The sequence below is a fragment of the Mustela nivalis genome (assembly GCF_964662115.1).
Source record: "Mustela nivalis genome assembly, chromosome: 11".
NCBI lineage: Eukaryota > Metazoa > Chordata > Mammalia > Carnivora > Mustelidae > Mustela > Mustela nivalis.
This window is the reverse complement of record NC_139030.1, coordinates 82,480,453-82,603,026: the sequence shown is the minus strand read 5'-3', so window position 1 is coordinate 82,603,026 and position 122,574 is coordinate 82,480,453. Positions and strand designations below refer to the sequence as shown.

Below are 122,574 nucleotides of genomic sequence, written 5' to 3'. Positions count from 1 at the left end.
AGTTACTTTAGTAGGAGATTGGAGGAGGAAGGGTAGATTAGCTTGGGAAGGTTTTACTTTGTACAATTTCCTAAAGTAGTTAATATTTTTAACTTTTTGTGGTTTTCAGTAATTTTTTATAAAGAAAACTCAAAATTTCAACATTTTGGAAAAGTAGGAAAATGACACAGAACACTGTAATCTACTGAATCTGTACTCATTGTCACAATCCCATTTATTACCATGGGACTTACGGGCACATCATTAATCTCTCTGAGGGCTAAGGTTCTCATCTCATCAATCAGCAAGAATTCCTATTTCTGACTACCTCCTCTAATTGTTAAAAAAATAATAATAATAATGCTGAAACAAGTTCATATGTGAAAATACTTTGTAAACCGAAGAGCGATGCAGGAACATCAGGCTTCAGTGGAAGCTCTCTGTAAGCTAGCACAAGACACCAATTCTAATTTCCCTCTTGATACGGCTCCCGGTTTTTCTTAAGAAGGCGTGTGTCTTCTCCAGCAAAGGTTTTGGCAGAGCCCACCGACTGCCCCGGCTCCAGTCCAAACGCCTCTGCCAGGACAAGTGTAACCTGATCTTCCTGCGGAACCTCAAGGCCCAGACTGGAGGTTCATCTCTTCTCACGTACCCGACATGGTGTTTCTTCTTACGGTTTCCTGCTTCAGAGGGCAGAAACTTCCCCATGATGGATGGAGCTGATCTTTCCCCTTTCATGCTGGGATCAACAATCAGGGATGAGCGGGTTTTCATTATAAGTAGTTTCTGACCAAGCGAAACACACCCAGGTGGCTGGCTGCCAACGGAGCAAATGGCCCCACTCGCTTCAACCGTGGTGATCACGTGGCCCACAAACCAGGACTACCCACAGCACACCTGAAACCGGGCAAAGTATCTCCTTCATAGCAGTGGACCAGTAAGCCACTCTGGGCAGACATACCAATTCTAAAATTCATGCTCTTAAAAAAAAAAAAAAAATTAATTCATGCTCTTTTACCCTATGCATCTATCTGTTGTATAAAATTCTTAGGGAATAGCTTCTTTCCATCGTCCCCAAGGGCTTCCTCTGTACCCTTTGCAGTCCCTTCCCTTCCACAAGCTCTAGCCAACCAAACTGCATCTGACTTCTCTAGAATTTCATGGATGTGGAATCACAGATAGTCTTGGGTCTGTTTGTTTTGCTGAGCATGCCCTGGGAACCATTCATCTTCTTCAGTAGTTCACCCCCCCTCTCCTTTTTTCAGCGGTGGAGGGGGAGGAGAGAATCTTAAGTAAGCTCCATGCATAGCACGGAACCTGACACGGGGCTCGATCTCATGACCATAAGATAATGAATGGCCTAAGATGAAATCAAGAGTTGGATGCTTAACTGACTGAGCCACCCAGGCACCCAAGCAGTTCCTTTTTATTACCAAGAAATACTCATTTAAAAAAAAAAAAAAGAAAGAAAGAAAAGAAATACTCATAGATGTAGTAGAATTTATCCACTCAGCTGCTAATGAACATTTGGTGGTAGCTACTATATAACTTTCTTCTGTTCCCACCAGTGCGGCATGGAGGTCCCACGCCTTGGTCTCACCAATACTGGGTATGAACCAGTCTCTCAAATTTTAGCCATTTTAATTTGGATTGTGGTTTCTATCTGCATGTCCCTGATGATTAATGACGGTGAGCCTCTTTTCAAATGCTTATTTTCTGTATCTTCTTTGGGGAAATATCTGTTTAAATCTTTAAGTATGCTGGATACAAACCTTTTGAGGTTTTTTGTGAACATATCTCACTTCCTTTAAATGCTGTTAGATTCTGCCTACAACAGATTTGGGAAAGAACAGGATAGTCTGTATGTTCACAGATCTTGCTAGGTTGGACGCTGCTGCCCTGACTCAAGGCCATAACTGGGTGGGGTTCCTCACAGTGGCTCAGCAGAGCTCCAGAAACAAAGCCCTTCCTCACTCTGTTAGCTATTTCTACTGGAATTTAAGGTTTTACATTTTGTGTTCATGTCATCTTAACAGTAACTAAGAACTTAAACATTAGACCTAGCTTTTTTCACTATCAGTATCTACTGGAAGAGTCTAGATCAAAGTATAAAAGTAAATCAGAAGGCAAGACAAGGAGGACTGACAGAAAATTAGCTTCAGAGGAGATCCAATACTTCCCTATAAGACAGAACCTAGTTGCTCAATTAAATATTTAACGCCACAATTTTATAATACTGATTACAGTGAAATGTATGGCCTAGGGCAAAAGTAATTTTTCACTGTTTCCGATGTTCCCGGTGCACTGCTGTCACCATGTTTAACTCCGCCGGCAGAACACAGCTATGCAGCAGGTGCTTGGTCTCAGGATATCAGGGAGTGAAAACACCTCTGCACATTCAAATATTTCAAATACTTGCAACATTTTTTTCACTTTAAAATAACTTCAGGGCGCCTGGGTGGCTCAGTGGGTTAAGCTGCTGCCTTCGGCTTGGGTCATGATCTTAGGGTCCTGGGATCGAGCCCCACATCGGGCTCTCTGCTCAGCAGGGAGCCTGCTTCCTTCTCTCTCTGCCTGCCTCTCTGCCTGCCTCTCTGCCTGCTTGTGATCTCTGTCTGTCAAATAAATAAATAAAATCTTAAAAAAATAATAATAATAAAATAAAATAAAATAACTTTAACGGCTGCAAGACTAACTGCTAGACTGTCACTGCTTCCTAATGGTCTCCTAAAAATACTGTTTCCCAATGCTGAATGTCAAATGTGAGCACTGACTGGAAATCTTCCACTCTCTCCTACTCGTGCGCCCTGCATCCAAATCCGCTCTCTGCTGCTTCATCTGTTAAGCCTCCGGTCCTGTGCTCCTCTGGGCTTTTCCTAACCATGTAGCTTCACGGACACCGTGTTTGCACAAGCTGGCCTAACGCAGGGAGTGGGCGGCATTTATCCACCGAGCCAGAATCGCTTTCTACTTTATTAAACATTAAAGCGTAAATGGATACTCCCTGTGGGGAGGGCTACAGGACACCAGGGAAGGAGAAGGGGACACTCAGGGAGAGAGTCACACAGTGGAGCCCCATCTTCACAAAAATGGCTCAATATTGATTTCCAGGGAGGAGCAGGGCATGGTCAGCTCAAATTTGGTGATGACGTCAGGATGAAGGACCCCAAGCTTTCCGATGCTCTGACCCCTGGCAAAGATCTCTGCGCATCTCCCAGGGAAGAAAGCAGGGCCTGAAAAAGAGGACAGAAATCAACGTTTCTCCTGGCAAAAGCATCAACAGACATTTAACACCTAAGTTTTTCATTAGGCTGCTGGAAAAGTAAGTTCTTTAAACCACTGGCTAAGAAATAAAAGTGCCATCCTCATACTTTCTAATCTTGAAATATTTGATATTACAGCAAGAAACTCTTAAAAGGAAAAGGTTAAGGGCAAATATGAAAGTCAGGGCCCTGCTTAGGTTTTTGTTTTTGTGGGTGTTTTTATTTGTTTGTTTGTTTTAATCATGGGGCTCCAGGAAGGCAGAAGAGGCTGGAGGAGCACAGCTAGAGAAGTCTTCGGGGAGCTCCGCAGGGAGGAATGACAAAGGGGAGAAAGGAAATGTAACACTGATGACCTTGCATGGGAACAACCTGTTTTGAAACAGGTTTTTCCATAGTCCTACCTGCTGGATAAAAAGTCCACCCTGAATCCATTTACGACTCAAAACTCACTTTTCTACCTTATTACACAGAGAAACAAGCTGCATGGTCACTGGCAGGCTCAAGCTTTGCTACCAGAATGCAACCCACATTCCTGCTGGAGAAAGAACTCTCTCAGTAGTTTCAGAACACCTTCCGTAAAACCCACGCTCGCAAAGGCGAGCACCAAACCAGTCTGGGGTGAGCCCCGAGTTACTTAAGACAGGTGGGAAGTGCTCTCTTCTGGGTATCAACGCACAGGGCTAGGGCTCAGCGAACCAGTAACTGTTATGGAGGTCCAAACAGCTAAAAACAAGCAACCATCCGGGCCCACTCCATACTCGCTGACGAGGGCCATAAGAGTTCATCAATGCTTCAATGCTCGTGCCCTACTCAAGATTCAAAAAAGGCTGACTCATTTCACTTGCCACCAACTTGAAAAGGGATCAGACCCACAGCTCCCAACTGATTCAACCAAAACTTTTACCGGAATGAACTAAAAATATCCAGCAGGGCTGGGCCACAAGCCTGCTGCCTGCCATTTCAGAGTGAGTGCATTATTTATGAAAGAATAAACTGCTGAGTCTCTACTAATGGCTCCAAGGTCAGCAGGATGAAGAAATCCAGCACTGGCGGGGGAGCGCATGCTGCTAACAAGTCGTGGGTACCAGCCACACCGTAAAGACGCAGGACAATTCCACCTACCTCACAGTCAGCCTAGGACGATGTGTGTTTATATTCCTGAAAAACATTTTTAATTGTCATTCTTAACCCCCAAAGCACCCTGAGCTGGAACAGAAGGTGGCCTGTTCCCCACAATCCCTCAAACTAAACAATTCTGCCTCACTGTCTTATTAAAGCAAGACTTTCACTGCACTGCCTTTGAAATAGACGGCCCTGCACCTTACTCCACATCTGGGGACAGGGCAGAGAGGGAACTCAAAAAACACAGAAACCCAACTGGACTGATAATGTAGAGCCTTAGTGAGATATGAATAACACTAAATCTATTAAAGATGGTCTACTTATTTTTAAAGACTTTATTTGTCAGAGACAGAGGGAGAGAGCCCAAGCAGGGAGAGCAGCAGGGAGAGGGAAAGGGAGAAGCAGGCTCCGGGCTAAGCATGGAGCCAGATATGGGACTCGATCCCAAGGTCCTGGAATCATGACCTGAGCCACCAGGTGTCCCAAGATGGCCTGTTTTAACACTATCAAAACAAAAACCCAATTTACAAAATTCTGCCCCTCTCCCTGGCCCAAATCTTCAAACGACAAAAAAGTGAAGCTGATATAAAGCATTAATGCTAAGCAGTGTAACCAAGAATCAGGAAACCTTCACTTCACCGTGCATCACCCCTTTTTTACAGAACTATAGCAAAACACTCTTCGCTAACTGGAAAAAACAACAACAATGAAAAACAAAACCAGCCTATTTTTAAAGGTCATCCAGAAAGGAAGCTTAAGGTCTTCTCTGGTAACCTTGCCATGTTTAAGAATCCTCAGTGTGTATCAAAATCCTTCCTTTTTATCTACAAATTCCAATTTGATTGGATTCATTTTAACTGAAGCATAAAACCAGACTATTTTAGAATCTAAGCCAGATGTGCTAGTTCTAACAATGTTAGCAAAATAAAGCTTAAGAGATAAGAACTTAGAATTTTTACTTCATAAAACAACTTTTTGAATCAGCACTTTTTAGCGCAATGAGTTACCTTCTTCTTCAGTGAGCAGGCATGATAATGCCATCTCTGCCCCTTTCTCCAGAAGTCTGGGCCACACTTGGCTTTAAGCTCATTAACCAGTCGGGTCTCAATCAAACAAAATGTTCCTATTACTCAATACAATTTTCCCTCTTTCCAAAGAAAAGCAAAGAAAACTGAAATCTGTATGTTGCATTATTTAAAACATACTCAAGTAGGAGAGTATTCTACCTGATGTCAATATCAACAGCTCTCCGCCCCGCACACAGATCTGTCAGAGCCCCTGTCAAACCCCAAATCACCCCAGCCGGAGGGCCTTCACTGCAGAGGAGCTGCTTCCCAACCGAGAGGGCGCCAGAGGGGTCCTCTGGCCTCTCAACCAGTGCTAATCCTCCCCTCCCTCCCCGCATGTAACAATGACATTCACTAATGGATTTCTGTATAAACTTTGCTGAAAACCGCACACTTTAGCCTATGACGACCATGATCATTTTCTTGCCATTTTTCATTTCTCACAAAGTCAGATGATGATAGGAAGCCCTTAGGATTTGCTTCCTCTCTGTTTAGTTAGAGTGAGGCTGCAAATTTTGTTCTTCACACGCACAAGTTGAGAGGCACACAGAAGGGACTTGACTGATGGGTGTGGACTAGAAATCCTGAAAGAAAAAACAAGACTGAGTGGTCACAAACAAACTCTGCAGCAGAAAGGAACCGCTCTGAAGAAGGCAGTCAAGAGAGCATTGCTTCACTACCGAAACAAGGGCACACACCTGCTAAGGCAGTTCGGCCCAAGTTCAAAGACAAGGGCATCTCCCATCAGCAGCATTGTGGTTGTGCTCAGTAACTCGGGTGGAGGGATGGATCCTAACACTCTAGAGCTGGGACAGGAGGCAACTTAAACCAGCCTTTCCAGAAGAAGTCACATCCAAATAGAGCCACAGTCTGGGTCTGGGCTTGTGAAAAACCACACCCGGATGGCAGTCAGATGCCACTCTAAGCCCCTCAACAAAAACCAAACAGGTGCCTCTGGAGAAAGAGCAGCCTGGTGGGTCCAGAGACAAAGTTGTCAATTCAAGGAAAACCATGTTGTCCTATGAATGGGAAATCTAAAACTCAAATTCTAAAAAATACAGTTGCCTACTCTTCAGGTATCTAAGCCCAAAAAGAGTTCCTGGTTTGCTGTAAAGACTCCAATTTTCAACCTGTACCCCCAACACTCCACGGCACAAAGCCCCTCAGCCCACTTTTCCACCTGGTTCCTGACAAGGATTAAGCGCTCCGCTTTGCTGGTATCCATCACAGTGAAACAGCCTCCAACATAAAACAGACCCGGGGGAAAATAGCACTCTCTTGCTGAAATCCATGTGGAAGCCCAGACAAAAGAAACATCAGTTAAGCACAAGCAAGAATTTAATTTCCAAAACTTAGTGGGGTGTAAGTAAGTCCCTTAATTAAAGCTTTTGTAGCATCTCCTCGAGGTCTATAATTGTCTCTCTGTGCTCAAGCGGCAGGACCACTTTGAGGACCTTGGGGGTAATTCTCGGCCAGTAACGCAGCCCAGCACCCAGTCTTTAGCACATTTTCTGGCTAATTGACCTTCAAAGAGTTTGTGAGCTCCCACTCTTGCTCGTTGCCAAACACCTTTCACAGTTTCTTTTTCCCCTGTCTTTCTTTTAGAGTCATATTATAGGCCCAAAGTTTGGATAAGCTTTCCACAACGAGTCACTCCTGTAATTTTATGAAGCATCGGAAGTAGAGGTTTTGGGCGGTAACTGAGCAGACCCCTAATCCGAACGCGGCACAGGTTATCAAGCATGAGGCCCTTAATGCCTTAATCTTCAACCCCTGCCACTGGCTATATTCAACTAATTCATCTGGTACTTAAGTTCGCCATCTCTAATAACCATCTGACTTACAGTTTTATTTTTCCCTCTCTTCACATCACTGAGACACTTCGGGATTCAAATCTACACACTGTTACCTGCCTTCATCACCCCGATTTTCTCCAAAGAAAGGTAAGAACAAAATGAAAAGAGGCAAGGAACTCGGAGAAAGGACTGAGTGTACATCTCATGTGTCAGAGCAAAAAAGAGAAACCATCACTGTTGGCTTAAATACAAATAAATACAAAATGCATAATTCTATTGATACAAGGGACCAGTGGGTCAACTGAGTGTGCTTTAAATCTGTTCTAAATGACCAATGATGTAATATGCATAACAGAACAGGAATAATCACTCGACAGGCTGGTCCTAGGGGGTGGCCCTACCAAAGCCTACCTCTCCTAAATCCCTAATTCCAAATACAATTAGATATATATAAAATAATCCATTCCATGGTGCAACAGTCCATCCTAGGAAAAACACAAAGGACAAACAATCCCCAGTGTTCCATTCTCGAGTGAAGCCAGCAGAGCACGGCACAGAGTGGGGCACAGGTCAGAGTGGAAGAGGGCTCAAACCATGTTTCCTTTCCCTACACAGGACGCATCTCCCGGTTTCCCACCAGCTCTCTGGGCGTGGAGTAACCACAACCGTCTAACTCTGCTGCCAGCACCTCAACCCTCCCTTTCCTTTTCTGAGTAGCGTCAGTTTAAAGGAAGAGGAAGGACAAAATAAAGGGCTTAAAACACACACACACACACACACAAAAACTGGGTACACACTTAAACTGAACATGGAGCATGGCTGGTTGTTCTCCAAGTTTTCAAGGCAAGAGTTTTTGAGCGTACAATTAGAGTTATACAAAGTGGGGAGAACCGAAGGGGCAAGGGGGAGGCACGATATGGGCAACATATGAACTTATTAAAAAAAAAAAAAGGTAGGAATAGAACAGAAAACAATCAGAATAACTGAGATATATGCCTGCATAATTTATTTCCCCCAATCTCAGTCCACTACAGTTTGGGAGAAAATACCTCTACAGAGATCACTTAATTTGTAAGTGGAGACTGAATAATTTCCAACTGGTAATATAAAACACCCATTTTCCCTCAGATGTATACAATTCTTCACCTCACATCTGAAGTGAAATATTTATGGTACCTAAAGTCTTTAAAGAGAAGGGACCTAATCCCTTGAGTTTAATGGCTATCTTTCATCCCTTTCAGAAGATCAAAAGAAAGAAAAAGCCCTTACACAACTTTACAGTGCTAATCCCAACACACCTGCAGACATCATTAACTCTTAAAGCGAAGGCAACCGGACATGAGGAGGCCGGGTGCCCGCTCAGCCCCACAGCACGGGACCAGGGAGGACACCTGTGCTCATGGCGACATCCTATCGGGACAGGACAGACAAAACCCCTACTGGATCCTGGAGACTTTATTCTTAAAAAGTAATCAGCAGAGCCCAGATTATCTAGTCTTTGAATAAAAAGGAGAAATGTCTTCAATAAAGCACCTTTTAAAATAAATCACCACAATCAACCTTATGATAAGTTTTTAGAATCAGAACTCCGAAGTTTCCCAGTTTTATTTTGTATAGAGAAATGTGCCATTTATTTCCATGGATATCACTTAACATTTCCTAAGATCTACTTTAAAGTTTAATCTTTCATGCCTCTCATACACATTCATATTTAAAAACCTGAAGGTGGTCAGCAATGTTCGAAGAATTTAAATGTGATCCATCCAATAACGATTTTAAATCAGGCTCAAATTTACTTGTATAAAACTAAAGGATTTTTAACTCCAGATTAAAATGTGCCCTACCTCTACTGGTTTTGAAATTCCTATTCTAAAATAATGCCACTATCTGACATGTAAGTCATTTCCCCCAAACTGTCACATTTCTTAAACACTCATAGGATGGTTTTAGAATTACAGTCTCAGAAATAAAAGGTATGGATCACCTGTCTTCCTGGGCCGATAAAATGGTTCTTTTCTAGTTTTTCACCTATAAAATCCTTTAAGGAGACAATTTCTCAAGCCAAATATGAACAACTTTATTAATTTCTCCATAATTATAGTGAAATAACATTATTACAGGGCTAATTGGGGAAAAATGGGAATATGGAATAAATAAGATTAGATCTATAATTTCACAATTAGTTAACTTACTATTCAAATTCAGACCTTTGGCCACAGTGCAGTGAACAGAACTTCCAATGTGTAATTATGCTGGATGGGCTTTAGTTGCAGAATTTGATTACTGCTGACAGGTAGGGAATGCAGGAGAAAATGGAAAGAAAACAGAGACTGTTAAAGCCAGAGTACCCGGCCTTCTACTCCTCTCCTTCCATCCCCAGAAAAGGCAGTGCCTCCTCAGTCCCAGCGCAGCCCTGGCCAAGCCCCTGAGGACAAGCAAGCTACAGATGGGGAGAAAGCGAAGCACAAGGAGATTAGGAGACCTGCCCAAGGCAAGCAACAGTATCGGCTACAGCGCGCTGAAGGTGCCTCGGCCACGGACAGGGGTGCCGCCTTGTGTGGGGCCCAGAGGCACAGATGGCCTACAGGATAGTGTTCTCAACCTTTTGGTCAAGCTGTCCATTTCATGTTTGCAAACTCCTTCTGGTTTAAAATAAAATAAATAAACAAAACTTGAGAGGGAAAAAACGAAACAAAACAAAACCTGACAACCTCTAACCTTAGGACATGCCAAGTACGCTCTATAAAATTATGAATACAACATAATACTGACGAAACGAAACAAACCCCCAGGCCTTCCAGGGAGAAGAGAACTACGTTTTTCTGATCTCACACAACATAGGCACCCTTCAAGAATAAACTCCAGATTCTCGAGACAAAGCTAGAATAACGTGAGCAGCTCAGTCAGTACCACAGCGACACCAACTAAACAGGCGAGAAAGAAAGGCAGGTCCGTCCGAACTCGCGGCAGAGCCTGCTGCTGAGGCACAGACACTCCCGCAGGGTCTGCACACTGGCGAGGGCTCTGAAGACCCTGTCCGTGCTCTGTTTTAGAGATGAGAAAACGGTACCAAAGAGGAGAGGAAAATCACCCAGCAGGGCGGAGACTCTTGTCTCCAGGGAAACCTCGCTGAAGGGCAGAGTTGAAATCTGCCCTGGGTTTACTCTGGAGAGGAGCTATTCCAAAATGCTGTCCCAAGCTTACCGGACTCTCAACAGCTCTGTGGTCCAGGCGGACAGACCCCACCATTCCCACTAGAGATGAAGACACTGCCACGAGAGGACTGAGTCCTAAAACACCAGGAGCAACATCCAGGGTTGTCTTCACTGTGCCACAGCTGACCACACATCCGAGGGTTTAACAGAACATACTCTTCCTGTCATTTTAAATGGTGTCTCTACCATCTCAGGATCTGCATTTCAACTTAGTTTATATTCATACATGTAAAGAGATTTTTAGCATTTCCATTATATGTGCCATAGTGTTGCCAGACTCTAAAAGTATGTTATGTTGGAGTTATTTCCAATCACCCACTGTTACACAGAGGGCTTCTACAATACACATTGCTTCTTGCTCTTTCTTGGTTTCTTTCCCTTGGCCAAAAGTAATACCACACAAGTTTAAAAAAAAAAAAAAAATCGAATCCTTGTCTAGCTCATTATATATCAAAGTGTTCAACAACAGACTTCTAGCAATGGTAGCAACAAACCCCAAACTTACACTAATAAGGACTATGCGGATCCCATCTTGTGTGACACCAATTAAGAAATACTTTCCCTTGCATTGTACCAACTACTACCTTGTTTAGTTCTCCTGGTGGGGGAAAACAAAATGCTTCAAAGCAGCCGAGGAAAATAATTTTAAGAGAAGGTCTCTGTTCAGAGAATGTAATTCAAACAAGCCAGGAGCCTTTAGGAGTTAAGAGAATAATCAGAAACGTTTCTCTTCCGGATGGTGAGTGCCAAGTTCAGTGGCTGAGATCACAGCATTGATAAGAGACAAACCAGCTACTGACGAATGTTAGACACAGCAAAACAGGTCTTACCGTAGAAACAGGACATTCTGGAACTGTTCAGGGCAAAGCATTTTATCTGATATTTTTGCTCCAGTGCTTACTCTTTATGGCCTTCAGTATCAACTCAGAAGAAATAAAAATCCTGAAGCTACAGTCACGGTTTTCCTTTACAGTACGGCAAGGAAACAACTGCCTGTATTTGCTATTATCCTGGGCAGTGTGGTGGGCCCACGTTTCTCCTTCCACCTCTTCCTGAATATGCGTTTTTCACATAAGAGCATGGCTCTCACGAAGGCACGGTGTCAGAGGGCAGGGAGATTTTTCTATTCCACCAAATTAGCCCCCATTCTTTGTGTTAATACCTGAAATTGTTATAAAGGGACCATATTTCTGCTCCTTCATAATTAGAAAGGCAACTAAAAATCAAATCTCTTAAGTTCACACTGATATACACCAACTTAACCGAGGTCAGATCCTCTCCTGAGAAGAAAAATGTTTCTCAAGGAACAGAGGAAACAGGGAAGAGCAAGAGGGCGAGTGGGGCGAACACCCGCAGCACAGACGGCCTGCAAGGGCTGCAGCACAGCGAGGCCAGGGGTCCTCGAACACTAGCTGCCACCTCACCTCTGGCCTGTCGGGCCTAGAATAACGCCTGGCAAGGAGATTCCTGACCCCCACCCCGCCTGCGCCTGCAGTTCTCAGAGTTGTTTCCAGGAGGGAGGAGACGACAGCTACGTCACCCTCGTGACCGAGAGCGCCGCTTTCTCAAACGGGTCAAGATGAGGCCAGAGTTATTCAACACCAGCGTAAAGCAAAGTAACTCCTCAAGATCCAAGTTCTCGATTGGGGCCTTGACGAAGTTGATTTGTCCTTCTATCATTTATTTAAAAGCTTGGAACACTGAATGTCGATCTGTGGCATTCCTGCAATCAGTGATGACAGAAGACTAAGCTAAATGGCAGAAAGCAGTCTCTCTAAACAAAATCTGGGGAGAGAGAAAAGGTGCTGGCGGACGAAAGAAGCTCTGGAGAAGGCAGATATATAACGAACATAATATGATTATGGTTCGGCTTCCCCAGTGCCCCAAAGTGACAGTAAAATATGCATTTCTCATCTTTAAACAAAGCAGATTATGGGTTGATATTTAAAAATCAGCAAGCAGGGGCGCCTGGGTGGCTCAGCGGGTTAAGCCACTGCCTTCGGCTCAGGTCATGATCCCAGGGTCCTGGCTTTGAGTCCCGCATAGGGCTCTCTGCTCAGCGGGGAACCTGCTTCTCTACCTCTCCCTGCCACCACTCTGCCTGCTTGTGTGCTCTCTCTCTCTCTGGCAAATAAATAAATAAAATCTTCAAAAATAATAATAAAAATCAGCAAGCAATAGGCTATTAAGGATCCCGGAGTCTTGCTTGCTAAAAAAAGGGAAGATATTGGTCAGTGATTTTTAACAACCTTTTAATTTCCTAAGCCGTAACAGACAGTAAGCTATTAGCTACCGAACAGTGGGAGTTACTACATCAAACTATACCTTTGGTTCAACTAAGCAAAGAGGGAGCAAAACCGAGGCTGCGAGAAAGGTGCTGGCATCCAGTGGAATGACTTTGTTATTCTAAAAAGACAGAGGCAAAAAACCCAAACCAAACCAAACCAAAAATCAACAACCTCACAAATACATCACTCTAAACAAAGTCCTTGGGTGGGAAACTGGTTATTAAGTTGCAAAGTGCTCTGAAAGGATGATGGATACCAACATTTGCTCCAGCTCCAGGACAAACCGACCACATTCAGAGTCCTCTACTTTGATACAAACAATTACAAAATAAGGCCAACATATAAATACACCATCAGCTAAAGGTTTTATATACTTCCCAGTTACAGTACAGATGTTTCCTTTTGGAATATCTTTGAATCTTATCAATATATTACATGATTAAGGTCTCACCTCAATTTCTAATTATCTACCTTTACATATAAACAAGACATTTATTTTAATGCTGGAAAAGACTGCTAATGGACTAAGAGGGCTGGGCTGATTAAGGAGACTATCATGCCAACTTTGATTGTGCTTGCCAGTTTCTTAAAATAGTTCCCAAGAGTTGAACAATGGAAGTTTTATTTTCCTCAAATAGTCTGACCCATTCAAATATCCTCGTGTTTTCTTCTGTACCTGTTCACTCTAACAGAGGACTTCCAAAAATCATTCTATCTTTTAAAGATACCAAAGATAGAAGTTCAGATCTCTTCTATTCTTTCATGGATTCCAAAAAAGCATTTACCCTAAATTTAGGAAGGTAAGCAGTATCATTTAAAAAAAAGAAGAAGGGTGCCTGGGTGGCTCAGTGGGTTAAACCGCTGCCTTCGGCTCAGGTCATGATCTCAGGGTCCTGGGATCGAGTCCCGCATCGGGCTCTCTGCTCAGCGGAGAGCCTGCTTCCCTTCCTCTCTCTCTGCCTGTCTCTCTGCCCACTTGTGATCTCTCTCTGTCAAATAAGTAAATAAAATCTTTAAAAAATAAAATAAAATAAAAATAAAAATAAATAAAAAAAAGAAGAAAGCAAGCAAGCGAGTGGTAACTGGAAAACAGCATGTATCAAACTCTCCAAAGAATATGGAAAAAGAGAAAACTGGATCTATTCCTCAAATTTACTCAGGATAAATTACAAACAGGTAAGAGGTGTGAATGTAAAATAAAGAAACACTTAAGCACTAGAGAAAGCATGGGGAATTCCTCCCTCATCATGGAGTAGAAGAAACTTTAGGACTCAAAATCCATAGGCAATACAGAAAAAGCAAATTTTACTACATAAAAATCTCCCTGGCAAAAACCAAAAGAAAAAAAAGATAATTTAAGAACTTATAAAGAATGGTGTGATGTACATCACAAAGGGTTAATATCCCTAAACACATAAAAAAATTTTAAACAGAGAAGAAAAAGACCAACGTATCTGAAGAAAAAATAAGACACAGGAACAGGCAGCTCACAGAAAAAGAAATAAAAATGTCCTAAAACACGAAAATATGTTTACTTGCTCATAAGAGAGCGCCAATTAAAACTACAGTAGATACAATTTTCCTCCTGAAAGACTGTCCCCCAAATAGAGAAGTCTGACAAGTCTGTGAACACAGTTCAGGAAAAAAAGGTCCTCTCATCCAGTGCTGCTGGGTTTGTACAACGACAGAACACAAGCCTTCTGGAGGAGTATTTGGCAGTATCGAACAAACATATGAATTTACCCTTTGTCCCAATAATCCCATACTTCTAGCAATCTGTCCCTAAGAAACACTAGCAAAAATATCAGATAACATATGCACAGGGCTAGTCACTGCGGCATTATTTGCAGCAGCAAAGACTGGAAAGACCCTAATTACGTCCATCGAAAGGGAACTAGCCAAATCAACTTGTGGCACTCCAAAGCAGCGCTCTGAAAAAAAGAAAGCAGCAGATCTCCCTCCCTGTGTGGCTGCAGTGAGCTTCAGGTGCAGATTAAGTAAAAAAAAAAAAAAAAAAACCAAGGTACAGAAAAAACTTTATGTAAAGTTTTAACTCCCAAGTCAAAAACGTGGAGAATACACACACGCATTTTTAAAAAACTGTAAAAGGTAACTGAAAACTAATAAAAATCATAACCTATACAGGCAGTGAGGGAACAGTGTGATGGGAATAGAAATGGAAGTTAGAATTCTTGAAATACACTTCATTTTGTAAGCTATATCTTAAGTACAAAGAAAACTGAGGATAACATTTAATTTATTGTAATAATCATATGATCCATTTTTGAAAAACACGTAGCGTGATAACACCCAAAAAACAAATAATCAAGTCAAAAAATGGGCAGAAGACATTAACAGACACTTCTCCAAAGATGATATACAAATGGCTAACAGACACATGAAAAAATGTTCATCATCATTAGCCATCAGGGAAATTCAAATCAAAACCACACTGAGATACCACCTTAAACCAGTCAGAATGGCAAAAATTCACAAGGCAAGAAACAACAAATGTTGGGAGAGGATGTGGAGAAAGGGGAACCTCTTACACTGCTGGTGGGAGTTCAAGTTGGTACAGCCACTTTGGAAACAGTATGGAAGTTCCTCAAAAAGTTAAAAATAGAGCCACCCTATGACCCAGGAATCACACTACGGGGTATTTACCCTAAAGACACAGATGTAGTGATAAGAAGGGGCACAGGCACCCCAATGTTCATAGCAGCAAGGTCCACAACAGCCAAACTGTGGAAAGAGCCAAGATGCCCTTCAACAGACGAATGAGTAAAGATGTGGTCTATATATACAACGGAATATTACTCAGCCATCAGGATGAATATCCACCATTTGCCTTGACTTGGATGGAACTGGAGGGGATTATGCTAAGTATAATGAATCAAGCAGAGAAAGACAATTATCATATGGTTTCACTTATATGTGGAACATAATGGACTAACATGGAGGACATAAGAAGGAGGAAGGGAAAAATAAAAGGAGGGAAATCAGAGGGTGACAACCCATGAGGAACTATGGACTCTGGGAAACAAACTGAGGGTTTCAGAGCGGAGTGAGTGGAGGGCTGGGTTAGCCCGGTGATGGGTATTAAGGAGGGCACATGTTGTAATGAACACTGGGTGTTATAAACAATGAATCATGGAACACTACATTAAAAATCAATGAAGTACCGTATGGTGACAACATAATAAAAAAAAGAAAGAAAAACACATAGAATAAGCAAATAACATAAGCTCATTAGGAACCGAGATTTTCAATGTAAAGGAAAGAACTATAAATATAAAGCCAAGTATAAGAAGTAAAAATCCTCTAATCCTAAATATAAATTGGAAATATCCATATGAACTCAATGTTTTCTCATTTAAAAGAGGACAAAAAAAAAGCCACCACCACCACCAACAAAAAAAACCCGATTTCCTCAGCTCTACACACCAAAGTCCTAGAAACAACTTCTTTAGTAGCAGTGTACAACTTCAGCACCCAGATGGCAATCTAAATTAGATTTCTCACTAAAAGGAACCAGGGCCACTTGGAGATACACCTGCTTCCAGGTCTGCCACCAAAAATACACAGGAGCCCAGAAATGTTTTCTATATTATCACCAGCTTTAGAAAAAGCCTCCTCCATGCCCTGTATACAACCATTTCCCCTTCTTCGTTTTAGTAAGATCATCCTGACAAAGGTTTCTCAAGACTTATAGTCTTTTCCCTTCTCTTCCAGAACTTTTCAGGCAGAAATCCCCACCCTAAGCACCGTCTGTCCCCCAGATCAGGAAAGAGAAAGTTCAGCAAGGAGCTTCAGAACCTAAGGGGCTGGGGAGGGTAAGCACAGGTAAGCAGAGTGATGCGGAGGCAGAGTGATGAGCAGAGCAAACTTGCAAGGGGAAAGACGGAGTCAGGTTACAAACGGGGCACTGTTCAAGTAAATAAAGAACTTAGGAATAACAGAAGCCACGTTTTTCTCTGGTGAAGAGACAAACAAATATGGACCAAGAGAAAACTGGAATGAACCATGAAGGTCTACATGGAATGGAGGAACTGCTGTGGACTTACGGTCTTCACAATACTTACAAATAGAAGAAAATGTGTGTGTGCATGCACATAGGCATGCAAATAAATCTTACCCCTATGAGCAATGAACACACCCTAAATCTTGGCTTTTACACCAATCCCTAACAAATAGAATCAGGATGGAGAAATGGGGCAATGAAAAGTTCCAGATAAGCCTGAGAACATCTTCTTGTGCCCAAAGCAAGGGAAGGGTAATAAGTAACAGGAACATGTTAAAAGGACACAGAAGGGGCACCTGGGTGGCTCAGTCATTAAGCATCTGCCTTTGGCTCAGGTCATGATCTCAGGGACTGAGCCCTGCATCAGGCTCTCCCCCTGCTTGTGCTCCCTCTCTCTCTGTCTGTCAAATAAATAAAATCTTTAAGAAAAAAAAAAAAAAAAGGACACAGAAGCCAACTTGAAGGACACTCACTTGCCAAACTGGGGACAATGTGAGCATCACAAGAAATGGTTATAATGGATTAAAATATTGAATAAGAAATAATGAGTCCATACAGATATAGGTAGGAAGACACATTTGGAACAGGACACTTAAATAATTTCCAAGATCTCCCACACGGACAAAGGAATAACTTTACAGGATACCGTAGTCCCTACCACCTTAATGATGAAAGTGGACAGCATCAGATACGAAATAAATGGAGACTGGGTGCCACCTGAGAAGACAGCAGCATTTCTATATTTCTCCAAAGATGCCTAACCTGAATCTAACAGTGAGAAAATCACAGACAACCCAAAAATTGAGGAAGGCACTAACACGCTCACTCCAAAAATGAATAAATCTTAAAACAACAACTCTTTTCAGAGTCACTCCAATGGGTAGATGGACTGATGGTTGGACAGATCTTAAGAAGGAAATATCCTATCTAAATATATGCATACGTGTTTTGTTCTCTATCATAATATTTCCTGTTGTGGGAAATGCAACACCTTATTTCATTTTGTTCCTTTACCCTAACAAAATATTAGACATCACACATTATTTTAAGTGACTAATTGTGTTGAGTAATTTGAGTTTATCAGACTAAAAAGGGACTGCCATATTACATTAACTCCTATCATTAACTCTTCAAATTATCAAAGAACTTAAGAAATGTAAATTCAATCAATGTTTTGGAAGATTTTCCCTTTTAAGTCAGTGTTAATGAAAAATATCCTTAATTTCCAGTAGCCAGAAGTGTTAAGACACCGTTAGGTACCTGGTCTTCCTGAACAACTAGAACTGGAGGGCACCCAAGTCTTGGCATCTCACTGCTGACTTACGAGAAGCTGGATTCACAGCAATCGTTCTCCACAATGTGCCATTCCATGTGACAGGAGGCCTGTTGTTACTAGAATCTTAGATACTCTTAGCCAGGGCATGTAAAAGAATAGCAAGTGAAACTATGTAGTCAGGAGTGAGAATATCTAACCATCGTCAATACAGCATTCATGAACTTCCTGCTTCTCTACCATGGTGGGTTTCAAACTTCTTTTTTAAACAGGGATGCTTTGTTCAAATCTTACTTGGAAGTATATATACAAATGGTTTGTTGTTTCACAGCAGCCCAGGAGACGCTGTAAAAGCCATTCCCACACAACACATTCCCTGGGAATGGCCCAGGTCTTCATCAGCTGTAAAAACGCACACTGGAACGAAATGCCAGTGATTACCAACAAGGCATAAGTGCGTCCACAAGAGGAATATCCATGAAGGTGCCTGGACTGAACACTCCGTATGTGGACAGGAGAGTGAGCCATCGAAATTGTGCTCAAAAGTCAGAAATAAAAAGACACAGCAACTAAGAGAAAGAACAAATGATTTTACTAAGAATTTTAAGATGACTTAGAAGACTACTTCCATCAAGATGGAAACTTGATTCCATCACCTTAGAGCAGGACAGCACTCAATTCTCCCAAGGAGTTCAGGCAGGTAGAAATTAAACTATAACTTGTAAGTCAGGATTGGTTCTATCCTTGAGAAAAGAAAACTCTGAATACCAATGGCTTAAAGAACACAGAAGTTTGCATCAAAGGCAGAGTTAAGTGCTCTGGGGAAATAGGCCTTTATTCTGAACGCCCACGTGCTCCGCTGACTACTCCACATTAAACCCACCTAGGGATTCATTCAGTGTGTCCCGCTGCTTTTCTACCCACCTATCCATCCATCCTTTTAACCTTCTGGATTGGCCACTGAGAGGGCTGAGATTTAGTCAGCCAGAACGCATCCTTCCCTAGGAATTCACCGGACGGTGTTCATAACCAACACACGGCAGCACACCCACGTGCCAAAACCAGCCGCCACCGAAGTCGGACCAATGTGCAAATCTGCGACCTGAGATGAAAATGGGAGTCGTCCAAGTTACCTCCCAAATCCTCTAATTCTCAGCATCTGGGCACTTGAAATAAGCTAAAAATGAACTTCTTTGTATTGGGGCCATGACCTTTTCCACAGAAGAGCAGAAGCCAGGTTCTAGCCTGGAAGCAGGAAAGAGAAGAGTACAAGGTGGCAAAGACTTTTTGCCCACTACAAACAGCTGGACTGCAGCAACACTGAAGAACGCACGCATTCACCGCCCCAGGCTCAATACTAGGTCTTGGGGGCAGAAAAGGAGGGGTGAAGAAATCTTATAAATGACAATGGTTTGTGGCCCTCCAAAGCCGAATCCAACTCAACCATCTCACTCCTCAGTATTCAGTTCCTCTCACTGGGTTGTCCTGGGCATCAAAAGAGCAGCACTGACATGGGAGAGAAAGCAAGTCAGTACGCCACAGCCACAGCGACAGACGGCTGTGATTCTGTGGCTGAAGACTTGCCACAGCTCCTGAAGCCATGTGCAGGGGTGGCCCGCACACGCGCAGAGGCTGCTGTCAGCTGCTTTAAAGATGATGTTCATGTCTGACTCCAAGAGCTTCTGTGCATGGCTCAGGCTTTGAGAAAAAGAAAGTTTCTAATTCAAAAAGTTATTCAACACGTCATTAATTACATCATGTGCCAAAAAGAAGAAACAGTGACAATATCCAACTACTAGCTAGTTATTTCTTCTCAAGGAAAAGTTAAATTCACTAATGATTAAGAAATTAATTTCAGTTGTTTTACTTCTGAAAAAAATGTTTTAAATGACAAAATGTGATTAATTGGCTTGTATATAATTTGACACACTATTATTTGTATAAGTAAATATACCTGAAAAGTTATTCAATAGACACAAACTTTCATTTAGAACTTCAGCTATTTTTAACCTTCAATTTTAAGAAGGTTCATACTTATTCCTTTTATGTATGAAGGACAGCTCTACATGGAAGTACGTAATATGCAGGGGCAAAGAGAAAAAGGTCTAAGAAGGTTCGCTAGAGGAGAGACAATAAGAGCAAGCTGAGAAACGGGACAACATCTATCAGATGGACAATGGAGTAGAGTCATCCAAGTGGAGGGTCCAACACACCAGTCTGCTGAGTTCTGGAACAGAACTTTGTGCCCCCCACCGCACAAAGTGAAAAGAGCACCAGTGCAGGGAACTTCGTCTGGCCCATGTAAGAGAAGGAGGCAAAAACACTCCAAACCACGGGGCTAAGTGAACTGCATGCTAATGGCTAGAGCGTCCGCATTGTGGCCCCCCGGTACAGGGCTGCTCCCTGCGTGGGGATCACGGCTGCTGTGACACTGGCTCCAGCTCTTTAATCCCTTCCAAGAAGGTAACAAAAGCTGTATCTGAAGGCTTGCCTCAAACACAGAAAAGAGAAGCAGAGGAAAGAAGAACTGTTTTTACACAGAGTAATAAGGTCAGGAAGCTCCAACACATCTAAACCTTTTTTCTTTTAAGCCTGATGCCTTAAGAATGATGCCTCTGTTGGCAACTACTGTGGACACATCATATGGATCCCACTTCAACTGGCGTCCAGAACAATTATGTAAATCAAACCATAAACGGAACACCTTCACTTCAACAGTTGTTCAACAGACCTGCTGTATTTCCAAGCTCAAGTTACACTAAAAACCAGTGTGAAGACTAGAAAAACCTCAGTTTCACCTGTATTTTTTTAGCATCTGAAATCCTTCACAGGTGTCCTAAAAAAGGAAAAGGTCATGACCTACAGGTCAAGTCGATGATCATTAGGTGTTACTGTAACAGAAGGTCTCTAAAGAAGCACCAGCAGCACATATGGTGCAGGATTAAATGTGTGTATTCCTTACACGGTCATTATTCATTTCACAAGATGAATTCTGAGCAGCATGAAAACTAGAATGGTCAAAACTAAAATCTGTAAAACCTGTCTCTTAGGAGTCTTATCTCAAGTTAAACTGAAGTGTTTTGGAGAACTGTAAATAAAACAAACAACTCAGTAAAAAGTTAAAAAGGGGAAAAAATACAAACTAAAGTCAATGCAGCCAACTACACACAAAAGCCCACCACCTCCTACAAGAAAGTATTTTTGCCACTGATTTGCCCAGCAACCATGTAACTGTCCTAAACACAAAAACATTGAGATTTTTTTTTCTTGCCCAAAAGTGGTTTCTGAAAAAGATAAATGCATTCTGACATACATAATTTAGTTTGCAACAAACCACAAAAGGGAAGAAGCTTTGGGGGGCTGGGGGGGAGAAAAGGCAATATATATGCTGCAATAATCTGATCAAATGCCACTAACACACTGAGCAAACCCTTCTGAAACCCTCAAAGGGCTCTACAGTCCACTAAAACGTTAAAGGTCCTCCCTCCCCCATTAACTGCCCTTATTCTATCACCAACTCCATATTCTGTCTCATGCTACGTTAAGTGCACAGGTGCTCAGCAAGGAAAACTCTAAAGCTAAGCGACATGGCTTCTAAGTCCAGCTGTAGCTGTGAGCCCTGCGTGCTCCTGCACAGAACCCTCAGGCTGTAGCGAGTGGCTACCTAAGGTTACCGGGGCACCTGGGTGGCTTAGTGGGTTAGGGCCTCTGCCTTGAGCTCAGGTCATGATCTCAAGGTCCTGGGATCAAGCCCCACATCGAGCTCTCTGCTCAGTGGGGAGCCTGCTTCCTCCTCCTTCTCTCTGCCTACTTGTGATCTGTTAAATAAATATATAAAAATCTTTAAAAAATAAAAAATAAACAAAATAAACATGGTTACCCTCTGATGTCAACAGAACACCTTGGGATCAATGCAATGATCAATCAAATGAGCTTCCGGATTTCTCTCACAATGGACAGGGCCACATTTCTCAAAGGGGAATCAAATTCTATCCACTTATCACCACCAAACAGTACACCACAAAGGGAAGTCCATGGTGTTCATTAGAAAACACAGAAGAAATCAAGTGTAACTGCTGAAGAACTGACACTAGCAGGGATCTCTGGCAAACAGACTTAGCTCAATTATAAATGCAAAGCCACCAGGGACTTTTAATTATTAAAAAGGAAACCATATGCCAGAGTAACAGAAGACAACTCAGTAATCAAGAATGGTAGGAAATGGTAACTCTTAATCCCTTTCTATTCTTTACGATACTTTCAAGACCTTTTCTTTGCAGAAAAAGCTATATACAAAATAATAGTAAATCAGTGGAAATGATGTAGCTAAACACGCTCCAACTATCAAATTCCTATATTTACATTTTTACTTAGGAGATATGTACATATATCTATATGATCTATATAATATATATGTGAGATTTTAGATGAATACCAGCTTTACTCCTGACTTATTCTGACAAACCACTTACTTTAAGTGTTGATTTCTTTAACCATAAAAAAGTCCATGTTTGTCATTAATCAAAATAGACTTAGAAATGCCTACTAGAAATGAGGAATTATTATTTAGAATGACAGTAATTCTCTTTGGTTTGATGGCTCTTACAGAAAGCGCTTAGAAAAAAAGATGTGGCCAAAGCTGGTGATAAGGACACTAGAAGTAAATACTCTGTTTTATTTACCCAGAATAGCCAGTTTAGATATACTGAAATACATATTGGTCCAGGCCACCCATATATATAAAGAAGTTGTACCATAGCTTTTCAAATTATATAAATCTAGGAGATTTCGTAGGACATCAAAACTTTAAAATATTAGAATATTCTACTATGAAACCCTAAATAAATTCAAAAAGAAAATAGACTATTGACTCTGTTCTCATACTAAATCAAAACCATAGTAACAACTTGGTCTAAAAAACTGAACATAAAGATTTACAACCACATGAAATGGTTACAATTTATGAATGCATTTTCTAATTAAAAAAACAAAACACAACTCCAAACCAAAACAGAATCTACATATTAGGGAAATTAAGTGAGAAGCATTACATATTTTAGCAACAAAATAATAAAGGATTTAAATACTGCGACAGGTTTAGAATTACAAAATCTGAAGATCAATATATACCTCCTGGCAGCAATATGGAGGTTGGGTGGCATAGAGAGTAGGGGTAGAGAGGATGGTTGGAACGTATTGCACCTACTTCTTCTTCAAATGCCCATCTGACTGCCCAGAAGCTCATTAATGCTCTCCCAGATGCCTTCAGTTGCATTACTTCCCTCTTTGGAAACCTTAAGGCACCTGTCATACGGAGCAGTGTGGTACGAAAGTCGGTTTGTTGTGCTCCCCCCTGCCCTCCGCAGGCGCCTGGACAGCAAGGCCTGTCTTCATCTTGGTCTTCCTGAAACCTACCTCATTAACTAGGATCTCAGATTCTTCTAAGAAATAAATGTCTAAGGAGCTTACTAAAGCTAGAGGGGCATAATATGAAGATGTTGGTTTGTGGTTTACAGAAACATCATTAATATAAAAGTTATACCTAAAAGTATCCTGTCCAAAAGATGTGGTTTGTACACACACACACACACACACACACACACAGGAATATTACGCAGCCATCAAAAAATGAAATCTTGCCAATTATAACAACGTGGATGGAACTAGACAGTATGATGCTAAGTGAAAGAAGTCAGAGAAAGACAAATATCTTATGATCTCACTGGTATGTGAAATTTAAGAAACTAGGCATAGGATCATAGGGGAAAGAGAAAAAAAATGAAGTAAAACGAAACCAGAGAGGGAGACAAACCGTAAGAGATTCTTAATTTTAAGAAATAAACTGAGGATTGCTGGAGTAGAGGGGTTAGGGGGATGGGGTAAGTGGGTAGTGGACATTTGGGAGGGTTTGTGTAGTAATGAACACTGGGTATTACATAAGACTGATGAATCACAGACCTGTACCCCACATTATGTTAATTTGAAAAAGATTTTAAAGTATCTTATCCATAATCAATTATGCTGCATTTTACCATTTCAGCTCTTTGCAACCTTTGAAGAAAAAGAAAATTATATCTCATATACATGGCATAATCTGTTTCAGAGCTGACTTTTATCCGGTTAATCTGTTTATGAAGTGAAGATGCTAAGACTTCAGAAGGTGAAGATGAGTCACATCAGCTTTCAGGCTGCTATTCATTTGGAGGACTGTATCTTAATACAGAATTCTAGAAGAGCAAACTCGTGAAGGAGTAAGTAAAGGCACTGTGAAGGTAGGCAACTTGGTGCTGTGGGAGGGCCACTGGGTGGCAGGAGCCCTCAGTTCTCCAGCTGACACACAGTCCAGCTCACTCGACTTGTCCGGTCCTGGTTCCTTCACCTGTCAAACCGGGAACGGGACTTGCTGAACTCCCAGATCCCGCTCTACCACTGCCGAGGTTAGTAGGGTAACACAGGTTTTAGTAGGTGATTGTTAATGAGAGATGTAGAAGAACAGTAACTCCCTGTCATATTTAATCTCTCAAACTTCATTAAAAAATAATAAATAACCTCACACATCTTCAACCTAAAAAAGGCCCATGTGTTTTAGGATTATTGCATTTTCAGAGACGTCTTCAAATAAAAACAAAACATTAAAATAAACCAACAATAAAAAATAATCTATGAGGACTAAGAAAAATAAATATAAGAAAAACAAAAACAGGTCTTCCGACAAACCTCACACCACTATATGTAGCTGCCAAATAACACTTTAAAAAAAAAATGAATGTTGTGTCATAAGTTTAAGAGGCCAAATAATGATGAAAAATTGTCAGGTAAGCAGTAGGAACAAGCTCCTGGATATTTCTTTGAAGCTGTTTCTGGATCTCTAGTCTAACAAAACAAACTCAGATGCAAACTACAGGGATACTAAAAGCAAAAACTCCAGAATGTCTCACATCAGTAGTACACAGACTCTGTCTAGTTAGCCTAACTGAAACTCCCCAACACATTTTACTGCCCTTGGGCTTTTAGACAGGAAGAAGCTCACTCTTCCTCAGCCAGCCTTAGAACTTAATTACATGTGAAGCCTCTCAGGATAACTTTCAGGTGTTTCCTTTGCCTTAATCACTTCAGACAGGCAGCTTCTGAGTGCACATCATCAGGTCAGGTTCTCCCAGCATCCAGTCTGGACTCCTGAGTTCAGAAGTCTCACCCTGGGGCTGGGGGCTTGACAGTGCCAATAACTATGGGCTACCACACTCCACTAGAACAAAAGTATTTTGTGCAGACCTAGAAGACTCTACAAGCATTTTCCCAAGATGCTTCAGGGAAAAGGAATGTTTTCTGGAAAATACTAACAATTAAATGAAGTTCTATTTCCCACCTCCCCACCCCAATCAAACTGAAAAAAATACCAAAACGGAGCTGAACTCTTCGTTACATTATCACTAACTCTGGATTCGGCCGATCAGTCTTACCTTCTGATGCTTTGATCACATATCCACCCTTCTTTTCACCAGGAGGTACATTAAGCAACTGCATTATTCTGTCCAGCAGCCCATGGATTATCTCAAACCCAGGATTCTTGTTGTAATAAAGAGCACAGAGATGCCTGTAGTTTCTTGCACCTACATCTGAAAAAATAAAAGAATTGGCCACAAGGCCACAGTGACCATTACTTAAGAAAAGTACTGTGAGCCTAAAAGGCATCTTTAGGAAACTTAGAGCAAATACTACTTATAGTAAATTGGGAGGAAAAAAAAGAGACCACTAAGTTCAAAAAAGGTCGAAATTAAATTATATTGTTTGAAGAACACACATAGGTTGGAAAACCATGAAGTGAAGAAGGGAATAACTATGACAGAAGTTAGGATAATGATTACTCTAGTAAGAGAAGTGATATGAAGGGGAAGAGCCTCACAAGACGCCTAGATACTGGCAATATTCTATTAGTTTGGATGGTTACCGTAGTATTTGCATTACAGTCTTCTTAAACCATATATTACAGACACTCCTCATAATTAAAACATGAAAAAAAGCAATAAAGGAAGAGAAGAACCACACCAATGTAAAAATAAACTAAAACAAAACAAAACAAAACAAAAACCTCTACACACAGGAAAAAGACTGAAGAAAAATATACCTAAATGTCAACAGAGGTTATATTTGGGCAGACACTCTTTTCTCCAAGTCTTACCTATTTTCCAATTGTTCCTTGATTAGTATACATTATTCTACTTTGAAATCAGAACTTACAAAATGTACTATTTTAAGACAGACTTGCAGCAATCCAAAAGAACCCTGCCAGTGACCGGATAAATAAACTGGTTCATCCACACAGCGGAATACTACTCAGCAATAAAAAGGAACAAAGTATTAACAGACCTGACATCTTGGATGAATTTCAAGGGCATCCTACTAAATGAAAGATGCCAGTCTTGAAAGGCTACATTTAAGTGCATTTTTTGGACATTCTGGAAAAGGCAAAACAACAGCATATGAGAACAGACAGTGGTTGCCAGGGTTTCAGATGTGGGGGAAAAATGTGACAGGTAGGTTTTGGTTGTGACAGAGCTGATCTGTATCTTGTAGCCATGGTTACAAAGATCTGAACTTTCCCTCTCTCTCTCTGCCTACATGTGATCTCTCTCTCTCTGTGTCAAATTTTAAAAAAGGGGAAGGGGTGCCTGGGTGGCTCAATGGGTTGGGCCTCTGCCTTCAGCTCAGGTCATGATCTCAGGGTCCTGGCATTGAGCCCCGTATCAGGCTCTCTGTTCGGTGGGGGGGCCTGCTTCCCTCTGTCTCTGCCTGCCTCTCTGCCTACTTGTGACACCTCTCTCTCTCTCTAAGAAAAAAAAAATCTTAAAAAGAAAAAAAAGAGATCTGAAACTTTATTAAAACCTCTTTTCAAAAAAAAAGTGTACAGCATATAAAGGTAAACTCAAATTCAACAGTGAGCATTTAATCTTAACAGATATATACACTTGTGGCCCTTTAATTCCGAAGGAGACAACTGCTCTGACACAAACACTGTATAAATAGACTTCATTTTGGTGTTCAAATTACAAAAAGAAAAAGCAATTTAGTATTGGGGGTAACTGAAAATAACCTTTATATAACTTTGTATTAGCATGTACTGAGCAAAAGTTCTTCCACAGATTTATTCCTGTAGCCATTCCCAATGACAAAATATAAAATGTCTTTTACCTTCCAGATATCCAAATAAAACACAAATTTTAAGACATGATACTACTAAAGTGATATAAAAGTAAGCACATAAATGGAGTGAAAAGTGAAACTAACAACTGATGATCTATGTGGTAGGTACTTAGCACCTATATAATCTTAATTTTCAAGACAATCATGTAAAATGGGTTTATCATCCCTATAAAATAGGATAGGAAAAATAAGATGGAGAAACAAAGGCTCAGAAAGACTGTCTAGCGTCAAGCCAACTGGCTAGAGCTAACTGTAATTGATTATACAGTTAGTAAGTTATAAAAGCAGAATTTGACCAGTGTCATTTAGCTCTAAAACACACCTTTCTACTAAACAATGGAAATCTCAGTCTCAAAAGGATTTAGAGGAGAAAGTCTCTGAAGGACTTAGATGAAAACAAACTTACCGATAGATATATACCTACTTAATGTTAGCCGAAGATACGGTTTGGCTAATGGTTTTGACAGGACACATATTTCAGTATTCTCAAGTGTTTTATTTTTGAAGTCCTTAAACTAAAGTCTCTAGCCATCAACAACACTGTAATTCATAGAAAGCGTTCGGAGTGAAACTTCTGACTGAGAGAAATAACTGTTCTTGCTATATAACATTTCTTAGTGCCTACTATGATCAAGGCACACGGCTCGGGGTACTCCTGGAGGGACAGAGTCAAAGCCAGCACAGGGTCTGCACAGACTACACTCTCAAAAATTAATTTCTGAATAAATGAATAAAGCCTGGAAAAGGAGGTAAACACACACACACAACTATTAAACAAGATCAGGCCCAGTCAGTGGGCCACATTCTAAGTTAGCACAAGAACTCACTGATGTAGGAAAGGGAGTTCTGTACCACTGTCACTCTATCATTTCCGTTGGCAAGAATAAAGAAATCTGGTATCTAAATGCTCTAACCAAAGGTGTAAGAATAAAGATTAATATTAAAACCAGGCAGGCATAAAACCTCACTAAACCAACCACATGCATAAACTCAAATGAGAGTCTTGATTTCTCCGTAGGAACACACACACGCTTGCATATACAGGCATACTCCCTGAAGGGAAAAAAATGAAATGAAACAGAACTAAATTATCCCTTTCATATTACTGACTTGCTCCTGGGTATCTTTGCCATGTGGTACCCATTTGTTGGTGTCACATGCTTCCACTTTAACACAGACATGTATTCAAACTACTTTGTTCCATTTTTGCTGGGAAAGAAGAGCCCAACAGTAATGCCAGCATTCAGACAGCTTAGCAACATAAACTGAATCTTTATTTTGGTAACCTTGTACCTTGGAATACTTCTTCCCTGATCTCTAAACTGTGTAAAACTTACCTTAATGATAAGAGGAGCAACATCTGGTTTAAAGACTTAGAATTTAGAACAAGTTGAGTGATTCTGATAATCAAAATGATGTGCTTAGAGTAAAAAATACAGGACTTAAATTATACTCAAGTCAAGAAAGGCTTCAGGATGTCTGCATAACACACACATACACAAATAACCTGTGTATTTCTGGATTCGATTCTGCAATATTTTTAAGAAAACCCAGAGATTTTTAGGGCCTTGTACTAAATCCACTGTATGAATTAAGCTATTTAGGCTGCCCTTCCTACTCCCACCACTGATTGGCCATTTTCTCCACATTTCCAGCGTTACCGCTCCCTCTAGACTTGCTTCTTCCCATCTCGCTAAGACACTCCCCTTGCTGTAGCCAAACTGAATTAAAGGAGGAAATAACCACATATTCAGTTCCACCCACTCTTTCTTGGAGAAACTGCTAGGTATAGTAAAATTCTCATTTCCTTATATTTTGCACTGAGGGACTATATTACATCACCGGAAGTTCACTCACTGCATGCCACAAAGTAAGAACTATTTAAATTTCATGCCAAAACAAGGGTTTGTTGGAAATGCCTCAGTTCTTTATAACTCAGTTAACAGACCTCTTGTGTCATACCATCAAACAATTCTGCTTTTTAAATGGGCCTGCCAAGTATGTCAGCCTAAATTACCAATGTATTTCACAGACTTCAAAGTACTGCCCGGAGAGGCTGATCTAAACCACCCAAGGGGGGTAGGGGGGTGGGTGGGGTAGGCTGGCTACAATTCCATAAGCTGAAAGAACATGCCAAATGATTTTTTTTAAAGAGGAGGAAAAAAGGAATAGTACATGATGTTCCTCAGTGAAGTAAAACTACTGTCTACAACTCAAATTTTTCAAATGGGCTCCTACTTGGTAACCAAATTAATTACCAAAGTACCAATGATAAGAAACAAATGAAGGGTGTTAGGTTACGTTATTATATATGGACTGCCTGGAAAAGGGCAGAGTCTCTGAGAAAATGACTCCATATCTATTCTCATATTCACCTGAAGGCCCAAACATAAATGCTAGAAGAAAGCCTACTGAAAAGCCAAGAAGGCTTTCAAAGTAATCAGTGGCTAATAGGGAGCATGAGATTAGTAATCCAGCCAAGACTGAGAAAATAAAATGAAGCACCTGATTTTAATTCCATCCAATACATTTCTTTAACATTAGTACCCAAGAGACTATAGTTAACATGGCAAATTTTTCATATTTCCTGAAGAATTTCAGTGTAATAGTAAATGATTCAAAAAAGTTACAAAAATCCTGTGAAGTCACACACCTTAAAAACTATCTAATGTGTGAAAGAGGAATCTTTATACACTGGTGGCAGGGCTACAAGTTTGTTTTTAAAAAAATCCTTTTTGGAAGAGAATTTAAGACAGCAATCATTTAATATGCTTACCTATGGACTGGCCAATTCTATTTCTACAAATACAAATAAGTAAGGGTATAGGATATTCATTACAATAGACATGTTAGCAAAAACCTGGTTGCAATCTAAATATTCAAAACAGTCTGAATTATTATGCAGTAATACAATGGAATATTATACAGCCATTAAAAAGAATAAGATGGACAGAATGTACTCATAGGGAAAAGGTAAAACATAGGACAGGTAAAGCATAATTCCATTTGTGTAAACACTAGAAAGTATTTTTTGTAAAGATTTTACTTATTAGAGAGCAAGCGCAGAAATTGCGGCGGGGAGGGACAGAGGAAGAGGGAAAAGCAGACTACCCACTAAGCAGGGAGCCCAGCGTGGGGCTCGATCCCAGGACCCCGGGATCGTGACCTCAACTGAAGGCAGATGCTTAACCAACTGAGCCACCCAGGTGCCCCAATACTAGAAAGTATTTATCTGTATCTATGGCTTACAGAGAAATGGACAACATATGGTTGTATATGCAAAGAAAATATCTGGCAACTTATTGTAAGAGCAGGATTAGGGAGAAGTTAGATACATGTATTTTTTTTTTAATGTGAAAAGAACAGAATTGCTCTTAATATATATCTATGAAAGCCCTTAAAGGTGGTACAAATTTTATGAACATAAAACTCAAGAACAATTTTCCTTAAAATTTCTGTGTAACACCAAAGTACAAATTTTTTTTTTTTTTAAGGTAAGGCTGAAAGCCAAGAAATTAATATGAAGGGGAAAAAATCTATGACCTTCTCAGTGCATGAAGGAAAAAGTTATAACTTTGAGTTAGCTTTTAGTTAACATAAACCTGGAATAGATTTTTATCTATTAAAAAAATACGGTATGCAATGCATGACAGAGCATATTATACTCACGTTTGCAGATTTTAACTATGTGGAACCAAATGTACTAAAATAACTTTCCATATTAAAAATGATGTTATTTACAGTTAAGATGCCATCATATAGGAGAATGATGCTATCAAATATTGTTAATGTCAATGTTCCTTACACCCATATTTTTTGAGTTATTAATTGGAAATTCTACATGCCAAAAATATGAAGTAGTAAAATTAAATTAATCCAGACTGATGACATAAGCTCTCTTCAGAAAACTGCATTCCACATGTGGATGCTAGATAATCTTCCATCATTTGATGGCTACAGAATTAATGGACAATTTCTCAGAGCTTAAGTATTTCTCAAGCTCATAATGAAAATGCTTATTATTAAGCTCTTTATCAAGCAAAGAATTATAAAAAAAAACTATAAAGACCTGTCCCTCATATTCAGTAGGTTACAATATGGAACAGATCCATGAATGGCACAGAGAGCAAACTGGAAGAACAAACCAAATCATATAGCAGTAACTTATTTATGTTCTATGCAGCCATGGTAGCCCAAGGAGGAAAAAGGAACAAGAATCTTATATATTGCGATTAACATTAAAAGAGTTTCTGAATTTCCACATTCAAACAAGTCAGGGTAAAAAGTAGATCACTGTGATTTAGAAAAGCTACAGGAAAGGGCACCTGGGTGACTCCAGTTGGTTAAGTGTCTGACTCTTGATTTCGGCTCAGGTCATGATCTCGGGCTCAGGAGACTGAGCCCCACAGTGGGTTCTATGCTCAGTAGGGACTCTGCTAGAGATTCTTTCCCTCTCCTTCTGCACCTACCGCTGCTCACACCTCTGGGCCCTTCCCACCTCCCACCCCTCACCCACAAATAAATAAATCTGAAAAGCTTCAGGAAGTATGTGAAATTCTAGAAACTAGTAGAATAATCTAGGGGGTGGGCAGAGAAAATGCAGCTCGTTACCAGGACTGTAGCAACGCTCTGGAGAAAGTAGGAATGGTCTGAGCAAGAAGTGAAGGCTTGGAGTGAGCACGCATCCTATGGCAAGTGAGGCAGCTGGAGCCCTCTAAGTGGTCAAGGGCCTGCAGCCTACTTCATCTACTGTAATATCAAAACCCAAAAGTCTCTCAGTGTCTAGTTCAAACTAAAGTACGTGGTGATTTGATTTTCAAGATTCTCTACAGATACACGTCAGAATAACAACTGGACGACTGTATCATGCTAAATCTAACCGACCCTGTACATTTTACAAAGCCAAACTAAGTCATCTTTCTTAAGCTGTGGTTCCCTTTAAACTCAGACTCAAGGGCACCTGGGTGGCTCAGTGGGTTAAGTCGCTGCCTTCGGCTCAGGTCATGATCTCAGGGTCCTGGGATCGAGTCCCGCATCGGGCTCCCTGCTCAGCAAGGAACCTGCTTCCCTCTCTCTTTCTCTGCCTGCCTCTCTGTCTACTGTGATCTCTCTCTGTCAAATAAATAAATAAAATCTTAAAAAAATTAAAAAATAAAAAAATAAACTCAGACTCAACACGGTGATGTGTTTTCTCCTGCCATCTCAGTGAGCTTCTAGGCATGCTGGCAGCCTCGGGAATCATAATGGAATAAACTGTGATGGCAGAATTCAATGTGCTTTTAATAAAAAGCCGGAATGTTGGACTTTGCAAAATATAGTTGCTTTTCTGGGCACAAAGATTAGCAGTTTACAAGTAGGTACTTTGCTCCCCTCAGTAATTTACTATTTTGTTTATAGTTTAGTTAGTCTTGCCATCGAAGTAGGAACAACTGAAACCAATCAAGAACTCACACAGCAGCCTGATTTGATAGCTCTAGGGCCGCTTCTACTGACTTCCGCCATAAAGCTGAAAATGTACCCCACAGCAGAGTCTGCATTTAACTTCTCGTTCCAAAGACACATGCCACTCTGCCCAAAAGGGATAAATCAGCTTAGCTGGTGGAGTCATGACTAATTTTTAACAAGGCGGCAGCAACTCTGGATCTTACAGCTCAATAAATGTAGTAATTGGCTCAGCCTTAAAGAACTGGAATGTGCAGGACTCCAAGTGGAAGTTTTACTATCCAAGAAGTGCGCCTGACTTAGTCACTAGATAGGCAGTGGGACTGACAGTCTCACAACATGGACAGTCAGTCAAAGAAGTCCACAAGAGCAAAGGAAACTATCCAGTGAGGTCAAGCATGAAAACAGGGGCCAGTGGGCTTTCACTTACTTATAGGAATTTAAGTCAAACAAAATTTGTGGGAGGCATACTGAAATCCAGCATAGATTCCTTTTCATTTCCACTGTGGAAGATACATATGCCTACACAAAACTGACAGGAGGCTGAGAGTCAAGGTTTTCCTTAATGTTAGAAAATGACTCAGTGGCAGCAGTCACTCCTCTGTGCTCTCAGGGCCCCTCGTACATTCCTTCAGAGTACTACCTATAAAATCTGCTCACCATCAGTCTCTCTCAAGACGGGAAACTCTCTCATAGTCCAAGCAGACCATAGCAAAGAACAGGAATTCAAAAAGACTTTTCTCCCAGTGCAATGAATGAAACTGTCTTGCTCACTGTTGCCACACATCTCTGCCCCTTCTGAACCAGTCCTTTGGGTATGGCCCCCACTAATGAAAATCTAGGATTTATACATAACTGGAAAATTCCTCTATCATTTCACTTTTAATGGACTACATTTTTTTTTTCCAAAACAGTTTGAATACTTAGGAGGAATTGGCTAATATAAATACAACAGAAAAATGCTGGCTGGCTTGAAAGGCAGTAAAAACATTTGTGCTCAATTCATTGAAGAGAAGTGGGTGATGAATTACTAGAAACACAGCATTCCTTAAAAAAAAAAAAAAATCCTCAAAAACAATGCCGCCCCACCCCACAAAACATAAAAACAAACAAACAAACAAAAACCACATTCCTATTTTTAAGTAAATTGCCCCATCAGTACATTTTGGTTTTCATAACCTAAAAAAGATAGTGCACAACAGAAGAAAAGCCAATTAAGTCAAATTAAGGATAAAAATGAGCCCTAAGTGCCTCATTTTTAGTGTCAGCAAGGTGACATCGAGTCACCTTTAATAGCCAAAAGTCTCTAAGTCACTCTCACAGAAAATTACCAAAAACCAAGATGCTATGTATCTGGCCTTAGGAACTCTAACAGTAAGAGCAGACACCAAACTGTATTTCTTATGTGGCTCGAACTTTTAAAAAAAAATTTCACTTAATTCTTACCAAAAATCTAGTAAGTACTATGATCATCCCTGTTGCAACAGATGAGAAAACAGCACAGAGAAATTACATAAATTGTCCAACGTTCAGCAGCTCATAAGTGGCAGAACCATGACTCAAAACCGAGTAGTCTGGCTGTACAGTCTTAAATCCATGTGCTATGCTGCCTTTCCCATAGAACCCTCTATGTACACCAAATGACAAGTAGGGAGTCTGCCTGAACATATGTACAATAATTCTTCAGAAAAGCTACTTGTTAGGACATAAAATCCAGGCCTACCTAAAGAGAAAAGCCACTCCGAAGCAAACTTGTATTTTCAAGATGATAAACTTATTGAACACACTTACCTCTTCTCATTCCTCAAATCCCATTAATGGCATAAAAAATTGTGAAGAAAACCGTAATTCCAAGACAACAGGCAAAAGCAGTATCAGATAAAAATGTTCCCACAGGGAAAACCACAGAATAATCACAACTAAACCCCCAAATAAAAGAGGTCTGCTACAGAATGAAAACTATTCTTTCTGATGAAACAAAGTGCAGAAGAAATCCTAATCTGAGTTTAAAAGTATAGGGACTGGATTTCTAGGGTTTTCACCAGGGTGACTTAAATGATGGCCTACAGCCTAGCCCTGTACAATAGCTCGCTCTCAACAGCCGAGGTTATCTCCTAGCATGGGCCTTGGGGCACAGTGGAGTCTATGTTTGGGACTTCCCAAAAGACACATGAAAGAAAAAACAGTGAAGCGATCCATACCAAGGACAGCAATACAGTCAAGTGCTCCGCGCTTACTGTGAAAATTGCCCGTGGCAATTGTGGGGAACCCCAGCTTGTTCCTCACTCTCCAGACTCTGAGCTGATCGCCTACAAGCAAGCCTAGCTCTGCAGAGCCCTGTAGGGAGTCCTTACCATGAGGGAGGAGGCTTACTGCTGATATAGTATTATAAAACTTTTGAGGAAACTTAGACTCATTTTATACCTAAAAACTCCTGCAGATTGAAAGTGAGGGGACAGTGAACCATTTATCATGCTAATGGACATCACAAGAGCAACCTGGAGTAGCCATGCCTACACCAACTGGATTTTAAACCATTTTAAATATAAAGAGTATAATGAGACACAAAGAAGGGCACTATATCATAATATAGGGGTCCAACAAGAAGATCTAACAAGTATTTATGCCCCCAAATTGGGAACACCCAAATATATAAAACTTTTGAGGAAACTTAGTATAATTAACCTAAACCTAATGCTGTATTTATAAATACGTTTGGATCGCCAAGGATCAAAACCTACAATTCAAAGACCTAAAATGAAAGGAAAGAAGTCAAAGTTCACAGAAAAAATTTGACATTAAAATCATAACAAATTCTTAGGTATCTGTACCAGTGGAGGATTTGAGGCACAGGAACTACAGAACTACTTACAGCTGGCACTGAAAATGTTTTCCAATTCCTGCCAGATTGACCACCCAAAGGAAATTCTACATAGACTGGTATGAAAATAGACTTTTATTCTCTAAGGATATATGCACAGAGACCAAATTCTGGCCCTAGCTCTAAGTCCAAAATTTATGCAACCTTGGGAAAATTACTACTTTTCTGTCTCAGTTCTCCTACAAATTAAATAGGGACAATATTTTTTGGTCCAATCTGCCTCAAGGAGAGAGATTAACAATCCCAAGAGAAAAGGTATATTTTTAAAAATTTTTTAAAGTACAAAGCACCACACAGATTGCAAGGTGATGCTGTTAATTGAAAAGAAGGCTACATAGTGGAGAGCAGATGGAATCCAGCTTTGGCTGCAAAGTTTGCTATAGAAGGTCCACATATAGTCAAGCGGGCAAGCCTATGGTATCTGTTTCTTAAGACAGACTGATTTAGAGTCAATAGTTCTTGACGGCTCTGAGTAGTCAGAATAATGCCACATTATCCTCTTCAGGAATAACTAAGGAAAAGGCCTTTGCTGTTGTCGAGTGATTCAGGAGCACATACTCAGTTTTAAAATCTGGAATGAAACTCCTGTATAAACATGGTTAGGACTGGAACTGTTCCCTGGTTCTCAGGGAACAAGAGAAATACTGCCAGCAATTCAGTCATTTCATGGCCCTGCTACCAAGAAATGACCCCATATGCAGCTCCAAAAAGACTTGTGTCAGTCTGAAGACAGAAGTTTGAGTAAAACAGATATCCTTGGCAATCAGGTTTAAGTACTACCTAAATATGTTCACCAAATAACCTCTGAGTTCCATATGGTAGACCAGGCTACTCGCTATACTAACAAGTCCAGCCTATTCTTGAGGCAAAAACTGGTCAAACACATTTATAATGACAAATAGCTAATGCTAAACTAGAGTGACAAGACAAAATACCTTAAAATGATATGCACATAAATCACAAGATTTTAAAAAAATGTTTCACTGTACTTTTCAAGTTGAGGTTTTAACAGGGTTCTTCATAAATGTTAAGTTCTTTAAGATCTGTTTTCTATTAAAAGAAATAAAAGCAACCAAATATCTGAAGGTATTACTTGGATGGATTTATATCAATCAATCATGAAAAGTAAATTTATGAAACAATTAGGAAAGTTTAAACACTAGCTGGCTGTTTGATGATAAAATAGTGTTGGGTTATTTTTTAAAAACAAAAGTAGTATCTTTTATCTTTTAGATATATATATCTTTTGGAAGTACATACTGTTTGCTGGTGAAATGGCAGGATGTCTTGGAATCACATCAAACTAACGTGGGGGAATGCCATGTGCTGATAATTGCTGAAGGTGGGTGTTAGATTCACAGGGGTGAATCTATATATAGAGCTGAGATTCTCATAATAAAATGCTTTAAGTGTACAATCAAAGGTGACTTGTTCTTACCTCTGCTAGAATCTTTTACTACGATGTCAGAGATTTCAAACAGTTTCAGAGGAAGGGGCATCTTCCGATTCGCAGCTATAGTCTTTAGGAGGCCAGGAAGAAGGGTAGTGCGTGCCACCTACAGGAGAAGACATGAAACTGAAATGACCAAAAAATAACCCAAACTGACTTGGTTATAAAACAAGGCCAAAAGAACTCGACAGCTTCACAGTAGTAAGACTCTTCTGGAAAATGCAATGAGTAAATGTCCAAATCATTTTTAATTATCAATTCCAAGACAAAAAACTGAAAATATCCTGGCTCCCAAACTTACAAAATAAAAAAATCATAAAGTCTGATCAAAAACTAAGAAGTATAAATACAATGCCTATATCTAGGATTGGTTATGATCATTTTTAAAATTAAAGTTAGCTTTTATGATTACAAATATGTAAATTTTGATATCCTGCTTTATTTTATAAAGTAACTGAAGGAGATTACAAGAAATTCAAGTATTTAAATGAGATTAAATATGAGCTAATCAAATTCTTAAAAACCAAGACTAGGGAAAATGTAAATGCAATTAATCACAATGAGAAAACAGAACACAAATATGTAAGCACTAAAAAAATTATGCAGCTGCTATGGGCAAGCTGTAACCATAGTTTTCAGCTTAGTGGCCAAAGAAATAAAAACAAACATGCTAGTTCTAAAAATAAACAAAAAGACAAAAAACAACAACTTCCCTACTTCTATCTCAAATTTCTCACTCTAAGCTATATGATAGGTTAGCTGTCAACACCCTACTCTCAGAAGTTTTAACAGCAGTGGTAGGGCACCACCCTTAAGATCCTGGGCTCGCAGCAGACACCAGCACCACTACCCTTCACCCAGACTACTGTAGGAGCTTAAGCTGGTTTCTCTGCTTCCACTCCTGCCGCCTTATGGCCTGCTCTCCACACAAAGTGATGATCTAAGGCCTACATCAGATGACACTCCCCTGCTCAAAAATCTAATAGGTTGCCATCAAATTTTGAATGAAATCGTGCCCTGCATGGGGTCCTATCTGAATCTGGCCCGGGCCTCCTCTCCACACTCCATGCCTGCCGCTCCCGCTGGTTTACTGGGTTTCAGCCACACTCCCCAAGCAGTTCCATCTCAAGCCCCCATGCCTCCCTCCTTCCTCTACCACATACAGTCTTCTTCTGGGTTCACATGTGGCTGTCTGTCTTTCTTCAGGTCTCTGTTCAAAAGGTCCCCACAGAGGCCTGCCCTGACCCCCCTGGCTAAAACAGCAGCCCCTCCTAGATCCTACAGGCATAACAGTAAACCCCTATGAAGACTTGCTTGTACAATGTGTATTGAGGGAAAGAGAAAACCTTTCCGAATACATTCACTCTGCCACCTGCTGCTGGTAGTCTTCAACTCCCTGCTTTTGTAAATATCTCTTACTTTCACAACTGGAGAGCAAGTGCACAAACCACTCACAGAAATAAAAGTACAATGTTAAAAGAAAGCTTAACTTACTAGAATATAAACAAGCTACCTATGTAAATAGCTTTTCCTAGTGGGTTTTTTTTTTTTTCCATTTTATAGATCAGCCTTATTTGCTTGTTTAAAAACTCACAGCAATACAAAAAATGAAACCTGAATCTAATCAAGCTTCTGGATCTACCTGCTAATTTACTAGAATGTATCTAACAAAATCCTAACTGCACGAACTCTAAGACAAATGACCCAGTTTGTTCAATGCAGAAAGTAAAAGGAAGAGAGACAGAGAGATGGACTGGGGGGCAATCTGTAGATTAAAAGAGACATAAGGGGGCACCTGGGTGGCTTAGCCATTAACCAGCTGCCTTTGGCTCAGGTCATGATCCCGGGGGTCCTGGGATTGAGCCCCACCTCGGGCTCCTTGCTCAACAGCAAACCTGCTTCTCCCTCTCCCAGTCCTCCAATTGCTGTGTTCCCTCTCTCGCTACATCTCTCTCTCAAATAAATAAACAAATCTTTTTAAAAAGATAAGAGACATAAGAAACATTATCAACTTTGACTTGGGATTCAGATGAAGTTCATGAAAATTGTCTATTAAAAAAATTTAGACAATTAAGAAAATTTCAACGACTGAACATTTAAAAATATTAAGGAATGGGGCGCCTGGGTGGCTCAGTGGGTTAAGCCGCTGCCTTCGGCTCAGGTCATGATCTCAGGGTCCTGGGATTGAGTCCCGCATCGGGCTCTCTGCTCAGCAGGGAGCCTGCTTCCTTCTCTCTCTCTCTGCCTGCCTCTCAGTGTACTTGTAATTTCTCTCTGTCAAATAAATAAATAAAATCTTAAAAAAAAAATAAAATAAAATAAAAAAATAAATAAAAAATATTAAGGAATACTATTGCTAATTTGTGGGAACATGGTAATATTCTGTAACTTTGTTTATAAAATCTACATGTTTACTGACATTTTTCTTTTTATCCATTCTCTAACATATCTAGTTAGAAAACAGTCCCAAATTAAGAATTATCCAAGAGAAAGAATAAACAATAAACTGGGTTACTAGCCCAGAAACAACTTTATATTTAAACAAACAGAACTCTGTTAGCTACGTTAGTAATGGGAGGACCTATGTAATGGTAAGGCAGGAGTAAAATATAGAGTCTGTCCAGTCTAAAAGATGGACTCATTTAATGTGTTTTATGCAGAAATATAGATTCTGAAAGTGTGCTAATCCACAGCTATTTATAGTGTTATTTAATGTGTTTGTGATTTTCCTTCTACTTATTAAAGTAGAGAAAGCAGGATATAAACCCTACAGAACATTACCACATCTTAAGAAATCTATCAAGCTTGATAAATGAAACTGGGAGGAAAAGGAAAATTTGGAATAAAAGCAAATAAAAATCCAGTAAGATTTACTGAAAAATTCCTCTACCCAAACGAATTTGAGTGTCTCTCACTGAAAAGAACAGGGCATCCTTTTAAGAGCAGTAGGAAAGTGAGTGGACCTTCTCACAATCCTTCCAAATGGCGTAAGAATTTAAAGTTCTTACACTGAATACAGAGAAACAATTTGTGTACTTGATGAGTATTACTACCAGTTAGTTCTTTAAATAGCAAGCGAGCCCTAATCTACCATTTTAGTGGTACATTTTAAATCTAACTTTAAAAAAATCCAAATTTTAACATTTTTAGATCTTTAAAAATTTTTAGAACTTGAGATCCCCTCCCCTACTTTCAGAGATATGAAAATCAAGATTCACAGAAGCATACAGATCAAAACCACAATGAGATACCACCTCATACTAGTCAGAATGGCTAAAATTAACAAGTCAGGAAATGACAGATGCTGGCGAGGATGCAGAGAAAGGGGAACCCTCCTTCACTGTTGGTGGGAATGCAAGCTGGTGCAACCACTCTGGAAAACAGCATGGAGGTTCCTCAAAATGTTGAAAATAGAGCTACCTTACGACCTAGCAATTGCACTACTGGGTGTTTACCCTAAAGATATAAACGTAGTGATCCGAAGGGGCACGTGCACCTGAATGTTTATAGCAGCAATGTCCACAATAGCCAAACTATGGAAAAAACCTAGATGTCCATCAACAGATGAATGGATAAAGAATATGTGGTGTATATATACAGTGGAATACTATGCAGCCATCAAAAGAAATGAAATCTTGCCATTTGCGACAATGTGGATGGAACTAGAGGGTATTATGCTTAGCGAAATAAGTCAATCGAATAAAGACAATTATCATATGCTCTCCCTGATATGAGGAAGAGGAGATGCAACATGGGGGGCTTGGGGGGTAGGAAAAGAATAAATGAAACAAGATGGGATTGGGAGGGAGACAAACCATAAGAGACTCTAAATGTCACAAAACAAACTGAGGGTGGCGGGGGAGGGGGTTAGGGAGAGGGTGGTGGGGTTATGGACATTGGGGAGGGTATGTGATATGGTGAGTGCTGTGAAGTATGTAAACCTGGCGATTCACAGACCTGTACCCCTGGGGCTAATAATAAATTACATGTTTATAAAAAAATTTAAAAATTAAAAAAAAGGTTCACAGAAGCTAACTCAAGTCACAAATGTTCACATATTATAAATCATTAATTTTTTTTTTAGAAGACTTTATTTATTTGACAGACAGAGATCACAAGTAGGCAGAGAGGCAGGCGGGGCGGGGGGAAATAGGCTCCCCGCTGAGCAGAGAGGACGATGTGGGGATCAATCCCAGGACTGAGATCATGACCTGAGCCGAAGGCAGAGGCTTAATTCTCAGAGCCAGCCAGGCGCCCCAAGCATTAATTTTCTTGAAAGCATTTCCTCCCAATTCTAAGATTCCCCTTGATTCTAAGCGAGGGTTAAAGAAAATCATGAAGAACTGCATGTGCAAGAAAAACAGAACAAGAGCTGGCCAGTAAGAAAGAGATGGTCTAAGTTATTAATAAAGATATAGGGGTGTGTGGGTGGGAAGCAGTGGTTTAAATACTCTGCCTTTGGCTCCGGTCATGATCCCAGGGTCCCGGGATTGAGCCCTGCATCAGGCTCTCTGCTCAGCGGGGAGCCTACTCCCCCCACCACCCACCTGCCTCTCTACCTACTTGTGATATTTGTCAAATTAATAAATAAAATTTTTTTAAAAAGATATTATAAACTATAAAAACAACATTTGGAAGTAATTTCCTATTCTAATAATGTAAATCACTTAACATTTTCTAAGACAGTATTCTCTCCCTTTTTTTTTAAGATTTTATTTATTGGGAGCCTGCTTCTCCCTCTGCCTCTGCCTGCCATTCTGTCTGCCTGTGCTCGCTCTCTTCCCTCTCTCTCTGATAAATAAATAAAAATTTAAAAAAAAAAAAGATTTTATTTATTTATTTGACAGAGAGAGAGACAGCTAGAGAGGGAACACAAGCAGGGGAAGTGGGAGTGGAGAAGCAAGTTTGCCGTTGAGCAGGGAGTCTGACAGGGCTCCATCCCAGGACCCCGGAAGGCAGACGTTTAACGACTGAGCCACCCAAGGCACGCCCTAAGACAGTATTCTCACTGAAATATCCCTGCACCCTATGTGAAACTGTCACTGAACTATAGGATTACCGTGAAAAAAAAAATGGAGGCAGTGCAGTCAAGAACTGGTGTTAACTACTACTTTTAAACTAATGACTTAATGGAGGTACTAGGAACAGTTGCTAACTCATTTATTACAAAATGGGTAGAAAAGATGAAATCTGAAAACAGTATTACAGTCAACTGATTTTAAGTGAATGAAATGGAAAGTTTAGACAAGACTAGGCAAGCAAAGCAAACAAAATACAACTGTAGGCCAATCAAGAAAAGACTAAAAAGTGTTAAGAATTCGTCAACAAGAGGCACCTGGATGGTACAATCAGTTAAACATCTGACCCCCCAGTTTCCGTTCAAGTCATGACTCTGGGATTCTGGGATCGAGCCCCAGTCAGGCTCCCTACTCAGCAGGGAGTCTGCTTGTCCCTCTGACTCTGCCCCTGCCCCAATTCTTGTTCTTTCTCACTTGCACACACATGCTCACTAGTATAAAATCTTTTTTAAAAAATTTTAAAAATTAAAAAAAAATTTTTTTTAACTCTCTGCCCCTTTCCCACATGCTCTAATAAATCTTAAAGATCTTAAAAAAAAAAAATTCATCAGCACTTATGTAAGAACCAACCATAATCTTATCTAAGAAGAGATTTTTAACAAGTTCTAAGATTTTGTCACCTTAAGTATAACTTATGTACTGCCTCTCAGTATTGACCCAAATTCTTACCTATTTAAAATTCTCACCTGAAATTCAGCTGTTTTGGGATTACTTATGTGGACTGCCTTTGTTGCAGAGATGTCCAAACCAAGCTTATCAGCAATATCTTCTTGGGAACACTAAAAAGTATATGCAAAATAAAGAAAAACAATGACTAAATTTAATATACAACGTATTTAATGCTGTAAGTCAACTTATAGTCTCATAGCAATGTAGGTTCTCTATATAAAGAGGTTAAAAATAACAACTATACCAACTAATTAGGGCCACAGCAAATACAATTTAACATTAACAGTTAGTTCTCTTACAAGTTCTATCTATGATACAGAGCAAAGTTTTTCCCATGTTGATGGTGGTATAACTGTATTTGGGCCCTTCCTAAGCTAGTCTCCCATTCACCTTACCAGTCTAGTTCCTTACAGTTAACTATCCATTCCCTGATTCTTACACTCTTCCTTACGTTCACCAGAAATGTCTCAGGGTGCCTGGGTGGCTCAATGGGTTAAGCATCTCCCTTCAGCACAGGTCACAATCCTACGGTCCTAGGATCAGGCCCTGCGTTGGGCTCTCTGCTCAGCAGGAGTCTGCTTCTCCCTCTCCCTGCCACTCTTCCTGCCTGCACTCTTCCTGTGTCAAATAAATAAAAATCTTTTTTTTTTTTTTTAATTTAAAGATTTTGAGAAACAGAGTGAGAGAGAGTATGAGCAGGGGGAGAGAGGGAGAAGTAGACTTCCCGCTGAGCAGGGAGCCAGGTGCAGGATTCCATCCCAGGACCCTGGGATCATGACCTGAGTCAAAGGCAGACGTGTAACTGACTGAGCCACCCAGGTGCCCCAAAGAAAATCTGGGAGGGGAGGAGGGGAGGAAGGACGGAATAGCCTCTCCTCCCTACCAGCTCTCATCCCCCAAGGCTCTACCTTAAATGACAGCTCTACACTTCCATAAAAATATTCCTAATGACTTCTGTCAATTCACTCTCCCCACCCTGGTGTTCTTATGGCTTTGATTACCATTATAATCTCTGCTAAGTCCATACTGACTTGTGGTAGAACAGTAAGAATAAGAGCAGAACTCAAGTGGCCTGAATTCTGCCCAATATTCTTTCTACTTGACCATTTAATTTCTGTGCATAGGTGCTTGATAAAGCTCTGAGCAGTAAACTCCTAAGCACTCTCGCTCTGAAAAGAAAAAAATACCTGTTGCACTCACAACTAGGATGACTGACAGAAGTTATGAAAATAAAACTATTAGATGCATCACATCTAATAAATGATTAACAAAGTAATGCAAATAAAGTGCCTGCCAGAAACTAAGTGCTCAAGAAAATATTAACAATGGTGATTAATAAATACTAAGAATTATCACATATATTAATGCTAACTGTTGCAAAGGAGTTAAAACAAAATGAAAACTGATGGGGCACCTGGGTGGCTAAGTGGGTTAAAGCTTCCGCTTTCAGCTCAGGTCATGATCCCAGAGTCCTGGGATTGAGCCCCATGTCAGGCTCCTCTGCTCAGTAGGGAGCCTGCTTTCCCCCCCCCCACCCTCTCTGCCTACTTGCGAGCTCTCTGTCAAATAAATAAATAAAATCTTAAAAAAAATTAAAACTTGATGTACCATCAGATTAGTGAAAAATTTTCCAACATTAGGTCACGTTGCCTACTGCACTATTTTACAAAGTGGACTTCGAGGACTAGTCTGCATTTCTTAGAGAAGCACACACATACACGGGTTTAGATTTTAGGTCAATGTCAGTTCTAATGATTCCTGCCATGCTTTCTTGGGAAGGATACTAAAGTCACATCCAGACAGAGAACAAAAGGGCTCCCTGATCTGCCACGGCTGTAGAGGCAGAGAATGGTAGCAGGCACGCTGGACATAACCAATTTTTCTCCTCAGAATGAGGAGTTTTTTAACATGATATAATGTGATTAATTAGGAAATGCAATTTCAATGATGCAATCAACTCTCAAATAGAAGTAGTACTGTGTGTGTAGAAGAAAGGTTGTTCCACAAACACAGGGCAGTGGAGGTATCTGAGTGGCTTTGTACTTCATCATGACAATAAAAGGAACAGATATTAGAAGCAGTTCGAAATCAAGGGAACCTTAAGTGGCAGTAGCTAGTAAAAAATATAAATATTTTTTTCAGTGTTAATATGTTTAAAGTATTAGAAAAATATAGTAAACATTTTACTTACTATAAGAAAAGTATAGTAAGTATTCACTGATTTTTATGAATATTCTTGTACTAAGGCTAAAGTAGATACTTAGTTTTAAAAATGAATTAATTTAGGGGTGTCTGGGTGACTCAGTGGGTTAAGGCCTCTGCCTTCAGCTCAGGTCATGGTCCCAGGATCCTGGGATGGAGCACCACATTGGGCTCTCTGCTCAGCGGGGAGCCTGCTTCCCTTCCTCTCTCTCTCTGCCTGCTGTTCTGCCTACTTGTGATCTCTCTGTCAAATAAATAAATAAAATCTTAAAAAAAAAAAGTGAGTTAATTTAAAATATTACAACTAGTAAGCAGACAGATAAAAATCATAATGATGGAAACAATTACTTGCATTTGGAAAAATCAAGGGCTAGGTTTTAGAAAAGGCTGTTTCATTGAAAACTAGATATAAGGCACAGAGATACTTAGGTTTGCTAATTATGTCACATAAATACCTCTGACATTGAAACTCCTGTAAGAAAACTGTCATTACGTATCTGAAGCTCTAACACCTCATTCCTTTCCCCCGCCCAGTGACAATGTGTGTTGAACTAACGGAACAGCTGAACAGACTGTTTCTGGCATCCCTAGGGGACAGTATAATCACGGGCCCGAGGTGCACATAGGCCTGGGCTGGAATCCTGCCCCACAGCTGACTGGCTGTATGGAATGGGACAAGTTACCTAAATTACCTGCTGTATAAGACAGAAACACCTACTTCAGAGCACTGCACAGAGAGGGAATCAAACGCAAAAAGGCCTGGACACAGGATAAACCCCCTGCAGAGCAGCCCTGGTCAGGCAGAGTATGCACTCCCCTGAGACACATGGGGCTACCCACAGTTACAGGCTTAAAACTCACTACACTTCTATAAAAGGGCAGGGAAATACACAGGCCGAAGTCTGAACCACAGTTACTTCTGGGGAGGAAAACAGGGTTGGAATCTGAGGGGAAACAGAGCGGAATAGTCATGGTTCACTCTACATGGTTGTTTCTGTATAGGTTGAATCTTTTCAGATCAATCCTATGTCACTTAATTTTTAAAACGAAATATATTCTCAATGCTTTTTTTTGTATTTCATTGATGTTCAAGACTGTATAAGTATATGCATAGATGAATGACCTATACTATAAACTGAGCATACACAGGCTGAGACAACAGAAAAGCACTGTTCTAAAAGCCAAAAGGCTAGGATTCTGGTCCTGGTTCTCCTGCTGTCTGTGTACACTTCATTAGGTACTTATCCTGTTGACTTCAGGCTTCTTCACTCCTACAGTGCCTGGCATACAACAGATGCTCTGTAAATGCGGAATAAAGGACTCCTGAGTCAAAAAAAAAAAAGGACAATGCTGAGCTAGAAAATCTGTAAGGTTCCTTCTGAGGTTAGCATCCTGTGAATGACAAATGCTCAATAACAGGAGAGAGGCTCCTCTCCTTTCCGATGACCCTCTCCCTGTCTTTCTGGAGTTGAGCTGGGGGTTGAAAATGAAGTCATTTTGTTTTTGTGTGGTTTTGGTTTTCACCCTCCATCATTAACCTGGCACCTACTTGAAGACTCCAGAACTACACAGTGTAGGCACCACACAAATGCTCAGCAAGGCAAGAGGAAACTATAAACGGCACAGACTTTTTATTCTTTTCAAATGGTCAGTCTGGTGGGGGAAGGGCATTTCCTTCAATTTTGTAATAAAATTCATTTCCTAATTCAGGCCTTTTATGTCAGCTTTCCAACGCAAAGCAAATGATGTAAACACGTTCAAAGAAAAAGTTTAATGTGGAGCAGTCCACAAATCCTTAACTAGGGCGGCATCTAGTGGGCACAGATACAACCAAATTAAGACTAAACATTCCAACTTAATTTGATTATGAAATTTGTTGTAAATTCAACCCTCAACACTTCCATAAAAGTAAAAAATACACTGTTATGTGTCATTTAAGACTTTTGTCCTTCAAGATTTTCTGTGACTGAAAAAAAACACTTTTTACTGGACTATACAATCTTAAGTAAAAAAAAGGTTATTCTTCTAGAACTTGGAAATTTTAGCAGTCTAGATTTTATAAATTCATGTAAGGAATCAGAGTACTTCAGAGATTCAGTGTCAACAATCAGCTGCAGAGACCACACATGAAACATACCAGGGCAAAGGTAAGTGCTTCCGTGAATCCAGCAGCTGCCATATCATGTCTTAGGAGTTCTGTGAGCTTATTAAGAGGAAACTGAAAAAAAAAAAAAAAAAAAAAAAAAGATAGTTAACTTTACTCCACTTCAGTAAAATTTCCTTCAAGAAAAGGTTTATACAGAACAGGTCATTAAAGGGCAAACCCCCCTTCCATCCTTACTAATACTGCTAGTACCACCACTTCGCCACCCGCTCCCGTGCACTGCCTCACTACCCCAATACTCCTACACACATGCACTAACCCTCCACTTCATCTCTCCCACAACGAACTTCTGCCTACAGGTCAGGTTGAAAAATGAATCTCCCAGTTCAAGAGTCAGAAGAGCTCCAAACTCAAAACCTGTCTTTCTTCAAATACTAGTCAACACAGGTTTTAAACTTACTCTAATCCACTGGGCATCTGTTTTGTATCCCCCAAATGCTTCTCATAGCACAGCATGTCCAAATACTACTTAATTCCTATGTGCTGTTTTTCTCGAAGCCTTCCTGGCATTCAATAATCAGTTTCTAACAACAAGGAGTATTTATTTAAGGGTACAATCTTACTTGATTAGCTATGGTGTAGGTTTTTGGAAGCATCATCTGAATGTTGTTATATCCATAGGCAATAGCTGCATCTTCTACAATATCACATGCATGGATAACGTCAGCTCTGGTCGGAGGGATTTCAATCTCAATCTGATTCCCATCACCTATTACTTCTGACTTTAAATACATCCTGGTTAGAAGCTTGGCAATATTTTCTGGAGTTTCTCTGAAATAGGAATGTACATTCCATAAACGTCACTGGATTATTTAAAATCCGCTCATATTTTGTTTTTAAAATATTCTATTATCTGAAATATCACCTTCCTTTCGGAATTCCATGAGACACCAGACAGCCTAACAGACGATTTATTATCATTTACTCACTCTGAAAAGATACCAAAACCCTCTCTAAGCATAAGCATTCTTTCAGGAAAAATTAAAGTCTTGTGGGTACTTCATTCTTGAATTCTCTCCAACAGTAAACAAATGTTTTCAAAGCATACCTGATTCCAACTTTTTTGTTAATTAGATCAGCTCTCACTATCTCCTTTCGGTAAGCCAGTTCCTTTAAAGAGAAAAAGTTTGAGAAGCTTAAGTGAGTCCCTGTCAGCTACAGCGTTAGGCTCTAACTTTACTCCTCTCGTTGTGGCAGCTTCACTGCCCTCCCAAAAAACAGTTGTTAAAGAGAGACACTGAAAATAAATGTAAAGTTTCAAAACATTACAGAGCAGTAAATCTGCTACAACAGGCTCATAACTGGGGTGCCTGGGTGGCTCCGTGGGTTAAGCCTCTGCCTTTGGCTCAGGTCATGATCTCAGGGTTCTGGGATCGAGCCCCACATCGGGCTCTCTGCTCGGCAGGGAGCCTGCTTCCTTCTCTCTGCCTGCCTCTCTCCCTACTTGTGATCTCTGTCTGTCAAATAAATAAATAAAATCTTTAAAAAAAAAAAAAAAACAGGCTCATAACTGAACATTGTACTTGCTAGACAACTGGAACTGCTCAGAATAGAAAATGTCCAACACTTTTCTCTCAGATGGCCAATCACCATTCTCTGCAGTAAAAGCCTGGTGCATTACATCATTTCTAAGATGCTTATAAATCCTAGGATTTGCAGTCTCCTCGCAAGCAAGCAGGTATTTATGACCAAGAAAGAAAAATTCAAATATCAGCATTCAAATATCTCCATGTACTATCAACTATCACCATTATACTAAGCCCAAGTATTACGAAGAAATTCCTTTCTTGTCATTTATCCAGGTGGGGGGAACACCACCAGGCCCCCAGGCCGTCCTAGCTATCATCAATCTGCTCCAGGAGATGGCAGGACTGGAAGCATCTCATATATTGGTACTCTCCTTCAAACAGTATATAGCTTTACCATGTTAGGTAGGAACAAACATGTAAAAAACCCAGGCTTTTGAGCACCTTTGCAAACATATCTATGAATGTTTCTTATCATTATATTACTCTCAAAGGTATATTTACCACTGGCAAAAAGGCTATAAATCTAAAAATCTGATTGGACTCAAGTAAGTACAGACCAGAGCCTTGCCATTCAAAATGCAACTCTCAGGCAGAAGTATCATCATCACCCAAGTACCTCTTAGAAATCCAGGCTCTAGGCAGGGCCTCTAGAGCTGGCAGCAGTGACATTGGACTTACTGAATCTGGAACTAAAGGTTATTAAGATCCTGAGGCGATGTGACTACACATTAGGGTTCAGGAAGTGCAAAACTAGCTAGTGAAAAAAAAGCTAACGATTGCAACAGAAACAAACCTTTACTGAGCAGTTAACCATGAAAAAAAAACTTTCAAGATAATCTTAACCCTCATAACAAATACTATTAGATTCCTTATCAGTGAAGTGAGAACTGTAGTAGATGAGTAACTATTCTCAAGTCCCAGCAATGATAAACTGCTGGGCCCTAGTGCTTACAAAAATGCTTGTCAGATAATAAACACTCCATATGCAGTTAAAGAGTAAATGCAGAAAGTAACAAATGAACAAATTAATGAGTTAACAAGTTCAGGCAGCCTAATTTCGAAGCTCACACCATTAACCATTCCTCTCTGAGTACCTTCCACTTCTCTCATCTGGTCCTCTTATTCCAAAGTCCATTCTTCTATATGAAATAACAGAAGACTAGAAAAGAACTATCAAAGTACTTAGAAAAATAAACTATTTCATGTGAGGAAGTATTTCATGTGAGGAAGAATCAGTTCCTCAGAGGATCATTCTCTTCTGGGAGACAACCTGAGAAGAGCTGTTCTAATCCACATTCAGAAGAAAACAGATTAACAAATAACAACACTGACACAATACTCCTTTTCAGAAATCCCACCATTTCAAATTTATGAAAGCTCTTTATAATGCAAACGATTTCAAGGAATTATCTACATGAGAAAAGTGAACCAAGCTTTAAGATATCTTTTTCCTCCCCAAAGTAAATATTTCACTTCTATTAATAGTTGACAATTCTTCATATTAAAAAGAAAAAAACTTTTCTCAAATCAGACATCATTTTAAAATAGACTAAAAAGCTATCTCTGGCTAATCCCAACTACTACTGTGGTATAGATGACCGCATTCTTCCCTTCCCTGCTGCACCCAAGGCCTTACAATGAGGTACCTCAGGTACCTCAGGTCCTCGAATTGGGAAATGGGAGTCTATTTCATCCTTCTTTGAATCTAGCAAAGTGACTCATTGAGGCCAACAGAGATACCATGCTTAAAAATACTTAAGCACTGGACTTGCTCTTGTGCTGTTGGGAATCCTGCAACCACCACCATGTAACAAAGACCAAGCTAGCCTGCTGGATGATGACAGACACCTAACCTGGTAACTCTAAGGGTAAGCAGACTTGTGAGTGAGGCTATCTATCCCAGGACACCTAGATGCTAGTTTACCAACTGGCTGATTACACAGAAGCAAGCCCAAGAAAGGTTAGCCAAGCCACCCAACCAGAACTACCGAGCTGACCCACAGAATCATGATAAGCAAATCACTGTTGTTTTAAGTCACTAAGTCTTGGGGTATCTAGTCTATTATGTAACAAAAACTAACAACCACTACAAATTTTTTTCAAACGGAGACGGCCTATAATTTCAATCAAGTTTTCTACAGTTATACACTTGTTTTGAATTATAATCATATTCTAGAATAAAGTATGACACTAAATGCTCATGTTTTCAGGAAGGGAAAGGTTTTGATCTTGGCAGGTTTTATCTACTTTAAATACTATTTAAAAGAGTAGAAATAGGGGGCGCCTGGGTGGCTCAGTGGGTTAAAGCCTCTGCCTTTGGCTCAGGTCGTGATCCCAGGGTGCTGGGATCGAGCCCCACATTGGGCTCTCTGCTCAGCAGGGAGCCTGCTTCCCCCTCTCTCTTTGCCTGCCTCTCTGCCTACTTGTGATCTCTGTCTGTCAAATAAATAAATAAAATCTTTAAAAAAAAAAAAAGAGTAGAAACTATTCCAGGCTATGATTCACTTCTTAAGCAATAGAGGAACAATGAAAAAAAATCCAAAGAGCTAAACAAATGACCTCACTTCATTTGCAAATAAATGATTAACACAGTCATATGCTGGAACAGCTATCTTTATATTAATAAAATCATCTTGGGGGAAGAAAAAATTTATATTAATAAAATCATCTTAGGGGAAGAAAAAAATGCTTAATTGTTTAAGCAATTAAACAATGCTGTTTTTCTTGGGTTTTTTTGTTTGTTGGTTGGTTTTTAACCAAGATTCCACGTCTTGACAATAATTCTGCTTACTACTTAGTCCTGTTAATATATCTGGAATCATTAGTTACAGTAATGGCTCTTCAGTGACTGTTAATTCAAGTGAGAACAGACTAATTAGGTTGGGAGGGCTGCGTAATCTAAAAAGGGGGGAGACTAAATTACCCAGTAAACAAATTAATAGGAGAATAAATCAGAACCTGCACCTCAATGTTTACAGCAGCAATGTCCACAATAGCCAAACTATGGAAAGAGATGTCCACAGATGTCCATCAACAGATGGGTAAAGATGTGATCACACATGCGCACACGTGTGCACATGCACACACACACACAAAATGGAATACGACTCAGCCATCAAAAAATGAAACCCTGCCATTTGCAACAACGTGGATGGAACTAGAGGGTATTATGCTAAGCGCAGTAAGTCAGAGAAAGACACTTATCATCTCACTCATATGGAACTGAAGAAGCAAAACAAAGGATCATAGGGGAACGGAAGGAAAAACAAAGACAAAAATCAGAGAGGGAGACAAACCACAGGAGACTCTTAACCATAGGAAACGAACTGAGGGTTGCTGGAGGGGTGGGGGTGAGCGCATGCAATAACTAGGTGAAGGAATTTAAGGAGGGCACATGATGTAATGAGCACTGGGTGTTATTTAAGACTGACTAATCACTGGACTCTACCTCTGAAACTAATAATATACTCTGTGTTAACTAACTGAATTTAAGTTTTAAAAAAAAGAGTAAGTCAGAAGAATTACGGCTATATAATAAAGTGGTATAATGGAGCACACTGGAGCTGAAGCCAGACTATCACCTAGCTCTACCACTAAAAGTAACAGGCAAGCTATTTAACATCTCAAGGTCTCTATCTCCATCTATGAAAAGGCCAAATAGCACCCACCTTCATAGGGTTACGATGAGGATTAAATCCAGGTAATGCACATATTATCCCTGGCATGTGGGTGGATGGAGGGACAGACATACGACGAGCACTCTATAACCATTATTATTACTATTATCATCAAATCCACTTCTTAAATACTTACTGGAAAGGTATAGGATTTTCCATTAGGAAAAACGACCTCAGCAGCTTCAACCCTTTAAAAAAAAAAAAAAAAAAGGCCAGAAATATTAAAAACAAAAAGGGCCATAAATTCTAGAAATGTGTATGGTTAACAAGTCTCTCACTTATTATACAACAGGAACCTCAACACAATCAATATACGCACGTTCCAACACTGCTGCCTGGATTAATCCTCCTAAACACAACCCCACCCTTCTGTTCCATTCCCTGTGGCTCCCACATCTCTTCAGACAGCACACATATAATGTTTACTTCCCAGTGTGACAAAACATGCATCCTCTATTACTCCTTGACAGTATGGATATACACATTCCAGGCTCTACCAGGGTGCTGTGTTACACCATGAAAGCTGACTAAGCAACCAGTAATAGGCAAATCAATTTAAAAAACGGACCCTGCCACAATTTCAGTCCTGCACTCTGCAGTAATACTGCTATTTTGAATTATAATTAACATTCTATAATAAACTATGATGCCAGTACACAGCAAGGACCATTTAGTGAAATCTTTTAGTGAAATCTTTAATTAATTTAATAAAAAAATAAGCTTTGGAAAAAATACAGTAATCCTATTGATTTTAAACAGTTATGCATAGGTCTAAGCCCCATTCCCCCACCCCCGGCAAAGAGAGGATATGTTCTAGTCACAGGAGCCACATTTTTCATCTTTATATTCGGTATAAGGCCCTAGTGCTTTGCCTTCGGAACAAAAGGCTTCAATAAAGTTGTCAAACTTACGTAAATTGATTCTCACAATATTCACTGAACATGGTGACAATAACATCAAGAACTATTTTTGCCTGCAAAAAAAAAAAAAAAAGAGAGACAAATATTTTAATCTAAAAATACACTCTCTTCACTCAGATGGAAAATTTAGCCCTCAAACATCTAAAAATGAAACATATATACACATTCTAAAAAAGGAGTGGAATAAAAACTTATGGGCTAAAGTAGCCTAGCCTTATCTTCAGGTGGTCTGCATTTATTCGGTTCCCTGAGAATTAACAATCCATGACTGAAACAAATCATTTACTTCCCCTGGCCCTCTCCCTTGGGTTCACCAAGTTTCAAGAGAGACAAATAGCTGACTATGGGAGTAGACCTTATCAATCTCCTAGATCTCTACAGCCAGTTGCGGGACTCCTGGCTCAGGCACTTACTAATAATCTGACGTTGGGCAAGTTACTTACATCTTTGTACTTTAGCATCTTCATCTGTTAAGTAGAGATTATAAACATTTCTATATCCCATTTGGTTATTAGGAGATTTAAATGTCTTAATATATGAGCAATGCCTAGCAAAACCGTAAGGACTGTATAGATTTGTTCGAGTTTTTAACTGGAAACATATTCTTGGGAAAAAACACAATAACCTTAGCAGGATATATATAGGTTTTGCTTTTATATATACATCACTGTTTAAACATAAGCTTCAGGAAAGGTATCTAAGGTCAAGGTATGAATTTTTTAAAAATTTGTAAATAGTATATGCTATATTATTCTATTATTTCTAAAGGCAAGTATGGCCCATAAAAGTTGTAAATGAAATACCTTACAATGGTGTCCAATCCTGTAAGATGTACTGAATGCCATTTATGGCCCTATTTCTACAGGCCAACCTTCTTCTGCCATTCAAGCTTACCTGACTAATTTGCTTAATTGCCACATTACCCTATGCCTTAAAATGTATAAAGAAATCTTATGCCATTAAAAAAAAAAAAAGCTCATAGCAATACAATCCAATAGAGATAGTTACTAAATGTGAGGGAACCAGTATTCTACATATTCTAGGTATCACCATTACACAAACCCTTTATCAATTTGCCAAACAACACTTATTTATAAACCGCTTCATTTTTAAACTTTTATTACGAAGAACACAAAGGTACCAAACTTCTCAGCATTTAAATTAAGCCAACTAAGATAAACAATGGATAAAACACTTATTCCATTCTCAGTTTTACAGTTAGGTATATGGCGAATTCTCCCACTAGAATGAGCTCCTTCAAGTCAAGAAACATGAAACTCATTAAATGCACAGCACTGGAAAGACAGAAGTGCCCGTTAAAGATTTGTTGATTAAACAAACACACCATAACCAAAGTATAGAATATCTGTATCTTTCTAATTTTCTAAATTTCTGAAATATGTTCCCACCTACAAAACACTTTAAAATTCAGCCATCTAGTCTTGGCCCACAACTAAAATGTCCTATCTGACAATACAAAAGTGGAATTAGAGTTTTATTTACCTTAGTGAAATCAGTTCCTGTGCATTCAATAAATACATTTTTAGTATTTACGGTTATTTTAGAATGATTGCCTGCAGTAAACACAAAATAACACAATCAGTTTCAGAAACATAGGTACACTAAAAAAGTTCTCCAAAACAGAAACTACATTTTCACTTAGAGTACCATATAAATGGACATCTCAGAGATAAGGTGATAACACAACATGTATTTTAAGCCCCCACTACAAGTGGGAGAATACTGCATTCAGTGTGTCAGAGTTACTCCACCCAGCCTAACAAGAGACAGTCTCATCTCCTCTTCACCACAACCCTATGATAGAGCTAGAGGCAGATCTAAGATTCAGAGCTTCAGCTCACTAATCCTGATTCAGTCTATTACGCAGCAAGGCTACACTCTGGGTCTGGTCTGGCTACTCCGAAGCTCAGGTTCTGAACCCCTGTTAACAATTCGAGTTCAACCTCAAGAAGGAAGAGACTCTTCCCATGATGAATCAACTAAACCCCCTTCTCACCTCCAGATGGTCAACATCTATGGCTATGACACTATTAAATTTTGTAAATACATGTAAGTTGCCTCCTCAAAAGAGCCTTCAGAAAGGAGGTAAGAAGGTAAAATTCAGTTTACAAAAGTTTTAACTATAAAATAGCAGGCAAGGCAGAATTTGAGTTTAACCAAGTTGAGTCATGGGCTAAAACCAAAAAATATCAATGCTCTTTGGAGGAATATAACAGACTCCAGAGAGTGGCACCAGTAAATATCTATGTACTTATAAATATTTATACATTTAAAAGTTATATAAAAATCACAAGTAAACTGTTAATAAAAAGAACTACTACAATAAAATCTACAAAAACCAGAAATTCCAGATTAAGATTTATTTGACTCCATTAGCCAAGTCTAGAATTCAATTCTTAGAGAAATGTTGAAGGATAAGAGAAAAAAAAAATCTCATGTTTAAGAAATAACTCACCATTGATAATCGGAGGCATTGAAAGGATGACACCATTGCTATCATAGATGACTGGGTACAGGGGTTTATTTTCAATGATATGTAAATAATGTTTAAGGTGGTTGTCAGTCTGAAAAAAAAAATTGATTTTCTATTTCTAAAGCTAATTACTTTATATACCTATCTAGTACAAAAAAAGGGGAAAAGCTAGAAAAACAATAAAACAGCCCCATATTACAGAAAGTCCTAGATCTGTAAGATTTCCTAAATATCTTAATATCCTTATATACCTCATCTCCTACTGGGGAGAGATGAGAACACAGCTAAGTCGTTTTCCAAGAATAAAAATAAATTTGCACTGGTAAGTCTGACTCGTCTCAAGGAAAACTCAAACCATCACAAAACTGTTTACAGAAACAGGAAGAACACACTGGCAAATCAGGCCAAGGATAAAAACTTTTTTTTGCAGAATGATACACACTACTTTTATTATTTAAGCACCATTAAGTGACTATGCAATCATTTTAACTGCTGTAATCTAAAATGTTAAATAGTAGAAGACAGATACTTCTAATACCAGTTCCCACCAAAAAAAACTTCTTAAATCTTATTCTTTATACTGTGCATGTGTTATAATTATACCCACATATGAATATTATAATGTGACATATTCTACTTAAGTGGTTCTCAATTCCAGCTGTACATTAAAATCATCCAAGGGGTTTAAGAAGTAATGAAACTTTGTCCAGGCCCCACTCTACATCAAATGGATCAGTAGCTCTTGACTGGAGCACAGACATGGTTTTTAAAAAGTACTCATTTACATCTCCCGAATTCCAAGACCTGACTTTGAAGAAATTTTCTTGATTTATGGAGAGCTATTTGCATAATATGAAAAAAAAATCTACCTTGTATATGTTCATCAGTTCACAGGCTGTATACTCCTTGGTCTTATTCAGAGGCTTGAATTTGATATCTGAAGGTCGCTTTGCAGTGTATGTAAAAGGGCCTGACAAAGTGTCCAAATCATGGGTACCAATAGCAACCAAGGCTCTTTTCCTAAATGTTGAGGGAGAGAGAAAAAAAGAGACCAAAAAAAAAAAAAGATTTTTTTGACACTTTCCTAAAATAGCCTGCTACTATAAAGCAACTTTAGAAGAGTATAAGGAACACATTCTCACAGAATTTAAAGTAATGAGAAATTCTAAAAGCTGTCCAAAACACATTTTTTCAGTAGCTACATTAAGTTCCTTGCCACTATGCCTTCCCAAGTACTGTGTTAACTAGGACATTTTCCAAGTGAACATTCCCTTTTTTTAACCCATTTCCTCTCAGGGTCCTCAAGTAAACAAATGTTTTATTAGAATAAACTACCAAATTGCTCTGTTTTTTTGGTTTTTGTGTATTTTCCTAAATTTTCTGTCACAAAGCTGTATTACTTTAATCATAGAAAAAAATAACTGAATTACAGTTAAAATTTAATGTGTAAGGGAAGTTCAAAAGCTATTAATTTCATTTGTTCTACGGTTTATGTGCAAAAGAATTTAAGGTAATTTTGGGAGCTTATAGCAAGTTAAGATTAGGAGAGAAAGAAAAGAGTAGGGATATAAAACAGAGCCAGGAACAGTGTTAATACCAAGAATCTAAAGGCCTACAGTCTTAGCATACGGGATCATAAATTTTGCCCTAAGCTTTCTAAAAGAGAATTCAAAAAGAAACTTGGCCAGAATTTATGGCATTCTTAAGATTTCTTAGAATTAGTTTTAGATGTATATACAAATATATTTGAGTATTTATGCTTAAATGCATATGTTTATATACAGATAAAATACATCAGTAATCAAGGATTTTATTGAAGTCCATATTACATGAATTATGAAATAGTTTTCAAAATTTGTAAGAAATAATTTTTAGTTATCCTTCAAGACTGGTAACAAGAACTTTAATAAATATGATTAACTCAAAAAAACTGTTAACGAGCATGAAAGAAGTGTTACTCAATGATTTACACACTTACAGAAGGTAACTCCAGAAATATACAGTTAAGTGTAGCTAAATTAACAACTGATGAAACCACAAGTAAGAAGGTCCATGTTTTGTTTTTTAAAAGATAGTTATGGTCCCTAAATAACTGAATAACTAAATAACCAAAATAGTTATTTTAGTTATAATAAACTAACTAAATAACTAAAGATAGTTATTAATCCTAAGAGTTAATATTAATAAAGATAGTTATTAATCCTAAAAGAGTACTCCCACAAAAGAACACTAAATTCCAATTTCAAACCAATTACAAAAACAAATTCTAGATGAATCAAAGAGCTATGCATTTTGAAAAAACAAGACACAAATGTACATATACACCCAGAAGAAACCACAAAAACTATTTAAAGAAAATACAGGACAACAATGTGTAAAACTGGAGGATACCCCTTGACACAAAATAAAAAAGTCATAGGAAGAGTGATAAATGAGACTATCTAACTGGAAACTTTACATAGCCAAAGACCCCAAAAGTCAAGTCAGACTGAGAAGAGACTTGTAATTTACATACAGAAAAAGACTGATATCCCAGACATATGAAAATACGCAAACTAAAAACAAGTCAGAAATCAAAATTGTAGCTATTGTATTGGCAAAAATTTTAAAGGCTTGCTGTGAAAAAGCAGGACAAAGCTGAAAGAACTGAACACACTCTGCTGTTGTCAACTTCAGAGACCTTGCCTAGCCAATTGTTTCAAGTTTGAGTCTAGCTAAGTATCCAATAGTCTCTGCCTGTAAGACAAAAACCAGTCCTTAGAAAATCAAGAGCCTTATCCATTACATAACATTCTATGTGCAATCAAAAATGCGATGGACATGAGGGGCCCCTCGCTGGCTCAGTCAGGAGAGTATAGAACTTTTGGTCTTAGAGTCATAAGGTCAAGCCCCACAATGGATGTAGAGATTGCTTAAATAGCTTTTTTTTTTTTTTTTTTTTTAAAGCAGCGGACATGAGAACAGGGAAATAGGATTTCTTTTCCAAACAAAACCAGTCCATACAATCCAATGCTAAAATGACCCAGATTTTTAAATCACCACACAAATTTTAAAGTTCTTACCACAAAAAATATCCAAAAATTATGGGGAAAATACGCACATAATGAACAGATGAGGAAGTAACAGCACAAAAAGAAACTTGCAAAAAGAAACCAAATGGATTCTAAGATGCAAACTAAAATAACTGAAGTAAAAAATTCATTGGCTACTTCTAGCCGAGATGGAGTAAGAGACTAGATTTACGCTCTTGCCCAAAACCACCACAAAGGGCAAAATACAGCAAACAGTTTCATGGGTGGTGCTGGATATCAGGCAATAAAGGGTAGCAATCTCTGACAGGAAGGAAATAAATGAAGTGAGCCCCACAACTGCCTCAGCTTACTGCTTGGAGGGGTTTCCACATTGCATGTTAGGAAAGAGGGACAAGAGTGAAGATCAGCAGACTCCCTGAGTTGAGAAACCTAACTGAGAGTCTAAGGAGACCCAAGACAGCAGGGGTTCACTGGAAATGATACTGAAGTGGACAGAGCTATGAGAATTCTGGAGATCTGCAGAGGTTCCCCTACCCCACTCCAAGTGTTTGGCTGAGTCCTGATCAGTGCATGCATGTGAAGAAATAGACTCATCGGAGGAACAGTGTTCTTATAGACTGAAAACCTCACTACTTCTTGTGGGAATGGATCAAGTAGGCAGAAGGGTCTTGCCTCAATATTAGCAATTAGCCCTACACAGAACAGTGCTTAAATCAATGGAGAGGGGAAAAGAGCCAATAAAGCCAAAACCTGGTTCTTTGAAAAGATCAGTTTATTGATAAACCTCTAGCCACCCTCCCCTGATCAAAGGAAAAAAAAGACAAGTGAAAAAGGTGGTATCACTACAGATACTCGTTATTAAAAGGATAATAAGAGAACATTGTGAACAACTTTATGCCAATACATTTGCTAACGAAAACAAAAGGCATATATTCCTTGAAAAACACAAGTTTCCAAAGCACATGCAAGAGGTTATTTAGGATTTACTGACAGATAAGGACTCTGGCAAACCAGGGATTTATTTCTCCCCTTTCAAAAAGCTCATGACTTCCAGAAATACCAAATAACAGAGCTTAAAGCCAAGTAAGATGAGGAAACACCTTCCAATTCAGATAAAAATAGATTCTTCAAATAAACTATGTTCAAAATAGATAATCGGCCTCAACCACTTACTAGCTTGTCAGAAACCTATTTTGTTCTTCATCTGAGATTATATTTAAATTCTTATTGTTTTGCTTAGTAATTCATAAGCTAACAAATAGACTATATAAAAGAACAGGAATAAATATTATTTAGAATCTGAAAAAGCGGGGCGCCTGGGTGGCTCGGTGGGTTAAACCTCTGCCTTCAGCTCAGGTCATGATCTCAGGGTCCTGGGATCGAGTCCCGCATCGGGCTCTGTGCTCAGCAGAGAGCCTGCTTCCTCCTCTCTCTCTCTCTGCTTGCCTCTCTGTCTACTTGTGATCTCTGTCAAATAAATAAATAAAATCTTTAAAAAAAAATAAAATAAAATAAAAAATAAATAAATAAATTTAAAAAAAAAAAAAAAAGAATCTGAAAAAGCTTCTTTTACCACATAAGCAAAGATGTTTCTGGAAATAGAGACCTACTGGTGTTTTATTTTTAAAACATTCCACCCCAGAAGAAAAAAATCCAAGGTCCCCTCCATCCCTGTCCCTAGCCCATTACTTACATAGAGGACTTTTCAATCTCATTTACCAAACTGCAATTACAATTAATAAAAATTTTCTATTTTTATTCAAGATATCTATAACCATTAATCATAACTTTCGATCAGCCTGAGATAGGCTGATGTACTTCAGGACCAATACACACACACAAAAAAAAACTTGACATGTTAGTTAAAGCTTAATGTTTATCAATACATCTATAATTTCCATCAGGATTTCTTTCTTTTTTTTTTTTTTTTTTTTAAAGATTTTATTTATTTATTTGACAGAGAGAAATCACAAGTAGATGGAGAGGCAGGCAGAGAGAGAGAGAGGGAAGCAGGCTCCCTGCCGAGCAGAGAGCCTGATGCGGGACTCGATCCCAGGACCCTGAGATCATGACCTGAGCCGAAGGCAGCGGCTTAACCCACTGAGCCACCCAGGCGCCCCTCCATCAGGATTTCTTAAATAATGAAGTTAGTTCAAAGACTCCCATTGTTACCTTCCTTGACCTTTAGGAGTTCAGGAATTATGTTTGAAGATCACTGCATTAAAAGGAGCCGATGAGAAATGATGGATAGTAAGGTCAAATAGGAGTAAGAAAATACAGTTTCATCTGTAAATTTATAATTATACTCAAAAAGTGACATCAAACGAAAAATTTTTCCATTTTTAAAAATAACAGGTCATACTTCAACTACCATCATTTAACATTTAGTAGTATAATTCACTACTAATAATTTGAACCAAACAACAAAAACGCAAACATAAAAATCAAGAAAATCTCTAGGACAAGAGACTTCTTGTCTATGTGGTATTCCAAATAGAGCTCTTATTTATCCATGCATGCACTGTTTAGTAACAGTAACAGATAACTATCTGGTAAAATGTAAACTTTCTTAAATTAGTTACGCAAATTTAAACTGTTATTCTCACATATTAACTTAGAAATGCTCTGAAAAATCTGTAGAGAAAGAAAGGAAAGAGAGAGAAATAGAAAGGTAAAAAAAAAAGAGAGAGAGGGGAAAGGACAGAGGAAGGCAAGGAGGAAAGAAAATACAACTACAAACCTGCAAATGTTCTGATGTAATTTCTCCTGGAGTTCAATGAAGCTGTCATATCGATCTTTAGTGAACTTTATATTTCGGAGAACTGCTGCCACAGCATAAGGACGTATTTTAGCTGTCTGAAGTTCAATGTATGATTAGAGATTGTCCATACTATCACAAATTCACAAACAAGCATATATATTTCATTCAAAGATATAGTGGTAACAAGAGACAAAGTTAACTTTCTTGTGGAATGTACATTTCAGTAAAAATTTCTGAATATTTACTAAACAGAAAAAATTAACCTGTTAAGGTTAACCTGCTCATAGTTGATATTTTCACCAAAACAATGTCCCCTCAAAATTTCTTTAAACTTTATTAATATACCAGAACTTAATTCTATCTCAAAGTGTTTTAAACAAACACTTGGGTGTTATTTTCCAAAATTATTCAGAAAAACGAATGCTTTGCTTTCACCAATAAATGAAAAGGAACAAACTGATAGTTTTTAAGAGCTAGAAGATAAATATATGTCCATTTTTGATAAATGTCAAAGAAAATTGTATTTGGCAGAAGGATCAGCTTCGTACCTTTTCCCTCCCCACTTCATAAATATATACTCAAAAGAAACTTTCTAAAAAGGAAAATAAGAATTTATCCTTATTACCTCTTCTGTGATGATCAATTTCTGAATTTCTCCATTAGGCATTACCCGTTTATACACTGGAGGCTTTATCCTAAAAGGATTAAAATTAATTAATTTAATTAAAATTAATTAAAAATTAAACTTGATTTTTAACCAAAACATTTGGTAAACTGCATTCTGCATAAAAGTACAGAAAATGAATAGAGCTAAGACAATAGGCCGAAGTTACAGCAAATCAGATTTAGGCTGAATATTAAAATGCAAACTTTCTAACATTTAAGGTGGTCCAAAAATGGTATAGGATGCCTCATGGTAAGAAATGTCTGGTCACTTGAGGATCAGGAGAGGCTAGAAAACCACTAAGAAATCATATAGGGGGCATTTGTATCAGCTGAGGGACTAGAATTGTTAACTTTTTTTTTTTTTTAGATTCGATAACCTTTAAAGTTTTATTCCAACCATGAGATTCTGAACTTCTAAGGAAAAATAAGGTTTATTAAAAATACAGATTCCCTGGTCCCTTCTGGACCTACTGAATCAGGATATTCAAAGGAAAAGCCAAGGAAACAGTACCTTTTGAGGCATAGTCCAGGTAATTCTTACCAGGAGAGACTGGGAATTACTGTTTTCATTCAGTGCTTCTCAAAAACCTTAAGTGCTCACAGTCAAGTGGGGAATTTGTTAAACCACAGACTCATTAAATAGGTCTTGAGTAGAGGCTGAGATTCCGCATTTCTAACAAGCTCTTGCATGATAAAGAGGACACTGATCCAGGGACCACACTTCAAGTATCAAAATGGCTAAATTGCTGATCCACGGACCACACTTCAAGTAGCAAAATGGCTAAATTACTTTCCTAATCCTGTCTGATCATCAAAACGACACTAGGAGTAGAAAACTCTAATGAAGCAGGTCTGGAGAATGCCTCTAAGGGATCATCCCTGGCCCTAAAATGTGAGGGTCTGATTGTCACACAGAACCAACCGAACCACCTTCCAAATTTTAACCACCTAAGCCAAATGCCTAACTATCACCCTTTCACCAATACCCATCAGTCACCTGAAACCTCACAGGTTCAGAGTCTAGCCCATCGGCCACTGGCTCTCCTTCTGCAGCTGACCAGACAATGTGTCATTGAAAGCAAAACTAATTATTTTTGATAGGAGTTTCACATCTTCCACTTCATATACTCATTACTTTCTATACTCATTACATGAATAGTTGGAAAGGGACTTAAAAATACTCATTATAAATTAGGAGACTGAGGGGTGCCTGGGTACCTAAGTTGGTTAAGTGTCTGACTCTTGGTTTTGGCTCAGATTATGATCTTAGAGTTGTGAGACTGAGCCCCATGCTGGACTCCACGCTGGGTCATGGAGTCTCAAGATTCTCTCCCTCTCTCTAGCCCCACTCCCCCGGCAAGAGCAGGCAAATGCTCCCTCTCAAAAACAAAAACCAAAAAATTAGAAGATTGAAATAGAGGTCAGTTAACCTGAGCAAGATCTGAGAGCCATCATAAGACTTTCAGCTTTCCAGTCAGGAAGCTCCACTCCTGAGCTTCTTTAAAGCTCTTGAGCAAACGCATACTAAGTTTTGCCACCTCTACTTTCTTCCCAAAACTTAGCAAATCCAACTACTCATCTATTGCTATTGGCTTACTGAGGAAATTCACATGAACCCACTAAAAACTTTGTAAGAAGCCATAAAATCATTAACTACTCCAGTTTTAAATAGCTCCCCAGATGGAAGGCTAGGACTCAATATGCAAATTTTTAAATGGCTACAATCCACATTAACCTTCTGGTCCAACTGTCGCTTCTATTCAAACCTAAAGTTGTGTACCTGCCCAATAAGTTCTTTTCTAAAGACTTAAAACAGCATTGCTGATAATAACAGGCAGAAGAATCCAACTAAGCAAACTATTTAACAAACATAGTCTCTCTTTTTTTCATTTTTATTTTTATTTTTTTTTTTAAAGATTTTATTTATTTATTTGACAGACAGAAATCACGAGTAGGCAGAGAGGCAGGCAGAGAGAGGGGGGGAGGCAGAGAGAGAGGGGGAGGCAGAGAGAGAGGGGGAGGCAGGCTTCCCGCTGAGCAGAGAGCCCGATGCAGGGCTCGATCCCAGGACCCTGAGAACATGACCTGAGCCGAAGGCAGCGGCTTAACCCACTGAGCCACCCAGGCGCCCCTTTTTTTCATTTTTAATAAACATATTCTCTTACCTTTCTTTGAAGACTTGAAGTCCTCGAACCAATCCTTCCAAACACAGGAGATCATATCTATTGGCAGGTACGTCAATTTTGTAAAGAACAACATCAGAGGCCCCCTCTGCCTTTTCATTACCTTGTTCCTTACTTATGATTTCCTTCTCGGAAGTCTAAAACAAGCCCAAAAAAATAAGGTGAAACAAACCTAAATTCTTTTTTTTTTTTTTTAAGATTTTATTTAGTTATTTGACAGACAGAGATCACAAGTAGGCAGAAAGGCAGGGAGAGAGAAAGAGAGAGGTAGCAGGCTCCCTGTTGCGCAGAGAGCCTGATGCAGAGCTTGATCCCAGGGCCCTGAGATCATGACCTGAGCCGAAGACTTAACCCACTGAACCACCCAGGTGTCCCAACAAATCCAAATTCTTTGGAAAAAGTCATTGTTAGTGCTACAAAGGGGCACCTGGGTGGCTCAGTCAGTTGAGCATCTGGCTCTGGGTTTCAGCAAAGGTAAGGATCTCACTGGTCAGGTCCTAAGATCAAGCCCTGGAGCAAGCTCCCTGTTCAGCAGGGAGTCTGCTTGAAGGCTCTCTCCCTCTGTCTGTCCCTCCCCCAACTTGAGTGCACACACATCCTGGCTCTCTCTCTCCCAAAGTAGATCTTTAATTTAAAAAAAAAAAAAAAAAGTGACATTATACATGTTTTTCCTGCAATAAAACGTGTTTATTATACTTGCAACAAAAATATTGTTATTATCACAGCAACAGAAAATACGCAAATTTTTGCTGACTTCAGACATCTAGTATCCTCAGATATTTCATAACAGCATAACTCCTCTACAGCAAAGTTCAGCAAACTATGGTCCACTGGCCACCTCTTTTTCTAAGTTTTAATGGAACATCACCAGGCCCATTTGTTTACATGTTATCTATTGTGACTTACAAACCATAACAGCTGAGTTGAGATAGACTACACCATCTACAAGATTTACAATCTGGCCCCCTATAAAAAAGTTTATCCAAACCAGATTTAAAAGAAAATACCACCAACAAGTACGCAGAGCAGCAACAACAAAAAGTGTCAAAGAGGCAAAGTAAATAAAGATAATTCACCAAATAAATGGGACTTCTTACAATGACTCTAAAAGCTAAATTCAGTAGGCTCCCAAGCCTCGAAGCAACATGAGAATAATATTAAAAACAAAACAAAAAACAAACATCTGAAGAGATCAAAACTGTGGTGTAAATTAGCAGAGATTACAGGCACAATGGGAAACAACCTAACAGTAAAGGTATAGAACAGTAAGAATAAAGGCAACCAAAAAGATAGAAGAAACAATAGTATAATTTTAATGCAGTAGTCAAAAGCTTAGAATACCTCAGTCATCATATTCTAGCAGAGAATAACAGATTTTCTTAAAAATAACCATTTGGGGGCGCCTGGGTGGCTCAGTGGGTTAAGCGGCTGCCTTCGGCTCAGGTCATGATTTCAGGGTCCTGGGATCGAGTCCCACATCGGGCTCTCTGCTCAGCAGGGAGCCTGCTTCCCGCTCTCTCTCTCTCTCTGCCAGTCTCTCTACCTGTGATCTCTCTCTGTCAAATAAATAAATAAAATCTTAAAAAAATAAAAAAATAAAAATAACCATTTGGCAAGAATCACTATGATACACGCCTGAGAGAAGATAGGTCTCTTATTCTTCAACTTAAAAAGGCAGCAATTCTACGGACCCCTTTGACTGAACTTTATTTAAATTCTAATTCTTCCTTCTTTTCCTGCCTCCTTTCATGTCATACTCTCACTCCCTCATCATGCGGGATGAGGCATTTTAGGAGAGACCCATATGCCAAAGGGGAGAAAATGTGGTAAGCAGAGAAATTAAGACACCTGAATTAAAAAAGAAAAAAGGCCTACTCCTTTTTGCAAAAAAGATACACCAGCTTAAATCTTTCACCTCAGTATCTCAATTCATCATAAGACTATCTTAAGACTGGGTCTGTAAGGGCTGATAAAATCCTTATAGAAATAAAAGGTCACAGAACTTTCAAAGCTAAAAGGGATCTTCAGGGATCATAATCCACAGCCCCCATTTCACAGATGAAAAGGAGGCCGAGAAGCAATGTGGCTATCCATGGTTACATAGCTAGTGAATACGGGACCCTGAACTCAGATTTTCTGATATCCAGTCTAAGGCTCTTAGATATCATACAGCCTCAAACGTAACTGAAGTCTAACTATTAACAGCAACTTGAAGAAATCATAACCAATTTCAAGCATAAAGATGTTCATTAACAACAACAAAAAAAAACTTCCTATAACACCAGTAAAAAAGCAGCAGAAAAAACAAGGCGAGTCAATGCACATTTTTGTCAGCCTAAACCTCCTGTTAGAACACTGAATAGATCAAGAAAACAAAAGGCTTAAGTAAAAAAATTAATTACAACAGAAATACAAAATTATTATTTTATTTATAAATATAATGTCTTATGTGATCATTAGTAACATTTTGCAAATAAACTTTTTAAAAGTATTTTAATTATTCAATTAAAAGACTAGGAAAATGCTTCATAATGATAAGCAATTCTTCAAAATCTAAAAAATCATCTCAGCCTTTAAGATCAAATGCAAAATTAAGATCAAATGCAAAAACTAAAAGATCACTTTACAAGGTCAATGTATACAAAAATGATTAGGAATGAATTAACACTGGTGAAACAGAAACAGAGGAAACAGGAAAGGCAGTAGAGCACAGAAGAAGTGAAAGAGGAGGAGCCACAGGCCCCCGGAACTCCGGCTAAAGCAACATTTCCATTGCTCCCCAGGCCCCTTTCCATAATTGATTTGTAAAAAGACACCTCGCTGCCAGGGAGCACACACTCATTCTGGGTTACTCAAGATGGTCTATCCATCTCCATAGCATTAGCCTGATAACTTAGGTGACTGCATATAACTTAACACATGAACCTCTTGAGATTTTAAAGAAAGCAACAGATACCCTTAGAACTGGAGCTTAACCCCTTAACACCAAGAGCACAGAAATCACAAGAGCCCACAAATGTTCCATCTTAGTCTAGCCATACAGTAACAAAATACAGTAAACCTCTGAAAAATGTGCTTCTATGTGAAACATTTAAAAAATATTCAATACATACAATTTCATCAAGTTCCAGACCAAATTCAAAACATAATTCATCAAATTCTTCGTCAGCTGTAAAAAAAAAAAAAAAAAATTGCTAATTTTAATCTGCTCAGTTTAAATGATAATATGTAAACTGCATTTTCTTAATAACTGTCCAAGACCAAGCTAGTATCAGGCATCAGATAGTACCATTTTAAAACCAACAAAAGGGACCAACACAAAACAAAAACCCTTAAAAGAAACAACTATTTGAGGGCTGATTCCCTTAATTTCAACTACAGAATTAGGTTACATGCAGTGGGAAACTCACATTTACTCAGAAAAACCTATTAAGTAGCTATCAAACGTAAAGTAGGCTCTAAAACACAGATCCAGCACAATGGGATAATGTCATGTAAGTCTTAGCATTTAAAATTCTGAGGCCTGATAATAGGCTTTGGAGGCAAGCCAATCAAAATTTGAACTCCTGACTATTCCATATATTAGTTCTGAGAGCTTGGCACCTTATATTAACTTCCTGATACCTAGGCTTCATCCATAAAGTAGCATTTTACAGCCATTTTTTAGCATGGAACTCTGGGAAAGATTTCAATGACATTATGCAGGTAATGGACTTGCACAGCACTCCAAAACACAGTAGGTCTCCGATAATTATCGTTCTCGTCCTTGAAGTTATATTCTACTTTGCTACCTCATGCAGCATTTAGGGGAATTCCGTCATAATCAAAACTTGAACACAAAGGGGGCGCCTGGGTGGCTCGGTGAGTTAAAGCCCCTGCCTTCACCTCAGGTCATGATCCCAGGGTCCTGGGATCAAGCCCTGCATCGGGCTCTCTCCTCAGTAGGGAGCCTGCTTCCCCCCCTCTCTCTGCCTGCCTCCCTGCTTATTTGTGATCTCTGTCAAATAAATAAATTAAATAAATCTTTAAAAAAATTTGAACACAAACCATCATTACTAGTATATTCTAGTGAAAAGATGGTCTTAAAATTCTGACCCTGGGCACCTGGGTGGCTCAATTGGTTAAGCAACTGCCTTCAGCTCAGGTCATCATCCTGAAGTCCTGGGATCGAGTCCTGCATCGGGCTCCCAGCTCCATGGGGAGCCTGCTTCACCCTCCGACCCTCTCCCCTCAAATGCTATCTCTCACTCTGTCTCTCTCTCTCTCTCTCTCAAATAAATAAATAAGATCTTTAAAAAAAAAAAAATTCTGATCCTGACAATGGACTTCAATGCAACACTTAAAAGTGTTAATCTACTATATGCCAAGAGCCATACTCAGTGCCAAGGCTACAAAAAAAAAAAACCAGTTCCTACTCTAATAAAGAAATCAGAGGTGGAAATACAGTTATGTTAACTGCCAGGTACAGAGGTGGCACAAAGAAAGTAATCAGCTCCACTTGTCCGCTAAGGTTTCACACAAAGGCTCAGTTCACCAGGCAGAGACTGTGGGGAATGGGACAACAGCAAGGACACTTTGGAAAGGTCAACAGGGATGAAGCATAAGGATAAAGTCAGAAAGAGACACAATGCAGCAAGCAGAAAGAACCCACATACCCAGGGATGTGCTCAGGCAGTGGGGGTTATCCTGAAGGATCTACCGCTGAGAAAAGCATGATTAGATCTGCACTTTGAAGAATGGAGACAGAGTGGTGGATGGACTGGAGCAGGGAGGCTTCTGCAACAGTACGGGGGAGGCACTGCCTGAGGGAGCAGCAGTGGGTACAAGGAAGGAAGAACGTGAGGAACGTCAAAAAGGCAGAATCTGTAAGGCTCAGCGACGGGATGGGAGGTGCAAAGGGTGGGAGCAGGAAGAATCTAGCACTCCCAGGTCTCCAGCGTAGGTCTGTCAACTAGGGCAGCAACAACAGATGTCCCCAGTGATCCCTGCTCTTGGTATTCACACCCTTGAGTAAACCGAGGTCTGAGGCAACTGCAGGAGTGATCCTGGAAGCCTACTCCTCAGCCAGCCAACCCTTCAGATGACTGCAGGTCCAGCTGACAGCTTGCCTGCAACATGGTCAGAGACCCAGAGCCAGAACCACCGAGCTGAGCTACTCCTCCACTCCACTCTCCAAAACTGAAATAATCACTTGCTTATACACTCCTGTGTACTGGGGTAATTCGTCATGCAGCAACAGAGAATACAGACTTCAGTTCCTGGAAGTGGAGTGCTGCCCTCACAAAATATGGGGGGGAAACAGGAATGGCTTGAGAATCAGGAGGTGGTCTTTGAGCAAAGTGTAAATCAAAACCTCAAATGCCTTGAAAAAGCTGTTATATTCAAACAGCTATACTTACATAACTACACCTGAAGAGCCTCATCCACACCTGGACCTGATTTAGAGGAGATTCTGGATTGTGAGATGCTGCTGTAATGGGATGACACTTCTGGAATCCTTGGAAAGGGGTGAGTAGATTTTACATGTAAGAGGAACATGAATCACTGGGGGCCAGAGGGCAGACTGGCAGTCTGCCTCCCAAACTACCTGCCTCCTGTTATTCACACCCTTGTGCAGTTCCCTCCACACTGTGAATGTCACTTCTGAAATACTACTGAAAACTGTGCTTCTATCATTCCAAACACTCAATCACCTGCTCTCTTGGGTCCTCTCATTCTGAAACAAACATGCCACCATATTGCAAGCAGTCCTAGGAGAGGTCAAGGTGGGAGGACTGAAGTCTCTTACCAAAAATGTGCAAGAAACAGAGACCTGCCAATAACCACTTGAGTGAACTTGGAATTAGATTTCAACCCCATTTAGGGCCTTGAGAGGACTACAGACCTGACACCTTTATGACACGGTAGTAAGAGATCCAGAGCCAGAACCACCCAACTAAGCCACTCCCCAATCCTGGACCCTCAGAAGCTATATAACAAATGATTGTTTTAAGCTGCTAAATTTAGGGGTAATCGTTATGCAGTAACAGACTGCAATCTGGTCAGTAACCATGTAGTTATTAAAATATTGAATCTTTAGGGATGCCTGGTGGCTCAGTGGATTAAAGCCTCTGCCTTTGGCTCAGGTCATGATCCTGGGTCCTGGGATCAAGCCCTGCATCGGGCTCTCTGCTCAGCAGAGAACCTGCTTCCCACTCTCTCTCTCTGCCTGCCTCTCTGCCTACCTGTGATCTCTGCCTGTCAAATAAATAAATAAAATCTTAAAAAATATATTGAATCTTTCAATGAATCCTAATTATACAGTTTTACTCCTTTTAGCTGTATTTCATGTGCTTAGAAACAAGAACCAACAAAATTGCAATTAATAATCCTAACAAAATGATGCACCTAAGTGCCTATACCTTAGTGGTTTGTAGGACATACACAGGTGGCTCTGACAGTACTGTCAGCAAGTCACGCCAAGGCAGAGCAGGACCAGAACTGAACAGCAATCATCAGTTAACAAGAAAACACCGGAGGTGATAAAAAGGCAGACTGAGAGGGACACCTGGGTGGCTTAGTCAGTTAAGTGTCTGCCTTCGGCTCAGATCATGATCCTAGGGTCCCAAGGTCAGTCCCACATCCAGTTCCTTGCTCAGGAGAGAGCCTGCTTCTCCTTCTGCCTGGCACTTCCTGTGCTCACTCCCAAATAAATAAAATCTTTAAAAAAAAAAAAAAAAAAAGACATTGCCAGATTCTTTGGGGGGATAAAAAAGGTAGAAAGAGAGAAAATTGCCCCAGAGAAGCAAAATGACTAAAACTAAAGCAGCTTGAGAAATATCCCTGGTAAGCAAAGAGACTGAAAGGGAAGGCGGGAAGGGATGGACTGGAAGAAACAATGGAGTTTAGGACAAAAAGAGATACAAAAGAGTACAGAAAATAGAAAATCGGAAAATAGAGAGGAAGACTGATTAAGAGGGGGTAAGAAAGGAGATGGACCCACACTACTTGGAAACTAGATACTTTGTTCAACATGCTTTTCCAACTGTGACCTCAACCCAATTAAGTTCAAAAGTTTCAAGAACATGAAATGTAAACTAATAAGTTATTTCTGACTGTCTTAAGTACATCTCAATAACATCAGTCTTTCTGACTGATGTTTTTAGAGTTAGTAGCTGATGGGTACTTATGGGGGGGGGGATCAAGCTTGTCTGAAAGCTCTCACTTAAAAAAAGGGGAGGCAGCTAGAGAATATATTAAAACATCAGATGACAGTAAATAGGTTATAAATCTCACCATTTTTTTAAATTTTTTTATTTATTTGACAGAGATCACAAGTAGGCATAGAGGCAGGCAGAGAGAGGAGGAAGCAGGCTCCCCACTGAGCAGAGAGCCGGATGTGGGGCTCAATCCCACGACCCTGAGATCATGACCTGAGCCGAAGGCAGAGGCTTTAACCCACTGAGCCACCCAGGCGCCCCAAATCTCACCATTTTAAAAACCTAGAACAGGGGCACCTGGGTGTGTCAGCCAGTTAAACAACTCTGGATTTCAGCTCATGTCATGATCTCAGGGTGGTGGGATACAGTCCTACAATGGGCTCCACACTCAGCAGGGAGTCTGCTCGAATTTCTCTCCCTCTCCCTCTGCCCTCCCTCCCCATGTCTGTGCACACACTCTCTCAAATAAATAAATCTTTAAAAAAATAAAAATTTTAAGAAAGTAAATAGGAACCTAGAGAATGTCTTACTTACCCAGAAATGAATACTTGGGTAGTAACTAATCACAGAGGTCTTGAACAAATATTTGCCCCATACCATCTTTTGCAATTCAGACATATCATACACCAGTAGACATATGAGAATATGGTTTAGAAAAATGGGTTAAGGGGATGCCTGAGAGACAGAGTCGTTAAGCATCTGCCTTCAGCTCAGGTCATGATGCCAGTGTCCTGGAATCTAGTCCCACATCAGGCTCCTTGCTCAGGAGGGAACCTGCTTCTCCCTCTGCTTGTTGCTCCCCCTGCTTATACTCATTCTTTCACAAATAAAATCTTAAAAAAAAGAAAAGAAAGAAAAGAACTTCTTTTAAAAAAAGAGAATGGGTTAATATACACACAAAAAAAGCATATAAAAAGTATTTAAAAATTTAAAAAGTATAGAGAATTAGAGCTGAATTCAGAGTTCAAGAGCATGACCTCTACTTTTAAGGAATAGGGCAGGACCCTAAAAGGAATACTTAAAGAATACATAGTACCTAAATTTACATCTTCAGAAACATATTAAAAGCTAACTATTTTCACGTAACATCTCATTCTAGGAAGGAGTACCTGTTAAACCGACTAGGGGTCTGTTATCATACTGAGCCCTAAAATCCAAAAATAGCTCTCACAAACCAGTTGCCACAGCCTTTATGTAAGCTGATAACTAGGAAAGGCAGATATCATTTCAACTGCTACATCCATATGGTCTCCGATAATTGTACTTAGTATTTCATCTTTTTTCTAAGTGGGGATGTTTTTGGAACTGAAGGAGAGACGAAGTGTGTATGAGATGAAGACAGCCCACCCAGGAGACTCCTCGTCGTCATTCGGGTCTCAGCTCAGATGTTACTACGGCATCTAAGGTTCTTCTTAGCACAGTATTTTTGTTTCCCTGATAGCCTTTAATGTAATCCAGAATCATTTTATTAATGTGCTGGGTAATCATCGTCTGCCTCCCTTATTAGAATGTGAACGTGGACCTCAGGTCATGTGTCATGTGCACCGCTATATTCCCAGAGCGCTTAGAACAGTGCCTGGCACATAACAGGTGCTCAGGAACCATTAATAAAACAGACATAATACCACCCCTTCCTGCTCCAACTTCTCCTTCCACTCCCTCATAAATGGAGTTTCTATAGCGCTCTGGTTGCACTCCACTAGCTGCCCTCAGGCTGCAACCCAGGGCTTCATTCCTACTCGACCCCTTGGCACCAAGCAAGCACGCGGCAGATGCTCCTTGGGAGATGGCTGAATGAACGACACGACGAACTGGACAGGCGCGAATGATGCAAAGACAGCCCTGGCATGTCTGGTTGCGAGAGGTTACTTCAGCGCAGCCATCCCGGTCTACACCCGGAGCACCCGAGGCCAAAACCTGCCGGGCAACATGAACGTTACCACCACGAAGCCCTCTTGAGGGAGCTCCAGGCCGCTGAGGCCAGGCACAAAGCCAGGTAAATGGGGCCGGCACTTACTGTAGTTCCGACCCAGAGCTTGGAAGAGCAGATCTCGCTTCACGCTGACAGTCGGCATGGCTAGTCAGACCCCACTGCGCCTGCGCCGTGAGCCGCCGGCGCTCAGCTGCGGAGGCGCGTAGGACCCGGCACCACGTGCACGGGCTCTCTTAAATATTGCCAGCCTTCTTTCAATAGTTTCTGCCTTGTTTTTCTTCTGAAAGCAAGTACATTGCCACAAAAAAAAAAACCTCTCTAAATCCATCTAGTTGTATGAATGACTTTAAGGCTAAGAAAGAAGGCAAAAATTGGGTAGAAAATGTGCTATGATTCGATAGGCAGTAGAAAGGACAGACCGCGAAGGCCCTCACGCGTCTAACCCCACGGTGGGCGGAATATGACCCACTAGTACGTGAAGCACAAGGGACAGCACGTAGAGGGGCGGGGCCTTGGGGGCGCGTCTTCTCGTGGGATGGGGAGAAGGCACGCGGGCAGGCGGGGTTTGCGGTGTCCTACCAGGGGAAGTGTGCAAATATGAGCTGTGGACGCCGGACCGCAGTTTGGGCTTTATTCTTCGTGCTTACATAGTTTCCCTTGTCCCCTGTAAGTTTTATCCCTGGGTTGTAGCCTTGCAGCAGCCCCCATTTAAGGAAGGTTTCTTTAGCGACTTTAGAAGAAGTTGATACTCAGTGCTGTCTGCTGGCCGAGGCTGGGCTCAGTCCTCCGCCGACATTAGCAAGTTTCCTATTTCTGGCAACCCTGAATGTAATGCGCTGAATGCCTCTCCACCCCGCCCAAGATAATCAGGTCCTAAGCTCTGACCCCTATAAATTTTACCTCATGTGGAAACAGTCTTTGCAGGTGAATTTAAGGATCTGGAGTTGGAGGGATTATCCTGGCTTATCAGATGGATCCTGAATGCAATCACAGGCGTCCTTTGAAGAGGGAGGCAGAAGGACATTGGACAGACAGAAGAGGGGCAGGAAGTATAACCAAGAAGGCACAGGCTCTAATGATGTAGCCACAAGTCAAGGAATGCCAGGGGCCACCCGAAACTGAAGAGGCAATGAGGAATTCTCCCTCTGGTCTCTAAAGCAGACCTGCAGTGTCTACAATACACTTTGATTTTGGCCAAGTGAAACAGATTTTGGACTTCTGACCTCCCCAACTGTGAGAGAATAAACTCGTTTTAACCCACCAAGTTTGTGATTATTTGTTGAAGGAAATACCCCTACGTAGGTGATCATTATTCCCATTTTACTGATGGTGAGACTGAGGCGCAAGCTGAGTCACTCAACTCTCAAGGCAGAGCTGAGGCAGTTTCATGGGCGGAGACCTGCCCTTAACCTTCCTCTATACAGTGAGTGAGGGCCTCCAAAGCCATTCGGGTGGGGGGCAGTAGGTGGGTGGAACTTGGGCCTATCTGACTACCATTCAGGCAGGTTTGCACTACATTAGCTTCCCTCCATGACACAGAGAATCCCTCCGCAGTGCCCAACATAACAGATTGGCAGAGGCCCCATCAATGGCAAACATCTCCAATGCCCAATAAAATCTTCTGCCAAATTGGTACTCACCTCCCAGTGAATAAAGGACTTCTTAAGTTTCTGCATGCTGACCTGCTCTCCTCTGGGCACTCCAAAGTGTTCTGTCACCTCTGAACCTCACTTTCCTTATCTATAAAAGGGATAATATACACCTTAGAGAATTATCCTAAGGATCACAAATCCTCATGAATGATTAAAACAGTTCTTACGTCCTAGGTCCTGGAAAGCAGCTGTCAGTCATCTACCCTCCTAGTCAGTTTCCTGCTGGTCTCAAACCAGCAGGGCATTCTGGTTTTAACTTCCCATATCCCCCAATGCATCCACCCTGCTTTTCATCTTTGTACCTGCTCTGGTACTGAACGTTTAAAAGATTCTAATGGAAAAAAGAAAACTATATCACTCATCACAAGTGCTCAGCTGACTGATAGGGAAGACATTCAGAAAATGTTGAGATAGTAGATCACAATGTAGGTAGGTGTTGCTTTTGTCTAATGTTAGGGATGGCTGGAGAGCCAGAGATGGCAGCATTTCCTAGAAATGAAAAATGGGCTGGCCAATACACATAAAGGAAGTTCTCGCACTAGAAATTAGGGAAAAGCAAGTTAAAATCATAATGAAGTACATTTTCATACCTACCAGATTGGTAAAAACGTGAAAGTCTGACCCAAGCAAATGTTGGCAAGAATCTGGAATATAAATTGGTACAACCACTTTGGAAAATAGGGCCTTAATTAGAAAGGCAGAACACGTGCATACCTGACTACCGTTACACTCCCAAGAATATTCCCCAGAGAAACTTACCCATGTGCCCTGAAAGAGCAAATTAAAATGTTCATTATTAAAAAAAAAAAAAACCCACAACCCAAACTGGAAACAACCCAATGTCCATCAATACTAGAATGCATAATTAGGATAAATCCATACAACAAAACACCGTGCAGCTGTGAAAATGAATGAACTACAGCTGATGTATAAACTTGGATAAGTCATAAAAACCGAATATTGAGAAAAAAAAAGTGAACCACAGAAGCATCTACACAGTGTGGTGTCATGTATATAAAAACAAAAACCAGGTTAACCTAGAAAGTATATTGTTTAGGCATACATAAATAGATGGTAAAACTAAATAAAATGGATTATAAAATATGGGAGTAGTTAGTTCAGAGTGGAGTAGAATTGACGTAGCCTGGGAGTGTTTCAAAATCATTTCAAAAATATTGGTAATGTTATGGGGGCACCTGGGTGGCTCAGTCGGTTAGGTGGCTGCCTTTGGCTCAGGTCATGATCCCAGGGTTCTAGGATTGAGCCCCTGATCATCAGGTAGCCTGCTTCTCCCTCTGTCCTCCCCTCTCCCTGCTCATGCTCTCTTTCCCTTTCTCTCTCTCTCTCTCTCTCTCTCTCACATGTACTCACAAATAAAATCTTAAGAAAATATATTGGTAAGGTTCTGTTTTACTTAGCATACCTTCATGGGCATTTTTTTTAAGGTTTTATTTATTTATTTATTTATTTGACAAACAAAGATCACAAGTAGGCAGAGAGGCAGGCAGAGAGAGAGAGGAAAAAGCAGGCTCCCCGAAGAGCAGAGAGCCCAATGTGGGGCTTGATTCCAGGATCCTGGGATCATGACCTGAGCCAAAGGCAGAAGCTTTAACCCACTGAGCCACCCAGGTGCCCCTCATGGGCATATTTTAAGAAATTAAAAATGAAGGTAAGAAACAAGAGATGAAGGTGGCATTTTTGGGGGGGCGAGGGGGACAAATGCTTGGTGACCTTTAAGAAAACAATAGGAAGGGGCGCCTGGGTGGCTCAGTGGGTTAAACCGCTGCCTTCAGCTCAGGTCATGATCTCAGGGTCCTGGGATCGAGTCCCGCATCGGGCTCTCTGCTCAGCAGGGAGCCTGCTTCCCTCTCTCTCTGCCTGCCTCTCCATCTACTTGTGATTTCTCTCTGTCAAATAAATAAATAAAATCTTTAAAAAAAAAAAAACAATAGGAATAGTTGACTTTGGGTTTGTTTTTTTTTAATGAAGATTTAAATAAAAAGTTTTATTTTATTTTTTTAAGATTTTATTTATTTATTTGTCAGAGAGAGAGGGAGAGAGAGTGAGCACAGGCAGACAGAATGGCAGGCAGAGGCAGAGGGAGAAGCAGGCTCCCTGCGGAGCAAGGAGCCCGATGTGGGACTCGATCCCAGGATGCTGAGATCATGACCTAAGCCAAAGGCAGCTGCTTAACCAACTGAGCCACCCAGGCATCCCTAAATAAAAAGTTTTAGTATCATTTATAATTTTCTTGCTTTATAGATTCTGGGCTTTAGGTTACATTTTATACAGTCTTTCACCACCTCAAGATTGTTTTATAAAAATCACATATGCTTCTTAAAGGGCTTGGAATTTTTTTAAAAAATCTTAGATCTTGTTGAAATTTATTTGGGTTTCACAGCAAGTGAGTACACCAGCTTTATTTTGTTTTCAAATAACAATCTAGTTAGCCCAACACAATTTGCTAAGACTTTTCTCCACAGATTTGAAATAAATGTAGAGTATTACATTTCTTTTTAAATTTTTAATCCAATTAGCCAACATATAGTATATCATTAGTTTCAGATGTAGAGTTCAGTTATTCATCAGCTGCAAATAACACCCAGGGTTTATCAGTGTATACTATATTTCTATACATATTTAGGCCTACTAAATGTTCTATTTCATTACCAGTACCAAAGTTTTAGTTATTACAGCTTTCTTTTTTTTTTTAAGATTTTATTTATTTATTTGACAGACAGAGATCACAAGTAGGCAGAGAGGCAGGCAGAGAGAGAGAGATGAAAAAGCAGGCTCCCCGAAGAGCAGAGAGCCCGATGCAGGGCTGGATCCCAGGCCCCTGGCATCATGACCTGAGCCAAAGGCAGAGGCTTATCCCACTGAACCACCTAGGCACCCATTATTACAGCTTTATAATGCATTTTAATGTTTGGAAGAGTTAATGTATCATCAAAATTAGAAGGTGAAGGAGGTCAGTATTCTCCAGGCTGAGAAAGCACTTTGAGATGTAAAAACAAAGCTATCCATATATATATACACATATATATACGTGTATATATATATACACGTATATATACATATATATATATACACGTATATATAATGCATTCATGTATATATATACACGTATATATAATGCATTCTCTTTGATCCACTCTTGGAATTCCACTCTTGGAATTATTTTAAGAAAATAAGCTGGTATTCTTCTGTTTGTGATATTAAAAAATCTTGGAACAACCTAAATGTCCAACAATACAGGCTTGATTAAATAAAGTCTGATACTGCCATACAGTGGAATAGTATAGGTCATTACAAATGATACTGAAGGGGTGGAGGACAACCCTGCCCTAGGCCTGTGGGAGAGAGGGCTGTCTTTATGAATATCACCTGTGACCAACAAAGAATAACCAGCCCCTAAAAAGGAAGTCAGCCTCTGAAGGTGTTATCAGTAGAGATGTTAAAAAAATCTAAGTTTGCTGGTTAGCTTTCTATAAAAGACCAACCCAAAAAGCCCTCATTGGCAGCCCTGCTGGGACCCTTCTCACTCTTGAGAGCTTTTTCTGTATCTTCACTTAATAAAATTCACTTAATAAACTTTTATTGCTTTACCTAAAAAAAAAGAAAAGAAAAGAAAAAAATGATTTTGGAGAACTACATTTTTTAACATGGAAAAAATTCTACATTAGATGAAAACAAGATACTAAATAGACTTAAAGCGATCAATTTGGTTTTTTTTTAAATGCATGTACATGAATGTGAATAAAATCGAAACAGCTGGCATGATATACACCAAAGTGCTAACTTTGTTTTCTTTGTCTTTTATAGTTTTCTTCCTTTTTTCAAACATTTTCTTCTTCTTCTTCCTCCTCCTCCTCCTCCTCTTCTTCTTCTTCTTTTTTTAGGATTTTATTCATTTATTTGACATAGAGAGAGAGGGAGAGAGACAGTGAGAAGGAACACACGCAGGGGCAGTGGGAGAAGGAGAAGCAGGGTTCCCACCAGGCAGGGAGCCCGATGCAGGGCTTGATCCCACCTGGGATCATGACCTGAGCCAAAAGCAGATGCTTAACAACTGAGCCACCCAGGCTTCCCCTTATTCCTTAATATTTTTCTTAATCATGGTTATCTTTGGGTGGTGAGATTATTTCCTTTACTGTACCTTTTGTACTTAACAGAATTGAAATTATCAAGAATACTTCTGTTATGAGGGGAAACAACAAGGTTATTATAAAACGCAATCATGTGTCATTCCCTGTCTATCAGACAGGTGTAGAAAATCCAGCTCTATCACGGCTATGTGAGATGGGATCCTGTGTAGACCCGTGCTCGCACAAATGTTTTTGCCCCTAAAATGGGTGACACATAGTGAAAGTTTCTGAGATGACTGTACCACCTTCCTATAATGCTTTTGGGTTGGGCAGCAACTAGTTAAGAAATGTAATAATATCTGAAATCCTTCCAACATAGATCCTAAAGATGCAGTTGTGTCTAACAACCTTTCGCACTCCGGCCGCAGATAGTTTGAAGCGGCACACCAAACAAATCATCCAAACTGTCCTCGGGTTCTTCATCCGTAAAATGCAAACAGAACCTCAGCAGACGGCTGAGTGGGGATAAAGTATTTGGAAATTATTTGCAACCGGCAAGTATTAGATATTTATACTCAAGGTAATAACTCAGTGATCTAATACTATAAATTTGCTCTCATATTAAGCTTAGTAAAACTGGAGCTGATGCCTCCAGGGGGATGAGACAGGACTTTAAGTTCAGGGAATAGATGATACAATTTACCATAACCAGCCTTGTTTTAATTGTGGTATATGCAAAACTAGTTCTGTTCTGGCTAAAACCTTGTATGTCTTTCCTATAAATTTCCAGGACACTCTAATCCCTTTGCAGGTGACCTTGAAACTTTTAGGACATGACCAAAGTCCATCTTTCTTCTTGGGTTTCTACTGATGAATCTATCTGGAACCAAGAAGGTCTGCTAGACCTGCCAAGAGTCAAGTCGATTGGTATCGACTTCCCAAATGTCAAACCAATAGCTGTTTTAAATTGTATTTTAAAAATAGACTTGATAGACTCTTTTATTATTAGCCATCTCCTCATCCTTGAAATTCTCCCTTCTTAATTTTTCTGACTCCAGATTCCTCCATTTAGCTCCCTGGACTTTTTCTACTACTGCTATGTGAGAGACAGTACACTGTAGTGGTAAGATTTCTCCAAGTTAGTAATAGATTAAAACCTTTTATTTACTGCAGACAGAGACTTTGGACCAATTACTGATTACTGATAAACCTCAATTCTTTGTGAAGTGAAGGTAATAATAAAACGTACACCACAGGTATGCCATAGGGTGCTTATGCAAATTTTCAGAGTTCATGTTAGGTTTTGGTACTTGATACATACTAACCCTCACAGCCTCCTCTCCCTCCTGTACTACCTTTACCCTGCCTTCAGTGTAGGATACCTTCTGGAATTATGTCTGAAGATCTTTTTCCCCAACAGTCTCAGCTTCCACCACTCCCTAATTGCAGATGGCGCCTATTCTAACCTCCAGCCCATCTCTCTCTTCTGTGCATATTTTGTACCAACTTCTGAACATCTGGATGTGGATGTCCAACAAGCTGGCATGTCGAACTCAAAAACTGAACTTTCCTCTCATCCCTAAGCTTATTCTACCTTGTGTGCTTCCTATTCTTTTCAAAGTCACCATCATCGGCCAAGTTACCCAGGCCAGACATATTTCACTTGACCCAACTCCTCCTTCATCACTCTCTTCTCACTGGTTACGGCTGAGTAAACTTGGGACAATTCACCCAGCATGCCTTATTTCTCTCTGCACGAAATAAACCTTTGAGTCACCATGCTAAAGCAATGGGACCCAGTATCCCACGCTGGTATACCAGGAGTAAACACCTGATCCAAGCTGGATCTTGGACTTGAGACCTCAGGGAACTTGAGTTCCATGTTATTCAGTGGTGGAAGCAGCAAGGTACAAGTCTGGGGTCACTGATGGTCACGTTTCCCACCGCTCAGAGAAACTAATCTGCAAAGAGATAAAAAGACACTAACACCAAGAGAAAAGATAGTGGAGAGAAACCTGAATGCATTTTTTTTTAAAGATTTATTTATTTATTTGACAGAGAGAGATTACAAGTAGGCAGAGAGGCAGGCAGAGAGAGAGAGGAGGAAGCAGGCTCCCTGCTGAGCAGGGAGCCCGATGCGGGACTCGATCCCAGGACCCTGAGATCATGACCTGAGCCGAAGGCAGCGGCTTAACCCACTGAGCCACCCAGGCGCCCCCTGAATGCATTTAAATGGGTGTTCTTAAGCCCCCGCTGTCTCCCTCTTCTTCCTGAAATTTGGTTCCTCAACTGAATGAAGTTCAGATGGCTTAAACCTTAAAGTGTGAGAGGTGGAGGGTTACACCTGAGACTCAAGAGGAAAGCAGACGCCCCTTAATGTGGGGCTCAAACTACATGAAAGGGTTTGAACTTTATCTTAAGAACAACGAGAAGATGCTCGGCAGGGAGTCTGCTTCTCCCGCTGACCTCTCTACTCTCATGCTCTCTCTCTCTCATTCTTAAAAAAAAAAAAAAAAAAAAAAAAACCCAGCCAAACAACAACAAACCAACAAACAAAAACAATGAGAAGAAATTCAAAGACTTCAAGCAGAGAAACAACATGATCAATGAAGTATTTTGGAAAGATCACTTTGGGTGCATTATGGGGAAGGAATGAGGGGTGTCCGTTCAGAGGGCAAAACTCAAGGCAGAGAGATAGGAGGCTGCAATTATGGAGGGGAATAATGATAGCAGCCAGGACTGGGGAAATGGCATGTGTTTAAAGAAAACAAAAGGTTTAATAATAGACCGGAAGAATCAACAGGTCATATACCAAGTAGCCATAAATAACCAGAAAGATACAAACACAAGCACAAGCAAACCCATTGGATTGGACCTTCTTGGAAACTGGAAGAGGTGGAGTCTGTGCCATTTTCTCCAAGGACACTGTTGTTGGACACTGCTGATTGCCTCTTTTGAAGAGCTGGTCCAGACCAGGTTGGTAGCAGTAGACCTTTCCAATCTCTTTCTCCTCATTCCTCCCTCACTTGGGTTGCTGGAACCTCAAATAGGTTTCCAGACCAAGAACGAATGGAAACGTGGATGAGGGTCATGAGAAGAGAAATCATGGCAGCTACAAAGCCTTGGTATCTTGGGCAAGACTGCTGCAGCTCTGCCCAGAGCAAAAACACTCGAGCCTTGTCAGACTGATAAAATACGTTAATTGATAGGACAATAAGAAAACAGAGGGGCCAGAGCAAATTTCTTGAACTTAGTTCAAAAGAGTGTTGAAAACAGAACTTCTTGAAGGACATTCCATTGAAACTATCATTATGATGGATTTCTGTTGACTTTAGCCGGATCTGGCCACTCTCAGTGACTTACAGTAACCATGATGTTTGAATTTCATGAATGTATGGGTGTGAATGTAAGAGAGAGAAAGAGAGTATTTGCCTTTATGATGAACGCCCCTTAAGAAAACTGTCACAGTGACTTTTGTTCTAAACTATCCCCTCTGAGAACTCTCAATCTGGGAAAAATACTATTTCCTTTTCAACTAAAAGATGGGAACATATTAGCTTAGGCTACAGTAAAATGTCATGTTATGGCGAAACACTCTCTTCCCTTTAGTAGAAATTACCTGTCATGAAATGCACCGGAAAAAAACAAGGAAGTGATTTTAAAGTAGTCATTTCCACACATAGGTTTTGTAACCTATGAGGCAATCTGAACCATCATCTTCTTATTCCTAAACTGGAGCTGGGACCTAGAAAGAGGAACCATCCTCTGTTGATGGAAACTCAGATCTTCAAGCTGGACAGTGTAGATTTCCTCTCCTTATGATCTCATCAGGACTTGCCACGGCACAGGTGTTTGATATACTGTGGTTGAATTTTTGAAAGTGTATTTATGTTTTATTTGCTCACAGATACCTAATGCCAAAGCCATAGTATGTGGTTGGTAAATATTTGTTGATTGAATGAAGAACTAATCCCAACCCAAACTATGGCACAATTGGTCCTCTGCATTCTTCAGAGACTTCTTCAGAGACATTCTTCAGAGAAGTTCGATGACTTCTCCATTTCAATGACATCCCTTTCCTTCCTTGTGCTATCATTCAAGAAACAGCAGTTACGTGCTCGGACTCTGGAAACAAATTTTTTTTCAAAACACAGATGGGGCTCCTGGTGGCTCAGTGGGTTAAAGCTTCTGTCTTCGACTCAGGTCATGATCCCAGAATCCTGGGATCGAGTCCCACATCAGGCTCTCTGATCAGCAGGGATCCTGCTTCCCCCTCTCTCTCTACCTGCCTCTCTGCCTACTTGTGATCTCTGCCTGTCAAATAAATAAATAAATAATCTTAAAAAAAAAAAAAAACCAGACACTTAGTTCTACTACTTAATAGGTGAACAATTCGTTTCACCTGTGTCTCGATTTCTCCATTGGTTAAAAATAATAAATACTACCTAGACTGGAGAGCTGCTGGGGGGTTTACATCAGACACAGAATGATAAAGCATGAGCACAGTACTTGCTAGGTGGTAAGCACTTAGTAATATTGACATACTTGTTTTTTTTTAACTGCAACCACATTCAGACCTTGAACTTCTCCAAATATTAGGATACCCAGACACAAAAAAAAGCAAAATAAGCTTCCAAACTGGGTTTTGCCAAACCCTACGAGCTTCTGAAACTGTTTAATATCAATTTCATTTTGTGACAAATACAGTCGCTATGGGAAGGAAGGAGATGCTGAGAAAGTGGGTTCCTCACCTTCTTTCCCAATAAGAACAGGTTCACTTGGATTTATCACTCGGAGATCTTTTGAAGATTGAAAAAAAATTCCTCTACTAGAGACAAAGTTTGAAACCATGATCCCATACCACGTTGCTTCTCCTCATCCATTTTAGTAGGCTATGAAGAGAGCTCGGTCTATTCCTTGCCAGTAACTGGCTGGGTTATCTTGGGCAAATCACTTAACTTCCCTGCTCTCAACTCCCCATTCCATGAAAGGTGTAGTTTGGAAAGATAATGTTTACGGTTCATGTTTTCATGTTAGTTTTAGTTCTGGAAATCTGAGAAGAGTTGTTTTGAATAGCTTGATAAAGCTTTCTCGCCATTTAATGCTGGTAATCATTTAGCTACAATAACCTGGGGCACAATATATACACAGACACGTGTTGAATATTAAATGAGTGAGTGATTTGTTACTTAGGATGGTGATAGACTGTGCCTTGGCGGGGCCATGCTTTGCTTCAGTGTGCTATGCTAGAGTGTAACAGCTGTTTACTACTAGCTGAGGGCCTGGGAAAGTGACAAGAGCATGACTCAGTACAGTAAACTCCAAATGATTAGGAAAAGTCTGGATGTCTTGCTTATTTACCAAAAAATTGTGAATCTGATTAACCAATTCTACCATTTATATCTCTGAGCATATTCCAAATCCATCTCTATCCTCCTTTAATACCACAGCAGACCACACCACCATCTCCTAGGCCAAACCTACAATGGTTCCTTAGGGTCTGCCTGCTTCCCACTCTTGTTAATTCCAATCTGTTCTAAATACATGCTCACTATTTCCTATCACTGGAACGTGCATGTTTCTTTCAGGCACTATCATATATTTGGTTCTACACCCATGTGGTTACTTTGATTCTTCCAGGAGGCTGTGAGCCCCTCCAGGACAGAGACCTCTTATTCACTGTTATAGCCCATACCTGCTCCCCAGCTCGTGCCTAGTACAAGAAGCCTTTTCATAAATAATCAATGAATGAATGCTCAAAGGCTCAGAGACCATGTCTTAATTTACTCTCATGCCATCAACACCATGGGCAACGGCGATGCAAAGCGAGCAATCGTTTGTTCCAGCTAAGATTCGTTTAATGAAAGGATGACTCTCCTCTCTGGGTTTTAGACAAAACTGTATTTGAATCTTTTCCACTTTGCCAGCTGTGTGACTTTGAGCCTGAATTTCATTAACTGCAAAATGAGCAATAAGCTAGTGCTTATTGCTCTAGGGTTGCTTTAGGATGAGTGAAGGGCTCTGCACAACATCTGAGACAGTGTGTACACCTAGTATCCCCACTGGCACTGGGAGAAGGCTCAGGGAAGAAGTCTAAAAGAAGAATATGAATCCTCAACTAGGTAAACAAAACAAAACAAAACAACAAACAAGCAAACAAAAGCAAAACCCACAAACCAGGAAGTTTTGCATACAAAAAGTCACAACTACCCTGAACTACTTTGCCTTAAGTATTCATTTGTATCCAACTTTCAATTAGAATTGTTGGAGAAAGAGACATGATGGTGGGGGTGGCTAGTCAACTTTGTTGTTTTGCCCTGTTGCAGATCCCTTCTAGCAATGACTTAACAGTCATGTGCCACTTGGAGTTGTTCAACTATACAGTAGGTAGTATTTATTTAAAAAAAAAAAAAAGTAGCAGTGCTCACAAGGATTAGGCAACTACTCAGAATCTAACCATTTAACACATCATAACAAACCCTTCGGTGGCAAACTTCAGGGTAAATAGTTGAATCTAAACACAGGCTGCAAAGGTCTGGACTTTGGCCATCATTTTTACCTCATTCCACCCCAATATTCTCCTTGAGCTCCCAATATATTTTATTTGAATTTCAGCCACAGGACTTTTGCACATGTGCTCCTTTTTTTCTGGACAACTCCCTCAGTTAACTAGATTCACCTTTATAGCTCAAGGTCACTTCTTCAGAGACTTCCCTGACCTCCAGCTTAAGTCTTAGAACCCTCTTACAGCCATTCACAGTAGGGTTTCACTTTGCAATTACACACCCAATTATGTGGTTATTTTGCTTCATGTTTGTCTCCGCCCGTAATTTGTACTCAGAGCCGAATCAGTGAGTGTCTAGGTAACCAGGTGTAAGGCCAGGGCCCAGAATGGTTCCTGACCTGTGGGAGGTATTCAGTCAGTATCTGTTAAAGGAATGAATAAATGAAAGGTTTCCGGTACTAGTGGAGGGATCTGGGTATCCAAAGGAGGAAGTCGGAACTCTGCCTCTCCTCTCCCGCCGGAGTTAAAAGGTGAGATAGGGTACACACACCAATAAACACACAGAATACACAGAAGCAATGTCCCGCACCTCCTTCTAGCTGGTGGTCGATTTCTTGAACTAATCCTTCCCCAGCCAGAGTGTTCCGAGGAAGGGGTGGGTTTAAGGGCAGATACTGAAGGTGATCGAGTAGCTGAACAACGATCAGATCCCAGTGGAGATCCCAGGTCCTCCGCAAGGCTGCAGAAGCCCAGGCTGCCGAGCTCGGCTAGGCCCCCAGCTGACCCCTCGCCATCCCTAGTACCCACAGCGGCGCGCTCTCATCAGCGCCCCGGCGCTGGGGCCAACGCGCCCGAGCGCGCCAGCTGCACCTCGGCCCGGGCACGCGCGATTGGCAGCCCCCAGCCTCAGCCCTCCCGCCCCACCCCACCCCCGACGAAGTCCGGCCCCCGCCTGCTACCCGGGCGTCGCTGCCGCTTCCCCCTTGCCGCCCCGGGGCAGTCCCGCGCGGGGCCGGAATCCGGCCGCTCACTCCTCCCAGGCGCCGCGAATCAACCCGGCGCCCGCAGTCGGCGCAGTCCTGTCCCGGGCCGGAGCATGAAGGTCGAGTTTGCGCCGCTCAACATCCCGCTGGCGCGGCGGCTGCAGACCGCCGCGGTGCTGCAGTGGGTCCTGTCCTTCCTGCTGCTCGGTAAGGACCCCGCGCGCTCCCGGGCGCCAAGATCCAGGCCAGTCTACTCGGTGCAGGGGGTCTCCGTCTCCTCCCTCGCCGACATTCCTTGTCCAAGGACGCGCTTAGATCCGCCAGCCCTTCTTTCCGTGTAAGTCAGAACAAGAAGGTCAGAGAGGGCTTTGGAGAGCTAACTTGGGACTCTTGGTTTTTCTCCCCACGTGCACCTCGTAGCAAAGGACTGTTCGGCAACTGTTTTCCCTGGGATTTTTTTTTTTTTTTGTAATTGATGCCTACCTTACCTACAGTAAAAGGCACTGATGATAATTATGCAACTTGATGAGTTTTGGCAAATGGATACACTCAGATGTCACCAGAATCCAATCAAGCCATGGAACATTGCACTATAGGCCTGCAAAGTTAGTAAACTCCTTTCCTGAATTGTCGACTGATTAAAAAAAAAACACAACAATGCTCGAGTATTTACAGCCTGATTCCTTCCTCATCCCACCCTCGTGACAAATAGCCGTGTAAGCGTTTCCGTGTTTAAGATCCCTCAGGTGCAGAAAGGTACCTTTGTACAAGGAAGTCTGCAGCAAACATCGGTTTTGCTTGGGTGGCTTCTGTAGGTAAATAACTCGACCCAAGGGTGTGCTCTAGCGGGTTCCCAAGTTAATCCCATCGAGAAAGGCACCTTGAGGCTGTCGCTAGATGGAGCGGGTTGGGTTACCCGAGCGCTTTTTTTTCCTGGATGTTTGTTCAGTAAATGGGGCGTGGATGGTATGAAACGAGGGAGGAATTACCGAAACTTGCGCTGTTCTGAAGGCTAACAGCATTTGTATGCTATGTTAAGATCATGGGTTCTACCCTGTGGAGGCCACAATGATAATAATAATAATAAATTCTTTGCACTGTAGAAGTCTGCAGTTTGGAAATGCTTTCATATTTTGAATGCCTGTGTCAGTGGTTCTTGACCCTGGTTACACATTAGAATCACTGGGGGAGCGTCTAAAAAATACAGGTGTTGGGGCTCCATCCCTAGTATCTTTAATAAGTTCGTTACAGGGGCGCCTGGGTGGCTCAGTGGGTTAAAGCCTCTGCCTTCAGCTCAGGTCATGGTCCCGGGGTCCTGGGATCGAGCCCCGCATCGGGCTCTCTGCTCAGCAGGGAGCCTGCTTCCTCCTTTCTCTCTGCCTGCCTCTCTGCCTCCTTGTGATCTCTGTCTAATAAATAAATAAATAAAATTAAAAAAAAAAAGTTCGTTACAGAATGGAGCCCGTGGATCAATATTTTGTGTATCTATGTAACTATATAAATGTGTGTTTATACACACAAACTCTCCAAGTGACTCTAGGGTACAGCTAGGGTTTACTGAAAAAGGAACTTCAAACCTGTAACTCATTAAGTCTTCACAGGCCAAACCCCTGAGATAGGTATGGCGGCATTACAGTCCAAGGAGCAAAGGACATCACAACATTGACATCATAACAAACACTTACTGAGGGCTTAGTGTGTGCCAAGCCCTGTTCTAAGCACCATACACTATCAACCCTGTGATCTTCCCAACAACTCTGAGACAAGGAGTGTGTGTCCCTGCACTAACTGGACAGATGAGGAAACTAAGAGGTGAAGTAAATTGTTCGAGGTCACATAGCTGGTCGGAGTGCGAGGAGCTGGGTGCAATCCCAAATATTCTACCCAGGGTCCCTGCTTTAACCACTGTGCCGCCCACTCCAATGGCTCGAACTTGGAGACTAACTTGCTGATCAGTCGCACACCTCTGGTGGCCCACAGTCCTTTCCTTTTATGGCAGTCATTGTCATTGCTTGTATTTATGTATGTCTGTGGTTACTTGAGAAAGGTCTGCATGACTAACCTTGTCCACCAGCTCAGTGTGGGAGCCTGGCCCCTGAAAGGCACAAAGTATATACTCGTGGAATGACTGTCTCCACTGTGTCACCCAGAAGGGAGGCTCTCCGCTCCCTTGTGTCTCTAGTTGTATTAACCTGCATCACCCTCACAGCAACCATTGGAGGTAGGCCCAGCCCCATACTTGTTTTACAAATGAAGGTGCAGGGGTGAAGTCAGTTGCTCAAGGTCACAGGTGGGGGAGCGGCAGGTGTCAAGTGTGAGTGAACCAGTGACTGAGGTATGACTAATGATTCTTAATTTGAGTAAGGCTAGAGTGGCTTGCAGACCATTTAAATGCCTTTTACTGCATGCATTTGACATTTTTGTTACTAGGGGCATATTATTTTGTACTATATGTAGCAGTAATTTTTATTTTAAAACTTTCAAACATGCAGAAAGTAGAGAGAAGTGTGTGAATTCTCATATATACCCAATTACCTGGGTTTATAATTATTTTAACGATTTACCATATTAGTTTTATCTATTGTTTTTGCAAAGACATTTAAAATCATATATTTTAATCCTAAATACTTCGGCATGCGCATATAAGATTAAGTATTTTTTACATATTTATGGTACACATGTAGCATAATTAACAATCATTGCTTCAAATCATTTAAACTAAGTGCATATTTCCTAAACTGTGCCGGAAGTACACTTTTCTTGGTGATTTATTTGAACCAGGTTCTAAACAAGATCCTTGTGTTGCAGTTGGTCTTTACGTGTCTTTTAATTTAGAACAGTGTTCCCTATTTAACTGTCAGCGAACTGCTAAAAAAAAAAGGAGATTACCTGTTCTGCAGGGTGTCTCCCTTCCTGGTTTTCCTGATTGCTTCTTTTGTAATGTTAACCTGTCCCCCAACACCCTGCGTTTCTTTCTTTCTTTCTACCCTGTATTTCTTCTACAGTGGAAGTTAGATCTAAGACTTAATGAGATTTTAAAATTTATTTTTAAGATTTTTATTTATTTGAGACAGAGCACGCAAGCTGGGTGAGCGGCAGAGGGACAGGGAGAAGCCAACTCCAGCCTGGGATCATTACCTCAAGCAATGGCAGAGGCTTAACCTGCCACTTGGCCTGCCAAGGCTTGATTCAATGTAAAGTGAAACCTTTGTGGCAAGGCCTCTAACCCAGGCACTGCTGTGTGCTTCACACTGCATTATGTCAGGGTGTACACAATGTCCAGTTGTCCCATTAGTAGTGTCTAAGTGTGATCGGTGCGTGCAGATAGGAAGTAATCTGAGGGCCGGTAATTGGCATGTGCAAGTAAAAGTTCTCCACTGACCCTAGTGGACTGCATTAATGATCCTTACCTGAGTCAACTGCTACGTGGGACTGCAAAATGCTAGTTTTCTTATTCTGTCATTTACTGGCTAGAATTTCTGCAAAGAATAATTTTTCTCCATCATTTAGGGCCATTTGACTACACTGCAATTCAATTCGTACTGGAATGGTAGGATAAGAGCTTACTTCTTTCTTTCCATTTAATTATCAGTCTTGAAGGACGGAGTAGATGTAGAAGCTACTTTCAGTGGTGTCAAGGGAGTTTTTATTAACTGTCTATTTTAAGACCTCTAAATCAAAATCTTGGAAAGCATTTTCCTTTCCAGGAAAAGAGTTTAAGCTATTAGCCCTTGAAATGTATTTTCAAAATCTCAGAACGTTTCATTCTTTCCTTGAAATAAATGTTTTATACCTGTCATCCAGTTTTATAACATTGTATTAGTATTAGGTGGATGACATTAATAATGATTTGATACATGTGTTTATGACAAAATAATTTTCACAATAAGTTTAGTTAATGTCTATCATCATACATAATAACAAATATTTTTTTTTTAAGATTTTATTCATTTATTTGACAGAAGGAGCACAAGTAGGTAGAGAGGCAGGCAGAGAGAGAGGGGGAAGCAGGCTCCCCGCTGAGCAGAGAGCCCAGTCCAGGCCTCGATCCAGGACCCTGAGATCATGACCTGGGCCGAAGGCAGAGGCTTAACCCATTGAGCCACCCAGGCGCCCACAAATATATTTTCTATGTGATGAGAACTTTTAGCAACTTTCAAATACAATATAGTATTGTTGGGACATCTGTGTGGCTCAGTCGGTTAAATGGCTGCTTTCAGCTTAGGTCATGATGCCAGAGTCCTGGTATTGAGTCCCATATCAGGCTCCCTGCTCAGTCAGCATGGTGTCTGCTTCTCCCTCTAGCTTTGCCTGCTGTTCCCTCTGTTTGTGCTCTCTCTCAAATAAGTAAATAACATCTAAAAATACACACACACACACATATACACACAGTATTGTTGACTATAGTCACTATGCTGTGCATTCCATCCCCAGCACTTACTTATCTTATAACTGGAAGTTTGTACCTTTTGACCCTCTTCACTCAATTTGCCTACCCCTCCACCCCCTGCTTCTGGCAACCACTAATCTGTTCTCTGTTTTTACAAATTCATTTTTTGGTTTTGTGTTTGTGTTTTGTGGGGGGATGGGTAGAGGGATAGAGGGGCAGAGGGAGAGGAAGAGAGAATCTTAAGCAGTCTCCACGCTGGTCATGGAGTCTTATGTGGGGGTTCCACCTCCCAAACCCGAGATCATGACCTGAGCTGAAACTAAGAGTCTGATGTTCAATGGATTGAGCCACCCAGGCACACCTATGAATTAGTTTTGTTTGTTTTCTTTTTAAAATTTCACACACAAGTGAGATCATACAATGTTTGTCTTTCTCTGTCTCACTAATTCCACTTAGCCTAATGTCCTCAATGTCTGTCCAATGGTACCACACATGGCAGGATTTCCTTCCTTTTTTTTTTTAATGGCCGGATAACATACCTATCTTTATCCATGGACACTTAATGTCGTTTCCATGTCTTGACAACTGTAAGCCATGCAGCAGTGAACACGGTGGGTGGGGGGTGAAGGGCAGATTTCTTTTTGAGATGGTGATTTTGTTCCGTTTGGATAAATTCCCAGAGTGGGATTGCTGGATCCCCAGCCATCCGATCTTAATGTTCAAGAAACTGAACATTACCTACTAGTTTGTGGGCTACCAGCCTGCTAACTGGAAAGTAGGAAGCTGACAAAGAGAGAGCCAACATTTACTGACCGTCTTTTACCTATAACTGCTGTGGCAGAGAGGACTAGATTTCCTTTTTTAGATGACAAGACTGGAACGCAAGAGGTTAAGTGTCTTGCTTAGATGGCATTGGATTGGCCCATGATCTTCTACTGAGTGGGTTTATTTATTTACTTGAGCATTGTTCTTGAAGCATGGCTGACATACAGTTTGATATGTATACAGTTTGATATGATACAGTGTACAGTTTGATAAGCTGACATGTATCTCCCCGAGACATCACCACAGTGAGACAATAAACATCATCCCAAAGGTTTGTCCTACCCCTTTTGTAATCCCTCCTTCTCCGTTGCCCTTCATCTCCTGTGTTTTCTCGCCTACAGATTGGGTTGCGTAGTGTTTCATATAAATGGAGGCATGCCATAGGTACTCTTTTTTGGTCTGGTTTTTTTCACCCAGCATGGATCTTGTGTATAAGTAGTTCACTGCCTTTTGTTTTGAAGGCGTATTCTAGTGAAGGGATACATTGCAATTTGTTCATCTGTTGGTGAATAGTTGGGTTGTAGGTATTATGAATGATACTGCTGTGAATTTCTGCCTACAAGTCTTTGTATGAACACGTGCTTTCTTTATTCTTTATTTCCAAACCTGGGAACAGAATGGCTGGTCACGGAATGGTATGTGCAGGTTTAACTTAAAAAAAGAAAAAGATTTTGTCTATTTATTTGAGATAGAGAGAGAGAGCACAAGTGGAGGTGGGGAGGGGAAAAAAGGGCAGGAGGAGAGGAGGAAGAGGGGAGCCTGAGACCGGACTCTGAGATCGATCATGACCTGAGCCGAAGGTGGATGCTTAACCAGCTGAACCACCCAGGTACCCCAGGTTTAACTTTCTAAGAAACTGCCAAATTTTCTTCCCAAGTGGTTGTACCATTTTTCTATTCATACCAATAGTGTATGAAAGTTCCAGTTCCTCCAGATCCTTGCCATCACTTGATATACTCATTTTTTTTTAATTTTGGGATTTAATGAGTGCGCAGTAGTGTGTCATTTTGGTGTTAGTTTGCATTTCCCTGATGACTAAGGACGTTGAGCTTCTTTTCATATACTTATTTGCTATTTGTGTATTTTTCCTTTTGAAGTACCTGAAATCTTTCACCCATTTTTAGTTGGGTTGCTTGTTTTCTTTCTATTGGGTTTTAGAGAGTTGGTTGTGTTCTTTGGGATACAAGTCTTTTGTCAGGTATATACTTTGTGTAGAATTTTCTTCCACTCTAGGGCTTCTCTTTTCATTTTCTAAACTGTCTTTGAAAGAACAGATGTTTTTAACTTTGGCAGAGTCCAATCTATCCATATTTTCTTTGTGGATTTTGTTTTTGGTGTTTTATTTAGGGACCCAAGGCCAGAAAAATTTTTTTTATATTTTCTTCTACATGTTTTATAGTTTTAGGTTTTATACAGAGGTTGGTGATCCATTTGAGATTACTTTTTGTATGTGCTGCAAGGTCTAAGTTCATTTTTCTGGCATATGTGTAATCCAGCTAGTTCCTGTCCTGTGTCTTAAAAAACAAAACCAAACCAGAATCTGTCCCTTCTCTACTGTAGTGCCCTGTGTATTTGTATATGGGTGGGTTTACTTCTGGAGTCTCTGTTCTGTTCCATTCATCTGTTTGTCTGTCTTGATGTCAGTACAATGCTGTAGTGATTGCTTTAGCTTTATTTATTTTTTTTTTTTTAAATCTTTTTTTTTTTTTTTTTTAAGATTTTTATTTATTTATTTGACAGAGAGAAATCACAAGTAGATGGAGAGGCAGGCAGAGAGAGAGAGAGGGAAGCAGGCTCCCTGCTGAGCAGAGAGCCCGATGCGGGACTCGATCCCAGGACCCCGAGATCATGACCTGAGCCGAAGGCAGCGGCTTAACCCACTGAGCCACCCAGGCGCCCCTGCTTTAGCTTTATAATAATTTGTGGAATCAGATCTCGTTAGCCCTCAGAACTTGATGCTTTTTTTTTTCAGAGTGGTTTTGATAATCATATAAATTCTTTGTGTTTCCATTTGCACTTTAGAATCAGCTCGTCAGTTATCACACACACACAAAATGCCCATTGGGTTTTCATTGGAAGTGATTTTTTTTAATTGCGATTAATCTATAGATGAGTTTGGAAAAAATTGATACCTCAAAAATACTGAGTCTTCCACTGTGTGATTTTATTTATAGCAGAAGTTTTTAAACTTTAGATCCTATTTAAGAATGACTTGGGGATTTTTGTTAAAATGCAAATTACCCAGAGACTTTGATTCTGTAGGTCTCAGGAAGGGCCATTATATATATATATATATATATATATTTTTTTTTTTTTTTCTTATTTATTTGACAGACAGAGATCACAAGCAGGCAGAGAGGCAGGCAGAGAGAGAGGAAGGGAAGCAGGCTCCCCGCTATGTGGGGCTGGATCCCAGGACCCTGGGATCATGACCTGAGCCAAAGGCAGAGGCTTTAACCCACTGAGCCACCCAGGCGCCCTTAAGCTTTTTATTTTGAAATAATTTCAGAAATACTCACCGTAGGAAATAAAAATTCTGGGCATCTGGGTACCTGCGTAGCTCTGTCCGTTAGGCATCTGCCTCGGGTCATGATCCCAGTCCGCTTTTCCCTCTGCCCACTCTCCCCCTCGTGCTCGCTCACTCTTTCTCTCACAAAAATAAATAAATAAAATCTTTAAAAGAAAAAAGAAAGAAAAGAAAAATTCCAGAAAATTACAAAAATTACAGTATTCCTTCACCAGATTCCCCAAATGTTAACATTTTACCATGTTTTCTTTCTTTCTCTGTCCCTTTCTCTCTTTGCACAAACACACATGTGAGTGTGCACACACACACATGCATAGATACTTTTTTTTTTTTAAGTCTTTAAGGATAAGTTACAGACTTGGTTTTCCTTTATACTTAAGTACTTTGGTGTATATTTCCTAAAACCAAGAATACTCTCTTATATAACCACAGTACAATTATCCAAATGAGAAAAAGAACTGGTACGTTCATCAGCCTAATCCATACACAGACCCTATTCATATTCCGGTAACTGCCCCACAAATGTCCTTTATAGCAAAGGAACCCACATGTTGTATTTAGTTATGTCTCTCTTTAATTATGGTTTTCAGTTTGTAGCTATACAAAATCATTGTGCTTATTTTGTTCTTCAAATGCTAAACATTTCATAAATATTAGGAACATGGGATTTGTTTCAACTGGATCCTGGTAATTTATGTGCATTCATTAGGTGAAGAAGTAGTCCAACAATGAATTTGCTTTTAGACGAGAAAAAGGCAGTTCCCTCTCCCTAAAACATTTTAAAAGCAATGTGGAACAGAACCATGTATGAGGAATACTGAGATGCAAAATTCTGCAGAGGGATCTGAGGTTTGTCTTTTAGTACCATCCTAAGAAACTCTGGGAGGTAAGTTCCCTAAATAGGAATTTTAAAAATCAGAAGAATGTTACGCTTACATTCTTATAATCAACAGATGGCTCTGATTGTGTTTTGAAATACAGTGCCTCAGGAACAGGAAAGAAGAGAATGTGATGTGCTAAACTTTGAATTCCATTTCCTTCTTCCATACTCTGTTGCATGGTTAAAATAAGTATAGAAACAATTTTCATAGGGGAGAAATGAAAACTTCCTGGATACAAGTGGGAAGGATACACATACAAATTAAACATTTCCAATTATTTCTTAATAATTGGTCGTTATTTAATCCAAATACATAAAACTTAAGTAGTTTTTTGCAATATTTTTCTGATCCTATTTGCTCATGGAAATTTAATAGAATCATGTTCAAGACGAGAATATTCTCACATAAGTAGATTTGTTCTACGGTTTATTTTCTTATTTCTTTCTAGTGAAGCCATTTTGTTTCTTTCTTCTTCTTCTTTTTTTTAAGATTTTATTTATTTGTTTGACAGAGAGAGACAGTGATAGAGGGTGTACAAGCTGGAGGAGTGAGAGAGGAAAAAGCTGGCTTCCCGCTTAGCAGGGAGCCAGATGCGGGGCTGGGATCATGACCTGAGCTGAAGGCAGGCACTTAAAGACTGAGCCACCCAGGTGCCCCATTTTGTTTCTTTTTAAAAAATAATCTTGACTAGTTATTAGAAAAATTGAAAAAGTGTAGAAGGACTTTTAAAGACCCTAGAGAAATTCCATATTCTTATTCAGAGGTAATTATTATCAATATTTTGGTGTATTTTTTTCCTCCTGTTTACCTATTTTTTAAAACTTACTTTTACTAAAGTAATACGCACACTGGAGAACAAATCAAATAACATTTTGGAGTGAATCGTTTGCCATTGGTGTTTTTGAAGGTCTCAAGCAGTCAGTGGGGGCTAAGAAAATTTATGGAGAGTTTCCCAGTGTGCTGTCACTATTCGAAAGCCTATGTGTTCTCTAAGTTTTATTAACCAATTATTTTTCTGTGTTCTAAATATTACCGTCTGATATCTTGAACAACTGATAAAGTTACACTGAGAACTTAAAGGATTTATCAGTTTATATGCATCAGGTCTTTGAAGAAGTGCCTATAGGTAAACCATTTCATTAGGGGACGCCTGAGTGGCTCAGTTGGTTGGACGACTGCCTTTGGCTCGGGGTCATGATCTCGGAGTCCCCGGATCGAGTCCCGCATCGGGCTCCCAGCTCCACGGGGAGTCTGCTTCTCTCTCTGCCCTTCTCCTCACTCATGCTCTCTCTCCCTGTCTCTCTCTCAAATAAATAAATAAAATAAATAAAATCTTAAAAAAAAAAAAAAAACATTTCATTAGGATTCACGGACTTTTCAAATTCTGCCAGCATCGATGGGCGTTTTGCCCTGGATCAGACAATGCCTTTGCATTTGTGCTTTCTAGATCAGCACCCTTGAACTGTTGTCAGCATCCAGGTGAGTGCACTGGAGTCAGGAAGGGGCGCGGGACAGCAGAGGAAGGTCATTACTTAATGCTGCAGAAAATGACATATGGGTCTACATAAGCACTGAGGGACTTTCGCCACCCCAGAGCGCACACCTTGCCACCCCTCCTTGCCAGAAGTCTTCAGTTCATGGGAAAAATGTAATCTTCACCCTTGATTTTGCTAGAACACTTCTTTTCTGTAAAGCTAGGGAAACCTACAGGCAGCTTTGAAAGGTTCCAAGTGGTTCATGCAGTGATTCCCTCTACGAGTGGAAGGTTGGAAGTCAAGATTTTTTTTGCAAATGCAGAGTTGGCTCTGTGAGATTCCAGCTCATTCCCAGGCAGGTAGCAGTGCTTAACCTGCTATGATCAGTTATATGTGTAGGTCATGTATTTCCTCCCATTTTTTAATTTGGAAAATTTCAAACTTACAGAAGTATTGAAAGAATAGTTCAGTAAGCCTTTTTTTTTCAACCTGGATTCACCAGGTCTTAGCATTTCTCCACCTTTGAATGCATACACACACACACACTCTCTCTCTCTCTCTCTCTGTGTCCCCCTCCACATACACTTTCTTATTATTGTTACTGTTGAACCATTTGAAAGTAAGAAAGTAAGTTGTAGACATCATGGCACTTCATGATAAATACTATAGAATGTGTCTCTTGAAAACAAGGAACTTCTACATAATCACAATCCCAATATCATACCCCCCAAATTTGTCAGTGATACAAAAATCTTATTTAATATACGGCTCATATTCAGGTTTCTTTAATTGTCTTCAAATTTTCCTTTAAAGCCAGACCAGCTCCTATACCTTTCTTTATCCTCCAAGATATTTATTTGTTAGAGAGAGAGGGGGCAGCAGCAAGGGAGAGACAGAGGAAGAAGCTGACATGCCACTGAGCAGGGAACCCCATACGAGGCTGGATCCTAGGACCCCAGGATCAGGACTTGAGCCAAAGTCAGATGCTTAACCAGCTGAGCCAGCCAGGGACCCCACCTTTTATTTGTTTTTTAATCTCTTAGAACTCTGGTATTTTCTGAATAGCCCCCCCTAACTATCTTATAGAATGTCCCGGAGTCTGGACTTGCCTAATTATGTTGTCATGATTAGAGTCAGGTTGAGTGTTTTTGGCAAAAAGACCACAAAAGTAATGAGGTTTATTTCCCATTAGATCATATCAAGAGGCGTCATGTCATTTTGCCCCGTTATTGGTGTTGCTAAATTTAACGACAATGCCATATATTTTGGCTGAGCGCTCTTTGTTTCTCTTAGTACTGTTGAAGTGGGTGGGCCATTGCAGCACTATTCATAGTAGCCAAAAGGTGGAAACAAATCAAATGTTGAATGGTGAACGTTGAACAGATGAATGGGTGAACACATCATGATATAGTCATATAGGGGAATATTATTCAACCCTAAAAAGGAATGATGTACTGATAAACGCTTTAAGACAGATGAACTTCAAACACTTAATGTTAAGTAAAAGTCTAGAGAAGCTTACGTGTTGGATCATTCCATTCATATGAAATCTCTCGACATAGACATAATGCAGCTTGCTGGTTGCCAGGGGCAGAGAAGAAGGGAATAGGGAGTAACTGCCTGATGGGCTCAGGGTTTCATTTTTGAGTGATCTAAGTATTTTGCAACTAGATAGAATTACAACACTGTGAATGTATCAAGCGCTACCAGATCGATTTCTTTAAAATGGTTCATTTGTGTTATGTGAGTTTCACTGCAATTAAAAATGAAGTGAGGGGGAGGCTGCTTCTTGATGATGTACAGGAAGTAGAATCTGTGGGCATGAAGTTATAATAGAGTGTGAATGATAGAGGCTGGCTTTTGGTTTTTCATTCAACATATACCTCAGTCATCAACTGAAATTTATGCCTTCTGTGCAACTTGGTTTGTAGATCAAGACGCTTTTAAAAGGTATCAGTATCAATTTGGGGAACCATGCAGTACATTGGAGTAGACTTTTTAAAATCTTTTCTCTTTGACCTCCCATTCAGAGGAATCATGTTACCTTGGATTGCTTACTGAGATAAAAATAGAGAAGAGAGGTGATCCGGTCACCTAGTTTTTTAAGCGTTTTGTTCTTTCAGTCCAATGTAGGATCATGGGATTTAAAAAGCTATTTTGGTGCTGTAAACGATATGAAATATTAAAGAATGCATGCAATGTGTGCAGTGGGAGTTTAAATTAGAACAGCACCTTTGGATGGTGAGGAATCAGAGTGTATCAAGTGACAGAGGTGTTTCTGCTTGGTGATCCAGGGTTTTCCTGACTGTCCTCTAGAAATTAATTAAAATGTGGCAAATGTTTTACAAGTTTATGTTTTTAGAGAAAATTTGTGAGAAGCCCACATTTTCAAAAAGAAAAGAGTGGTTGAATTAGTATTGCCATCCAATGGAATGTGAATCAGTCATCAAAAAGACCATTTTTTAAAAAAGATTTTTATTTATTTATTTGACAGACAGAGATCACAAGTAGATAGAGAAGCAGGCAGAGAGGGTAGGAAGCAGGCTCACTGCTGAGCAGAGAGCCAGATTTGGGGCTTGATCCCAGGGCCCTGGGATCATGACCTGAGCTGAAGGCAGAGGCTTCAACCCACTGAGCCACCCAGGCACCCCCAAAAGACCATTTTTGAAGAGGTTTTTTTTTTTTTTTAAGATTTTATTTATTTATTAGAGAGAGAGAGAGAGAGAGCTCAGGCAGACAGAATGGCAGGCAGAGGCAGAAGGAGAAGCAGGCTCCCTGCCAAGCAAGGAGCCCGATGTGGGACTCGATCCCAGGACGCTGGGATCATGACCTGAGCCGAAGGCAGCTGCTTAACCAACTGAGCCACCCAGGCATCCCTTGAAGAGGTTTTAATACCAAATTTATAAAATAAAACAGCTAGTGTGAGATCATCATAAGAGATACAATACAGAACCTTAAAAAGTGATCACCCATGTTAAGGAAACATAACTGTTCATAGGAAAAAAAAAAGACACAAGGAAAATTTTAACAGTACTTCTGGTTGAGTGATAAGAATGTGGGTGCTATTTTATCTGCTTTTAGTTTTTGCATTTTCCAAACGTGTGATAGTAAACACCATCACTGTAACACCACTCCCATTAGTCAAGAGTGTGCTAGGCATGATGGCGTGTCTATGTTTATTTCCCCGTCATCCTTGGAGGCAGGTGCTGTCATTAGCTCATCTCACAGGTAAAGGCATTAAGGTTCAAGAAGTAAAAGAACTCGCTGCAGGTTAGGCAGCTAGTCGGCAGATTCCAACATGAGCGGTCCAATTCCAGGTCCGTGTTTTAACTATCATCCAAGCAGAACATTTAGTGGCTGTTGAAGAGAGATGCAGTATGTATTCAATTAGTGTGTGTGTGGGTGGGTTAGTGGAACACTGAATGCATAGCCCGGGGACTTTATTTCTGGATCTGCTCTTGACTCCTATGGTTCAAATTAAGTTACTATGCTTTTGGTCTCAGTTTCTCCATCATTATAGTAAGGAAAACAGACCCTCCCGTTTGCCTGACTTCTTATGCTTATGAGGCTGCCTATGCGTTTCTAATAAATACTTGTAAGTTTATGGTGCTCTTGCCATGAGCTATGATTAGTATAGTTTAGTTTTGTTTTGTTTAAAAAAAGTGTGTGTTTGGGGCGCCTGAGTGGCTCAGTGGGTTAAAGCCTTTGCCTTCAGCTCAGGTCATGATTCCAGAGTCCTGGGATCGAGCTCCGCATCGATCAAGCCTCCTCCTCCTCCTCTCTCTCTCTCTCTCTCTCTCTCTGCCTCTCTGCCTACTTGTAATCTCTGTCTATCAAATAAATAAATAAAATCTTAAAAAAATAAACAAAATAATAAAATAAAAAATTGAAAAAAGTGTGTGGGTTTAAGAATTAGGCAGATCCAGGTTCAAGTCCTTTGGACCCTAAAAATCCCTGAGCTTCAGTTGCCACATCAGCAAAATGGGTACAGTACTGTGTACCTTGAGGGGTGGGAGGAGAGAAAATGACATTGCCTGGGGGAGGTGGTCATCACTCAGAAACTGATTCTCCCTTCCCTGCTGCATCTTAGCTCACCTGATCTAGTGGAGAGTGCAGCCTAATGAGACCTATGGAAGTTTCTTGTACATAATTGACACATGGTAGTGTCATAATTGACACATGGAAGTTTCTTGTACATAATTGACACATGGTAGTAAAATAAAGAGAAAATTAACCAACAGTGGTAAATTGTCAGCACTCAGACCTGGGTAGAGGGAAGCAGGTGAAGCAAAATGAAATGACCCTGATAGGAATGAGGGCAGAGGACACTCTCTTTGGCCGTACTCCTGGAGTCATGGAAACGTCCCTGGCTGTTCCAGAATGCAACAAAACACCCCATGGAGGGATAGAGGGCACGTTCTTCCTTAACCTTGCATGTACTTTCCTTTTACAAACCTTAACCTATCCTGGAGAAAGCAGGTCTGTCCTCTTATGGGGGTCAATTCTGTATTTAGGTTAAATCTATACCAGGATATTTACTGATTTATATAACTCCAGAAATATAAATATATGTTCTGTTTTTGGAAAAAAAAATTGTACCTACAAAACTGTGATAGGTCAAACTTCTATTAATCAGATACTATGATGGATAGTTTAGAAACAGAACTCTTTGTAGCAGTTGATAGGAAGTGAATAGGAGTTTGGGGAACTGAAGTCAGCTCTAAAACCAAGACTGCAGATCATAACAGAAGAAGAGACAAAGGCATCCTTAAAGTCCTAGGTAACGGGTGGTATTTATTGGGCACGTACTGTGTGCCAAGTTTTATGACTTTATGCTTCCCTCCTCCTTTCTCATTAGTATTTCTCTCCCTCTCTTTTTTTAAAGATTTATTCCTTTATTTGAGAGAGAGCAAGGGGGTGGGTGGGTGGGAGCAAAAAGGGAGAGGGAGCACATTTTAAGCAGGCTGGCTCCCCACAAAGCATGGAATCAAGACCCAGGCCTCCCAGGACCCTGAGATCAGGATCCGAGCCAAAATCAAGTCACATGCTTAACTGACTGAGCCACCCAGACCATCCGTATTACTCTTTTTTTTTTTTAAAGATTTTATTTATTTATTTGACAGACAGATATCACAAGTAGGCAGAGAGGCAGTCGAGAGAGAGAGAGAGAGAGAGAGAGGAGGAAGCAGGCTCCCCGCAGAGCAGAGAGCCCGATGCGGGGCTTGATGCCAAGACCCTGGGATCATGACCTGAGCCGAAGGTAGAGACTTCAACCCACTGAGCCACCAGGCACCCTCATATTTCTCTTTTTATAAATATTTTTTAGTATGAGAGCACTGATCTAAAAAAAAAAAAATCTGACTTAGCTTAATGTATTACTTTAAGGCAAACATTCTTGTCACTACTACCCAGTCAAGTTTTCTTGCTTCATATATTTTGAAGCTATGTCATTCGGTGCATAAACAATTTGGATTTTGCTTTGTCATAATAAAATGTTGTAAGTAGTGAAAGATGAACTAAGATGTAAAGAGTTTCTCCTACGCTATTTCTGTCTCTGGCGACAGAGTTCCTGAAAATAGTTTGTTGCTAGAATGTTCCCTCTTTGTGGACACATAAATAATGGTGGCTCAGCAAGGTAAACACCTATAGTAGGAATTCCTGCATCCCTTTTTTCAGTAATGATTCCTCCATATATCATGTCAGGGAGGCTTGCAGACCAGCAGCTTTGAGAGTAGACTGTGGATTTAGATCAACCAGTTCCTTTCTTGTGGGGCTTGGGCAATCCACTTAACCTCTCTATGCCATTTTCTCTTCTACAAAAAGGGCTGTCTGTGGCCACTTCGTTGATACTGTAGCTATGCAAGGACTACATGAAAATATTTTGGGAGAATACATAATACAGTACTTGGCATATAGTCAATAGACAATAAATGTTATAATACTGTATCATTGCTGTCTTGTTATATTACCTCACTTGGACTTAGGCTCAGTTTAACGCACCTAGTGTATTAATTAACCCCCCCTGCCATGGACCACTGTACAGTGAGCAGATGCTGACTGACCCTGATTCCTGAGGTCTTTTCCTTTCTTACAGCACAAGTGTGCATTGCAGTCATCGTGATACTGATCGTATACAACTATTGGTTCCTCTATGTCCCTTATATGACATGGCTTTACTTTGACTGGAATACCCCAGAGCAAGGGGGAAGGAGATCCAATTGGGTCAGAAGCTGGACCGTTTGGAGGTATTTTAAGGACTATTTTCCGATTCACGTGAGTAGAATTGTTTTATGTTGTACTATCTTGAACTGGGAGAAGAGTGGAAATTTGTTTTCATCATAAATAGTTCAAGCTTTTCTCTTTGCAGAGGGAGAAAGCCTACAGATCAGCCCAAATTTCTAAATGGGAACTGAGCTAAATTAACACCATTTTGAAAGCTATGTGGGGGGGGACTCTGGGCTCAAGAAATAGTTTACACATTTGGAAACAGCTCTAACCTAGAGAACTAAACAAGTCATGTTTTCCGTTTCCTTTTTTGTTTGTTTGTTTTTAATATTTATTCATTTATTTGAGAGAGAGATAGCAAGAGAGAACACAAGCAGAGGGGAGAGTGAGAAGCAGCCCCCAGCACCACCTCCCCACCTGCCTCCCCACCAAGCAGGGATCCCAGTGTGGGATCCCAGGACCCTGAGATCATGACCTAAGCAGAAGGCAGACGCTTGACTGACTGAGCTACCTAGGTGCTCCTCTGTTTCCTTTTGACATAAAAACTAATCATGAGTTTCTTGGTTTCTTACTGGAACCTAATCTGAACCTTTTTTTTTCTTTTTTAAATCTCACTATATATGGTAGCTTATCAAAACCTTCGATTTGGATCCAAGTCACAACTATATATTTGGGTTTCACCCCCACGGAGTGCTTGTTGCTGGAGCCTTTGGAAATTTTTGTACAAATTATTCAGACTTCGAAGAGCTGTTTCCTGGCTTCACTGCGTATCTTCATGTGCTCCCATTTTGGTTCCGCTGTCCACTCTTTCGAGACTATCTGATGACCAGTGGTAAGTGAAGGCAGATTCTTATTTCTCCAGTGTTTGAGGGTGGTGGGATCACACAGGATGTTCCCTCCCAAACACAGGTTTATAGTTTCTTTCATTTTTTTAAAAAAAGATTTTACTTACTTATTTGACGGAGAGACTGAGAACACAAGTCAGAAACAGAGAGAGGGGGAAGCAGGCTTCCTGCCAAGCAGAGAACCTGATGTGGGGCTTAATCCCAGGACCCTGAGATCATGACCTGAGCTGAAGGCAGAGGCTTAGACCACTGAGCCACCCAGGTGCCCAGGTTTATAGTTTCTTAGTTAAGCCCTGTGTCTGTATCCCTGTCTGATTCTTCCCATGCTGCTTAGATGTTTCTTGTCTCCCCCACTGGACTGGAAGTTTCAGGAAGACCCAGACTATTTCCTTTTTTCCCCACTCCTTTCTAGCATAGGGCCTGGGATATAGGACTGTTCAATAGATGTTAATTCAATGCAAGAATAAATTGATGAATGCATTTTGTATATCCAGATATGGAAGAAAGAATCTTGGGTCAAACAAGTGATAGATTACACCTTTGGAGAAGCACTTTGCTTGTGTTTATTAGCATTAGAGATGGAAAATAGCCTCCAATATGTCTTGAAGTAACAGCCGTGCATAAATGAAGCATACTCAGTCTGAGTTTTTCTTCCCAGATTAAGTAGAACTTGGCTCAGAACTGAGTTCATTCTACTCTGCTACTCTGAACTAGTGGAAGACTCTTTGATCGATGAAACCATGATTCTACCAATTCCAAGAATAAAATTGAGCTGAAATACTATAAAGACATATATGAGTGTGTACCGAGGCTAAGCTTGTGTGAACAGCTCTCACGTCGATTTGAGGGGTTCAATTTATTTGATTTTTTAACCCGACCAACTTATTGACTCAGCATGAACTACAGAATCTTACAAAGTGCCTTATGTTTATCATCATCATCTACGTTAACTATTGTTGTCTTGCATTTCAGGGATATAAAGAAAAGTGGGTAGCCTTTTTTTGAAAATGTGTAATTTCAGGATAAGCGGCATATTCAAAGATAGAATTTACCAGGGTCTCCCAGGTTTTCATTAGTTCCTATTAATCTCTCAAGTCTCTGTTGTCATTGTATACCTGATAGGAAATCACTAACCACCAGAGGACTGGGATCCCTGGCTGGGTTTTCAGGTTCTGCATACAGACGGACCTTCACCCATAGGGCCCTGGGCTCTCTGTCCAGTCTGGCTGTCACTGCATGTGGCCTCTAGAGGGCGCACCAAACCTCCAAACTACTATACAGGCCAAAAAATCCCTCCCTTGTTTTGTAGACGTTGATTGGGTTAGTTTTTTAAGAGGAAAAAAAATTAAAGGGAAATTTTTTAAATTTCAAAAAAGGCACAGAAATATATTTCCAATATACTGTTTTCTGATTCCAAGCTGCAAGTGAGTTTGGGTAGTGGTAACTGAGAGCAGGTGTGGCAAATTTATGGTACAAGAGATGTACGAACACCCCTTTCCGTGGCCATGTCAGATACATATAGTCAACCTTAAGAGTCTTTCTCCCATATAGTGCCCTTGGAGTCATTGCCATTTGCTTGAGATGGCATCTGAGATTAAGCTTGTCTGTTCTTTCTGGTTTATGACGTCATGGGATCTTTTCCTTTCTGCCATCACCTGAGTTATCTCTAAAAGCTAGATTAAAAATATCCAGACTAAAGCTAAATAAAATATCCAAACTTGTAGCTACATAAAAGCTAAAATAAAGCTAAATAAAGTTAAATAAAAATATCCAAATTTGTACCTGGTAGAGCCTTAGGGTGTCCTTATCTCAAAGTTTGGAGAGTTCTCAATTTTTAACTAGAACCAGCTTCCAGGATGGCCCCTAGTCCAAGGCTGCCTTTCTACTCTATGCCTGGATTGGTGGCTCTCTCTCTGGGTGTGAAAGACAGACAGACATGTGTACCAAACCTCATGCAGTAAAGAAGCAATAGAGGGGTGTCTGGGTGGCTGTCATTAAGTGGCTGCCTTTGGTTCAGGTCATGATCTCAGGGTCCTGGGATCGAGCCCCACATCCGGCTCTCTGCTTGGCAGGGAGCCTGCTTCCCCCTCTCTCTCTACCTGTTGCTCTGCCTACTTGTGATCTCTCTCCTATCAAATAAATAAATAAAGTCTTAAAAAAAAAAAAGCAGCAGCAATAGAGTTTCAGAGGTCCTTTGCTGACCAGTGCCTGCTTTACTCTTACCCGAGGGATTTCTGTCACTGTAAGTCCCCATAAGTCTCCCCTCCAAACTATTCCTCTGTGGTCCATTTTGGTGAATCTCTACTCATCAGCCAGGGCACATTCTGTGTTTCAAGGCTCATGTTCCTTCCCATGTGCCCAGTACGGCTCAGCAGGTAGCAGAGATCAGATCACAACAGCCACGTATATAGCCCAGATGAGGTCGCTATGAAAAACAGCTGATGGATTCGACAAGACTTACAGACTGATGTGGCCTCATGAAGGTAGCAACTATATATGTCGTATCATCAGCATCTAGCATCGTGTCTTGCCTGTAGCAGGTGCTCAAGAAGTGTTTTGAATGAGAGAATGAGTGATGATTAGCAGCGTGGTTGCTAAGAAGAGGGGGGTATGTATGGGAGGAGCCTTTACCTCTGATTTGTGTGACAAGATAGGTGATGATCCCATTCACCTTGAGAGGTAATGTTGCAAGAAGAACACAGTGCATTGGATTTGGAAACATGGAGTTTGTGGTGTCTTTGAGTTGGTAAGGTAGAAATGTCCATTGGGCCATTGGAAGTGTGGGTGTAGAGCCTCAGGAGGAAAATGTCCCAGGAGATGGATTTGGGAGAGTTCAGCACACTAAGTGGTACTTGAATCCATGTTCGTAGATAACATTAGAAGATATTAGAGACTCTGAAGGAGCCTGTCTTAGTTCAGCCTACTGTAACAGAATACTATAGACTGGGTGACTTAAATAATAGACATTTATTTCTCACTCTTCTGGAGGCTAGTGTCCAAGATCAAGGCTCTGGCAGATCTGGTGTCTGGTTAGAGCTCCTTTCCTGGCTTATGGATAGTCATCTTGTTATGTCCTCTCTTCCTCTTTTTGTAAGGACACTGATCCCATCTTGGGGGCTATGTTCTCATGACCTAGTTACTTTCCAAAGGCCCTACCTCTTAATACCTTCCTACTGGGCATTAGGGTTTCAACATAGAAATTTTCGAGGAATACAAATATGCAGATCGTAGAGCTCTAAGTCATAGCAGCATTTAAGGATGGTCTATAAAGAGAGCCCAGAGAGGGAACTGAGAAGTGGCCGGAGGAGAGCTGGTGTCTGGAAACTCAGAAGGCCCCCCTTTCCAATGGAATTAATGCCTCCAGCTCCCACTCCAGGCATGCAGGGCAGAATGGCAATGTCTTGAACTCAAGAGAAGTTCAAACCCATTGAGACTCAGGTTCTCTACCCTCTGCCTCTTTAGTAAGTTGTTGGTCACTCAGAATCCTGCCTTATTTTATATTCCCCCAGTAATAGGCACTTATAGTAAAATGAGCATATAACTGTCCTTTAAGAAATGAGGTGTATTGTGTCTTAATAAAGCCTGCCTGACACATTCTTTTATGACTCAAAAAATGGATAAAGCCATGAATGGAAGGAAACAATAAGACTTTAAAAAGCAATTATCTCTGTAATACAGGTCATGAGTGGCTTTTTTTTTTTTTTTTTTCCTTTAAGAGTTCATGACTTTTTCCTCCACGAGGAAAAAGTACTTAGTACATTCAAAATCTGACAAGGAATCTTTAAAGTTATTTTTATGTGGGAAAGCCTGGTACAAGACTGAACAATTATATATAACTATCTTAAACAAACAATTTATCAAAGTCAGACTAGATATTTTGGAACCATGTAAAGATCTGGTTATTTGTCAGATGTCTGAATTTTTTAAAATCATTTACATTATAAATCTAGATTTGGGAAATAAGAATCCACATAAAATATCTGAAAACAGGTCCTTGTGTGTTCAGAAGGTCCAGTGCAACCTCTTTGGTTCTGAACCAGGATTCACCAGGGTAGTGATCAAGGCCACCATATACAGCTATCCAGGTTGTGCACTGAACAACCTGCAGAGGGCAGAGGGCATCTTTCACTTATAGTGCAATGTGAATAGAGTCCACAAGATGCAGAGGGCATCTTTCACTTATAGTGCAATGTGAATAGAGTCCATAGAGTTGAGCAGTATACAACCTACCCAGATAAGTGATAGATCTAAAAACAAGTGATATTTTAAAGACCTAACCCATCACCTGCCAAAATATTGTTTTATTAATGGAATATATTACCAAAGATCCAGCTGTGACAAAATTATAAACTCCAAGATGTTCCAAATGTAAGCAGAATAGGGAATTTTGTTAAATGTTCGCTGATGCCATTGAATAGTATGATAAAAACTTTTTAATTTTTAAAATAAATAATTAGCCTTTTGTTTTATTCACTAAGGGTCAGTCTCAGTTTCTAAGAAAAGTGTGTCCCATGTGCTGAGCAAGGAGGGAGGTGGAAACATTTCAGTCATTGTTCTTGGGGGTGCAGAAGAATCACTGGATGCCCATCCTGGGAAATTCACTCTGTTCATCCGCCGGCGGAAAGGATTTGTTAAAATTGCTTTGACCCATGGGTAAGTAACTTCTCATTTCAGGTACCTGGGTCAGAGAAATTAAGATGTTATTAAATGAACACAAAGAAAGAAAGTAATTTTTCTAGTCCTTAAAGACAGACTTCCTCTTAGTCGACCTTACAATAAAAGCAGATGTGGATATTCATGGGAAATGGTATACAGCCTTCCCACTAAGGTAGCTCAATTCTGTCGCATCCAGAAGTTAAACGCACCTTTAAAAACAAAGCAAACAGGGTGTCTGGGTGGTTCAGGCAGGTGGGCATCTGCCTTCAGCTCAGGTCATGATCCCAGGTCCTAGAATTGAGCCCCACGTTGGGCTGCCTGCTCAGGGAGGAGTCTGCTTTTCTCTTTCTCTTGCCCCTTTCTTCCCCACTCATTTTCTCTCTCTCTCTCTCTCTCTCTCAAGTAAATAAATAAACTCTCAAAAAATAAAAAAGCAAGCAAAAATTCTGAAATTTTATACACGGAGTATAAATTTCCAGCCAAATGAACAAATGAATCATGGCCTGAATTATAGGTGGGAAATAAACTTCCTGGACCCTTGATTTTTCTGTGGAATAAAATTCCGCAGATCACTAAATGGCTAAAATACCGCCCCAAAGGATTTCAAGTATAAGTCAGTCGCATTGTATGGAACATGAAATTAACAGTGCAGACAGACATGGGAACACTGAAAAATTCTTGGTTCACATATTCATCGGTTACGTACAACACCCATCAAAACGCATGCCCAATCATTGAACATTACATCAAAAACTAATGATGACTAGTTGAACTGAATAAATAAAAAATAAATAAAAATATTGAAAGGAAAGAAAAGAATTCTTCGGATATGTTGCAAAAGTCATCTGAACAGAATATAAACACTTAAATTGTTTTCCATAAAAATTTGTATTCTTGGGGTGTCTGGATGGCTCAATGGGTTAAAGCCTCTGCCTTCAGCTCAGGTCATGATCCCAGGGTCCTGGGATAGAGCCCCGCATCGAGCTCTCTGCTCAGCAGAGAGCCTGCTTCCCTTCCTCTCTCTCTGCCTGCCTCTCTGCCTACTTGTGATCTCTCTCTGTCAAATAAATAAATAAAATCTTTTAAAAAAATTTTGTATTCTTCTGCTTTGTTCTTTGTAGCGCCTCCTTGGTCCCGGTGTTTTCTTTTGGAGAAAATGAGCTATTTAAACAAGTTAACAACCCTGAAGGCTCCTGGCTTCGAACTGTGCAGGAGAAACTGCAGAAGATCATGGGGTTTGCTTTGCCGCTGTTCCATGCCAGAGGAATTTTTCAATACAATTTTGGCCTGATGCCCTATAGGAAACCTATCCACACTGTTGGTATGTATATTGAAGACTAAAGGCTTGTTAGAATAAGTAAAAGTATTACCTTCCTTTGAGCAATGTTATTGTTATTGATTGCAGTGTTAATGCAAGAGAAGGGGCTTTGAATAAGACCTTCCTAAAATAAGAATCCTATAGATGTTATTTGAGCTTCATTTACAATATGCCTTCTGGCTAAGAAATGACTGTATTTTCCATTTGGGACTTGATTACTTTCACGAATACTACTGTTGAACTACAACAGGGAGAATCCAATTTAGACATAAAGTTCCTAGTACTCTATATGAATCTACTTCTCTGTACCAGCAGATTGGAACATAGCAGTTCTTTGATGAACACATTACATCAGTCTGTTAATAGAGGCAGATTTCTGTGTAATTCACATGCGCCGGTTTCTGTGGCAAAAGCATTTTGGGGGGCCACTCACTGTTTTTATTGTATTCTAATATGAGCTGATTTTATTTCAAAAAGTGGTATACTGGGGGGAATTGAGATGGGGGAGGAGGGTGACAGACTGTTGATAGAAGGAGCAAGGCGCAGAGTAATGAGCTCTTCACACTGGAAGTGACCTGGATTGCTGAGCGGGAGACAGCGCAGAGCCAGATGCTGGTAGCACCGTTAACCAAACTGTGTGCTTGATCTGAAACTGAAAGTAACAGTTTCACTGTGGATGGTCCATTAAATGACATTCAGAATGTTTTTAGATCTGTTTCATTCGCATGGGATTTTACCACTTACTGTCAGTTTCTGAGAGCCTTGTGTTTCCTGTGCAGTCACGTGACACTATTTTTAAATCCCGTATTTAATTCAAATGGAATGTTAATGCTGTTGATTAGTTAGTGTAATGGGAACAGGGAGATAAGTCTGCAGTTGTGTTTTTCCAAGATAAGCTGGTTACATTTCTTTGGCATAATGTATATTTTTTTGACCAGATAATCAACATGGTTAGACCATGATTTTTCTTCGTTGTAATATTAAATAGTCATTTTTGGTCCCTTATGGGCAAAGTACTATAATTGGCGTTTTGGGGGATATAGGGAGAATTGAAAGACATGATTTTTAGGAACTAGAAGTTTGATTAAGTGCAACTCATACACGTATAAAGTTAGTTGCTGATGTTGAAAGCTAAGTGTATTTTGTTGATTTAAATGATTATAGTTATCGCCTGGTGGGGATGAACTTTAGTGTTTTTTTTTTTTTTTTTAACTCTAGTTTTAAGTTAAGTGGTCATCATGTGAAGCAGCCTAGTTATAACTCTACTGGCAAATAATTGGTCAGGGGTCAAATAAAAATGATTGAATCCGAATTTGTTTTTGAGACTAGAAAACCTAGAGCTCTTGTTTTCACTTGTGCCTATCTAACATGCTAACATTCTAACTTCAAGAGTTAGAAGAAGAGAAAATTGCTTCAGTCTATCCTTCCACTTACCTCCCAAATGATTAACATCAGAAATACCATATCTAGTCTCTAGCATCCTCAGTATCCTGCTGTTCCTTGAAGCCTCTTAAAAACCAAGCTGAGAATATGAATGTTTATTACATAAAATCTCAGCTGCCACGAGTTTGATTTTATGGCGGTAGAGTGGGAGTCAGATGATTGAGAGCAGCCGGATTTGGGTGAACCAGACCCTCACAGACTGTGTGCAGAAAAGACTTTCATTTGAGGGTGACTGGATGGCTCTGTCGTTAAGTGTCTGCCTTCAGCTCAGGTCATGATCTCAGGGTCCTGGGATTGAGCCCTGCATCGGGCTCCCTGCTCAGCAGGAAGCCTGCTTCTCCTTCTCCCTCTGTTTGTGTTCCCTCTCCCACTGTACCTCTCTCTGTCAAATAAATAAATAAAATATTTTTTTAAAAAAATGAGACTTTCATTTGGAGGATGCTTGGCTGGTAAGTTGGTAGAGCACACAACTCTCAATCTATGGATATATGAGTTCAAGCCTCATGTTGGGCATGGAGCCTCCTTAAAAAAATAAATAAATAAAATGGAGACTTTTATTTATTCCATAAACAGAAGCAAAGCTATGTCTCAATCCAATGCAATGCGATATGGTAACAGTGATCTAAGTTACTATGTTCATTTCTTTCTTTCTTTTAAGATTGTATTTATTTATTCGACAGAGACACAGTGAGAGAGGGAACACAAGCAGGGGGAGTGGGAGAGGGAGAAGCAGGCTTCCCGCTGAGCAGGGAGCCCGATGTGGGGCTCGATCCCAGGACCCTGGGATCATGACCTGAGACAAAGGCAGACACTTAATGACTGAGCCACCCAGGCGCCCCTCTGTGTTCATTTTTATTTTAAATCAATGCACTGCAAACCCCGAATTGTTTCTTTGCTGACTCCCTGACATAGCCCAGGCAGATCAGGTAGAGTCGAGACCAGCAGGTTATTTTATGGCCCATCTGCTCCCCTTCCATTTAGTTAAGAGTTTGTGAACTTACCTCTACCTCTTCAGATCAGTAAATGTTAATTCAGTCCATCGTAAATCATCACTTCATCTGTAACCGTCTCAGCCACAGCTGTCTGGAGATGCTCAGATTCTCCATCCTGCAGTCTCCCCACATGCCTGGAGACCTCACTTCCTCAGTGACCTCAGAGCATTCATTTCAGTGTTAGTGATTCTTGAATACTAGTGAGAATTATTAACACTAGGGATTTTGTCTGTTAATATCCTACTAATTAAATCCTCTTAAATATGTGTTCTTGGGCACCTGGGATGGCTCAGTTGGTTAAGCTGTTACCTTCAGCTCAGATCATGATTCTAGGAGTCCTGGGATAGAGTCCCATATCGGGCTTCCCCTGCTATGCCTGGAGCCTGCTTCTCCCTCTCCCTCTCTGTGCCACTCTGCCTGCTTGTGCTCATGCTCTCTCTCTCTCTCCCTATGTCAAATAAATGGATAAAATCTTTTAAAAAATAAATAAAAAATAGATAAAAAATAAAAGTGCCATCATGAGGTCACACTTACCCTCTCTGCATATTTCTAACACTATACCTTGCTAAACCATCAGGTTTCTCTGTGTCCTCCATCAAAAGCATCTTCCCTATTTTTAAAAACATTTTATTTATTTATTTGACAGTCAGAGATCACAAATAGGCAAGGAGGCAGGCAGAGAGAGAGGGGAAAGCAGGCTCCCTGCAGATCAGAGAGCCTGATGCAGGGCTCGATCCCAGGACCCCGGGATCATGACCCGAGCTGAAGGCAGAGGCTTCAACCCACTGAGTCTCCCAGGTGCCCCTCATATTCCCTATTTTTTAAAAGATATTTAAAAAATAAGATATTTTTTATTTATTTGAGAGAGAGGGTGCGCAGACACAAGAAGGGCAGAGGGAACAGGGACAAGCAGACCCCTCTCTGAGCATGGAGCCCAGGGTTTAATCCTAGGATCTCGAGATCATGACCTGAGCTGAAGTCAGTTGCTTAACTTACTAAGCCACCCATTTTTCCCCTTAGCTGAGGGTCACTCAGTGGAAATAATTTGTGAAGAAGATACCATATATTAGCTTCTGCACAGCAAAGGAAACAATCAACAAAACTAAAAGACAGCCTACTGAATGGAAGAAGATATTTCCAAATGACATCTCTGATAAAGGGTTAGTATCCAAAATATATAAAGAAGTTATACAACTCAACTTCCAAAAAACAGTCCAATGAAAAAATGGGTAGAAGACATGAAAGAATGTTACTTCAGAGAGGAAATACAGATGGCCAATGGACTGGTGAAAAGACACTCAACATCACTCATCATCACGGAAGTGCAAATCAAAACTACAAGATAACACCTCACAGCTGTCAGAATGGCTAAAGTAAAAACACCAGAAACAATAAGTGTTGGTGAGGATGTAGAGAAAGGGGAGCGCTTTGCGCTGTTGGTAGGAATGCAAACTGGTGCAGCCACTGCGGAAAACAGTACAGAGGTTCTTCAAAAAGTTCAAAATGAAACTACCCTATCACCCAGCAATTGCACTACTGGGTATTTACCCCCCCCCCCAAAAAAACACTAATTAAGAGGGATGCATGCACCCCTGTGTTTATTGCAGCATTATTTACAATAGCCAAGTTACGGAGGCAGCCCAAGTATCAGTCATCAGATGAATGGATAAAGAAAATGTAGTATATATATACTGCAGAATATTATTTGGCTGTAAAAAAGAATGAAATCTTGCCTTTTGCAACAACATAGATGTAGCTAGAGTATAACGCTGAGCAGAGTAAGTTAAAGAAAGACAAATACCATATGATCTCTCTCATATGTGGAGTGTAAGAAACAAAACAAATAAGCAAAAGAAAAAAAAAAAAAGAACCCAAGAAACAGACTCTTAGCTAGAGAGAATGAACAGAGGAGAGGTCGGTGGAGGGGGTAGAGGAAATAGGTGATAGGGATTAAGAGTACATTTATGATGAGCACTGAGTACTGTATAGAATTGGTGAATATTGTATACCTGAAACTCATATAACACTGTATGTTAACTATACTGGAATTAAAGTAAAACATTTAATAAAAAAGTAAAATAAGATATACCATATATTTACACATTTCACAATAGTTTGCAATTTACATATTTTGTTATTGGCAGTTTTATTTTTATTTATTTATTTATTTTTAAAGATTTTATTTATTTATTTGACAGAGAGAGATCACAAGTAGGCAGAGATGCAGGCAGAGAGAGAGGAAGGGAAGCAGGCTCCCTGCTGAGCAGAGAGCCCGATGCAGGACCCTGAGATCATGACCTGAGCTGAAGGCAGCGGCTTAACCCACTGAGCCACCCAGGCGCCCTACTGTCAGTTTTAAAATGTAAAATATTCACATATATTGTGTTTTGTTACATAAATAAATAATGGAGAGAAACTGATTTAAATTTCATATCCCATCATGATACCCAGGAGGGATAATTTTTTTTTTAAGATTTTGTTTATTTATTTGACAGAGAGAGAGAGAGAGAGAGAGGAGAGATCACAAGTAGGCAGGCAGAGAGAGGGGGAAGCAGGCTCCCCGCTGAGCAGGGAGCCCATCACGGGGCTCGATCATGAGCTCAGCTGAAGGCAGAGGCTTAACCCACTGAGCCACCCAGGTGCCTCCCAAGAAGGGATAATTAAAAGAAGTTTAGACTCGAAAAACAATGTGTAAGGAATTGCAGGCTCCTGGAATTACTTTATTTCTACTATACAGAGCTCCAGGAGGGCAGGAATTTTGTCTTGCTGTTCTCTGCTGTATTCCCCGTGCCCCGTGGGTAGTGGCTGCAGACACATTTGTAAACAAATCATTCTTCAGTTATGCCTTTCTGATTTGTAAGTTTTCAAATATCTAACAAGTACCCATTAAAATTTGTAAGGGAAGCTAATGTTAAATTCAAGTTGTAGAGCCAGTACAGGTAGTATGACGGGAAGTTACGTGTTTGGGGGAGAAAGTAAGAGGCAAGGCTATTTGCCATTGAAAGGGGGAGGTTTCTATTCAAAGGTTCAGAAAAGTTTCCTGAACAGTAAAATGAACTCCTGTGTGCGTTTCTCCCACACTCACCAGTTGGTAACATTTTGCTACGGTTTTTATCTCTCTTTAACGGTGTGATAAATACACTCTTTCCAGTTATCACTGAGCTGTTGGAGTGTGTGCAAACATGACATTTGCTCCTATGTATCTCTTTTAAGAGCAAGATGATTCTGATCTATAATGTCAGTGCAATTCAGGAAATTGAACATTGATAAAGTACTGTTAACCAGTGTACAGTGTGTATTTAAATCTTACCAGTTGCCATAATAATTTCCTTGTTAGCTGTGCTTTTGGTGGGTATCAGGGGTGGGCGGGGGGTCAAGTGTTTTTTTCCCGCAGCAGGATCATACATTGCATTTAGTTTCCACATCTCTTCAGCCTGCTTCAAACTGCATTAATTTTTCAGCTTCCTTTCTGTCTTTATGACATGAGCAATTTGGAGTAGTGTAGGTCAGTGGTTTGTAGGTCAACTTGGGTTGGTGTGTTTCACCATGAGTATATTCCAGTTATGCATATGTGGCAAGAATTACACAGAAATGATGTGTCATCCTCAGTATGTCACATCAAGAGGCTCTTGCTGTCAATTTGTCCCATTGTTGGTGATGCTCATTTTGATTACTTGAGTGGGGTGTTTGCCAGGTTTCTCTACTATAAAGTTAAATCACAAAGATTTATCTACATAAATTTTTATCTACATAAATTTTTACATATATTATGTTATATATTATGTTTATATTATGTTTATCAAGACTTTTCCTTTTCATGAACAAGTAACCTGGGGATGGTGTCACTTAGACACTGTGTAATTATTCTGTTCATCAGACTTTACTTGATGGCTTTAATAGCCATTGATAATCCTTGCCTGAATCAATTAAGGAAGTCATGGTTGCAAACTGGTGATTTTCTGGCTCTAGTATTCCTTCTATATTAATTATTTGGCTGTCCATCTTCCCAGTGTTAGATTATTTGAATTCTGGATATCCAGGGAGGTTTATCAGCTATGTTTGCGTGTGGCATGGGAAGGGTTCTCATCCCATCCTGTCCAGCCTCACCATGTCCCCTGACTTCATAACTCCTCAGTCTGCCTTTTGATTATGGATGTGATAGAAGTGTTTGTTTCATTTTTATACTTATGGCAAAATTGAAAGATAGAATCACTGCCATTAGGAAATTGATTCTTTCTACTGTAGGCTCAATATGATGGTAGCCGTTACGCTCAGGCACCAGCTACATAAAGAAATCAGTATTGACATTAAGAAGCTGTTTATCATACATCAGCTAAAATTTACAGATGGAGGTAATGTGGTTTTGGGGCCTGATTCAAGGTGCTTCCTTTCTCGTCCCTGAGCCTCAGATTTTACATCTCTGAAGGAGAGACTCTTATAATTGTCCTGTCTTGTCTTAGGGTTATTCTGGGGATCAGATGACATGGTGTGTGGGGAAGTGCTCCATACGCCCCAGGTCCTGAGAGAGCACTGGTTGGTGCAAGAGGCCTGGCCAGATTGTTGAGAGCTATTAAATGTGTTTCCATCTCCCTGTGTAAGTATTCTTGCCAAAGTGTTCATCTGAATCAGACTGTGAGGAAACAGACAAACCCAGATTAGGAGACATTGTATTAAACAATTGGCCTGGATTCATAAAAAATACTAACGTTGTAAAAGACCAAAAAAAGAGAGTACCCAAAGACACAACAGCTGTCATAGGGAGAAGCAACTGTAAGGATATCACTGAGACAACTCATCAAGTTTGAATGTAGATTTGGTACAAAAGAATATCACATAGAGGTTAAGTTCCTTGGGTATGATAATAGTGTTTTGTTTTGTTTTGTTTTGTTTTGTTTTTAAAGATTTTATTTATTTATCAGAGAGGGGGAGGGGAGAGAGCGAGCACAGGCAGACAGAATGGCAGGCAGAGGCAGAGGGAGAAGCAGGCTCCCTGCCGAGCAAGGAGCCCGATGTGGGACTCGATCCCAGGATGTTGGGATCATGACCTGAGCCGAAGGCAGCTGCTCAACCAACTGAGCCACCCAGGCGTCCCAGGTATGATAATAGTGTTAAAAAGGACAGTGTTTTGGTGGCGCCTGGGTGGCTCAGTGGGTTAAAGCCTCTGCCTTTGGGATCGATCCCCGCCTCAGGCTCTCTGCTCAGCAGGGATCCTGCTTCCCCCCCCCCCACTTGTGATTTCTGTCTGTCAAATAAATAAATCTTTAAAAAAAAAAAAAGGACAGTGTTTTTGCTCTTAGTTACTTTATGCCGAAATAGAGAGGATAAGGCTATTGAACGATTGACATCTACAGCTTATTTTCAAACAGGTCTACAAAAATAAAAATACATATGTATATACACACAGGGCGGTGTGCAAAAGATATTAAGAACCTGTGAGTCTAGAGGAAGAGTATGCAGGTACTTATTGCATTATTTGTTCTGTAATTTTGAATTTTTTAACATAAAGATAGGGAAAGGAATGTACTTTAATAAAATAAAACTGGTTTGAAAACACTTAAGGACCAAAGTGGTCCCTTATATTTCAAATCATTATTATATTCTGATGGCGGGGGTGGTGGGGGGGAAGCTGGCCAAGGGATTCTCTGAAATAGAAAGGAAAGGGAACCTAATTTAAATTTAAATGTAAAGTAGGGATTTCAGGAGATTAAAAATGTTAGGGGGATTAGTATGGTACCCAATACAGCCCATTAAGTGTTCAATAAATGTTCTTGAGTGTGTATGTGTATGGAAGCACATATACACACTCTCTCTCTCTCTCCTCACATCTGGCATATTTGAGCCTGCACCATGAGTCTGAGATTCAGTGAACCCATGTTTCATTGGCACCCACATTTTGACTCTTCCCAAACCCGTGCCAACAGACTGGCCTTTGTCTCATGTACAGCTGTGTAGCATCCAGGAAAAGCCTAATTCCTGTATGGGACTGTTAGAGCTATAAACTGTGGAATGTTCATAATCAAAGAAAAATAGAGAAAAGATTCCTTATTGCAAAAGATCTAATCTTTGCCTCGGTGTGAAGAAAATGATGCCCCTTTCCAAATTTCTCTACGGCCCTGAGCGCAGTGCCCCATGAAGCTGCTCATTCTTCATCTTAGGTAAATACAACGCAGCACCATAGAAATGAGGGCAAGGCTGCTGTGTGAGGCCCTAAGTGCATAACTAATCTTGAATTGCTTGATGGAATTGGAAAAAGGAACAAATGGGCATGCCAGCTAGATAAAGCACTGCAACAGAAACAGGAGCATGATGATTCCTGACTCTGCCATGAGGAGATGTGGGCTGATTTTTCCAGGGCAAGGAGTTCTGTTTCTTTTATTTATTTATTTATTTATTTATTTATTTATTTATTTATTTTTATTTTTTTTTTAAGATTTTTTTTATTTATTGGACAGAGAGATCACAAGTAAGCAGAGAGGCAGGCAGAGAGAGAGGAGGAAGCAGGCTCCCTGCTGAGCAGAGAGCCCCATGCGGGGCTCGATCCCAGGACCCTGGGATCATGACCTGAGCCGAAGGCAGAGGCTTAACCCACTGAGCCACCCAGGCGCCCCAGGAGTTCTGTTTCTAAGAGCAGTGTGATGAGGCTGGGTTTTTTTTGTGTGTGTTTTTTTCTTTGTGTTGTAAAGAGAGTTACAGGGCAATGTGCAGCTAACTTAGTCTTAGCTTCGTTTTCTTCTCCTTAGTAGTAAAAAAAAAAAAAAATCTCCTTTTTGGCAGTGGGTGGGTGGGGAGAATACTGGTTTTTCTAGGGCTCTGGGGACTCTTCTCAGATTTGTTTTGTGACCTCGGTCTTTATTCCTAAAAAGTAATTGAGAATGATTTCTTACTCTCTAGTCCGATTTTGGATTAGTAGGAGGGGTAGGAGAACCAGTTTTACCTCCTGAATTCCAGTTCTTTTGGCGTAGTTTGGGAATTTCCAGCATCTCCATTTTTCTACAGGTAAACAAGAGAAGGGCAAGGATGAAACTGCCCATCTCACACTTCAAAAGAGAAGTCATGGGCATATTTGAGCTCTCTGGAAGAACCGTCTGAAATATAGTGAGCACATGATTAAGAAAAGAACAGGATTGAAATTAGTTGTATGCAACGAGGAAGTAGTTTCTTCTTTCATAGGAAGTAAAAATTAATTAATAATTCAGAATTCATGAGTATTAATTAAGCTGAGAACAACACACTTCATCTTCTCAGACCTCTTTTTCTTTTTTTTTTTTAATGTATTTATTTATTTGTCAGAGAGAGAGAGAGAGAAAGCATAAGCAGGCAGAGGCAGAGAGAGAAGCAGGCTCCCCGCTGAGCAAGGAACCCCACATGGGACTCGATCCCAGGATCCTGGGATCATGACCTGAGCTGAAGGCAGCAGCTTAACCGACTGAGCCACCCAGGCGTCCCTCAGACCTCTCTTTCTAAGGCCCCCCCCCCACTCCCACTCTGAATAGTTGCACTTGACCTTTCTTTTTCATCAATTTCACTTAACAGAAGCTAGTTCTATAAAACTGTGAATTTGCTAGTAGATTGCTATTGCCTAATAGATTCTCAATTCACATGTAGATATCTCAGGGTTTTTTTTTTTTTTTTTTCTCTTGAAACAAAAAGGTCAGAGTGAGGAGGAGGCTTTGAGATCATTGAGTTCTACTTTTTTATCCTATGCATGTGATAAGACCAGAGAGGAAGCTACTGCCTAGCTCAGTGTGCTGGTCTAGTCTAGCGGTCTTTGTCTTGGACCAGCTCCTTCCTGTTCCACCCCGTCACTCCATTAGCCTCCCCTCTTCTGTATTTCCAACCACAACTGACAGCAAGACAGTTCCAGTTCTTTCTGTTGGGTTACAAAGGACTGATGTCTACTCTATGTAAATTTGACATTCAGGCTATCAAAAGAGAACTGTATGGGAGATTCTTGAGACTGGATCTGTTTAAAAACGTAGCAATTGGAGAATATTAATACTGCAATAAGGCGATATGTATCTACCATGTATGTCTGTGTATATTTCCTTACTGCAACATTAGATAGATAATCTTCTTAATAATATACTTGTTATATGTAACAAAATGTATTTCATATATATAACCTATATATATGTTATATATACATATATCACTCTGCTCTGTGCCCCATTAGGTCCCATACTGATTTCATTTATCACTTCCTTCTTTCTCTGTGCCTTAACATTTGCCTGGTTTTCTCTTAACTCACCACCTTCTGTTACTGACATGGATTTGAACCTTGGATATAGCATGGAACAAGCTAGGGTAGGCCAGAGGAAACCTCCTCTCTCTCCTCTGAGTTCCATTCTAGTACCCACGGCCCCACTTGGCCTCATGCCCTAGTTAATAGAGGGGAATAGAGAAGCTGTTTGCTGCCCAGCAGGTTACTGAACATCTGTAGGTTTTCAACTCTTGGCATCTGTAAGCAGCAGGGGTTGCAGTGAGCTGGGAGGACCCAGGAAAGCAGATGCCAAAGCCACCTGTATCTTATAGTTTCAAACAGTCTTGAGACACAATCTAAACATCTTTTTAAAAGATGTTTAAAAAAAAATTAGGGATGCCTGGGTGGCTCAGTGGGTTGAGCCTCTGCCTTTGGCTCAGGTCATGATCCCAGGGTCCTGGGATCGAGCCCCGCATCGAGCTCTCTGCTCAGCGGGGAGCCTGCTTCCTCCTCTTTCTCTGCCTACTTGTGATCTCTGTCAAATAAATAAACAAAATCTTTAAAAATATATATTTCTTTATTTGACAGAGAGAGTGATCACAAGTAGGCAGAGAGGCAGGCAGAGAGGGAGAGGGGAAAGCAGGCTCCCTGCGGAGCAGAGAGCCTGGCGCAGGGCTACATCCCAGGACCCTAAGATCACGACCTGAGCCGAAGACAGAGGCTTAACCTACTGAGTCACCCAGGTGCTCCTAAACACCTTTTTAAATATGTATAGAGTTGCCAGGTTAAATAATAATTAGCTCATTTTTCATTATAGGTAAAACACAAATGCATTCTCATTGTAGGAAATTCCTACAATACAGATAAAGTGAAAAGTCTCCCACCTCTACCTTCCTTCCTTCCTAGAAGTAATGGTTATTAGTCTCTCTTTCTAGATTTTTTTAAATGCACTAAAGCTTATGATGCACCTTGGTATATAAATGTCTTTTCATAAATAGGATCCTACTGTATTATTTCACAACTTTTTTCCCCACTTCTTACATTTTAGACCTCGATGTGTGTGTGCGTGTACACATATAATTTCATTTTTTAAAAAACTGCTGCCTAGGATTCTGTTGCATGAACGTTCTGTGGTTTACTTAAGAAATTTTCTACGGAGACTTCTGCTTCGTTTTGTTTTCCACTCTTAACAAACAGTGGGACTCTTGTGATTGTGTGTGTCTTCTATTACGGATTCTTAGTTGTGAAGATACACATTCCTTAAATTAAAAAGAGTCAGAGGAGAGGGCCGATGCCTGATGACTCAAGACTTCGCAGTCGGTCACAATAGGGCACTGTGGCCGGGCTGCCAGCCGTACCAGAGGGACAGGGCTGGTGACGTTCATACACAGCTATGCCCTCTTATCTCACAGCTGTGCTCAGCCCAGTAGTTCACTTGACTCAGAGTCAAAACCACCAGAGGCCTTCCACTGCAGCGACTGCGGAGAAGGAAAGTTCTTTATTGGTTCTCAAGTGGGATGGTGTGACTCCTGGAGGCAGCCAGTGAAATGAACCAGGGATTAGAGCAGGCGGATTCTGATTGGTCGATCTCTCTCCCCCCGGGCCGTCTGTCCGGTCCGTGAGGGGCAGCTGGTGCAGGTGCAGTGGTTTCATTTCCTTACTTCAGATGCATTCTCTTTTTTTGCAGTTGGCCGTCCAATCCCTGTGCCTCAGACCCTGCACCCAAGCCCAGAGCAGATTGAGGAGTTGCATCAGACCTATATGGAAGAGCTGAGGAAGCTATTTGAGGCCCACAAAAGGAAATATGGCATCTCGGAGCACGAAACTCTCATTTTTAGATAACTATTCTTAGAAGGCATACAGAGGACGAGAGAATATCCGATTGGAGGATACATCATTTTAAATAAGGGATTTTTTTTTTTCTTTCACTCTGGAATCAAGATTACAACTGAAAAGTATTATTTATGGTGACAAATGTTAATGTCTATCCGTGGGAGATAAAAATACAGTGGGTGACTGTAGGAGAAGGAGGCAAGGACCATAACCCTTTGGATAATCCTCATT

General features: G+C 40.4%; 2 protein-coding genes across 8 annotated transcripts in view; one reads left to right on the top strand and one right to left on the bottom strand.

Moving 5' to 3' along the window:
* Window positions 1-2,934: 2,934 nt before the first annotated feature.
* On the bottom strand, window positions 2,935-74,011 carry FARSB (phenylalanyl-tRNA synthetase subunit beta). Of its 2 annotated transcripts, XM_082690415.1 has the most exons (17): window positions 73,590-74,011; window positions 67,487-67,542; window positions 64,356-64,510; window positions 62,150-62,219; window positions 61,504-61,619; window positions 56,601-56,751; window positions 55,714-55,822; window positions 54,741-54,811; window positions 53,229-53,290; window positions 52,454-52,505; window positions 48,160-48,221; window positions 47,675-47,882; window positions 47,085-47,165; window positions 42,763-42,855; window positions 36,987-37,104; window positions 25,485-25,640; window positions 2,935-3,212 (listed from the first exon to the last, which is right to left on the bottom strand). In XM_082690415.1, exons 1-17 carry the CDS (start codon window positions 73,645-73,647, stop codon window positions 3,061-3,063), a joined length of 1,770 nt encoding a protein of 589 aa, XP_082546541.1. In that variant the 5' UTR covers window positions 73,648-74,011; the 3' UTR covers window positions 2,935-3,060. The 2 variants fall into 2 exon arrangements, with proteins under 2 accessions (XP_082546541.1, XP_082546542.1); XM_082690416.1 differs by lacking the exon at window positions 67,487-67,542 and having other exon boundaries at window positions 73,590-73,677.
* Window positions 74,012-85,742: 11,731 nt separating this feature from the next.
* Window positions 85,743-122,574, top strand: part of MOGAT1 (monoacylglycerol O-acyltransferase 1) — a 60,765-nt gene continuing 23,933 nt past the window's right edge. For 2 of the 6 annotated variants that reach the window (XR_014300520.1, XM_082690428.1), the window contains exons 1-6: window positions 85,743-86,940; window positions 102,926-103,104; window positions 103,684-103,888; window positions 108,380-108,554; window positions 109,679-109,878; window positions 122,198-122,574. The exon at window positions 122,198-122,574 is cut by the window's right edge. Coding sequence is in view for 5 of the 6 variants with exons in the window: in XM_082690428.1 (XP_082546554.1) it covers window positions 86,847-86,940; window positions 102,926-103,104; window positions 103,684-103,888; window positions 108,380-108,554; window positions 109,679-109,878; window positions 122,198-122,352 (1,008 nt within the window). In the remaining variant the exon portion in view is untranslated. Of the gene's footprint in view, window positions 86,941-87,085; window positions 87,339-95,341; window positions 95,362-102,925; window positions 103,105-103,683; window positions 103,889-108,379; window positions 108,555-109,678; window positions 109,879-122,197 lie in introns of those variants that run through there. The other 4 variants (XM_082690426.1, XM_082690429.1, XM_082690427.1 and 1 more) reach the window with 3 other exon arrangements.

Bases quoted from the DNA above. Each gene is read 5' to 3' on its own strand.
- FARSB (XM_082690415.1), bottom strand. From the start codon at position 73,647: ATGCCGACTGTCAGCGTGAAGCGAGATCTGCTCTTCCAAGCTCTGGGT. The intron at 56,752-61,503 runs GTTTGTAGTTGT...CTCAACATTTAG, and splicing joins TTACATCAGAACATTTGCAG to GAAAAGAGCCTTGGTTGCTA. The intron at 53,291-54,740 runs GTAAATAAAACT...TTTTTTTTGCAG, and splicing joins CAGGAACTGATTTCACTAAG to GCAAAAATAGTTCTTGATGT.